The 140629-nt window shown below is 46.7% G+C and overlaps 1 protein-coding gene across 2 annotated transcripts; it reads right to left on the minus strand.

Moving 5' to 3' along the window:
• Positions 1 to 31585: 31585 nt before the first annotated feature.
• On the minus strand, positions 31586 to 121033 carry LOC147666129 (catechol O-methyltransferase-like). Of its 2 annotated transcripts, none has more exons than XM_086949285.1 (5): positions 120914 to 121033; positions 53198 to 53480; positions 47348 to 47541; positions 46102 to 46233; positions 31586 to 34749 (listed from the first exon to the last, which is right to left on the minus strand). In XM_086949285.1, the coding sequence occupies exons 2-5, from the start codon at positions 53478 to 53480 to the stop codon at positions 34570 to 34572; spliced, it is 789 nt and encodes a 262-aa protein (XP_086805411.1). In that variant the 5' UTR covers positions 120914 to 121033; the 3' UTR covers positions 31586 to 34569. The 2 variants fall into 2 exon arrangements, with proteins under 2 accessions (XP_086805411.1, XP_086805410.1); XM_086949284.1 differs by lacking the exon at positions 120914 to 121033 and adding an exon at positions 99613 to 99886.
• Between the last annotated feature and the right edge of the window lie 19596 nt (positions 121034 to 140629).

Below are 140629 nucleotides of genomic sequence, written 5' to 3' on the forward strand. Positions count from 1 at the left end.
CCCAAATTAGTCTAAAAGCCACTCTGTGAAAACACCAACATATTCTAAATGCCTCGCTGTCAATAATACTGACCTAATTCCATATATACACCGCAGAATATTCAGTATTCCATGTTCGTAAGTTCTCATTCCACCGGACGCTAGCCGCGTTAAATATCACCTTCGCTCTCATTGGTAAATATAACGATCACGTGATACAATGAATATAAACAACAGACTCTCCTCGTAAACGAAAAGGGACCATTACTAACTCAAACGGTGCTACAAAAATACAGTTTAAATGCCGGTAATCATGATAGTTCAGGGAAACATGAAAGGGCGAATGATCGAACAAAATTATCAAAAGGTGACCCGAAAAAAAGACGCTGTGTGTACATCGATGTGATGTGTGACTGTTTCAAATATAAATAAAGTTGAATTCTACAAAATACACGATATCATCATTTTTCAGTCTCATGTCACAAATTTAAAATCGCAGGCATATAACACAAAACATGTCAAGGTAGGCAAAAAAAAGTAAAAATTACACAGTTGTTCATAACATGCAAATTCAATTCTGTCATTTAGCCCATGGGGCTTGCTTTGACATAATTTTTAAATCCAATAATTTTCACGCTGCAACAAGTATTTATTGTTGTCTCTTCCTTCTCTCATTTCAACACACTAATATTAGGAATTTCAATTGAGAAATGCTGTGGTGTGCTTCCATGAAATGAGTAGCTACAGATGATTTGATATTCTTTGTCCTGATGTTTGATTTGTGTTCTGTCATTCTTGTTTTCATTTTTCATTGCGTCTTTCCAACATATGGTTTCCCACACGGACATTTAGGCAAGTAAATCACATTTGATGTGTCACAAGTTACAGTGACCTTGAGCTTAATTTCATTCCCCTTCATTGGATGATTAATGACAGTTTCCCTTGATAATGTTATTGCAGTTCCTGCAATTTAAAAAACAGGGTCTTGTCCCTTTGTATGTTTTAGTGTTATCTGTCTTCCGTTTCAAAATCTCTCCCAGTTTTTTCCCTCAAGTGTAAGCAAAAAGTGGTGGTTTTGAAAAGAGACCATTAAAATCTGGTTCCAAATTTAGGATGGACCAATGTCTGGTTATAATTTTTTTGAATTCATTGCTGGTTGTTGAATATTTGAACACAGCCACTAACCTGTTTTCATCAATTTTTATATTGGACTTTAGTAAATCCACTCTTTTGGTGTTCTGAACCTTTCTTTTTGCTTCCTCCACTATGTGTGTTGGATATCCTCGGTTTAAGAAACGTAAACCCATCTCAGTAATTCCTGATGTTGCCTTATCATTATCTGATGTTATTCGTTTAATTCGTCATTTGTGAAAAAGGAAGATGTAATTTTAATGAAAGCTAGAAAAATGTAAAGTATTGTTCTTATCTGTGGGTTTTCTGTAAATCTCTGTTTCCAATCCTTTTGTTGTGATGCTAACCTCAACATCCAAAAACGTGACCATTTTCTCTGAAATTTCCCAAGTCAGTTGAATTCGTTCGTCGATGTTATTTCTCTTTAAGTGCATTTTGTAACTTGTCTCTTGAATTCTTCCAAATTATGAATATGTCATATATATATCGAATGATGAGTTTACTATTTTCTCTCCACTCATCCTTTGATAAAATATTAGTTTCTTCATACTGTTGCATGAAAATATTGGCATACGCCGGTGCTGCCGAATTTCTCATCGCTGTTCCCACTAGTTGTTGATACCATTCACCAAATTTGAAATAGCTATGGTACAATGTGAACAACATTATTTCCATAAGAAAAGTTGTCATCGGAAGTTCCAGTTCCATGTTCAAAATGGCCTGTTCCACAGCTTCTATGCCTTTAGAATGAGGAATAGAAGTGTACAATGATCTAACATCTGCAGTACACAGAAGTAATGCTTCATCATCTTAGATTTCCACAGATTGTAATTTCAAAAAAAAAAATCTTTGGTGTCCTTGACGTATGTTGTCATTTTCTTTACAGTTGGCTGCAGATATGTATCTATCAGTTGCCCCAATGGTTCATGTAAAGTACCACATGTAGAGACAATTGGTCGTAGCGGTAGATCCATGAGATTTTTATGTACTTTTGGTGTCCTGTATAGCACTGGGCTTTTCGGATGTTCTTTAGTCAAAAATCTCCTAGTTTTCTCATTGATGGTACCCATTTCGTTAGCTTTGTCCCGAATTGTTTTGAGAATTTTCATTTTTTGCCCTGTAGAGTTTTCTTTGAATTTACTATAAGTATTTGAATCCGATATATGTTCCATGACCTTGTTTTCATACATCAGTCTATTCATAATTATTAGGGCTCCACCTTTATCTGCCTTTGTACATACAATTTTGTCGTAGTTAGCCAATTTCTTCAAGGTAGCCAAATCCTTTTGTGTAATGTTGTTCTTCGTGCGACGTTTAAGGTTTATTTTGGATAGATCCTGTTTTACTAAATTTACAAAAAGATCCAGGGTTTTATGGCTTATCGGAGCTTGAAAAGTGCTGTTAGGTCTCAATCCCCTAAGTTGATCTGGTTCTCCTAAGTCTATCCTGGGTGAAATGTTATCAAAGAAATGCCTCAGTTTCAATTTCCTCATTAATTTGAAAAAACTGACTTCCAATTCAAGTTGATCCGTTTTCGTCGTAGCCACAAAAAAAGTGCCTCTTTGTAATAAACTTCGCATGATCCAATAAATTGTAATCTGAAGTGTTTATAACCAGTTGATTTAAGTTTGAGTTTTTTCTTCTCCTTGTCCTTCTTTGGTGCCATCGTACTCCTTGTACTGGGGTGTTCCTTTTCTTTTTCCTTTCCCTTTGCCCCTCCTGGGTCTCCCATGGATGCCTGGCCTTGCTCTAAAAAAGCACTTGTAGTTGCGGTTTCACTGACTGATGTAGTTTCTTGAAGTCTCTGAGAAGACCGACTGTCCCTTCTGCTTTCAGGTTCTTCATTGCTCCGATCCACCCTTGGATCCATCCGGACATCTTCCTCCTGGTCGCTTGCAGCACTTTCTTGCAGCTCTCCATAGGATTGATCGACGAAACCAGACACGAAAGACCACCTATGCACCCAGCTTTCCTGGGTGAGGTAACTCGAGTACTCCAGTGCTCCCGTGGGTAACAACTATCCAAGTGTCCTAGTTTAACAGGGTTTTCCCATAGTCCACCCGGAAGTGTCCGAAATCAACTACTTTGTAACTTTTACATTCCCATTGATTCGCTATGGTAACTTGCGTGTGTGCTTAGACACTGCACACGCATCCTGTGGGTTTCCTACTTCCAATCCATTGGTTGATCAGCGTAGCCCCAGCAATTTCCTAGGCCCTAGGCCTACTCACCTTTCCTGAAGTGGTACTTGTACCACTTACTTAGTATATGGTTCGTGAGGCCCCTAGGGCAGAATTGTATTTGTGCAACCTATAGTATGCTTATTGAGTAACTTGTGCTGTATCTCGAACTTTGACCTCATATAGAGTGCAGAGGGGTTGTTTTAGTAATAAATACATATATATTTGATATATACCTTGTGTGGTGTCCTTTCATTTGATATTCAAGGGATTATAATTGGTAAAACAGCTGGCTTCACATGCTCTCTGAAGTTTAAGCCTAAGACTGCTTTGTCCATGCTACCAATAGGATAGCTGGTCTATAAGGTTGACTTTACAACCATCACCATAAGGGTTGTTTGGACTGGTGCAAGGTGCTCACTAGAATAGTGATCATATACCAGGCCAACTTCTCACACCAAGGAGTCACTAAAGTTGGTTCAGTAACTTCAAAGTATGACTAACGCCTTGTACCTGGTTCAAGTCTCTAAAATGCAGAATCTCTGTAAAGAATTTATAGTTTGACGAGTTTAACCAAGCATGTTTAGTTAAGCTTCATCAAGGCATAATAATTGCTGTTGATGACATAAACAAACACTTCTTTTAACTCAGTGCTTTAAGAATGATGAAAAAAGTGGGGGGAGGGTAGCTAAAAGGGGAGTGGCCTTACAATTAAGTGCATGGCTTGAACATGTAACATATCTGTGATTCCCATAGAGTGCCAGTCAAACGGCTATGTTGGTTCCTTTCTGAAATTTCAGTTATTACATCTAGGTATAATATATAATACAATACCTGAGCTACATCTAAAACAAGCTAGAGCTGTTGGTTTTGTCAATGGTTGTTAGCGGTTTAAGAGTATAATAAAAACAGTAACTACAATCATTTTATGATAAACAATTCCTATTGAAACATTTTACAATTCTGAAACTGTGAGACTAAAACAAACATTACTGAGTCCTGTGGAAAGGGCAGTGGTCTTCAGAGTGTTGTTAATTCTATGTTACGCACATGCAACCTTTTTCTCTCCATATCTCATCCATCCTTATACCCTACACCTTATCCTTTCCTCTTCATTATTCTCTCCTGAAAGCACTTCCTTGCACCTCCTTCACTTCACCACGCCCAGATACACAATGCACCCACTCACCTGTAAGCGCTGCATTTTATTTTACCTTGTCAATATTTTAACATATATGTACCTCCTTCACACACATCTGCAACGAACCACAGTTGCAACTGGAATAAGTGACCGGTGCTCTGTGCACTCTGTGGAGAGTCCAAGAATTGGGTGAGCATGTGTTCTGAACACTTTTCTGACCCACTGACAGGCACGGACAGGGACTTGTTTCAATGTTTGTTTTTATTTATTTCCAGGTCTAAAACCCAAAGGGACCCAGCCCACTTGAAGCCCTGCTTTAATCTATACGTCTGTGGACTTGTGAAGTAGACTTTTAAGAAGTTAGTACATTTTTGTTTGCTGCTTTGCCTTGTCTTTCCGAGGTGAAAACCCAAGTACAGAGGCCCCTCTCCAGACTTTTACAGTGAAATGAAATTTTGGGGAAAACTAGCAGAGACGCCTCTGTGCTTTAGCGTCAAAGGGCTGTGGCTGTCTCTGAAAGGAACCCAGCTGATCTGAAGCAGCTAACATCCACCCCCCCTCTTCAACTGCCCTGATTCTGTTTGTAGGGGTGAGAGCATGTCAATAGCAGGAAACCAGCAGCTTCACGTGGAGCAAACTATAAGAAATCAACACATTTTGATTGCAAACTGAGTAACTGGAAACACTCCCTTTTGGAGGCTGAGGGATTGTAAACACTAATGGTTTCAAAGAAACTTAAAATGAAAACTGTGGACATTAAAAAAACAGGGATTTTACTTGTTAATAAACTTGCTATCGTGCCTGCTATACCCAAGAGAGATGGGCCTCACAGCACTTTAAAGTAGATGTAAGTCATCGAATGCGGATGGAGACTTTACAATAATACTAGCATTGACAAATCATAAGCAACTATGGATTCACTATTCTTAGCTCCTGATCTACATACGTCAAAGATACTCGCATCTTCATTGCAAAGCTTGTTGTTGCGGATCAATATTAAGAAGTCGATACTGTGATGAACCAGTCAGACATTTCCAAAAGGAGAAAAGTGAACCGTGAAGTGTTACTGACGCGGTGGAGTTCATTAAATAGTATTGTTTTGAGATGACTGTTAAATACCTCTTGAGGAGCACCTTGTTCTTCACTACCCCCACTCCCCTTACAATCCCCCCAACTTTAGGAGCGGTCCTAAATACTGTGGAATTTGACTGGATAGCTTTTTCCCACAGCTCTAGATAAGGCAAGAGATGTCCTCTAAACTCTCCAAACCATGGTTTGCTGAGCGTCTTAGTTCTGAAAGAAGAAATGTAAGACTTGCAGAAAGGCTGTAGCGGTCCTATCCCTCCCTTGAGCATCTCTACCACTTGAGATCCCTGAGAAGCATATATAATCAACGCATCAGATGCTCGAAGACCACCTTTTTCAGAACTCAACTAGACCAAGCAAAAAAACGTCCATAAAAACTGTTCAAACTCATCAAGTCCCAAGCCAATAGTCATCCGAACTCCGCGTCTCTGGATCAAGGGACATTGCCTAATTTTGAAGAATTTGCAGATTTCATTTCAGAAAAGACTAGTAAGATTGAAATGGAATTACGCTCTACCTGTGACCACCTGTCGATCAGTCCACTGATCTCCCTCCGTCCACCAGGCTTGGATATCAATGACCCTGCGCAACCCTACCTCCCCAAAAACAATGCATCCTGGAGTCGGTTCCAAACTTTGGATGAATGCACTATTCGCAAAACGCTGTAGGCTCAAACCTCCCAATCACTTCAACGACCCTCTGCCATCAAACCTTTTCTCAGAAGTTAGATCCTCCTTACTAACATTGTGGACTATGATCGTCAATGCATACCATCGGCAAGGTGCCTAAAAACGGGTCAGGTGCCTAATAACGGGTCAAGTTACCCCGATTCTAAAGAAACCAACTGCTGATCCCACGGACCTTCATAACTTTCGCCCAATCTCAAACATTCCCACCTTGGCAAAGCTCCTGGAGAAATGTGTGCGCGCCCAACTCTGTAACCACATCGACCATTTGCAACTCCTGGACCAATGCCAATCTGGATTCCGTGCCGGCCATAGTACAGAGTCTGCCCTAACGCACATTGTCAATGATGCGCTACGAATGCTGGACCATAATGAGTTGTGCCGATTGATCCTTCTTGACTTCGTAAGCATTTGATACTGTCAAACACGATAACCTAATTGACCTCCTGGAACACAGGACGGGGTTGTCTGGGCATGTTCTTAACTGGTTCTCTTTGTTCCTCCTGAACAGATCACAAAGCTTCAAGGTGAACCAATCCCGATCCCATCCTGCATCAGTTACTCTGGGGGTTCCTCATGTGGAATCAGGGTAGGGCTGATGGCCTTTTTCAAAGTTGCCCGGCGCTAACCGCCTCTATACCATTTCAGTTTATCAAACAAAGAGGCAGGCGCTGGTGACTGGAAGGCAGGGAACAGAAGTTTTATTCCGACGGAGCAGAACACATCAGATCAGACAACAAGGTATCGTTTCGAGGTGCTCTAACAACCTCTCTGAGGCCTGGCCTTTTATACTCTGGTTTATGACATGTGAGCATTCTTTATTGCACAAAAGCTCTTTGAACTTATAAAAAGAAGACATCCCCGTAATCCTCGTGTCAGACCCACCCCACATGCATCCACAATAGAGGTCCTCACCCTGCTGATAATAGGAGGGGGTTATCACGCAGCTGAGTGTTCCGCCGATTCTTAGAATGTGTGCGCCTGATCGTATCCCAGGGGCGGGGAGGCCATGATCAATAGAGGGTCTTTTGAAGAGGAGTTACTCCATACAATAGGGGCAATAAACTGCATCTTCCGACTAAGTGATGGCCTGGGATCTCGTGCGGCCGATCGGATTCAGAGGAAAGGGTCATCAAAGGAGAAGTGTTCATGAGGGGAATGGTCTGAGTGGACAATCAAGCGCGGAGAGGGAGTTTATCAACAGAGGGGTATTCATGAAAGGAGAGGAGGTGTTGGTCAGGCGCCGGCTCGACTCCCAAGGACAGGGTCATGCGGACGTGTGCATGTGAGGGAGGGGGCAGCCAGGGTGCGCGGAGGGCGCTCGCAGGGTTAGGGAGCGCGCTGGTGATCGATCGTGAACAGGGAGACCATGGTACCCAAAATGGCTGCCGTGCAGGTTATACGTGAGTGACAAGCTGGCGCAGATGATGTTTAGTTCGTAAACCTAAAATTCCACAGTCCTCCCTTTTAACATGTCTCGCCAACTTGTCAGTTCGGATTTATCCCCATAAGGCCACGTATTTCTACTTCATAGAGGGGACTCATGCGCTCATTTCTGAAGTCCAAAGTCTTTGGGCGCATACAGTTAGAAACAAGTGCGCACAAGGATGGCAGGCATTGAATACCTAAACAACACCCACATAGTATCACAACGGGTATCAATACAAAGGAAAACAACCTCCAACCCCAGCCCTTCAAAGTGTCCCAAAACCAGCTCCCAAGCGACCATCCTTCTTGTTCTTGGTGAACTTCTGAGGAAAGTCTGTGGAGGTGCTCAATTGCTTTGTAGACTGAGGGCGAGTTATCTGGCACATAGGTACAACAACTAGATCCGATGATGCGGCATGCTCCTCCTCGATCGGCTAGAACCACATCTAGAACAAGGCGGTTTTGAAGGGCCACAAGGCGGACCGCCTGAAGCTCAGCCGTGTTGTTAGCGAGGATACCAGCCGTGATATTGATCGTTGTTTCTAATGCCTGGGTCAGGTGTCGGATAGCGCGGCTGTTTGCCATTGGGCCCCACAGAGGAACAAGTCCCTTTGCTGCATCCAGGAACTGTGCTCCAGTGGAGTCGGCTTGTCCAATGTCATTTGCGCGCCTCTGCCGGTGATGGTTAGCAGGGGCTACATACGTGGGAGGAAGAACGAAGGCGATGTAGCAAGTTCCCTTCCAACCTTTCGGGAGCCAGGTGTAAGCTTTGGTGCCACAAACAAAGTACATATTCGGAGAAGCAACAAAGGAAGGGGGATCAACTGAGTCCAATGTTCTGGTAATGCGGCAGGAACTGTGACCCACCAGCCGTGTTCCCTGGCCTTCGAGACACACAAGACCTGTGACATTGATAACAGACAGAGCCACAGTCAGGGTGGCGGTAGTTTGTTTTCGCAGGTGAGAGAAGGTGGGTCTAGCCGGATTGTGGAGCACCTGCACTTCAACACGTTCTTTGGCTGGGATGTTCTTAAGGAAGGTGGTACCCGAGGGCACAGGACACAGGGGAGCAGAGGTCCTTCCGGTTCTGTTCAGCCAAAATCCAGAGTAGAAGTGCGACACTGTCTGACTGGAAGTGGCGTTATCCTTGTGGCTCTCTTGCATGAGGATCAACCAGGCGAGGCAGGAGCCGTGGACTGAGAAAGGAGAAGGGATGAAAGGGATTGAGTGTCCAGTGGCATGCGGGAGCAACCCGCAGATCCAGCAGTTCGTGGCATTTGCAGCAAGGTTGTGTTGGTGCAACAGTTGCACGAAGGAATTGTTCCAGAACTCCCTACGCCTTTCTCGGAGCTGAGGTGACAAGGAGATCAAGTGATGCTCTCTTGCAGGGGTTGGCTGAGCAGTGGGCAGCAATACCTGACGGGCGGGTGTGCTTTCCTCCAGGATCCAGAAGGAGGTCATGAGGAGGAGGCAAAAGAGGAAGACAACGAAGAAGGCGATTGTCTTTGATTTGTGCAGATTGTCAGTCTTTGAGTTCCTGTAGCGGGTATTCCCGGTTGCTTCCATCATCTTCTTATTTGGCGCTTCCATCATCTTCTTATCTGGCGCTTCCATCATCTTCAAGGTGCTTGGTAGTGGGCAGAACCACAGATTTCGTTTAGCTTCTCTGCCGGTAACCCTTGGTTGTGTTTAGGTCACCGTTCTGAGATTTAACTTAGTCCGTGGCCTGCTTAGCCGAAGCTCCCTCCTTTCGACGCAGGAAATACCTTCTCTGGATGGCACAGTGGGATCAGAGAATTTTGCAAGTTCAAGTGCCTCAGTACCAGGATAACAGTCCAGTGCTGGCCGGTCTTTGTTCAGGAGCTCTTCTTGGGTGTTGACGTTATCTGTCGTGGCCAGGGTCGAGGAGACCTTCCTGCAGTGGTGTGCGTGCAGCCAGTGCCGCTTCCCCTCCACTCGAAGCGCCGTCCGGGTGGTGATCAGCACTTGCCAGGGGCCCGTCCACCGGGGTTCCAGACTCTTGGCCCGCTGAAAGTTTCGGACTAGTACATAGTCCCCCGGTTGGATGTCGTGGCCTGGGCCCCTGGAAGCATCGGGGATGGCCTGCTGCACCTGTTGATGAATTACAGACAACGTTTTAGTCAGCTTGCACAAATAATCAGACAGTAGGACGTCCGGAACGTCATGAATGGAGGTTGGTTTGGGGGCAGTCCAGAGGTTCATCGGTCGCCCGAATACAACCTCGTAGGGGGTCAAATGATGTTTGGTGGGAGTGGAGCGCATCGACAGCAAAGCCAGTGGGAGGGCATCTGGCCACTTAAGTCCGGTGGTGGCCACTATTTTTGACAATTTCAACTTCAATGTGGCATTATGTCGCTCCACCAGACCGGCGGATTGGGGGTGGAAGACCGCATGAAACCTTTGCTTCACCCCCAACCCTTTTAGGATTAGTTGGATAACCTCAGCTATGAAGTGGGGGCCATTGTCGCTCCATAAAATTCGACAAAGGCCATAGCGAGGGAAAAATTCTTTCAGTAGCACTTTGGCAGTAGTCATGGCGGTGTTGTCACGGGTTGGATAGGCCTCTACCCATTTGCTGAAGACACATACAATGACTAGTACGTACTTCAAGCCTTGACATCTCTCCAGCTGGATGTAATCCATCTGGAGGACCTCAAAGGGGTGATCGGGGATCCCAAACCCTCCCCGGGGTACCACAGTTCCTTTCCCGGGGTTGTGTTGCAGACAGATAAGGCACTGCTGGACTAGGCGTCTGGCTGAGTCGGGGATTTTGTCGTTGTGCCAGACTTTGGAAATGAGTTCGATCATGGGTGCAGATCCTATGTGTGCGGGGGAATGAGCCATAGTCAGTATGGGGATCAGGTATGAGTCAGGCAGCAACCATTTGTTTGCATCTTTTGTCCGCCAGCAGCCCTCATCGTCCTTCATACCCACCCTTGCCCATTCGGTCAGTTCGTGAGGGGTGCTGGCCGACTGGATGTCTCTAATCATTTCCCTTGCGTCAGTCCATTTCTCTGCTTGTGACCTGGTCACATACATGCGTGTCACCGTCCTATTCTCAGCTGTGGTTCGTGCAGTGATGTCGGCCAGTGCGATCCCTTGTCCGACTAAGTCTGTCACCTTCTTGTGTGCCTGGCATTTGATCACTGCTAGTCGTTTGGGGAGGAGAACTGCTTCAATCAGGGCAGAAACCAGATCTCCGTGAAGGATGGGGGTGCCGTGGGACGTCAGGAATCCCCTTTCCCTCCACAGGAGCCCAAAATGGTGAACCACCCCGAAGGCATACTGACTGTCCGTGTATACGTTCGCGGTGGTTCCTGCTGCTAGGATGCATGCTCGTGTTAGGGCAATCAGTTCCGCTGCCTGGGCAGATCGTTGTGTAATGCAGGCCGTTTCTACTACAGTTCGGGCCGTAGTGACTGCATAGGCAGCTGAAGTGGTGCCATCTGGGAGTTTGATGCATGAGCCGTCTACCCATAGCTCTCCATCAGGGTCTGTAAAAGCAGCGTCTCGGAGGTCAACTCTACTCCTAGTTTGTTCGTCCGTGAGGGTCACACAGTCGTGTATGGGAGGCACGTCGGGGTCATTTTCAGGCAGGGGCAACAGTGTGGCAGGATTCAAAGTCGTGCATCTCTTTAGTGTGATGTGGGGTGCAAGTAGCGTCAATTCGTACCCGGTCAGTCGTGCGCTAGTCAGGTGTTGAGTCTTGGTTTGGTTCAAAAGGGTGTCGACCGCATGGGGTACTAATACGGTGAGGGAGTTTGAAAGTACGATTCCCTCGCTCTGACGGATAGAGACAGCAGCGGCAGCTACTGCTCGAAGGCAAGCAGGCAAAGCTCTGGCTACAGGATCAAGAGTGGCAGAGAAGTAGGCACAAGGGCGCTGCTTAGGACCAATAGATTGAGTTAGGACAGACAATGCACACCCCTCCCTTTCGTGGGTGAAGAGGGAGAAGGGTTTGGAGTAATCCGGGGTTCCCAGAACGGGTGCCGAACAGAGGGCATCCCGTAACTCCTTAAAGGATGCTTGACACTCAGGGGTCCAAGGGAGCGGGAAGGGGGCATCTTTGGTCAACAAGGCAAGTAGGGGTTTTACAATGAGGCTGAAATTTGGTAACCATTGTCTGCAAAAAGAGGTAAGGCCAACCAAAGAGCGGACTTGTTTTTGTGTTTTTGGGATGGGGGTGTCTAGGATGGTTTGGATTTGATCGGGCGTAAGTTTCCTCCCTTCTTTGGACAGGAGATGGCCTAGGTATGTCACTTGTGGCTGGCAGAACTGTAATTTCTTTTTGGAGACTTTGTGGCCATTTTCTGCGAGAAAGTGTAGGAGTTGGACAGTGGCTGTGATTGCAAGTGGGGTGGTGTCGGCCGCCAAAAGGATATCATCGACATATTGGATCAACACCACTCCATCTGGTAGCTGGACGGCGTCCAACTGTCTTTTAAGGGCCTGGCTGTAAATACTGGGACTTTCAGTGTACCCCTGGGGAGCTCTACAAAATCTGTACGAGCGGGATTTTAGGGTGAAGCCGAAGAGATAACGGCTGTCTGGATGGATGGGGATAGAGAAAAACGCATTCTTGAGATCAATAACAGTGAAGGTGGTGGCAGTGGACGGGATGAGGGTCAGAATGGTGGTGATGTCTGAGACTACGGGGTATTGGGGTACAACCACTTTGTTAATCTCTCGCAGGTCGATGATGAAGCGGTACGCTTTCTCATCTCCCTCGCCTTGCTTCTTAACAATAGGTAGGATTGGGCTGTTGCAGACATTGCTAACCACTTCTTCAACCACTCCTGCGTCTACCAGGGACTGAATGATCGCTACCAGTGCCTTCTCGCCCTCGGGCGATATCCGATACTGTGGGAGTTTCGGGAGCACGGCGTCCTGTCTTACAGTTATGTGTACGGGGTCAATCATCATTCGTCCCACATCGGAGTCATTTTTGGCCCATAGGTACGGGGGCAGGGCGTCGAGCAAGGACAGATCGCAGTCAGTCAGGGAGTACATGTGTCGTGCTGGGCAGGATTTAGTCACACTCGGGTTGTCGTACAGGATGACCCGGACTCCATCTGGGGAACACCTGATAGTAGCTCGAAAATGCTTCAGTAAATCAATGCCCATAATGGCGTCAGGGGAGTTGGAGGAGAGCAAAAACGTGGTGTCAGTGGTGTTGCTTTCTAAGTCAAAGGAGATAGGCACGGACAGGGGGTTAGTGGAGGGCGTCCCATCGAAACCTATCGATGTAATGTGTGAGCCAGACAAGGGTGCCCTTGGAATCAGTCGTTTTGATAACACACTACGTGTCGCCCCAGTGTCTACCAAAAATGGAGACTCTGTACCCAGGACCTTAGCAGTGACGTAAGGACCTTGCTGGTCAACACAGAGCTCGACTGGATCCCTCCCTTGCCCCTGGCAGTCCTATGCAAAATCGGGGGCATTTTCACCGTCGGATAGTTGATACTGGTTCTGTCGGGGACGGTCAAATGTGTTCGATCTCCCGGGTCTGTCATTGTTGGTGTCGTTTGTGTACCCTCGTCCTTGTCCCCTATTTCTCGGCCCACCCGCTACGTCCTTGGGGTTCCTACTTCTGTTCATCTCTAACAGAACCGGGCACTGGGATTTCCAGTGGCCGAATCCTTTGCAGAAGGCACACTGGTCCTCGCTAATGTCTCTACGTCCAATGTGGGGTGTTGGGGTGTGGTCTTTGGGAGGTGGATCTCTAGGGGTGGTCGATTGGTAGTTCCCTCTGTGGGGGTCCCGTCCGACCGCTATACCTTGTATCTGGGCTATCATCACCCTTTCTTTCAAATCTTTCTTCTTTTTCTCGGATGCTCTATCACTCTCATTCTTCTGGTGCTCGTAATACTGAGCCATCTGAAGGATAGCTGCGGGTTTGGAGGCCCCCCAACTACTCTCACTCGTCTGCAGCTTTTGGGAGACCTCTTGCGATAGACCTTTTACATAATTTTGCACAAACAGGTGTTGTCCGGTTGCGGTGGTCATGTCTTGGCCACTGTAGTCGGAGAACACTGTCTCGAATCGGGAGAAGTATTCCGATACATCTTCCTGGGGTTTCTGACGACAGGCCGTGACTATCGACCAATCTACCTTTTTCTCTGAGATCAGTGTCTTTAACTTCTGAACTGATTTGTCGGGGAGTTCTAATATGTCCTTTACTGGTTTCCTTCCGGGCTCTCGCTGTCTATCTAGGTCACTGAGTTGCTTCCAGGTATGTCCGAACAGATCCGTGTGGTCAGCCTTCCGGATTTGCTTCCACACGTCAGCTGGCAGGCACAACCCGAAAAACAAGTCAATGTCCGCTAAAGTCATTATCGTCGAACCCAAGGCTGTGCCTAATTCGGTATAGAATGCTGTCGGGTTCTTTCTTAAATCGGGCAGAGTTTGTCTAAAAGTTAAGATATCTTGTCGGTCCCATGGTTGGTAGACCCAATTGTACACAACCCTTCCCTTTGCATCTTCGTGGTTAATATCATCGTTTGTTCCCTGACCACGTGGCGGAACCCAGTAAGGGGCCGCCTCTCTGATGGGCATCATAGTGTTGGCTACTTCTACTGTGGACTCGGTTGTTTCAGGGACTGTAACCTTGACTTCCGGTTTCTGTTCCGTGAGGTGGCGGAAGACTTCAAGCATTTGCATGAAGAGGTCCGTCGCATCACGTTCAGTCCCATCTCCAACATCAATCTTCCTATACAGCATTGTCAGTTTAGCGGGGCCCTTACTCTGATACCTATCCTCATATGCGTTCAGGGTGTGGTAGCTGAATCGCAAAATGAAATGCCGTCTGTGGCTGTCGGCATGTGAATTATACATGTTCATTGTGTATTCTTCGCTCTCCTTCCGTTCTACTAGTGTCTTTGCTATTTTGTCTATCCCATCCCGCTCATCTTTACTCAACCTATTTGGTCTGGCTGGTGGTTGCTTGCTAGCCTCGGGGTCATCTGGCAGTGTTGCTAATGTGGCTGGTGCGGAAGCCGCGAGGGCTGGTGCACTAGCGCTAAGGTCGCTCTCGTTCGCACTCAGGGCTTGCAGGTGTTGTTGGCAGGGGGCATATGGAGGGGGCATGTAGATGATTGGAGGACCTAGCAGTAACTCATCGTTCGCTCGTTGTTTGGAGGGCAATTCAGGGTAGAGTGCAGAGGGGGTCCTAACGGGACATTGACCTGTCGACCCAGATTCTTGGTTTTGTGTAGCTTCCTTTCTTTCTTTTATTTCTTCTTCTAGTTGCTTAGCGGCTAGGTGGGCTGCCTTTCGTAATTCTTTCCCTATTTTTGCTTCTTCTCTTTTCCTTCGTTGTTCCGTTTCTTTGCGCCACATGCCGATACTATCGAGCATAGTGGACGTAGTCTTATTTTCCTGGAGCGCTATTTCTAACGTTTTTATTTTATCATCATCAAAGGAACCTATCAGTGGCCACTGACTTTTGAGGTCCTTCTTTGTATATTTATGCCATAACTTAGTGTAGGCTATAGCGACTAGTCCATGCTTAGTGAACATGTCCTTATTAGGGGTGCCTTCCAGTGGAGCTGGATGGTTCATCTCTAATAAGCGGTCCGGGCTATACAGGCTACCAATCAGTGGGGAGAAGATAGGCATGACGGGTTACAACGGGGACAAAGGTCTGCACTACCTATCTTATCACGGCGGGCAAAGACTAGACAGAATATTTCTATTCTCCGTTGTTTGCAGGCGGTGAATACCTCAAAAGAACCAATATCGAACAATCAATGTTCGGTCAATCAAACAATCAGTGGGGAGAATAAGTAGGTACGACGTGTTAAAGGTTTGCGTTACCTACCTTTTCTCCACCTGCAAAGAGAGACCTTGTTCTTCCCTGTTTGCAGACAGAGAATCTCCAGACAACAATCCACGAACAACAGTTCGGGAAAACAGTGGGGGAGGAAGATAGGCACGACGGATTACAACGGGGACAAAAGTCTGCGTTACCTATCCTTCACTGCTTGCAAAGAGAGAGCCTGTTGTTTCTCCGTTTGCAGACGGTGAATCTCCAGAGGAATCAACAAAGCGTAATACTAGTATTATCCAAATCAAACAATCATTCCGTAATTTTGTCGCATTTACACGACCTTACCCGGACCGCATGGACAGTTTCCTGTCTTCCGAATCCAGCGCCCGATCGTCCTCTATTCTTCGTGATGTTCGCAGCACTCCTGATGGTTTCCAGTCAGGACCGTAGATCACTCGAGAGAGGTCTGTTCAGAACTAGTGAAGTTCGGATGATCGGCTGTCAGACGAGGGTCTATCGGACAGAAGCTCTCCCGATCGTTGCAGTCGTTCACTCTGTCGTTGGGACCTCTCCCACTGGATCCACGTGTCGCTGATGGGCCCCACGCTTTGGGACGCCAATTGTGGAATCAGGGTAGAGCTGATGGCCTTTTTCAAAGTTGCCCGGCACTAACCGCCTCTATACCATTTCAGTTTATCAAACAAAGAGGCAGGCGCTGGAGACTGGAAGGCAGGGAACAGAAGTTTTATTCCGACGGAGCAGAACACATCAGATCAGACAACAAGGTATCGTTTCGAGGTGCTCTAACAACCTCTCTGAGGCCTGGCCTTTTATACTCTGGTTTATGACATGTGAGCATTCTTTATTGCACAAAAGCTCTTTGAACTTATAAAAAGAAGACATCCCCGTAATCCTCGTGTCAGACCCACCCCACATGCATCCACAATAGAGGTCCTCACCCTGCTGATAATAGGAGGGGGTTATCACGCAGCTGAGTGTTCCGCCGATTCTTAGAATGTGTGCGCCTGATCGTATTCCAGGGGCGGGGAGGCCATGATCAATAGAGGGTCTTTTGAAGAGGAGTTACTCCATACAATAGGGGCAATAAACTGCATCTTCCGACTAAGTGATGGCCTGGGATCTCGTGCGGCCGATCGGATTCAGAGGAAAGGGTCATCAAAGGAGAAGTGTTCATGAGGGGAATGGTCTGAGTGGACAATCAAGCGCGGAGAGGGAGTTTATCAACAGAGGGGTATTCATGAAAGGAGAGGAGGTGTTGGTCAGGCGCCGGCTCGACTCCCAAGAACAGGGTCATGCGGACGTGTGCATGTGAGGGAGGGGGCAGCCAGGGTGCGCAGAGGGCGCTCGCAGGGTTAGGGAGCGCGCTGGTGATCGATCGTGAACAGGGAGACCATGGTACCCAAAATGGCTGCCGTGCAGGTTATACGTGAGTGACAAGCTGGCGCAGATGATGTTTAGTTCGTAAACCTAAAATTCCACACTCAAGGTTCAGCACTCTCTCCTACGCTCTTTAACTTGTTCATGGAGCCTCTAACAGAAATTCTGAAATCATCCAACATTCACTATCACACATATGCGGACGATACTCAACTATACCTGAAGATTGCCTCCCCTGAGGACATTGAGTCCCTCAACTCAGTCCTTTTGGAAACACAAAGCTGGCTGACACTTAACCACCTGAAACGAAATGCTCTAAAAACAGATTTCCTCCTAATCTCACCTCACAAGCAAAGTCCAGTCAATGAAAAATGGTTGAATCAGTTTACGGCTCTTAACTGCAGACCTCACCTCGTGGACTCTGCATCCTCGCTTGGTATCATACTAGACAAAAATCTGAACATACAAAAGCACATCAGTTCCCTCACCAAAGGAGCGAACTTCCAACTCCGCATACTAAGGAAGCTCAAACCCTTTCTCCCTGCTCATGACCTAAGGGTTGCAGTGCAAGCACTAGTGATCACAAAGCTGGATTGTGGTAGTGCAACGCTGTGCTGCTTGCCCAGAGTGAAGACGGCTCCTCTTAGGGTAGCCCTCAATTCTGCTGCTAGGGTCTTAACTGGCACTAAAAAAATACAACCACATCTCTCCGGAATTGCTGGTCCTGAATTGGTTTCCATATGAAGCTCGGATACAGTTAAAAATTGCATGCATTGCACACAAAGCCATCCACTTCAAGACCCATATGTACCTTGCTCAGAAACTGTAGCTCTCATGTGGTTCAAGAGCCTCCAGCACCCTTTTACTCAAACCACAAAAATTGAAGTTAAAAAATAAATAAATAAATAAATAAATAAATAAATAAAAAAAATGACCTATAATCGAGCATTCTCAGGTAAGGCGCCGAGGATCTAGAACTCCCTTCCCCTCAAAGTCAGGGTGAACCCTTCCACTGTCCTCTTCAAAATAGAAGTCAAAGGGATCTTGATGAAGAAATTTCTGCCTCACTCTGGCTTCCCCGCTTGAGTCTGGGGCTATAGACCCCGATTTGTGGCCCAGTTGCTTGGCTCGTGAGAATGTTGGACATTTTAAGACTGTACTCTTTGCTATGTTGAATCCGTTTGTTTGCCTGTACCCTTCTTGCTGCATAACCTGTAAAGCGCGCCAACACCCTCGGTGGTCATGTTCGAGCTATATAAAACTTTCTAAATAAATAGAGGCTATTAACGTTCTTCTTTGACAGAGAGGCAGAAATGCTGCCCCCTGTATACAGATTCTAGTCTCTCTTTGTTATCAATGGGATTATATATGTTGTGGAAAATAATGCATTTATATCCATAAAATAGTGTGGACTCGCTTAATGAAAACTCCTCAAACACTACATCTTTCACAACAGTGTCCTTTCCCATAGAAACAAGCTGATTTTGAGGTAATATCTTGCAATCTGGCGCCCTCTTTTGGCATTGCCGTTACGGAGTTGTCCAGTGTAATTTTCATGTAGTACCGACCCAGCTTGTGGGGGGTGCATTCTTTCGTAGTGTGAGTCCAGTGCTTTAAATGGAAAAAAATAAGTGCAGGTACTCTTTAAATTGAGCTAGGGGCGGGGTGAGACATGTTGATACAAAGACACTTCTGTTGAGTATTAATTTTACCCTTGATAGTTTTCTCAATCTTTTCATATGTGCAGAGAAGGACCTTTGCCCCATTTGCAGGACATACCAAACCATGAGAGAAGTGTATCAATATGAACAAAATGTGCTAACTCGTTACACAAAATGAATGTCAAATATCACCTGTTAATATTTACTTGCTTCATAATAGTTGCAGCTTCTTAATGTCATACTGTTCCTACGTACTTTCATTTGGCGCAATCCTTTTATATTTAAGAGTGCAAACACATACACACAATACGAGCATTTCACATATTTCTTTTCAAATGTCCCGATTCTCTCCGCTCCGATTTCATTTCTCTCGCTCACACAAGCAGGCAAACACTCTCTAATAGTCTTCACATCTCTAACCTATCGATTCCTTCCCCTCAATTCTTTCCCATTTGTATTCAACTCCGTCCCACTCTCTTTATCCCAATTGTATCCTACCATTCTCTACTAGCACTCTTTCTATACCTCTTTCTCTTTCCATAGCTGTCATGATCACTTACACCTTCTGTCTATCTTTTTCCCCTTTAAACTCTTCTCTGCTTCTTCCATCTCTTTCCCTTCACTCTTCACCTTCTCTCACCCCATTATGCGCCCTCTCGCCTCAGCAGAAGGCCCCAGGTCTGTAAGCTCTCAGTGGCAGACAGAGCACTACTGTGTCGTGGGCATCTGCAGTGCCCAGCATGGTAGAGGCGAGGGGCAGAACAATACTGGCCTCTGATGGGAAGGTCAGTAGACCGCCTCTCACCTCACCTGGGTACGAGGGAGTCCGCCTAGGTTCTCCCCACCACCTCATCCCCACCCATCATGCACTCAATGTCACAGCAGGGGAACGGGGTAGGGGTTGATTTGCATGGGCAAGTGAGTCAGGGGAAAGACAGCCAGACCCCAGTGAGAGGCCAAGGGGTGAAAATGGGCCTTGTTACCTGGGTTCCTAAGAGGCCACACCTGAGCAGCTCCCCTCCTCCCCCCGCCACACTCATTCAGTCTGCACACATAACTGTGTGCAGACTGAATGTCCCATACACCATCTAACAAGACGTTCCAGTATGGAGGCTGTTGAGGCCAATGAGAGCTTCCATCTGGGTGGGGAGGGGGCAGAGGCCCTCTTGCGGCAGCAGCAGGCCTCCAGCAGGTCGCTCAGGCCCCATTGTGCCTCACCACAGCTGAATGACCCAGACAAACGGCAAACATGCTGCAAAAAAACCAGAACCCAGCTGGCCCTCGGCCCCAGCCGGTGTACACCTTATCAATTCGCCCCAGAGTACCGGTACTCTCCTTGGCAGTGGAGAAGTGCCGGTACTCAGCTTGATAACATTAATTAGTGCCGGTACTCAGTACCGGTGAGTACCGGCCCATTTAAAGCAACGAGTGTGACTTTGTATGGGAGACAGACACAAACGCCGGAGATCCGTGTCAGGCTCCACCTGCTGACTTTACAAACCTGTTGGCCCGCCTCAGCATGGAACAAGTATGCTTGACACGAGTCACACACGGATGATAAAACACAGACTAAACTCAATGCAAAGAAAGAGTTCCTGCTGGAAGCAAAAATATAAGCGCGCACACCTTATACATGGTCGACTTTCGAACGTGTATGTATTTTACACGTCACCACCTGCATCAATGTAGGCGGGCTGGCCTACAGGGAAAAGGGACTGCCTGACTGGCTGATTGATGTCTTTGAAAGGCCGGCAGGGGTGGCTCTAGGCTCATGGCAGCCCTGGGCAGGGAGCAAAGGTAGGGGGCCCCAGAAGAGGGGGTTCGGGCGGGGCGGAGCGTGGAGGCCAGTGAAGAGGGGGGGGGTCAGGGTGTTTGGAAGTGGAATAGAGCCGGAGGCCGCCAAATCCCTGCCAGGGGGCGCCACGCAAATATGTATCCATCCTCAGAGGATTATTATATTAAGGATATATATTGGCGTGGTGGCCCCTGGGGTTTGGTGGCCCTGTGCAGGTGCACAGCTTGCACATGCCTAAGGCCGCCCCTGAGGCCGGTACAGCCTAAGAAGAGTCAGGCGGTGTCTGGTATGACTGACTCTACCCCAGACCTACCACACTTCCAGGTACAAATGCCCTGTGTTTAATCTGCCCGGTTCCCCCAAGGCCTTTCACCGACTGGCTACCGGCAATCACCGACTCTGCACCAGGCCCGCCAGTTTTTCAGGTGTATCTAGTTTCTGATTTTATCTGTAGTGAAGTAGTGTGGCTCACTGGTTAGAGGCGGCAGACCCGAGAGCAGAGGACGGCCCGGGACCAGGGTTCGATTCCCGGCGCGGCAGGTTCTTGGACCAGGGTCAGCGGACTCGATAATTCTCTCGCCTCGGTGCCCACTCTGATCAGCGATCACACTCGGCAACTCTGGGCATTAGCTTGCCTCATCTTCACTAACGGCCCCCCCAGACCGCCGGGGATGCCTGGTCTCACCCTGGAGATACCCATTAGGGACCATCTCTCAGGGAAGCCAGGAAGGGTTTCGCAGCGGTCGAAGCGCGGAGATACTCCTCCGGGAGTGATTCTAGCGCTATATAAACACGCAATTAATTAATTAATTAATCTGCATTTGGGGGAGGGAAGCTACCCCTTGACCCACGCAGGGTGCGGTGGTTATATATTTTGATATTAAAGGCTTCGATTAACACCCATCGCCCAAGTACACAGTGGAAAAGCGCCTTGAATATACCACAGGAGTGCAGCGCTTAGTGGCCCCAAAAAAAATCTATCATATGTATCTAGAACAGGCTCAGAGAGAGAGAGAGAGAGAGAAAACGAGATAAAGAGAGAGAGCGAAAGAACGAGCTAAAGAGAGAAAGAACGAGATAAAGAAAGAGAAAATGCAACAGAATAGAACGAGAGAGTGGGAGAAACGAGGACAAAGGCAGAGAGGAAAGGAGAGATGCAGAGGGAGAGAAAGGTGAAAAGAGAAACGAGCCCAGCTCAGACATCAGAGAATAATAAGAGACAGAGGGAGCAAAAAAGAAGAGAAAACAAAAAGGGCAGACAAGAAACCCAGACAGAGAAGAGAAAACAGGGAAGTCGTATGGCAAATACAGACAAGGACATGACGTCCTAACACTCATTTCCTTTATGGCCTTGAATAAAGTTCCCAGGATATGTTGTTTACAACACTGAGGAGAAGTGACATGAAATAATATCTGAACTTTTAACTCCGATTAAAGTATTCCTCGTTATGGGGCCTCCACTAAGAAAACTCCCTCACCTGCGACGTAAAATTGGAAATTAAGGTTCTACGGTGGTACTCACGGGATGGAGGCGCGCGCTGCCTGTGATGCCAGACTCAACTCTGAGCCGGTTTGGTGGTAGCCGTATTTATCTGGAGGCCGTCAGAGACGGCGTCATTGCGCCATCGCCACGACTTACGTCACCGGAGTACCGACGTACGCCATACGTGTTCGATAAGAAAGCCCCCTCCCCTCCCCACATCCCAACCCTGCCCAGGCTCCCCATGTCACACACACGCCTGGTGTTAGTCCGAGGGGTTCACTAATGCATCCTGGGAAGTGTAGTCTCGGCTCACTACACTTGCAACAACTGGATGAGCACACCTGGCAACTATGGCTGGGAGCAGGGCGCTGAAAACGCGGAGTCACGGTGACTAGCAGCCTCCTGATGCACCTACCCCGAGGCAATGCCCTTTAAAAAGTAAAGAAATAGGGCCTAGTGCTGTAGTTTAAAACACACGTCCGAAAAATGATTCAGGATCCAGAAAAGAGAGGTCTGAGGGGGACTCAGCGTTGAATAAACCCGTTTAATAAAGTCAATACACCTGTATGGATGAATTGTCCTCACCCCACGTCAATGCTTGTAAATAGGTCAATCTGAAAGGAGAAACCCTGGTTCTCAACCCTATATCACGCATTTGATCATCCTCAGAATGATGAAACACTGAGTGGATTGCACCAGCTCTGAATCTGTGACCTGAGGCCAAACACAGATGTCCACACTGCATACTTTAGCTCACTGAGTCACCAAGACAGTAAAAGTGTAAAAGAACGCCAATACATACATCAATGAATCTATATTCTTTGTAGGATAAGCAACATAATCTTAAAAACCTTAAAACATTAAATAGCCAGTAAGAACATAAAAAGCTATACAGACAAATAAAAATAGATGCTCGTCACTTTTTGCATAATAGCAGGAGTCCTCTGTTGTATGGCGCATTGGATATAAACTGCAGTTAAAAAGCAGACCTTCACAGGAGGGAGTGACTGCAAATGAATAAAAGCTGCAATATTGAATATACTCGTCTTTTTAAAAGAGGTAACAGATCGGGCCACATGTTGCGAATTGCAAAAATCGTCCGTTTACGACTGCAAAATAGCCTTTCAAATTGTATGAAATATATATTCATCCTGGCAATGTACGCTCTGAAAAAATTTCCTCAGTTGTCTTGATTGCAAAGATGAATACAATATACTATCCTTAAAATGTAAAGCATTATTTCTCCATTCTGGCCAGATAGATAGCTTCCAAATGACAATGCTTTGTAAGAGGAATAGATGGCCCTGAATAGGGTGCCCCTGGTGACTTGGCCTATCTGTAAACTTACTATACATTAAACCAGCCTAAGGGCATGAGGAAGAGGAGATTGTATATCTATCTGATAGGTTTGAGAACAGAGCCAAACTTTGCAATTATAAAAACTTTATTATGTGACACCCCACCAAGGTAGCTATGCCCGGTTTGACAAGCTCCAGACAGTCCTGGCCTTCGATCCAATAGCATGTTGCATTTTTGGAGATGTTATTAATTTCCCTCATGTATGAGGTTGGAAATCCCACCATTCAGTGTGCTTAGCTGAAGAGCTGGAAAGGGCTGAGGGTATCACGCTTGCTACATATCAATCTCGCATAGATGCACATATCCGCTCCCTGCCTCTCTCTAGAGTACGCACAAGCACAGCCTGGCTATTCGGAACATCAAGATCTGATTGTGCGGAGTCACGGGATGCCTACTGGGGCTTGAGACTGGGCTACGATGCTTCACAGGTAGGAAAAGACAAGGAGGAGACAGTGAGGCAAGGGAGAGGGCAAACACGTGCAGCAAATAAAGAGCACGAGGGAGAAGCTGAGTGAGACAGAGACAGGAGGACAAAGAAAGGAATAGACAGGCGAAGAGAAAACAAGCATTTACAATGAAATGGTCTCGGCATTATTAAAGGTAGAGCTATTGGCATTGCTCATGATTTTTTTTTTAAATCATAAATAAATGGCATTGTCATTTACATTGCCAATAGCGTAATCATTAAATAAATGGCAGTGTCATTTACAATGCCAATAGCTTAATCGCTCGCAAATGCATGACCTATTGCATTTACACTCACACAGAGCCACACACACAAAGCCACCCACACACACATAGAGCCACCCACACAGTCATTCACATAGAGCCACCTACACAGAGCCACCCTCACACAGACAGAGCCACCTTCACACAGAGGCACCCACACATAGAACTATCTACAAAAAAAGTTATCCACACATAGAGCCACCTACAAAAAAGCTATCCACACAGAGCAACACACACAGAACCACACAGAGCCACACACACAGAGCCACACAGAGCCACACACACAGAGCCACACAGAGCCACACACACACACACCCAGAGCCACATACACACACACAGGAGAGCAAGCACAGCAAGGGGGCAGGAGAGCAAGCACAGCCAGGGGGCAGGAGAACAAGCACAGCGAGGAGGCAGGAGAACCAGGGGGCAGGGGAGCAAGCACAGCCAGGGGGCAGGGGAGCAAGCACAGCCAGGGGGCAGGGGAGCAAGCACAGCCAGGGGGCAGGAGAACAAGCACAGCGAGGGGGCAGGAGAACAAGCACAGCGAGGGGGCAGGAGAACCAGGGGGCAGGGGAGCAAGCACAGCCAGGGGGCAGGGGAGCAAGCACAGGCAGGGGGCAGGGGAGCAAGCACAGACAGGGGGCAGGGGAGCAAGCACAGGCAGGGGGCAGGGGAGCAAGCACAGGCAGGGGGCAGGGGAGCAAGCACAGCCAGGGGGCAGGGGAGCAATACACACCCAGAGCCACATACACATACCGAGAGCCACACACACACACACACCGAGAGCCACACACACACACACACTGAGAGCCACACGAACACACACCGAGAGCCTCACACACACACCGAGAGCCACACAAACACACACACCGAGAGCCACACACATACACACCGAGAGCCACACACACACACACCGAGAGCCACACACACACACACCGAGAGCCACACACACCGAGAGCCACACACACACACTGAGAGCCACACACACACACTGAGAGCCACACGAACACACACCGAGAGCCACACACACACACTGAGAGCCACACACACACACCGAGAGCCACACACACATACACACCGACAGCCACACACACACACACCGAGAGCCACACACACACACCGAGAGTCACACACACCGAGAGCCACACACACCGAGAGCCACACACACATACCTATCCACGAAGTTGTCTCCAGTTTATCAAAATTGATTGGCTGATACACTTACCGGTTATCTCTTTCCTTGCCTGACTACCCAATCCTAGAATATACATTTCCCACTGCTTTTATTTACTTAAACACTCATCTTTACTTCGTTATAAGCTAGAACGTTTTTGGACTCTATAAATATTCTGCAACAGACTTTTGAGGTTCAATAACCTTAAGCTACGAGCCAATGAGCATTCAGACGTTAAATGCCACAGGCTAATGTGAGCTGATAAAGCAATCTGGAAAGCAGAAGTATGGTTTTAACTTTAAAGGAAAGCAACACACGAGTAATATGTGCACAACCTGCGTGGAAACGTTTGCACCTGTGACAGCATGATTTCTGACAGGTGTTTCAAAACAGAAAGGCTTGGCGAACTGTAAATAAGGAGTATTAGCTACCAAAATGGCTAGGCAAAGCATACGAGTTGAATGAATTACAACTATTTTACAAAACGTCTGTGGAACATGACCAGTGTATTTTTTTATGTGTTTACGGAAGGTTCAGAATCACTGCATACTTGGAGTATTGTGAACATCAGATCTTTGAATAAATACTTCCATCAAGGAAAGTCAAATCCCACGCCATGATCCTGCTAAGAAAACTTTAGTGTTTCCAGAATACGAATGGTGCATGAATTGTAATAACTTATTTCATTGCTTTTATGTTTCTTGCACATTGTTTGGGCATCCAATAAATGGAAATTTAAGTTCTAAACAGAGATGGCCAAAATGATGGCTTTAAAACATCCTCTGGGCATTATTAGGAGCGTGGACAATTTTTGCATCTGATGAGGGTTTAATTAAGCACACAATCCCCCCGAAAGAATAAAGATGATGGCCCACACTTACAAGCACTTTGCGTCAGGTTTGCATTACTTTTTTAATGTAACCCCAAAACAAAGTGTAGTGGTGGTATTTGCAATCCAACACAAATCATGATTTGCAGTGGATTGAAACCAAAAGCAACACAAAGCTGCACAATGTGCTGCCTTGTGCTACTTTGAAGCAAGGGGGCCTTCAATGGGCGGTGAATGGGCGTTCCCATGCAACGATCATGGTAGATATGGCGCTGTTCTGCTCTCTCCTGTTCCCATACCTTAGCAACTTTACTTGCTGTGTTGCATGACTTTTTTAATTAGATCTGGGCCCATCTATTCTCAGAATTATTTGAAAGCAACAGAACAGATAAAGCAGCAGAACTGTAAGGTCGTTTGTTAGATTAGTGGCACAACATTCTGCTGCATCAAAAGCTGTCAAATTATTGGGATGGGGCGCATCTGTGCAGCGAATACCGGAAGGCAGCATGTGTTTGTTGCACAGCTGGATTGCACTAAAGATTGCACAGCTGGATTGCACTAAAGAGTGAAGAGCACAATCCGGGAGATATGGTTAGCAAGGAGAGCTAATGCAATCTCAGTCACAATCAACCAGATCATGGTTACCACCTTAAATACAGCAGCAGTAACACATTGGTCAGAGTAAAACTAGTTTCTGCATTACTTAAAACAGACTGCATTTCATTACCGAGACTAATGTACAGCTACATTGCAATAAATGTTATGCAAGCAATGTAAACCCTCAACTTTCAGTGAAGAATTCTAATTACCTATTTAAAAAGTGAAGCGTGGGTTTTGATAAAAGTCTTGGCACACGTGCAACCACAGAAAACTGCTGCCACTGTATTTACAACAGGGAAGCCGCCCTTGCAAAAACGACTTGCAAGATCAATAGAATTCATCACAAGAGCCACTACTCTACGAGAGCGAAACCATAAAATCACTTTGAACAACTAAACCACTGCTTTGAATGACTTAGCCTGGGTGAGTCATGATTTGCTTTTAATGCCTAGGCCTCAAAGAGCTTTGGGATGTACTGGAGTCAGAAGGTTCTCGGGTTAACGCAAGGGGAGAAGCATAAGTGACCTTTCCAGTCGTCGACACCCCACCACCTAACATTATTACATTCTTACCCTCCATTTTTGTCGGTTCGACTTTAAGTTGACACCTTGCCCACCCGGAGCACACACTCGCCAGCAACATACAAATATTACCCTACTTGTTCAAGAAAATATAGCGGGAACTCGCTGACCACTGCATCCATCAAACAGCCAGTCATATGACTCAATCTCTTGCGGATTGGGGTTTACAAACACAGTGGAGTTGTTTAACATAATTTCAGAAGACTGTCAGACACGGCTTGTAAAGAGCCAAATTCAAAAGTATGCATAAGTCAAGGTGTGGTTCAGCTCAAATATTAATAGTTCTATTCACCCACGGCTATGCATTACGACATACATCATGGGAAATGTTTGATAAAATCACCATCCAAACCAATTACATACGACTTAAGCCATTAAGATGTCTTGGCAGCCAATTTAGCCTATTTAATTATGTAGAAACTGCATAAGAAAACCTGCATTGGCGATGTCTAATGGTCTGGCCTTGGCAAGCAAGCAACATTTTATTTTGTTTATGCATTTAACTGTATAGCAAACATTGGCACTTTATTTTGCATATTGCATGACATTAAAAAAAAGGAGTGACCTGAAGTACACTATTTTAAGGGAGCTCTGCCATGTGATCAAGCAAAATGCTGCCACTCGCAGTGCAAGAGAGCAAATGGGTGAAATGTACTGACCCACTGCAACATGGGTACGATGAGGCGGGCAAAGTGAAATATGAAAGACACATAAACATACCAATGATTGAGAGCGCTGAACCCCCTGTATTCACTCATGTTAGTAGGTAATGGCAAAAAAGTTCTCAGGTCAAAAGGTTGAACGCTGCATGCAAGGCAAATCTTGCACTATTCTAACAGGGAAGCCATACTGCACCTTTTAAATGCCTCTGATGCATTCCTCTCACATTCCCCAGGTTGCAGGAGACTTTGAACGGCTGGGTCTTTTAGCTTCTCCTCATAACCAGACATGATCCTGCTTTTGCTGATCTGAGCCACCAGTCCCCGAATGAAGCCTCCAAGGCACAGTGTATCAGAGTCTTGGGCCCTGCAGAAATGGAAGCCAGCTGGTGAGCTAGGCCACAACAACTCCGTGATGAGCGCCGTCTTACCACTCCCAGGTCCCCCAACCAAAAGCACCCCTCCAACCCGCCCCTTTCCCAGAAGGGGCGGGAGTAGCATTGTTCCCAGAAAGAGACCCAAGAGATGGATCCACACCGAGCTGCTACAGCAGATGTTTTTTTTCCTGTAGGCAGTGCTGAAGTTTGTGGAACATCCACTCTCTACAGTAAAAATGTTTTCCATGCAGAGCAATATTATGTGGGGTATTTATTAGGAACACTAATAATGAATACAAATAATGAAAGCAGCAATGTAAGGTACCAACGATATGTATTTCCATGTAGGCCGGAAGCGGAAGTGTTCAGTTCCTCGAAGCAGACCACGTTTGTGTCCCTGAGGTGCCGACCACGAAAGGACAGTAACTAATCACACCCGACAACGTGTGTTTGCCCTGGACCGCTTCCCTCATGTGCTGCCTCAGGACCCGCCATCTGCCTGGAGTTTCCATTCCCACTCCCCGGCTCAGCAGACACTTCCACAGCCCGAGAGGTATCATTCACCTTCCACGCAGCCCCCGAGTCGTTACTCACATTCGTTACTGGCCGTTCATGGTCAGCCCTTCCCAGCAGCCTCTGCGGCTCCCGCACTCACTTTGGCACCTGCACCACCGCCGCTACCTGCACAACCTGTGACAGCAGCGCGACCTTGGCACCTTTCGCCCACACCCCGGCCCTCACGGCCACGCCCACCGCAGCCAGCCCGGGCACCGCTCCTTCGACCCGCCATACCTCGCTGCCCACGTATAGAAAGGATTGGCTAGCTCAGCTCAGAGGACGGATCGTAAGAGGAGGGTCAAAGTTACGTCAACAAAAGTGTGTAGACTTTCGGTCACGTGACTGAGACTGCAGCCTGATTGCCACGTGGGTCTGTTGCGAAGCAACAGGATGACCCTGACTGTACAGGTGCGGCTACTATTAGGCTGCATGCGCAGCTGCATTCCATTCACTTTACTGTAAGATGTGCGCGGCAATGTACATGCATGACTTGAAAATCAAGACAGCAGTGGAGTCTCTAATAGACGTTTATAGGGCCAACGGTTACAAGTGCTGCTGCAACGTGCATACATACAGCAACTAAAACATTTTAGGCCGACTATTACACATCAATGTACCTGCCCACATTTCGTAACAGGAAAGATGGTGAAAGTGAAAAAACAATTGGTGGCATGTATTTTCCCCTTTGTCTAACATTGAAATAGGGGCAAATGTAAACCAAGAGACGGCTAAAATAAAGCAAGAAAAAAACGGCACAAAAAAGAATGACGGCCGCAAGCTTCTGAAATTTTCGGATTCGGGTGCGTGTTTTTGGTGTGATGACGTCACAGGTGGAAAGAACGCCAAAAACACGCCCCCGAATCCAAAAGAGACGGGGCTTGATTGGAGTGACGCCTCTCTCCTCCAATGGCTGCTCTCCGTTTAGGAAGCCAGCCAATGGAGGAGAGATGGAGGAGAGAGGCGGGTTCAAGCCCCATACTCATAAACATAAAATCTCCAACCAAAGACTGCGCAAGCGCAGCCTTTAGGTCCTCAACCTAAAAATAGACTTATAGAGGGATATTGAGGAGAACAGTGAAAGAGAAAGGAAGTGAGTCAGACGACTAAACAGAGAGCCAGAGAGAGTATGAGAGAGATAAAGAATATATATGGAAAGACAGAGAGGGCAAAGCAGGGCACAACAGTGATCCTGGGTTAAAGAACAAGAATGTGGAAAAGATAGAAAAAGAACAAAAGCATTGATAGAGGGGTACACGCATACAGTTTCTAAGCGCTGTTATTAAGGTTCCAACTCAATGCCAGTATTATTGATTTTCAGTTTTTTAAATTCTTGTTACAGCGCTGGCATTTCTAGGTAAAATAAGTGCATAACCTTTAGATGAGCAACAAGAACAAGCACCTACGTTTTTTGTACATGACTGCAATCCCTTCCTTGTTTTATGGTCATTGAGACCCTCAGCTGTCTCCGGCTGTGCACCTGATAACCCTTAAATTAAGCGCCCACGTGCTGCTTTCAAGCTGAACAAGTTCAATCAAAAGAACTGGACACTCTGACAAGTCTGAATCAGAGCTTTGTGTACCAAGACATTAGTAAAGGAAAAGCCAATAGAGCCCTTTGTATGTGGGAGCTTTCTGTTGCTGAAATCTGCCAAGTATCTGCAAAAGCGGTTAATAAAACCTTATTGATAATATTGTCCAAACTTGGACCCCGTAGACTCCTCAAGTCTGAACCCAACTCGAGCATCCATAAGGACACCAGCAGGTGGTTAGCCAAAGCGGAAGTGCGCAAGGATCTTAGGAGCATCTGGTGACAGTGAGCTCATCCAATCATGTTGAACGAGTCCCTCGGGCGCGCGCTGCGATAGACGTCACAGGTGCTTGACTCACGAGTGGTACGAGGTCTTGTTAGTGAAACTGCTCTTCAACACTAATTTACACGCTTTCATTGCTGACCACAGGGCAATGACTTCTAAAAGAGTTCCTGCTTTTATTATTTATTTTGTGAATCGTTTATAGGTGTGGGTTTTTAACATGGTGTGAAATCAGCTTATAGTTCTATTTACAATCATATATTGAAAACAGAACAAAAAAAAACGAACTGGTCGAACATCTAATTTGGCTGGTAGGAGCCAGAACCCTGCCTGCTCGATGACCAGTAGTTGTAAACATAATATCAGACTGGACAACCCAGTGCAGTAACCATGTAAATAGATTATTATCATATGAAATACCCCAAAAAGACCTGCACAGTTGCTCAAAGCTGCGCACATACCAAAAAACCAGGAAGTGCACGATTGTCTCAACTTAATATAATCTTTTTTTGATTTGTACTTTAGTGGTTGTCTATTTACACACTTTTATTCTATCGGGAAACTTCCTCTGTCCGTGAAGCTTACCTTTTAACCCGAAGTTTTGTCCTGAATTTTGACCTTCTGTCCCTAATTCTTGTCCTGAATTTTGACCCTTTGTCCTGAATTTTTACACTTAACGTCCTGAATTTGCACCCATGCCAGTTAGTCACCCTACTTCCTCCATCAACCAATGCAAAAACAAGTATGGCACAAAGCCAATAGTAAATGATATTTGCACATTTGGCATCTTCAATCAATTCCACAAAAATACCTTATTTCGGCAATAGCCACTTTTTCCCATGGCATGGCAATCTGCGCTTTTATCCCTACAACTAATGTGGTCGAGAAAAAGAGATTTACATAAAGCAATCAGCCTAAGCATTTATCGCACAGCAACTGTCAGTTACAAGACAAAGAATGTATTTATATCTTACCATTTGAAGCACAGAGAAATTTCCTGTAACTCTGTAATAAATTATCAAAAATGCCACCGCTTGCTAAATGGCCAAACTTCCGTTTTTTAAAAATAAAAATGATCAGGAGGAAAATTATCAGCACACTCTAAACAGAAAGAAAATCTAGCCAAAGAAAGTAACAATCAATAAACATAGTTGGGGGTTAATTTTTATTAACTCTGTTTTTACCACCACTTTCTTGGCATCACCTTCAATCCTAAATTATTTATTTGGTAGTCATTAGTAAGCTTGGAATGTTTCTCAGAAATTGTCAATATGGCTATATTGGTACGTTTTACATGATACCATTACAGGCAGATACACAAAATAAAGGGAGCATGAAATCCCCTACATACACATCTCGCGTAGTATAATAGTTTATATCAGTATTACCCTTTTACTCCTCTGTGTCGATCATCCTTCATTAGAAAAGTCAACACTTTCTGTATTTGGTTTATTTGTACCCTGTTTGTACCCAGATAAACTGCTACAAAAAAGCAATACAAAAAGAACACATTAGTTAAAAATGTTAGCGACTATGCACATTTTTAAAGACAACGTAAAAAATGCTAAAATTCACATACAAATACAAATGCAGTTACATTATTCTCTTGCATACGTACAGTTTGACCTCTTGTGAAAATGAACACACAGTTCATGCTTTGTTAACTTTGGACTACTTGAGATCACATTCCAGAAGTATATATCCTCCCAGTAAAGAACAAAAGTGCCACCTCTGGGGTGGTCATCAAAATGTTTCTAATTCTGTTTGCGGTAAGCCAGGAACACGTGTGTCCCTTCCATGTGGTCTAGATCTGCTACTAGAATAGGCCTCATGCACACATGTAATGTTTTCTATCACTTTTCTCCATGACCACTGTCCAAGAAGTTATTAAAGCATGAAGGAATCCAGAGATTGGGAGGTGCGTAAGCTCAGATAGGTTCTTAGCACAAAGAGTGCTGCTTGCCCAAACTCAATGCCAGCACTGAAGCTGGTCTCTTCATTGTGGAGTCTGCAGAATGCTTGTGGTGGAGCCGAAGAGGCCAAATCCCAAATGAAAGGCAATGGCGTGCGTCTGTAGGAAAGAGATCATCTGTATTTGGTTTTATGTTTGGGTGTTGATGCAAACTGGGAGGGTTGCTCTGCTGATAAAGCAAACGTTTGATAGAGGCATACACTTCAGGGATGTCATTAAAACCTTCATGCTATATATTTTTCCATAAAGTCTTCCCTACAATCACTGTAGAATCCCCACACTACTTATATTCCCAGCCACTTACTCCAAATCATTTTAATTTACATATCCAGGCCTCTGTTCTCAATCAATCGACTTTGCCGTGCGCGTCTGCATCACCTGTGAGGGTCTTGAGGCGCTGGGAGAACGAGCTGCCTGTTCTTCTTTTGCTTCAACATCCAAGTCTTAAGGTCCATCCTGAACTGCTGGAGTGATGGTGAGGCTCTGAGGTGCAGGGGGAGGTTGTTTCAGGTCATAGTCGCCAGGTGGGAGAAGGAGCGGCCTCCGCTATTCGTTCGGTGGTTTCAACTTGAGGCTGCTCGGAAGAGGGATTTGGAGCAGAGTTTGCAGGAAGTTCATTTGAGTGTTGAGGAACGCCGGTCTTACGTTGTGTAGTGCCTTGTAAGCATGGGTGAGCAGCTTGAACTTGCATCTCTTTGCGACTGGTAGTCAGCGGAGTTTCCTGAGGTGCGGGGTGATGTGAATCCGTCTGGGGAGGTCACAGATGAGTCTGGCTGCAGTGTTCTGGAAAGTCGGAAGCTTCGTCATTAGTTGGGCGGTTGTTCTAAGTTGGAGGAAGATTCTGTAGTCTAGTCTGCTGGTGACACGAGCTTGTGTGACTGTTTGCCTGGTGTTGGGTGGGAGCCATCTGAAGACCTTCTTGAGCATTCGGAGGGCGAGGAAGCAAGCGGAGGAGACGGCGCTGACCTGCTTCTTCATGGAAAGCTGGCTATCGAGGATGATGCCATTGTTGCGGGCATGGTTGGTGGGTTTGGACCGACCTCAGGTGGCCACCATTTATTGTTCCAAGGGGCGTCCTTGCCTTTACCGAAGAAGAGTACTTCTGTCTTGTCGGTGCTGAGTTTGAGACAGTTGTTGTTCATTCAGGTGACACATCTTTCATGTATCTTTGGAACTTGTCCTTGGTGGTTGTTGGGTCATTAGTCAGGGAGAGGATGAGTTAGGTGTCCTCCAAGTAGGAGATGATGTTGAGTCGGTGGCTCTTGACGATGTTTCCCAGGGGTTTCATGTATATGTTGAGGAGGGTTGGGCTGAAGGAGGAGCTTTGAGGTGTTGTTCTCACTCTTTGGTGTTCATAAATTGCCTTAAAGCAGGAATCGAACTCCTTGTAGGGTCGGGTGCGGCCCCCGCACTGAATCTGTAGGACAACAGTTCCAGTTGTAGACATTTGAAGCCGACAGCAGAACTTCAGAGATTGCATGTGCTGTGGTTACTAGGGAATTCTTTCTTGGTTTCTCTCAGTTTGTGTTTGGTTTCATGACACTGATCTTGATTCATTTACATGTGGATTGAATGTAAATATTTAGCTACAGCTGCTGCCGCTATCCTGGTTAAACCCAACCCATAGGTTTTTAATGTAGGGCATAGCACCTCGACTGAGAATTGAAACTAGTATGAGACAACAAAGCAACACCACAGTAAAAATACACCTTTTTGTAACACTGTATAAGTGGACTACTTTTGGGAGTGACTGAACATTGTGCAAGTGAAGAATTACATTGCTGAAAGACCGCTAACCCGATGGCTAAAGTGGGCTGACCCTGGCCCTATGTTCTATACTGTGATGAGTGGGACAAAAAAGAGAATGAGACATGGACAGTCAATTAGATGAAGAAAGCTGTGCTGAAAGCTCCTATAAGTAAGGACATAATATACAATTATGTTACAATGGCTAAGATCAGACCTAGAAGAACAACTTGAATCTAAGGGCGTTGAAAGAGAATCTATTTACAAATAAATACAGCTCCACAGGGGTGATGAGGTGGACACTTCTGAGGTCCTCTGCTGCCGTCATATCCTCCGACAAGATTTGAACCTGCACAAAAGGCACAAGGAACAACAAACACCACAACCACAACACAGGAGGTGGCAGGTAGTAGGCGCTCATCCCCTAAACACTGCTTTCTCCAGGGCGTCCTCGTTCTTCGAGTACTCCACATGAGAGGGGTAGTTGGTACAATCGTAGCGCCCACTTGTGCGAACATACTGGAGGAATTCCGGCGCACCGGGACAGATGACATTATCAGCCACTAGCACGGAGCCTTTCTTCAGCAAACCACAGGTCTGTAAAGAGGAACATGGAAAGGTACCAGTTAACAGTTTATAAAAAAATTCTAAAAAATAGTTTTATATCAAAGGCAGACACAGTTTGAATGCGTTGTAAGTTGAAGATTTTATTAATACAGACTCAAAGACACTCATTTAGGGTGAAGTAGGGATTAGGCAACTCTTTACATACAGAGAAAAAAACTTGTGGACAATGGACAACACATTTGACAAGTACACAGAGCCAATTGGGGACAATCCTTTGAGTATTTTGTGGAACAAATGGAATATTTAACAGTATGCTTAGCAGATCAATTGTATGCATACATTAGTTTGCAAACTTTATGAACCTCAAACAATTGTTATTTGGAGAAACATATGCAACCAAATTGGGTCACAATTGTGTTGACACTATTAAGCAATGTAAAGGAACTTCCAATCACCTCTCCAATCCTATTTTACAGAAAATAATTGCAGGGGGCTTGTTGGGGAAAAAGTCAACACCCCACACAAGGGAACTTCAAGGAAGATCAAGAGTGGACGAAAATGCCCTCCTTAAAAAATGTAAATTGCGACCCAGAGTTCACAGACCCTATTTCAAAACTCAGAAAGCAATAATCACATGGACAGTGATTACATACCTCTTCATGAATAGTTTACAAACCCAATTAGGTATTTACAAATTGTCGTCATCATCAAGTGGTTCTTGATTGACACCCAAGCAACATCTGCAGAGGTCTATGGCTTAGTGTACTGCACTGCGGCATGTTTAGCACTTCATACCTTTGAAAAAGCTGCATTTAGCTTCGGCTTCAATGGGTCCCTTTCAGATGTGTGGTTGGAGGGACATTGATCGTAGTGTGTCGTACATAGGCGAAATTAGGTGACCTGCATGATGCCCAAAGACCTCATCCAAACGTTGTGTGGTGATAATCGGTGGCATTAAGAATGTAGGGGAAGATTTACAAGCCCCTTGCGTCACTTTTACACCACCGGTATGTCACTTTTTGTGAGGCAGTGGCGGCAGAAACAATGCACCACATTGCGGCCTATTTACGACGTGACGCATCTGGGGAGATGCGTCACATTGTAAAGCCCTGCACCACATTATACCTGCGTCAAGTATAATGTATGCAGGGTGGGTGTTCCCATGCAAAAAAGCCTTGTAGAAGTGACGCAGTGAAATCTACAAGATTTCACTGCGCCACTTCTAGGATGCAACTGCGTCAAAACATTACACCTGCTTGGAGCAGGCGTAAGAAGTGACGCAGTGTGGTGGGAATAGGCCTCCCCATGCATTGCTGGAGATGCATCGTGTTTGCGACACGACTCCAGCAATGCGTGACTTTTGCAGCAAAAGATGCTTCAGAATTTCTGACGCCTCTATGGTTTGCCGTATTTTAAATACAGCGCATCCATGGTGGCGCAAGGGTTCTGCAGGGAGGCGCAGGGAAACTGACGCATCTGTACAGAGCGTCAGGTTCTTGTAAATCTGACGCATGGATGTGGGGTGTTTGAGGCAGATTGCTCCAGGCTCGTTGTGTTCTAGTTGTTGTGGTGTATTTAATTCATACCTCGTGCTAAACTGCCTGCCACCGACAAACACCCTGCCTAAACGTAACTTATGCCTAACGTACAAGAGTAGCAATGTATCTTGTGATTACAGTCCACAAAATCACATTTAAGCGTATGTTCCAGTGCTGTGGAAATCACTCGTTTGATTTGCAGCTTTTTGCAAAGTTCCCTGGTCTCTTCATCCATGGGGATGGTATGTGTCCACTTGCAACAAAAGGTATCCAGGAGTCCCAACCCTGTTGTCAAACTTTAGACTAACCACTATATGACTAACAAACTAAATTGTGAGTTATATACAATTAATATGTAAACACAGAACAGCCCAGAGGGACGCTGGGAGACACCGACGGAGAGAGCGGTGCTCCTTATTTACCTGAGCTGCAGCCAGGTGAGGTGAGGCGCCATCCCCACAGAAATTGGATTGTGGTGGAGAATCAACACCTGACAAACAGGTGATATTTTTTCCTTTTATTCTTTTCTCACTTAATAACATACAGCAGTAGCAATATCCTGGTCCTGATGAAAGCATAGGATTACTTCCACCTATATGCAGAAACATGTTGACCACTTGCTGAGTAGATATTATGTTAAATCTACTTGTTTTTTCACTGTTCACTTGTTTTTAAACTTAGGGGTCTGAGAGAAAACATTAAAATATCTATTCTACTCAGTTCCACCTAATTTTACTCACTTCACTCATTTTCACTTGCACTGCTTTTTTTCAGTTGTAAACACCAACACCATACTGACACCACCCAGTAACAACACTATTACCGACACCTCCTACTCATATAGCCCTCACCTTATAACTAGGGTGACGGACTTCATACTAACTCCTGGGTAAGGAGAACCCAAATGATGTAATAGTGGTGGCACAGAACGACAACTGATGGGAAAAATTTCCTACCTGGGTTGTATGTCATAGGTATGAGTGTCTAGATGGTGTTTACATATTAATTGTATATAACTCACAATTTAGTTTGTTAGTCATATAGTGGTTAGTCTAAAGTTTGACAACAGGGTTGGGACTCCTGGATACCTTTTGTTGCAAGTAGTTCTATTAGGGGCATGTGTCCAGTTTGGAGTCATTAAAGTAGCCCTTAGACCCTCTCTTAGATAGTATGTGTTTGTGATGGTATGTGTCCAACACAGGAAGTAGAGGGCCGGATTCATACAAGCATTTTAGGGTAACCACAATGTAAAGGATTTGCATTTACATTTATTGTAATTGCATATGGAACACCTGACAGAACCCAGAGCTTGTGGACATGTCGGACATGATATAGCGCCTTTGCTCTGACACTTTCTGAATCGTTGGAGTTTGAGGCGCTTTACATTGTATGCAGCTTCTGAGGACTCCAGGCCTCACTTGTCTTCGAGTCGTAAGGTGGCGATGAGAGGCTGAAAGATGCTTTCAGTGGTTTGCAAGTACCAGGGATAGTTGTTCAAGGGGCCATTGCGGTTTAAAAGTCAAAACAGCCTTTCCAGACATCTTTAGGAAAATGCATGTAGGGTTTCTTTTCCACTCCATCCCTCATCTGAGATTCAGACCAACCCCATTATTTTTATTTCAACTAGAAGTGCTGCACATATTTCATCCTGACAATGTCACAGTGTTGCACACATTTCATCCTCTCAATGTCCCAGTGCTGCACACATTTCATCTTGACAATGTCCCAGTGCTGCACACATTTCATCTTGACAATGTCCCAGTGCTGCACACATCTCATCCTGACAATGTCTCAGTGCTGCACACAGTTCATCCTGACAATGTCCCAGTGCTGCACACATTTCATCCTGACAATGTCACAGTGTTGCACTAACTACACTTCGCGGTCACTTTGAGGACAAGAGGCATCTTCTGAAGTGCGAAGACATAGTAGCAGAGCACTCAAAGTGAACATCTATCGGTGTCTGCAAGTATTAGCAAGCATTGGCAAAGCCAATGGGTCAGTCTTTACGGTGCCAACACATGGCATCACAGTCATGCACAAATGTGCAGTGTGCCTCCAGTAGCACGTTCAAGCCAGAACTATTGGCTTTGAAAATGTGTTTTCTTCTTTGCCTCCAGTCTTTTACAACTGATCACCACGGAATAGAACCCACAAGATCTGAACACGTACACCAGAGCTGGTGGCTGCATTACAGAGAATAGCTACAAATTATTACAAGCAAACACACTGCAATTGAAACCTTTATTTGCCTTGCTCAATGCAGAGGCTCAAATAACAATAAATAATATATCCAATTGGAAAACGGATATTTTGAAAACGGATGGGTGTGAAATTTTCATCAACGTTCACCTTTTAACAATGCACACTATTACTAGATACAGATTCACTCAGGGTGCGTCTGGAAAGTGACAGAAAAAAACTAAAGAACCATGAATACTGACAGGAATCATTTATTGCATATCCTGAGATTTGCAAAAAAAAACTGTAAATTAATGAATTAATGAATTTGGTCAGCACTCTAGCACCATGAGGCTTCTTGGCTCTAAGAGAAGAGGTTTCAAAAACAGCTAAAGAAATAGAAAAAATAAAACAAGGGGGCAGATCTACGAGGAAGTGCCGCAGCGTAGCACCACAAGCCCTTTGGGTGTGCCACGCTGTGGCACCTCCGAAGCACAGGGATGCAAATATTGACAAGAATATGTTGCATCGCTGTGCTTCTCCCTGCGCTGGCGCACAAACTGCAGCCATGCGCTGGCGCAGACACCCTTGCACCATGGTGCAAGGATGCCTGCGTCGTGGGGAGATTGTTTTTGTGCAGGAAGGGGCACCTTCCTGCACAAAAACAGACATTTTCCTTCTTCAATGCGTGCTGTAGAATGCAGCACGCATTGAAAGAGTTAAAAACAAGGAGAAAGGAAAACATTTCTCCTCGTTGCGCCTCGCTACGCCACCTCTAGGGTGGCGTAGCATTCACACGCATTTCCAGATTTACGATTTCTCGTAAATCTGGACATGTGTCTTGTCCCATGGGTGTTGCGTGGGAACACCCACAGCAACACCCATGGAACGCCCCTTCCTCACAAAGTGCTGCGTTTAAAGGAGCCGTATTTACAAGGAGAGGAAAAGCCACGCCTTGTAAATATGTAGTAGCCCCCTGCGCCACCAGTACGTCATGAAAAGTGATGTCCTGGTGGCGCAGGGGGCTTGTAAATCTGCCCCTAAGTATGCATGAACTAGGGTGAGCAAAACCAAAAACAGGAAAGAGCTGAATCCCCAGCATCACCAACAACAGACACACAAGTTTTTAGGCTTTTTATTTTTTGGAAAAATTGAGGATTTTTCCAGTGAGCGTAATGAGTTCCAGATTCCTGGAAGAAGGTATCTAAAAGATGCCCACAGAAGCCCGACCTCTTGATTTTAAGCATTGTTACCAAGTGCTGATGGAAGAGCAAAGGTTGTGAGGAGGAATACGGGCATGTAGAATCCCAGAAATATCAGATTTCTTTTGTCCATCGAAGGCTCCTTGGCGATTCCTTGAAGTGAATCCTCCGTTTACCCAGAAGGCAACGAAGGGATTTGCATACTTCTAAAACATGATCAAATATTTTGAGTCTGGACTGTGGAACCCGTGGTAGCTTGGCCAACAGACAGGCAGCCGGGCTACGTACAGCCTCTTACAACCTTAGAGAGAACGCATGCCACGACCACCAGTTTACGGAACTCCTTAGGGAGAAACTGCAGCGTCGTCCTCAAACCTCGAAGGCTGTTATAGTCAGAGGACCCAACGGAGATGGTCTTCAATTTCAGGAAGGACTCCTTGTCAAGGAGTATGTCAAGAGATTTTACAGAGTGGGAGAAGAGCCCAGGCATTTTGTCCAAAGGTTGTGTTGCCAGCGACTACGATAATTCCCAATGATGAGGAGTTTTTTTGCAATCCCTCTCAGGTGGTGAAGGCTCCTCGATTGGTTGATTGTTGTGAGAAGGGGCAAACATGAGCAGATGAAGAAGGGGCTTGATTGTCCAGTCTGATAATTATCGATGCCTTCTGCGTAGGATAGGACCAGACAGCCAACAGATCGAAACAAAGCTAGAAAATGCTGGACATAGATGTTGACTAAGTTTAGGGTGTAAGGGGAGCCTTGAAGGACTCTGAATTCTACTTCCATGCTACCTTATCTGAGTCTTAAAGACTCACAGGCACATGCATCAACCATTTTTGCGTGCGCAAACTGTGCGGTTCGAAAAAAATCAGCCGTTTGCAACCGCAAAAAGGGCATTTGCAATGCATCAAGGTTCAAGGCACTCGCAATTTGAGAATTTGCAATTAATAGTGATTTCTCAAATTGTGATTGCATTTAAGAAATCGCAATTTGCGATTCCTTAAATGCAATGCAAGAACCATTTGAGAATAGCGATTTCACTACTAGGGGGGAGCAAATTACCATCAAGTTGAACTTGATGGTAATTTGCAATTTGAAAATTGCTATGATTCAAATCTCTATCCTTTTCCCCAAACAACACTAGTTTCACTGATTAGAAATTTTAAAACATTCACCTATCACTTTCCTCTCACAATCCCATACCATAAAACTTCCAAAGGATGCGACCTATACCTTGTTCATTCCCTAGAAGCACGCAACAGTTAGAATGATATTAATTCTATAACTGGTACATGCTAAATTACGCTTTGATGATTACCCCAGATTGTAGCTTTACCAGAATGCACATGAAATAATGATTTGCTTTCATGCCGTGCATGTATGATGTTGTGCAAGCTTTTAATCCTTCATTAATTATAGGACAGACAAGCACTGTTGATGAATTTTGCAATAACGCAATCACCCTATCATGGTCATTGGACCGATATGGAATGAGTCATCTTTGACAGTAACACAGTACAAGGCAAAACGCATAATATTGTCTTCAAGTTACTATTATCTTGAGGTAATGTTTTTGTGGCTTTAATTAATTAATACATTTTTTAGAAGCAAATTGTAATAATAATGTAATTTACTACATTCATTGAAGTAATTCCTTAAATGTTGTTCTATAATGAATAGTGTAAAAATGCGCAAAGTATTTTTTCTATATCTAGCAACATTGTAGTCTATTTCTATAGGAATTAGAGGTTCAGGAAGCAACTTGACAAAGACTAATGCCGAAACGCATCGTACTTGGATTTTTAGTGCACAATAAATCGATGTGCTGTTTCCTGGTGTGCCGCCTCTTTATTCATAGCCAAACGAGTTGTGGATCAAGGAATTTGCAAATATATATATATATATATATCCCAAGACTTGGCCACACAACATCCACTTCACGGATAAGAGCGAAAACGGACCCAATTTTGCAGTGCGTAAATCTTTATTTCTTGCCACGCACCTCTGCCATGATGCGTTTCGACCATCAAAAGGTCTTGTTCACATAACGCGCATGCAAAGTGTCCCAAAATTGAAAGTGCTAGTGCATTATCTCGTGACCAATCACATGACCAAATTTCATAAAAATAGAAGAATTGGTATGCAGGCATATTTAAAACCAGTCAAACAGTCATTTATAATTCGGACACATAAACGTATTGCTTCAAGATGTAACTTGTCGCCATACAACCTTTTAAAACCATGATGGTAATGGAGCGTTAAGCCAATGTATTGCTTTACGTATCAGTTAGTTCATATGGATATATAAAAAACAAATTTATAGACATACAAAATTATTACGTACATGCCACTGATCGCAATTACAAATGATTTCATAATATCAACAAAAACATTTTAACTGCAAAAACTACTGCAAAGGCTCAATGCATACCGGTTAAATACTACATTGAAAATTCAAAGCTGCAACATTGTGTGTCCTGCACTGGTTACATCCCCGTTTGTTTAAAAATGCCCAAAGTAGGCCTTGAATCAACTCATCACCATGATTATAAACTAAAGTGCTAGTGCAAAAAGTACTATAGCATTTGACCTGTTTATTTCCTACTGTGGTTCTCCGAATATCTTCAATAAAAAGATTTTGAAACAAAAAAGAGAAAGAAAGAAAGGCCCAATACAAAGACATGCATGAGCACAGTGTGGGGTGACCACCCACAGCGGGCTGGGCCCAGTGAAAACTCATGCATGGAGCAGTGCTTAGTTTGTAAAAAATATACGTGCAACGGCTCTCGTCAGGAGGCCCCTGCAGCTTCTACCAAACACTGCCCCAGCCATGCTGCCAATGTAGCAACATTGTAAGAACACAACTACGAACCCTCACACTCCTACAAGCGTGACAATTCAGACTATTTCAGGTCTCCAAACTATAAGAATGACTTGGGAGGCAGGTCATTTTTTATGTATTTTTAATTAATGATTGCCTCTTGTTGTGGTTACCTCTAAATTAGCCAGGCAGTGCCATCATGTGGCAGACTGTCCAAGCGCCAGTGTTGGCAATTAAGTGCCGGTGCCAAGCACCGGAAACCGCCGGCTCAAATTAAGCACTGGCGTGAAGGTATTGGCTGATCGCAGAGTGGAGCAGGGTTTGGCCTCAAGCTTGGAAACACGCCGAGATCAAGGCCCTTCTCAAGAAACCTAAGGTGGACCCAAAGGACCTCAAGAACAATTGACCCATCTCACTGCTCCCGTTCCCGGCGAAAGTCATTGAGAAGACAGTCAACACACAACTAACCCACTTCCTGGAGGGGAACAACATCCTGGACTCCTCCCAGTCCGGCTTCCCCAGCAATCACAGCACCGAAACCGCCCTCAGCGCCGCCACCGACGACATCAGGACCCTTCTGGACAATGGCGAAACCGCGCACCTGGACCTCTCGGCTGCCTTTGAAACCGTCTGCCACCACACCCTACGCACACGCCTCCACGACACAGGGATCCATTACAGAACCCTGAAGTGGATCACCTCTTTCCTTACCGGCAGAACCCAGAGAGTCCCCCTCCCCCTTTCAGATCCGAAGCCACCACGATCACCTGCGGCGTACCCCAAGGATCATCCCTCAGCCCCACCCTCTTCAACATCTACATGGCACCTCTCACCAACATCGTCCGAGCAAACCACCTCAACATCATCTAGTACGCCGACGACACCCTGCTGATCCTCTCCCTCACCAAGGACCCGGCCACCGCCAAATCCAACCTCCACGAGGGAATGAAGCCCGTCGCAGAGTGGATAAAGACCAGCCGTCTGAAACTGAACTATGACAAGACGGAGGTCCTCATCCTTCGGCTCCACCCCCTCCGCGTGGGATGATTCCTGGTGGCCGGCCACGGTGGGAGCTGCTCCGACACCAACCAACCACGCACGCAACCTGGGGTTCATCCTGGACTAAATGCTCTCCATGACCCAGCAAGTCAATGCTGTCTCCTCCTCCTGCTTCAACACCCTCCGCATGCTCCGTAAGATCTACCGATGGATCCCACACAAAACCAGAAGGACGGTCACCCAAGCCCTCTTCAGCAGCAGGCTGGACTACGGCAACACCCTCTACGCGGGAACCAGGGCCAAACTCTAGAGAAGTCTCCAAAGCATACAAAACACCTCTGCACGCCTCATCCTCGGAATCCCTCGCCACAGTCACATTACCGCCCACCTGAGAGACCTGCACTGGCTCCCGGTCAACAAGAGGATCACCTTCAAGCTCCTAACCAAAGCCCACAAAGCACTACACAACGCCGGACCAGCCTACCTCAACAAACGACTCACCTTCTACACCCTGAACCGCCAGCTTCGGTCCGCTGACCTTGTCCTCGCCACCACCATCCCACGCATCCGCCGAATGACCATCGGCGTCAGATCATTCTCCCACCTCGCCGCCAAGACATGGAACACCCTCCCCATCCACCTGCGACAGACCCAGGACCCGCTGATCTTCAAGAGACTTCTTAAGACCTGGCTGTTGGATCAGTAGCGGCTCCCCCTCCCCCCCCCACCCAAGCGCCCTGAGACCCTCACGGGTGAGTAGCGTGCTCTATAAATGTCCTGATTGATTGATTGATTGATTGATTTATGTTTGCCTAATCCCACTGCTTCAGGGGTTGGCCAACTGTAGAGGGTTGGTTGAAAGGCCTGGATACAGGAAAATGCCAGGCACCCAACCGCCACCGTGTACGGCTGAAGGCACTGAGCTGCAGGGACTGGCCACCTGCAACAGATTGACTCTGGCCCGAGGTCAGACTGTGGTCAAACTTCTGCTGTGGACAGACAAATGCGGTGTGCTTCAGGGTTTGACTGATATCAGGGGCTTGGTGCAGCGTCTGTCCAGAGACAAGGCCCTGCACCCAACTCCTGCTGCGCATGGGCAAAAGATGTGCACTGCAGTGGATGGAAATTAAGGACATCAAGACAAAACAATGAAATTCACTGAAACAAACACAGTTAAAACTAAGCTATAATTCTGGCTGAAACATGACAAACCACTGAAATTCAACAGTAATGGCTTCCAGCGCACAGAACCAACGCCATGACATGCTGGCCGCCATGCTGTTCTCGTGATCATGTTTTTTTTGTTTGTTTCTAGTGCCATTGGCAAACTGACATTTTGAGCCTGGCCATAGCATGTTAGGTGTTCTGGTAACCATAAATGACAAATGTCAGTTGTTTGTCGTGTATAAGCCAAAAACATAACTGAGTTTTTAACTGTATTTTTTCCAGTGAATACATTTATTGAAAGCAAATGTTATTATAAATGGTTTATGTAATGAACTATTCTATAAAGTGCACTGCTACCCCTGGGGCTAGGTTCCCACTTTATAAATAAATATTATGTATAGCTCCTTGGATGTGGTTGATGGATTGAAGGCGCTACATACAAAAAGGTCTATAGGAGAAATGTATGTTTGCCGCGCTTATTTCATATCTTTCCATATATCCTAATCACTTGACTCTCTTGCCATGAACCTCAATCCTCACACACCTGTGTGCCCAAATGTCCTCACACTGAGCCAGATGAAGAGGTGCATGGTGTAGGGGTGCCAGCATTATCAGGGCCAGAATCACTGAGTTCGGCTGATAATTGAAACCCTGCATTTATGGGTTTTACAGCCACATGCATCAATATTTTTTGCGAGCGCAAACGTTGCGATTCGCAAAGCTTCTGTGATGCATCAAACTTTAAGGCTCTCGCATTTTAAGAAGCGCAATTTATTGCGATTTCTTAAATTGCGATTTATTGCGATTGGATTTAAGGAATCGCAAATTGCGATTCCTTAAATGCAATGCATGATGAAATCACAAATAGCGATTTCGCCTATAGGGGTCTCAAATTACCATCAATTTGAACTTGATGGTAATTTGCAAAAACTTTGAAAAATGCACTAAAGTCCATTTTTCAAAGTTTTAGGTTACAAACACATGCCCTGGGGCATGTGTGTGCGCAACATGTGTACACAGATCAATTTCAGGGGTGCAACAGGGTGTCCTTTTGACACCCTTGCACCCTTGAAATTGCATGCACAATTTGTGTTCCCCTTCGGGTACTCGCAAAGTGCGCATGCCATTCCCCATTCATTCCTATGGGCCTGGAGGCCCATAGGAATGAATAGGAAGGCATTCCTTAATTGCGACTTACAATTTGCGAGTCGCAATTAAGGAATGTTTTGGAATCGCTAATTTTATAGTGATTCCTACATAATCAAGGAGGGGAACTTGGACCAACTGGAATCGGCCGGCATCCCACTCCAGTTGAGTCTCAATCCGCCCCACTGTCTTCCTGACTCCAAAGCCTTGACTTTCTTGGTTCCTTAAAATCCTTCCTAATCAGGACAGACAAAACGTCAAGAACATGTTCAATTTCTTTATCACACGTAGGACAACATTTCTTAGTGACATACAAAACATCTCTTACTTCCAACAGTTTTGTGTCTGATGTATAGGCATCCTTAAAGTGGTCGATAAACACAAAATCGAAAGTGTCCACTTCGTATTTCTTCTTGAGCTGAGGGATCACCTCATTGGATGGACCTTCAACAAACTGGACCTGGAACAAGGAAGATCTTGGGTTAAAATGCTGGCTTTTCACCTCACAAGCACCAGCCTGATCCATGTGTACTCCAGAGCTCGAGTGAAAGATACCCTTAGGGGTATAGACCGAAGGGCTTGATTGGTGAATGGTGCAAGTGGACATAATGTAACTAACCTCAAAGTGTTCATGGTGGAGGAAGGACCCATGTGATTTGGTCTCTCTCCTCCAGGGCAGTTTCCTTCAGTTAACTGATGAGGCAGCAGGGTGGCGTCTTCGAAAGGAGACCCGCTGTGGTGCCACAACCATCCATGAGAAGGAAGAAAACTTTCCGAGGGGTCGCAATAACTTGTCAAGCATTGTACGGAGAGCTTTTTCAGCTGGCATCACGTACGTTCCCTATCTAAACAGTCTGTGGTGAGGAGAAGAAGCTACATCAATGGTTTTTTTCATTGCTGTCCTCAGACTAGGCTTGTAGGCTAAATACAGAGGTCCTGGTGGTACAAAGCTGGGACAGGGATCATTACAATAAATCGTCATAGGCTCAGTTTATCAGATTCACTGTTGCCTTCAGGCGAGGACTGTGGACTAACTCCAGCAGGCCCCTTGGTGTCCCCAGGAGTCATGCCACAAGAACCTTTGTAGCTTCCAGATTGGCACTTTGTGTGTATCCACCGGGCCCACTGTAACCCCCAGACATGGACAGTGGGATGTGGCCTTCCTCCATCATGTGCCCTTTCGCCCGAGTCAACCCAGTGTTGACACATTCCACCAGGCCCCCACCTGTCCTCAGCTTAGGACAGAGGAACATAACTCATTCCACCAGGTCCTCTATTCTCCTAAGGTAGGCAGTGTGCACACATTCCCTCGGGTTAACTGTAGCCCAACCCCCCTCCCCAGAGTGATGTAGTGCATGGTGAGCACACCCAACCAAGTGCCTCTTTGCCCAAAGTATGGGTCTGTGCACAGTGGGTTCATCTTATAAGTCCCACCTTTGCCTTCAACAGGGAGCTCTGGGCAGTGAGTCCATTCTGGCAGGTTGTTTCTTGACCCCCAGCTGAGCCTGTGCATGATGAGGTCACTCCATCATATCCCCTTTTGCCCACCAACAAAATTAGGTGAATCCCAGTACCTTATCCTGCAGCCCAGCGTGTTCCACCGTCTGCTTAGCTACTACCAGATTCGCAGCATTTATGTCAACGCTGATAAGTTGCGACCCAGGTTTTAGCAGTCGGGCAATCCTCACCGCCGAATAACCGCAGTAGGCGCCCAGCTCAAGGCACATTGAGGGGTTTGTCTCCTCCACGATCTTATCCAGAATTGACCCTGGAAAGCAAAAGAAAACAACAGTAATTTTGTTATATTTCTGAGCATTCAGGAGGTGCAAAAGGGATCTTATTATAACGAAATGCTTTTTACAATGGACCTCTGCTCACCAAGACCACAGAGGGGACCATTTCGTGCCCCGCTTCATGCTACTGCCTTGGGCTAAATGTTAAGGACAAAAAACACAGAGGGACAGATTTATCAAAACACCGCACCACTGTAAAGCGACACAAAGTCTTGCAAGGATATTTACTTTCCACTTTACTTTGATTCTCTCGAAGGAGCAGACAGTCTAGGTTTCTGCTTCAGGACCAGCCGCTCCCAATATTTTGCCGGCTGCCTACTCTACCGCCCATCGGTCGGGACCCACCTTCCTGGCCACCCTAAGAGAGACCTTACATCCTCTTAAACTACAATACGTGAACCTCACCACTCTGGTTGATTTCAATTATCACTTTGAGATCTTCAAAAATTCTGAAGTTTCTAATGTCATATATACCTTAAACATAATCGGTCTCACCCAGCTAGTGACCGCACCCACCCACATACTTGGACACACCCTGGACGGGTTCTGTACCAACCACCCTCAACCAGTACTTGAAGATCCTATTGTCCAATTATGGTCTGATCATAGCTTATGCTCTTTCAGACTTCCGATGAACACCCATAATCCCTCCACTCCCAGTACTGATGTGGGCACGCCCACCCTGCGCAAATAGGGCAAGTTGATGACAAACCCTAATGTCACCACCCGTCGGTCCACTACCTCCCCGGATCTTACTGGAAGACTATCTACTGATCTTAACACATTTAACAATTGGATTATGAACACTGTCAACGAACAAGCGCCCCCAGTTCGATCCTGTAAACGCACCTCTGCACCCTGGTTCCACCCCACTGTAGCAGAACAGAAACTGCACTGCAGACAGCTTGAATGTAAATGGTGTCAGGCCTACAAACCCAAGGACCTGTCTGGATACAAGTCTGCCCAGAAATCCTCCCATAATCTGATCAAAGTAACCAAGAAAGCCTATTTCACCACCCAAATTGAGGACGCCCACCACCACCCAAAAATACTACGCAAAATCTTTCCAAATACCCAAAGCCCTCTGCAGGGAAAACATCTCCTCTCTCAAGCCCTCTGTGACCAGATCTCACAGCATCCTTTGAGCAGAATATTCAAACCATACAACAGGGCTTTTCAACCTTCATCTCCATAACTGACCTTCTCTCCGAGAGCCCCTCCAACGCCATAACTGTAAAGCCAGACTCCTTTCAGAATATTTCACACTTACAACCTCGCCAAGCCATTCTTTCCTGTAAGTCTGGCTCTCCCAATGACCCATGTTCACCAACTATCCTCCCCATGGCAGTCAATACAGTCAACCCCTTATTCAAGAAGATTCTCAACACATCTTTATTCACGGCTGAAGTCCCTACAGCTTGGAAACTGGCAGTTGTTAAACTCTATAAAAATAAAATCCTTTGCAGACCCCACCATCCGGTCATCTCTCTGCTCCCGGCATTGACCATTTTGCTAGAAAGTATTGCAAAGGGTCAACACATTTTTTTTTTTTTTTAAGAGAACTCCAATTCCTTACACCTTGACAATCCGGTTTTTGACTCAAGAATCACCCCTACTAAAAGTTTCTGAAGCAATCAGAATCATCCTAGACACTAGTAACAATGCGGTCTTGATACTGCTGGACCTCTCTGCAGCATTCAACACCTTCTCCCACTCCATACTCCTTCAACTGATTCAAGAATGCGGCATCTCCCATGAGGCTCTGTCCTGGATCAAATTGTTCCTGACTGACAGGAGACAAAACTGTAGCCCTTTGGCAATTTGCATCAGCAGAAAGATCAGTGACCTCAGGAGTCCCACATGGCTCACCCTCAGCCCACACGATTTAATATCTATATGGCTCCCCTTATCACCCTGATAGCTTCTTTTGAAATTGCTACCACATCCTATAATGATGATACACCGCTGATTCTATCCCTAGACAAAGGCTCTTTCAGTTTCAAACAAAATTTCAAAATTGTTTCACCAATACCATCCTGTGGATGCATGACAAACACCTTAACTGTAATACAGATAAAACCGAAATCCTGCTATTCCGCACGTCTAACCTGTTCCCTCCAATCCAATGGTGGCCTAACTACGCGCCGCTACCCCCTGCCATAGTAGAAGTCGCAAGAAATCAAGGGGTCAAATTCTACACCGCCATCTCCTTCCACCCTCAATCTCTGGCAGTAGCTGGAATGTGCTTCAAGCTTATCAAATCCCTCAAAAAATTATTCGATATTTTTCCCATTAGCCGCCGGAAAAATGGTTGCCTTCGCTCTAATAGTCTCCAAGCAGCTACTCCATAAGCTCCAGATGGTACAACATACCTCCGCTTGACTAGTAATGAAACTTCCCAAATGATGCTCAGCCTCCGCAGGCCTCACAAGAAGATCCTATTCAAGATAGTCCTATTGGTTTTCAGAGATTTTAAGTCCACCGAACCCAAATACCTCACTGCCCGGTTCAGTCACTACAAGACTTAAAGGGTTGGTAGATATTCAATGCTAACCTCTTGAAGCCCCCATCCTGGGACAGAGGGGTCTGGGCTAGCTTGGGGCAGACTGTTTTCTTGCCTTTAGGAAACTGCTCTCCTAGATGCTTGGGGGCAGAGTAGCTGAGATGGATCTGATCCAGGGGAAAGCGGTGGCCAATTGGAATTCTCAATTTACTAGTGTGCTCCTGGGGAGACCTGCAGTAGTCACAGGGACAACCCCACAAATCCTTTTGCGACTCGCTATTAGGAAGGGGAGTTTCCTTCCTAATAGCGAGCGCAACCCTGTGTAAGAATGTTTTGCCTCCGCAAATGCGGGCGCAAAACGCTCGCAAATTACCACACCCTTCAAGAGGGTGGTAATGCACTCGCAAAAGGGACCTTCCCCTTTGCAAATGCAGGGGGAAATATTTTTTAAGGGCAGGGACCACTGCCTGCATTAACACAAAAACTGCTTTATTTAAAAGGAGTCCCAGACATGGTGGTCTGCTGAGTCCAGCAGGCCACCATACCTGGGAGGGACTGCCATGCCCAATGGGGTCGCAAATTACAAGAGACTCATTAATATTCATGAGCCTCTCAATTTGCGACCCCATTGCGAATCGCTAGCAGTGTGAAATACACTGTTGTACATTGGAAATAGCGCCTCGCAAATTGAGAGTCACAAAAAACTCGCAATTTGTGAGGTGCTATTTCCACGGTCGTGCATCTGGCCCCAAGACCCTTGGCGTCTCCCTCGACCAGTACCTCCCTTACAAGGATTACGTCAAGAAAAGATTCCAGGACCTATCACATCTGATCGGCCTGCTGTAAGATCAAAAAATTCCTCTCAAACCACACATCCACTCAACTGTTCTGGTTCTTGTCCTCTCACACATTTTCGGTGCAACATTACACTTGCTGCTTTCCAGATGCAACACTCACCTTACACAAGCTGGCATTCATAGCATTGATCACTAGTGAACGCAACTACAACCACACCACCCCCACACACTTCACTGGCTCGCTCTCACAGCCGGCAGCAAATTCAATGATCCGAGTAGCTTCTAAAAAACTGTGCAGACCCTAAAAAGAACTACTTTGCTACAAACTGTGCCCTCCCTGCTGGGCCACCATCACAGGCAGCACAAAACATCACCCCCAGAAGATTCCTACGACCATAAAGTAGAAAACAAAGACAGATCTCCTTGTTCTCCCCATATTTGGCTCAATCTCCACCCTCGTCTAATGCTACTTCCCTCACCTTCTGGAAGAAACTTCCTGTAGATTCCCACCCACACCCCCTCTGAACTTTACTTTGACTTGGATCCAGTGAAGAGATCTTTCAATGTGTTCCACACCAACATGGCACTTCACCTCTCTGTAATCCGCTGCTGGTTCATACAATCTTGTGCTTATGAACGCATTCTTGTTGCTCGCCTGCAACCTAAGCGTTGCGACACACAACGTTCGGTCCAATGTGAAGTGCTTTGCACGCGTCCAAGGAAAGGTTGGGGCCATATAAAAATTGAACATGATTAAAATAGAAGAAACAATCACTCAATCAATCAATCAATCAGGGGTTTATATAGCTCGCTACTCACCCGCCAGGGTCTCAAGGCGCTGGGGTGGGGTGGGGGGGGGGGTCTGCTCCGGGTCAGTCAAAGAGCCAGGTCTTGAGGTCCTTCCTGAACGTGTGCAGGGTGGGGGTGTGCGTCTGATGTTCATAGGGAGCTGGTTCCAGGTTTTTGCTGCGATGTAGGAGAAGGCTCTCCTACCGGTCCTCTTTCTGCGGATGCGGGGAACCTCTGCCAGGGCGAGGTCGGCGGAGCGGAGGTTCCTCTTGGGTACGTGGAAGGATAGTCTTTCGTTGAGGTAATTGGGTCCGATGTTGTTGAGGGATTTGTAGGCGTGGGTGAGGAGTTTGGAGACCCTCTCTTCAACGGCGAGCCAGTGGAGGCCACGTAGGTGTTGGGTCATGTGCTTGTGGCGCGTTGTCCCGAGGACGGGTCTGGCTGCAGAGTTCTGGATGGTTTGGAGTTTGTGTAGGAGAGTTTTGTTGATTCCGGCATAGAGGGCGTTGCAGTAGTCCAATCTGCTCGTTATGAGTGTGTGGGTGACGGTCCTTCTGCAGTTGGGGGGGATCCATTTGATGGTCTAACGGAGGATGCGAAGGCAGTTGATGCTGGTGGAGGGGACGGCGGTGATCTGGAGGTTCATGGAGAGGGAGGAGTCAAAGAGGATGCCGAGGTTCTGAGCGTGGTCTGTAGGGGTGGGTGGGCTCCCGAGGGTGGAGGGCCACCAGGTGTTGTCCCAGGCTGTGGTAGAGGGTCCAAGGATGAGGACCAGGGTTTTCTCTGAGTTTAGCTTCAGGCAGCTGTCTTTCATCCAGGCTGCCACGTTCTTCATTCCTTCCTGGAAGCAGAGTCTGGTGTCTTTGGTATTCTTCGTGAGTGAGAGGATGAGTTGGGTGGCGTAGGATACGAAGTGGAGCCCATGCTGTCTGATGATGGCGGCGAGGGGGGCCATGTAGATGTTGAAGAGCGTGGGGCAACAATAAAGTTAGGAGACTACATTGACCCGTGGGAAATAATTGAAGAATATTAATTTGATACCCGCTTCTTTCAACAAGAAAAGTGTGGAAATTTCGAGGAGTCCCAGTGAGTTTGAGCAGTCGGTGCAGGGTTTAGACAAGTTCCAGCAGTCTGGAAAGGGGGGCGGTCAGGGTAGGAATTTCAGGCAGCTCTATGAATCAGGGGGTTTTCACGTTGAAGGAATAGGGGCTTCACACAGGATCTGTGAGTCAGAGGGTTTCAGACATGATCTATGTGTAGGGGGCCATGTTATGGATTTGGGGTGTCCTGAAAGGCTCTAGAAGGAGGAGTGAAGGATTTCAAAGGGGGAAGGGGTTCAGAGTGGATCCAGGAGTCAACGGTCTTAAGTCCAGATTTAGATCTTGGCGGACTGGTTACTCCATCACAATGGTGACTAATATTCCGTCCACCGAAACATAAATCCCATTATAACCTAAGGGATTTATATTCCGACGGATGGGATATCCGTCACCGGAGAGGTGAACCTGTGTTCTGACAAATGCATCTTAATTGTGTGCTTACCTTTCTCATCTCCTACATTCATGGCCCACTCCTTCTCATAGCAATACTTGTCGATGGTGTCTAGGACGCTTTGTGGGTCGCCCTTGACCGCATTCTGCAGAACATAGTCCAGAATACGCTGCTCCTTTGTGAGACCCATGAAGAAATCGGCAATTCTTTCAAGCACCAGCTCGTTCCAAAGGATCGCTGCCAAGCCGTTGTTTCGGATTAGGACAAAGAGAAGTAGACCAGCCGTAAGAAGAACCCCAGAAACAGAGTAGACAACTATAGAGGCATCCACCATCTGAATGGGGTAAACAAAAAAGCTTGTCATGTGATAAACTATAGATAAATCATATATAAGACATGTTAAATGCATGATTGATTTGTATCAGATCACTGGAAAAAGGTGTTGGAATGACAAAGTTGACAAAATCAGACAATTTACAGGATTCAAATTAGCTCCACAACAGTTTTTTTAACGTTAATCTAGATTTCAAAGGATTAATAACATTGCAAAAAAACTGTTCAACAATTCATTAACAAATGCTAATAAAGAGGAACGCGGTGTACTCAAACATCAGCAAATTATTTGGCCTAGAAAGAGATCCAGCTGCCAACTGCATAACGGAGTAAGAAAATGATCAACAGAATAAAAATTGAAAAAGAGTATGCAAGAGCATGAACGTTTTACAAATGGATTAACACTTTAAGGGCCATATGTATGAAAGTTTGGTTTTGCGATTCTCAAACAGCGATTTTTGGGGAATCGCTATTTGAGGATCGCAAAATGCTATGTATGTAGGATTTGCAAATAATTTTGCGAATCCTACATATTCCTTAATAGCGAATACCTCCCCATTCATTCCTATGGGCCTATAGACAGTCTCAATTTGCGATTCTCAATTAGAGAATCGTAAATTGAGAATGCAATTTCAAGGGTGCCAGGGTATCAAAAGGACACCCTGTTGCATCCCTGAAATGTGCATGTGTGCACATGTGGCACAAATACATTCCCTGAGGGCATGTATGTGTGTCACATGGCACTTTGAAAAATGCAAAAAAGTTCATTTTTCAGAGAAATCGCAAATTACCACCAACTTGAAGTTGCTGGTAGTTTGCGATTTCTTAAGCCCAAATTGCATTTTTTCTGTGCCTCTTACATTGCATTTAAGGAATTTGCGATTCCTTAAATCCAATCGCAAAATAAGGAATCACAAATTTTGCGATTCCTTATTTTGCGAGTCAATTTTACCTTAATAGATCCCACTTAGCTAAATTGCGATCGCAAACGCTGAAATTCTACAATTTCGGAGTTTGCGATCGCAATTTTGAATGATACATATGGCCCTAGGCCCCTTAACTGAGACTTATGGGAAAGTAAACAAGCACGCAAGACTGGTTTTAGTGAACTGATTTAACGTAGTATTGAAAATGTGACTTCATAGACTGTAATTATTTTAAGAGTAAGCTGCCTTCCTAGCGGATAGCTCAGCAATGTCCACGTCTTAATATTCCACCATCCTTCTAAGATCTACCACAATCTTTCAAACAATCTTACATCAGCTAGGATCTTGAAGGACCGAAGCTGCTGAACACAAAAAGAATCAGGGAAGCCTAAACCACATAGAAACATTGTATGGTTTTCCAGAAATAACAAATAATTAACTCCTCTTAAAAATGTATCCTTAGGTCATGATGACCAACAACCAAGGACTCATTTCCATCTTGGTCTAACTGGCAAAATTACTGAACTGAGCATATCTTTTTCAGCACAAACCTTTTATTAAATGTAAAACTCATCTCAGAGCACAAGACAGTCCATTATTTTCTCAGTACTTTAAGACCTAAGCAGGAAAGCTACCCATAGCTCTGCTGGTGTAGCTATGCCCCCTGTCCGCTCTGTGGGCTTCGTTAGTGATCATTACATCTTCATGCTGCACTTGGCAGAGCGCAGCATTAAGAGGTTGGCTACTTCGCGGTACGAGTCCTTCTTACGCAAGAAGTATCTTCCATTTTATTTCCTCCATTGTTTCAAAATCAATTTTCCCCATTTTACCCTGGAGCAGAAATCCTTCTTTAATATTGACTAGAGATGGGCAGAATTGGCAGAATTTGGGGACTCCACGTTACTCTTGTATTGTGGCGTTCCAGCCAAAATCCGCCATTCACAGTGTGGCTGCATTTTTCCCTGCGAGACTCCAGAAATGCAAGCAAGATTTGGGGTCCCCTAGTGCTATTTTCTGAATGCGGGTGGTCACAAGCTGGCACGGTGAGAGATCAGCAAAATTGACTCAAAAGGCCACGCTCTTGTGCACTGCATAGTGCCGTTCTCACTGGTTTTTCAACACGGTTTGTGTTACTGGCGCTAAATTACAGCGCCACATGCATATTTCCACCCGTTGGTGGAACTCTGTGGAATCTCAGAGTTTTTATAATGCGTGACAGGCATATTTCAGCCCGCTGGTGGAAACTTTGGAATCTCAGAGTTTATGAAACCTGCAAGTTCTCCCCACCCCTAATATTAACCACAACAAATTTTGTTGACCCTATTTATTCTTACAGTGACAGCCAAACAGAGCAACTGTGACTGGCTCTCTTTTTCCTCACTTCTGTGACTTTGCTTCTGGTTAGACAGTAAGACGGGGCTCTACAAGGTAAGGGCCCCGGATTTATTAGCAGCCTGCTTGTTAGGTATACCCCCTCACGTGCTCTTCGCTCGGGTCACAAGAGCTTGTTAGTTGTGCCTCGCATTAGGAAACAACGTCAGGGAGGCAGCACTTTTCACTTTCTAGCTGCCTCCCTGTGGAACTCTCTGCCACTGACACTGAGACTCCATGAAGACATTCTGGCTTTTAGACAAGCCTTTAAAACTTGGCTTTTTATGCAAGCTTATCCATAGTTAATTCTGTCTTTTCTTTTGTTGTGTTATGTCTCTGCAAATCTTCCAATAGCGCCATGAAGTCTACGGGCGTACGTGCGCTCAATACATTTTATTTAACATAAGAACAACAAAAAAAGACCCATTGTGATTTTATAAACTATAGGGCTCTTTAAGTGGATTCTCCAATCTTTGAGTGAAAGGTATAGCCCTATCAATTTTGCAAAACTGGAGGCTACATCCCCTGCAGGGGACTGGGCATAAGGCATCAGATCCAACAACATAAACTACCCTGGGCTGGTAGTTAGCAGACATTCTGCTCTACTGTGCCATAGCTGTCATTATTTCTATGATCCGGGAGCTCAAGTTTAGAAGGTCGCTCCTTAGGCGAGATTCTGCAAAACCTGCTCCCGTGATAACAGGGATAGAGTTCAGATGGGGCTACCAGTTCATGAGAACTGAGGTCATGGATGGACTTTCCAGAAAGCCACAGGAAACCTTAAATGAAACTTTGCCAAGCCATTCTTTTAGCTCTGGCACTGTGTGATTCTGGGCAAACGTGTCCAAAAATGGAAATCTGTGAAGTCCAATCGTAATATGTGAAACGTAGTCGTGCCAGTCGTAAATCTCCAGTTAGGTTTGCGATAAATAAAAAAATAGTGATATCCATAGCGGTAGCATTCTCATGCTCCTTTACAAACTTCAAGGCACATCAATGCATCAATAAATACAAATGTCCTAAATCGATATAGGATATCATGATATCCAAGTGCATGGACCAAATGCCAAAGACCTATAGATCACGCTAGAAAGAAAGCTCACTTTTGGGAAGGAGCACTTTTACGCTTCATTGTAATTATTTTGCTCATTCATATTCCCCACATGAAACAGAAGAATGAATAAATGAATGCAACTATTCTTGCATTGCCTGGCTTTTTTCTCATCAATGTTTTTGTGGTTTATTGATTACACTATCTCTAATGCTTTATGTTTCTTGTACGTATAAACTTTGAGAGAACACTGATGTCGTTTATAGCTCACATTGATAGCCCCGAACCTTGTGATCAGAAGTGTAATGGGCTACGTATGTGGGGCTACTTAATTATGTCGTAACCCACAATCTGCAATGCACCACCAACAACAATATATTAATACTTTATTCACAGGCCATTCAATGGCAATGTCTCTCGATCTCTTGGCCATGTGTTTTTTAAATACCACCCAACTTGAGCAGAGTGATTCACTAATATGATCAGTCCCAAACTTTAAAACTATTGAATTCAGAGGCAGATGACCCCAGGCTTGGGGTTTCTCCTTGGGCATGCAAGACCTGCACATAATGGAAATGCAACAGACCACTTCAGTTTCCACCATGTACTTTGAAAAGTGTCCTTGAAAGATGGTCCATAACATGGTGCAGAGGCGCAGCCAATGCAGATGCCACGTCACACTAGATATCATGTTAAACACCAACATAACATGATATTCCCAAAACGAGTGTCCAAATTTACCCCCACAGGAACCCCGCACTGATGCATATATTACTGTGTTTTGGGTGGGAGTGGTATCCAGTTTAAGTTATGGTACAGTCTGTACCTGAAGAAGTAGAGATTTAACATTTGATGTTCATTGAATACCTCAAGTTATTTTCACGATATGGAAGAAACATGGTTCTAGGTAAACATGAGGTCTACCTTCTTGGTACATGCCTCATTTCCATAACATATGCATTTGTACATTCACCACAAGGGGCTATAGGTTATATACCAGATGTTTAGCCAGACCCAACTAAACTGTACTCATTATATTGCCCATAGGAGAATGAAAGGCTGACTGGATTCATTGTGATCTGTGACCAAGGGGTCAAAAACAGATCCTTACAATGGACACATTAATTCAGTGAGGTATGAGGCCCGACCATCAGAGCATAAGACACGGTGAGGAGCAGAAACAGTTTGGGTCTTATGGGGTAACCAAGGAAGATGTGCTGAGAGTCTGGGTCAGAATCCAGGCCTTATCTGCATTTTTCCGAAGGTTATGGGGATGTCCACAATAGATTTTGTATCTTCGAGAGCACAGGGGACAAGACAGGGAGCAGCAGTGATGCAAGGCAAAATGATGGGGTCCCCCTGCAGGATGTCATGAGAGGTCCCTTGGACTCCCATACCTCAAAGATATTTATATTGCCTGAATGGAGGCCTTCTGCAGAGTGAGGGACCACCCAGAGCCACAGGGCTATCTACTACAAAAGTTTCAGGTGGTCCAAAACTCGGCGGCACGGGCGATTTTTGGCCTGCCTCGTCGTGCGAAAGCCTTGGACCTGCTACTTTCCCTACATTGGCTCCCTGTTAGGAAGCGGATTGTTTTTAAAGCACTCACGCTGGCACACAAGGCACTCCACGCGGTCGGAGCTGAATACATCCAGAAACGCCTTGCTTTCTACAAACCCACAAGATCCCTTAGATCGGAATCTCTTGGTTTGGCTATTGTCCCTGCTGTTAGGAAAGCAAGGGTAGGGGGACGCTCTTTCAAACATCTGGCTCCTCAGCTATGGAACACCCTCCCCCTGTCGCTCCGCTGTACTTCAAACCTGTTGGCCTTTAGGTAAGGTCTGAAAACGTGGCTCTATGGACAATGATCGATTTTTTTTCCCTTTGCCCTCTCTCCTGCTTCTTTTTGTAGTTTTGCTGTGGGTTAGAAAGCGCCGGGACACTCCTTGGAGTAGCCGAGCGCTATATAAGACACCCATAACATTAACATTAACATTAACAGGGACTTGTTACACTCCTGGCAGCCAGGTCATGGTTTATCTGCAAAGAGCTTATGCAATTTTGGACTACTTTGGAAGGGGGCTGAATGGCCACTTTTGTGCAGAACAGCTTCTCTTTGGAAAGTGCCCATGGTGAAAAGCCAAATGTTACCCCAGAATATATACCATAATGAAATGCATTGACCATTAAAGAAAGAGCATCTTAAGGCTGTACAAGTTGGTGGCAGCAAAATTCTAAGACTAAAACCATCACTACGAGTGGCCCAGTTATTAGTGGGAAATTTACCAAATCCAATGAAATCAGACTCTGCTGAGACCGAATATTTTGTTTACAATGGACCTTTCAATTACAACTTATAGTACAATACTGAGCACTTTTTTCTACCATAAATATCGGCAGGTAAAACCTTTATCACAAACCTCATAGTTGCGATATGTGTAGTAACGAGAGTTACTGCAGACATCAGGATTGACTGGGCCGCTCGTAATGAGAGCCTACGAAGGCAATCTAGGTGCAGCGTTAAAAATCATGGAGCAGGGGCTAGAAGACCTATCCAGCAAGGGTAAACTCCCCACCAGGGTCAGGCAATCTGATGCCAAATGCAATGCTTCTAGCGTGCCAACCCATGGAACGCAGTCCTTGGAAACCTCTGAATGCACAAATATATTGCATGAAGTGGGTCTCCGGATAGAAGGTCACACATTTGACTGGCCCTTCTGGAGAGCGAAGGGGTCTCGCTTATAGGTACACAAAAGACGGAGATATCAAATCGTTCAAATCTGTTCAGCAAGAATTTGAAGTGCAGGATGATGAATAATGGAAGTGCCTGCAGCTGTTGCCATGTCTGAAAAGAGGATTGCTCCCAGAAGATCTTGCGTTGGACACTGTGTCTATTCTCTTCTACGGGGAGTATATGGCGGATGAGTATCAGGCTTGCAGGATACCATAATCGGAGCTTGCCACCCCAAACCACCAGAATGGGTAGCCACTTGCTGTGTGTGAGAAGCCACAAGAAGACTTCATTCTCTGACAAGCACTGGTTGGAAACACTCACTATATAACAGGGGCCGGAGAGAGCCTTGTCCGAAACTCGATCTCTTCGAGGTATTCCAGGGTTGGCACTGGGTGACTCACTGTCTTCCCAAGACACATCTGAGCCCAAAGCCTTTATGATGGAGATGCCAATTCCCAGACCATGCCAAAGGATCATGGGATCCAGAACAGGATCTGAGATTTATTCAAGAACTTAAGTGAATCGAACATTGTACCTAGTACCCTCTCGGCCCTGCACACGACATGTCAGAGATTGTGTAGTGTAGTTCCTATTTTCCCAATAGGCTCTACGCATTTAGTGGCATAACGAAACTTGAGGGGGCCCCCCTGAAAAATACATGGAGGGGGACCCCCCACGTGGCCCGGCCCACCACCTACCTCTTTGCCCCACTTTGGATGGATTGACAGATGGGTGGGTGGACGGTGGTACGGATGAATGGATGGATATGGGTGGATGGATGGATGGTTGTGTGGCTGGGGATAGATGGATGGACTGATGAATGGATGAGCAGACGAAGGTACAGACTGATGAATGGATGGATGTAGATGGATGGATGGATGGATGGATGTGTGGCTGGGGATAGATGGATGGACTGATGAATGGATGAGCAGACGGAGGTACGGATTGATGGATGGATGTAGATGGATATGTGGAGGAATGGATGGATAGGTGGAGGGATGGGTGGATAGGTGGAGGGATGGGTGGATAGGTGGATGACAGACGGGTGAGTGGTGGCTGGGCGGACGGATTGATGGATTAATGAACCAATGCGTGTGTGGCTAGGGATAGACGGATGGATATGTGGCTGGGGATGGCTGGACAGGTGGACTGAAGTACGGATGGATGGATGGATGAAAGGATGGGTGTGTGGCTGGGGATGGATGGATGGAAAAATGTATGGATGAAAGGATAGGTGTGTGACTGGGGATGGTTGCATGGGCGGATGGGTTGGTGGATGGATGGATGGATGGATGGAAGGATGGGTGTGTGGCTGGGGGGGATGGGTGGACAGACAAATTGATAGATGGATGGATGAACGGATGTGTGTGTGGCTAGGGATGGACGGATTGATTTGTGGCTAGGGATGGAGGGATGGACGGATGGATGGACAGAGGTATGGCTGGCTGGATGAAAGGATGGGTGTATGGCTGGGAATGGATGGCTGAATGGATGGACGGGCGGACGGATGGATGGATGCAGGAGCGGGTGATGCAGTTAAGCTCGGCGGGCGGGTGATGTTGACTAATGTTGGAATGGGATTTATTTAATTTACTCTATTCTATCGTCTAGATTTCCCCCCTTCGGCGCTTAACTGCACCGGTCGCTGCTGGATGGATGGATGAATGGATAGTTGAATGGATGGATGGATGGACGGGTGGATGGAATGATGGGTGTGTGGCTGAGGATGGTGGATGATTGGTTGGTTGGATGGTTGGTTGGATGGATGGATGTTTGGGTGAGTTGAATGGGTGGACTGGATTTGAAGGTTAGAATGCACATGACATAGTAGGCAATGGGAGGTGACAGGACACTAGGGCCAACTGGGGGTCTGATTTCAGAAGTAGGCATGTGGCACTGGTGGCTGGGAGGCAAAGAGGTGCCAGTCACAGACCCTCCTCTCCCCAGGCCTGTAAGGGGTGCCACAGTAAGCAGACCCTCCCTTAAGCTTCTCTCTAGAGTCTCAACACCCTAAAGGGACCACAGGGCCTTTGCCAGACTGTCCCCGACTCATCAGTGAGTGGGGGCCCCATGCCACCCAGTTTGGCCTGTGATTCTCTGCCCCTAAAGGCCTCTCCACAGCCTCTCTCCAGCGCTCCTGTGAGCCGCCATTGTCCAGGTGAACAGCCCCCAGTGCCCGCAGCCAATGCCCCAATGTTTACAATCAGCCTCGCCCAGTCCCCGGGCACCTCGTCCTACCTCATAAACACACTTGCTTGCCATGCCAGCACTCTAGTGCTCCTTGTTAGCCCTCCCAGAGAGCGCTTTAGGAACCCTCAAACTGCCTGTTATTCTTCAAGCATGCCCCTGACCTCGAATGTACCCAGGCCCGGTTCTAGCGGGATGGCCAGGTGGGCCAGGCCCACCCAAGGTTACCCCATGGCCCTCCCAAAGCCGATTTGCAAGCAGAAAAACATTGTTTGTTCTTTTTCGTTTTGATTTATTTGGGCCAGCGGCCTTGCTTTCTCATCCTAATTGTTTAATAAACGTGATATGCACCAATGCCATGGGCTGCTTCAAGTGCCTGGAGACACTCAGGCGTGAAGTCAGTGAGGATGGCTGTTATCAATGAGCACATGTGAAAAGGAGGAAAGCCTGTGACACTCCTACCAGATCAAAAGAGACACAAAAGCTCTCATCACACAGTATTTAAGAGGTACTACAGGGCCACAATAATCTGATAGTATTTTGCCATCCCATGGTAAGTAATTGAAAATGTGGAATTAGTATTTATATCTTAGTGGGCTTTTGTGCTATTCTTAAAGTGCAGCACTATATACTGCAAATACCACACACATCCCTTGACTTTTCTGAAGTGAAGACTTTTGACAATTTTCACTAATACAACACAGATACAGCATTGACTGGGCAGTGCAAGTTCTTATTAAACGAAAAAAACACTGGCGGCTGTCCTGTGGCAGCACTGCCTACTTTTAATTTCCAGTGGTACTCGCTGATGGCTAAGTCTAATATAATTACACCTCAATTATAGCACAAACACCACACATTGCGGCGAGCTACAGTGACTGAGTATTCGTTTTATTCTCTTTTTTTTGTCATATGAATAGATACAAATGGAACATAGCACTGCTCTAGCCCCTCAGATCTTAAAGAGATAAGATACTCCTGTGGGCTAATGCACTTGCTTCAAAGATGTTCCTATAATCTGTGACTTAGTAAATTAAAATCTTGTCAGCCTTTCATTACTTACACAAGAGTGGGACCACTTGTATGTCCTTACATCAGTATAAATATTCTGAGCTTCTCAGTGTTTCTGATCTGGGTAAACACAGATATTTGAGCTTCAAATAAATCTGGTCTTTTGGGGCATATCAAAAGCTAGAACACATAACGCACTAATGTTGTCGATTAACTAGCAGCTGGGATGGTGTCTTTTCAACAGAAGTCCTGAAAAACCCAGGTCAACAGTTTTCATACCTGTGGCTCTCTGGGGCAGGGAAGATTATCAACAATTATAGAATTTTGATGAGGAAATGGGGATGAGGTGCAGGGATGAGAAATGGAGGAGGGTGATTAGAGGAGAATGTGAGGATAAAAAAGATGAAGGTAAGAAAAAAGGATAAAACAAAAGAATGGTAAAGAAAGAGGTAGGTGAAATAAGAGTAACCGAGTGAGTAGAAGGCAAGAGAACACATTTAACAGATGTTGATTAGAGAAGAGTATCAGGGTGATGAGTGTTAAACTAGAGAAGGTGATGAAGATGGTGTTTGAGTTGGATGAAGGAAGATGAAAGATGACTCTGGGAAAGCAGGATATAGGAGCAGGAGAATGATGAGCAAATTGAGTGATGCAAGTAGACTGATGATTGGTAGGAATGTACTGGGAGAGGGCGATAAGATGGGAGTAGTAGGAGAGGAGTATGAAATGTTGAAGGAGGAAGATGAGTTTGGTGAAAGATAAAAATGATGAGAAAGGATGGTGATCAGAGAGAAGGTTGGTGAGCAAATGATAATTTGGGGGAAATGGAGTGTTAAGAGGAGAGTGGTAGAACACAAGGAAGAGGACGGTGATGGGAATAGGATATACTAGTAGGAGAAAGTAGGAAATCAGGAAAGAGGAGGGGACACACTTATCATAAGTTAGAAGAGACAGTTCAGTTTTGAAGCATTCACATGAGGTGTATGTTTTCTTGGGTTTCACCTTGAATGCCTTCTGCTCAAAGAGCTGACAGTCAAATATTGTTTGAGAAACCAGCCACCAAATTGAAGGACCACTTGTCATTCTCAGAAGGTGTAATCTTTGCACAGTGGGAAGCTAGGGGTTGAAACAGACCTCTCTCTGTTTGAAGTTTGGTTGGTCAGCTTAGGTTGGCAACTTTGATTGATCATCCAGTTGTTACTTCTCTTATTTGGAGTACATGTACCGCAGTAGGCACTATCCAAAACTTTAAAAAAAGTTGCATAGGCTATTACTTCTTCTTTAAAACATGTATGGCTTTCAAGTGTGTGTAGATGTTCTCCGTGCTCATGAGCACACTATGGAAATAATTCAGGCCTTGTTGCTGCTGTCATTCCAAATGGTAAAGGCCACCAGGGAAGAACAGGAACAGGTGCAGGGCAGCAGGATTGCACACATCCATGCACCCACATAAGTACAGCCACTATCCCTCATGCAGCAGCAGGAAAGGCAAGACTGAGAAAAGAGGGTTAGGTGGAGAGAGTCAAGGTTGAGATAGATAGAAAGAAGAATAGGTGAAGCAGAGAGCAGGGAGGGTTATAGGTAGAAGAGTGATGATGAGAGGGAGGAGGGTGAGGCAGAGGGAGGATAGTGAGAAAGAGAGAGGGGGGTGACTGGTGAGGCAGAGACAGAGAGGAGGGTGAAGAAGAGAGAGTTGGGTGAGCTAGAGAGAAGAATTGAGTGGAGGTGGAGGCGCAGTCAGACCACGGAGAGGTGGAGAGAGAGGGGAGAGTGAAGCAGAAAGAGCGGCGAGAAAGATGGGGGTGAGTCAAACAGAGAGAAAGCCGAGGCAGGGAGAGAGAAGGGAGAGGTGGAGAAATAGGAGGGGGAGGCAGAGGAAGTGGAAGGAGAGATGAAAAGAAAAGGGGAAAATAGAAAAGAAAAGAGGGGGAGGTGGATAGGTGAGCAGGGTGAAGTGGAAAGGAAGGAGGTTGAGGTGGAAAGAGAGATGGGTGAGGAGGGGAGAAAGGTTCATGTGGTAGAGAGAAAAAAGCCTGATGCAGAGAGAACAGAAGAGATTAAGCACGTAGGTGAAACCTCAAGAAAGGCAGAACGAAAACTAGTGTACATGCTCTCAGCAGTAGGTACAGTATGCAGCTCAGCCCCCCTTCAAAGCCCCTCCAGCATGCCTGATCCCAACTCACTGATACCTAGGAAATGCTATGCAACTCCATTCATCTTCACGGCCCACCCATGCTTTCTCTTGGCCTTCCAGATCCTGAATCCTGGAGCCGGGCCTGAATGTACCCCTCGGGCAACTCAGTGCCTGGAGTCACCAGCCCCCTCACCCGTGCCCACTACAGGCCACGTCGCTTGCCTGTAACCACCCGCTCTTGTATGCCCCCACCCCCAGCCCCAAGGTCTGTGAACACCCCACAGGGCCCTCGGCAGAACCATCACCCCAAAACCGTGAGCTGGTTTTGCCTATCTCCCTCAAGTGAATTGCCATCGCAGGGGCGGCCTTAGGCATGTGCAAGCTGTGCACCTGGACAGGGCCACCAAACCCCACGGGCCACCACGCCAATATATAACCTTAATATAATAATCTTCTGAGGATGGATACATATTTGCGTGACGGCCCCTGGCAAGGATTTGGCGACCTCCGGCTCTGTTCCACTTCCAAACACCCTGACCCGCCCTCTTCACTGGCCTCCGCGCTCCGCCCCGCCCGGACCCCCTCTTCCGGGGCCCCCTACCTACGCTCCCTGCCCAGGGCCACCATAAGCCTAGAGCCGCCCCTGGCCATCAGTAGCCACCCTTCACCCACGCAGGCAACACTCTGCCATGAAGAGCACATGGCGAGAACTTGCAGGGCAGCTCTGCTCAACAGTGCTTGCTCTTGCTGGGTGAGGGGGCCCCTGGAGCACGCCCTCCCCCCGCAATGCAGGGACTGCGGGGGCCTGTGTTACACCCCTGGTCCACAGTCAAACACTGAATCTTACTGTAGTCATCCTTCCAGCCCTTCTGCAAGTCCATCACCCACTCCTGCAATTAAAAACCCTGGCCTGGCTTCCTGTAGAATCAGTGGCTTCCTAAAATTCAACAATAAAGGGTTACTTACATTTCTTCAGAGCAGTGTCACTTTATCGCACTGTCTCTGCACAAAGAACAGAGCATGCTGGTGTCTGCTGAATATCAGGACAAGCAAGGCACATGGCTGAGTGGTCCCGGGCCTCCTGCACCTGGGGCGGGGGGGGGGTAAGCCCCTTTGCGTGCGCACACAGAGTTCTATCACCTGTCTCTCCCTCTCAGCGTTGCTTCTTCCTTTGAACTTCCTTTTGACCTTCTCCTGATCACTGCTCTGTCCTGTTTCTTTCTGCACTCCAGCACTCTGGTTTCCAGATAAATCCTGGGGTGCCTTACCTTCCAGGCCTCTGTACACAAGCAAGAAACAAAAGCTATAAATTGTAACTGGTTTTTTTTTGTGCGCAAGACCTTCAATAAACTGCTTCCTGCCCAAAGAAAGGCTGACGCTGGTTAGAACTGGTGTGCAGTGCTCAGGCCTGTGCTTCAGCACTCTCTTCACTGTGGGGGGAGGGGGCCCCTTCAAGTGTAGGGAAGCCTGGAGCTGCAAACTTTCTCCAGGTCAAGTCAGCTCTGTGCTGCCTCAGAGGAGCAGTGCCCTCTCTGGGGCCCCCACCCCCATCCTTGTCTGGGCCTACTCATGGCTCTGACTGAAGAGAAACAATGTTGATACTTTGTTTCTCTTCAGTCCACAGCAGTGCAGGGCAGGCTGCTTTACAGGCTGCTTTAGGGAGACAGAGGGGCCCCTTCACTTACTGAAGACTGCCCCCCCCCACTGTGTCCTACCCCTGCTTCGTGTGCCTGGTACACTTTCAGAGACCCGGGTGTGGCGAGGCCCAGGCTTGGACTGGAGACCAATTATAAAGAGGGGGGGAGGGCCGGCTCCGCACCTTAAGTAATAAAGATGCCATGGCGTGCCATGCTGGCTCTGCTCAGAGTGAGGGGCCCCTGAGGGGCCCCCCAGAGCGCAGGCCCCCCCCGCACTGCGGGGGCTGCGGGGGCCTGTGTTACGCCCCTGTGCGCAATGGAATAACATAAACGATAGTGTAGACGTAGGACTGAGGTCGACTAGGTCTCTATTGAATATGTTAGACTTAATTTAGGTTTGCCAGCTAGCTCAGAGGTCACTAGAAACTTTCTCGAATGAACAGGGAGGAGTGAACTTTCCTGATTAGACAAGAAGGGATTCAGATTCTGACAACCGCATAAACATGACAACTTTGCTCCCCCAGAATAAGGAGTATATCTCCAGAGTCGTGTGAAAACAATAGATAGCTATTTCACTCAGTCAATTGTGCATACTTAGTTTCACCAGAGTGCAGAGAAATAGAGAGACGGGCGTTTTCAATAAAAGGTGTTATTTTATTGAGCAGACTTCTTTCTCATGCAAGAGAAATTAATTGCCACAATTGCAATACTTGTTATAAAGTAAAGTGCGTACAGTAAAAGGAGTATTATGAAATAATACTGTAAAAGCATTGATATGGTTTCTGAGCCATATGATACTTAAAAGGTATAAAATATATACAGTTACATACAATGATAATAGTTTGACTAAACGTACTCAACTGGTGCTTCTAAATACGCCTACCCCGATGTACCTAACCTAAGCCTAGTACGTGGGAAGGAGTAAATGAGTTGCAGTTTAAGTTAAGTTAGTTTTTGCCAAGATTCTGATTCAAGAATTCTCTAGGGAACTAATCAGCTCCGTACCTTGGTTTTAGAATGAAGGAGGTCTTGTATCTCGCTCTCAGGACTCGATCTCCCGGCAACCCGCAGGGGTGACTGGGAACACCAGAGCTGGATTTTCTCGGCAGGAGTAAAAGACAGCGTCTTTCTCAGTGCGTCAAAATGGGAGGGACGGCTTCCTTCGGCACTCGCATCAGCTGGGCTTCAGATAAGTAGATAGCCGCTCTGCTCCACACCACCGTGTGTTGCTTAAGGCAAATGTTGGTATATTTATACCTGGAAGGTGCCGTGTTTGACGTAAGGTTGGACATAAGACGTCAATAAAAAGATGTCACTAGGGACGGGCCGTTCTTTTAGTGCTCCCAGGAGTTCTAGGACAAATCAAAACAAAAGCACAGGGAATTCCCAGGTTGCTGGAGGTTTGGTATGTTGTAAGAACTCGTTGTGCTTTCTAGGAGTCTAAGGAAGTAGCCTTGCCGCATTTGGTTTGCATTGGCCTTTACTTTAAATATGAAATATTTAATTAGGGTCCTAGATAAAACACAACAATTAAAGGCCTTATTAATCATAAAAGAAGGTGACTCTGCTTATCACCGACTGCTGCAAAACTGTGCTCGCTTTGTTGATGGAAATCTACGTACACCTCGACATTTGAAGAAGTGCTGTCAGAAATAAGGAAAATGGCCTCACCAAAAAGACTAAAATATCAGCAGAATGACCAGATGCAATAAATGTAAAATATCAAGGATCCTTCAAAACATCAACATTTTCCCAGTGGCTTGTGAGCAGAATTTCTCTGACATCTACATTAGCATCCAGTAATATCCGCCCGTATAACCAAATCATACACGATATGGACTTGCTTGATGGTGATAAACAAATACTTTAGATATCCTGGTCCCCCATTACGAGTCTTCAATACGTTTTCTAAGGGGTCTGCAGCAAGGTTTGGCTAATTCAAATGAGTGACCATTCATATGGAACTTTGTTGCTAATTTGTTACGATGTTTTTGATGTTGTGCGTCGCATAGGGCTTCTGGATATAGCACTTGTAAGAGGGCGAACAGGATATTACTCACATTTGTGACTAGTATCCCGTCTGCCCAACTCTAAGGCCCTTGGGGGCATATGTATCAAGCCCTTTTCCCGTTCGCAAACGGGCCGATTCCCAGAATCGGCCCGTTTGCGAACGGGAAAAGGCATTTTGAGATGTATCATCCCAAAAGGGCATTGCAAATTAGAGAATCGCAAAATTTGGGATTCTCTATTTTGTGATTGCATTTAAGGAATCGCAAATTGCGATTCCTTAAATGCAATGTATGAAGCACAGAAAAAGTGCAATTTGGCCTTAAGAAATCGCAAATTACCACCAACTTCAAATTGGTGGTAATTTGCAATTTCTTTGAAAAATGCACTTTTTTTGCATTTTTCAAAGTGCCATGTGCACACATACATATTTCAGGGGTGCAACAGGGTGTCCTTTTGACACCTGGCACCCTTGAAATTGCATTCTCAATTTGCGATTCCCTAATTGAGAATCGAAAATTGGGAATGTCTTCTCATTCATTCCTACGGACCTCCTAGCCCATAGGAATGAATGGGAAGGTATTCCTTAATTGCGAGTCGCAATTTGCTAATCGAAATTAAGGAATGCCAAGGAATCACAAAATATTTGTGAATTTTTTATTACATCCCGTTTTGCGATTCTCAAATAGTGATTCTCTTGAAATCGCTATTTGAGAATCGCAATGACGGTATTTGATACATATACCCCATGGTTCCTTAGGTTTACCATATACATGCTTTATATTCTAAATCAATTTTCTAATGACTGCTCTCACTTTAACCCACTCATTCTTTTTCCTGTCCTTTTGGGACACTATTTAGCCATTAATCTGCCTAGGAGAATAGTTTGCTCCTATGATCCGCACAGCAAGAGGGACATCCAGAGGTGTCACGGTACTGGGTGCTAACCTGCAACTGGCCCATCCTTAAACACCTAATGTTATTGAACATTGTTCCAGTGTGTATCCTCGCTGGTCCACCGAACAAACTTACCCTGCCCCACCGTCTTCTTACAAGCTGCAAGCACATCCCGCCTTCCTGAATAAATCCTGCATCAAGCTTCTATAACAAGCATATTCTTATGGCGCCTTTTTCTTACTCTATTCCTCCCTTTCGTTTTATATTATTATTCTTTAACGTGTGACTCTTGGAATGCTTTGCTGAATCTGGCAGGAAGATTGTGGTTGTAATCACTATGTATGACTATGTAACATTTGTCATTGTTGTTTCGCCTAAACTCTCAATGCAGCTTTCAGTGCTTTGGAAACTAAACAAGATGTGTTGCAAATAAATGAAAAGAACAGGAAAGAAATGCAGGAGTGTGTATATAAAGACCAAAGTATATCAGTGGAGGAACTAATCCTCTTTGACTGACTGCTACATTTCTGTTTAAGGATTAGTGGCCTGAAGAAGGTTAACTACAATAATTAACAACCGAAACATTGTACGCTTTCTCATGCTATACTTGGTATGTTCAAAAATGTATATTAGGTAAGGCAACATAGCACAACAATGAGATCTAGAAAGCCAACTATGTGTGTGCCCCAAGGTGTTTTGTGAAATATGTGGGTGCAAACAACGCTGTTATCTCAGTTTGTACTGCTGTGTTTTGTCCTATGTAACAATCATTTTTTTGATGTAGTTTATCTTTACTTTTCCATTCATTAACGTTCTGGTTTTAAATATCTTACAGTTAAGACAAAACAAACTTGCGTTGTGTTTTTGATAACTCTAGATACCTGCGCTGTTTGTACAGTCACTACGGCTCACTGTTATTTAGAATCAATACTGAAAGGGTTACATTTAAAAAAAATTCTATTTCTCTAGTATTCGTACCTTAAAAATACTACTAACAACATTCTGTCGCAACTAATAATATATGAGTTTCTTTTTACAACTCTCCTTCTTGTAATGGCATCAGAAGAGGGGTCTCGCAGAGCAGGGGAGCGGGTGCATTACTCAGGGATTACTTTGAGTCCTTGCCAGTGCTTGTTTGCACACTTAGACACTCCCTTAGCTCACTGAGTTACACACAGGCTTTCATGTTCAAGGTTCTTCCATTGTACACTTTACCAGTACTTTGTGAAGTCCTTTGTTTATTTCCATCAATGTCTGTGCACAGGGCATAGAAGGCTCCAGTCCGGCCTCAAGGTCGTTGACCAATCCTGTTTAAGGTGGGCTCGCAGTGGCAGTGCTTGCATCTTTTTTGCATTTCTGGGCATTTAAGTGTACTCAGTACAATGGTTCCCTTATGAGCAGGGCTCGAGTCGGGGTACCACGCGGGTGGACTGCATCCCCCCACTTATTTTACCGGTTGGACGCCGTCCCCCCTGCCCAACAGCGGGACTTCACTCTTTGGCGTCTCTGGGACGAGATCGGAGCTCACCTTTCGTGACGTCACTTCCTGTTGTGATGTCACTCCCGGTGACAGCGTCCCCCCACTTCTTTTTTTGGGACTCGTGCCCTGCTTATGAGCATCTGCCCCACCTCCCAGAACAGCCCCCGCATATCTGCCCCGCTGTGTCTGCCCATGAGCAGCGCACAGAGAGCAAGCTCAAAGGACCCACAAGGAGAGGCAATAGTGAGGCGAGAAGATTCCAGAAGTTTATGCCCCACTTTCATGAATCGGGAAAGTCATTCTTATGAGCAGGTAAGGTGTAGAAGTCTTGCTGAACTTTGTGTAGGCAGACAGACCTCAAAGATCCTTCCTTCTTCCGCCCCCATCACTCGGACGGATGTGAAGGTGGGTCAAGGAAGACACGACCCCACGTGCTGTCTCTGGTATTAACCAATAGTAATGCGGCTAGCATTGACTGTTCCTGTCCTCGTGGTCTTTAAGACACCTGCCTCTGTAGCACAGCTCTGCGGCCCTCCTGCTTCGAGGCGCTGCACTGCCTCACCAGGAGGGACTGTGAGATAAACAAACCAAGAGGCATGAATGAATGATTCAACGCACGTGACGCACACTGGCGAGGTTGTGTTCAGGGTCCCCCTCTCTGCCTCGGGGAGCTGGTGGGTATGGGACCATCGCCACACCTCACCCACGGCCCTACATTGTGCAGCGCGCAGGGGTCGGGCCCACCTTTAGGTTGCTGCTGGCAGGAGCTGCTAAGCTGTGCACGCAAATGTTGTTTGTGTTTGTTTAATGTTCTTCATTCGCTGGACCTGTTCCCTAAGGCTCCCTTGACAGTTTGAGTTGCTGCTGCCAGGGCCTGCGCGCTGCTCCTGTGCAGCGCGCTGCAGACCTCCCCCTGCTCTGCTCTGTCCTTGCCGCTCTGCTCGGCCTTCATCCTGTTTTCGGCTGCAGCGGCCTGAGCTGCTCCCTCCATAGTATGCGCACAATGTGACATTCACCCTTCTTCATTTTTGACATTTTCTACCCCACTAAGCCCAAGAACTCGCAGAGTCAAAGCGTGTTGTCTAGGGCGTAGCCTTTTATTCACATCAAACCAGGTAATTCTTCACAGACCAATAGGAGAAGACCATCCTGTTTGGATATATACAATTATTCACAGCATCACGCTTTAGCCGCATCAACCTGTCAAAGGCATTAGGTAAATCAGGCACGACATTTCTTGAACTTCATTTTTGGCCGTACACTTTAGCTGCAACAACATGTCAGAGTCAGTAAGAAAATGAGGCACAACATTACACCTGCACTTGAGCTTGGCCTTACAATGGAACTTGACCGGCTCATCCATCCCGCCAAGCTCTCCACTCAGCTGCGCACATTGTGCCGGCAGGCCCCAACGCGCACAGCAAACAGTTGCATTACTTGCAATCCAGGGCACCACATAACGCACCAGCCCACCAGGGTGCCTGAACACAGGCAGCCTCCCCAAAGTACTACTCAGTCCATACGTTGCGGGTTAGGGCAGTAGAGTCCAGGACTACCGGCAGGTCAGACTTCCTTTTTCGGCCTACCCTCAGCACACGTGGATCCTACCCCCTCCTGGGGTCCATCCAGTCTCTGCACTTCTCTTGTTCTGCATCCCCCTTTGTTGTTAACTGTCAGTGCTCCGCCACAGGGTGAGAAGCTACCCGGCGCACTCGCCATCCTTCTGCGGCCTGGTTACCAAGGCAAGCAACAGGAGGTACCGGCCCCATTGGAACTACAAGGAGTAATTTATACAGATGGTTCAGCTGCAACCGAAGTCTCTAGTGAAATGCAGGGCATGAAATGAGGAATAACCAGTAGCAAAGGGAACAAAATTACATATTTGCACTGTAAATCCTACGTATACCCCGGTACCTCTGTATCCATAACTCGGGGGGGGGGGGGGGTGGGGGGGGGGGGGAGGGCGGAGTTAACACTTAACAAAACCTGGTACTTGTAATAAGGCCTCGCCTTTCCTTTCTTCCCTCGCGCTCATTTCTGTTTGCTTCCCATCTTTTTGCCCCATGTTTCTGGTCCATTTATCTTTTTTCCTACTGCTTCTGTCCTGTCCTGCCTGCCAGCGCTGTTCTTCCACGCTTGTGTCATCCTTCCTGGATACATTGTTTTTCTTCTCTATGAAACCTCTTCTTTTACCTTTCAATCCACGTCTCTCTTGTGTGGTACCGTTATTACGTGGCTTCTGTGCCATTCTCTCTGTGGTGTCTAACTTCACCCTGTGCCTTACTCTCTCTTCCTTGTATGATCTTTTAGCTCATGTTTGTTAGTCTTCTTAGTTGGGCCCTTGTCACAATTCAGTCTCCTCGGCTTTCCTCCTCTGTTCTGACTTTTGCTTAATAGAACACTATCCCCTGCCCCGCTCGCCTTGCAACAGTCCTAAGCCCTTACTGCCCAGTTCAAAAAGTTTTTAATTCCATGAGAGGGGTGACTAGGCCTTGAAAACGAAGGAGCAAGAAGTTTTTCCAAACTATTGTCCATTGGCCCCAGTTACTTTGGTGAGTGCACTATTTTGTCCTCACTATTTCTTTTGAGCAGAGAGTGGATCCTAAATTCCAAAGAGACACACACTGCATTTTCCTTTGTCTTGTTAGATCTACATACAAACATGTTTAGATGTCTCAAATCACAATCAGGAAGAGCACCCCATTTTACGTGTTCATTTCCCAAAGAAGTGTGAAAATTCAATCTCAGTTATCTGTTTTTTTAAATTTTTATTCAACACTACAGCAAACAGCGAACGCGTTTCATTCCATTTTTTTTGTACGGAACTTCTTCAGGGCAAGAAGAAGAGTTGGTTTATCGCATGCTCTAGCACAGCTGGCGCATACAGCTTCCCGCCCTCTTCCATTTTATATGGAGTCACATGTTAATGTAGCTGATTTCTGAGAGACAGAGGTGTGACACATAGAGAACTAACTACAAGGACTAATCTTAAAGAGTGCTGGCTTCTTTGCTCTTAGTTTTAGATGTCTCGCCTCAAGTTTTTCAAGTGAAAACATCATAACAAACATACATAATATACACACATAATGTGCCCTTCAGTCACTCCTTGACCTCTTCAAGTGCCCTACACATGTTGCTTCGACCACCAAAGAGACAGCATTAAGAAATGGATGAGCCCACTTCATCCAATGGCTGTCTTGCACTCTGAGTGACAGCATTTTTCCTGATCACATATGCACAGCCCCCTGAAAAGGAGGAAAGAATTGCACTTCAGCGGCAGGGCCAGCGTTCCTAGCCTGCTAGACCCCTCATTTATTTTGATATTTTTCATGTTGACCAATTGTGTGTTTCCATGTTTGGAAAAAACAGTAAATTATTGCATGCTTGCCAAGGCCAGCCTTTTTGTTGTTGCCAAGCCTGTGCTCAGTCTGTTGAGTGCATTATTTTTTTTCTCTTTTCGTTTAACCCCTTGGCCGCAGCGGTAATTCTGCCCGGGCGCTAGGTGTGAGGGGGGGCCGTGCGGCGCGCCATGCTCGTGACGGAACCACTCCGTCACGAGCTGCGGTGGCGCTGTGCTTGTGACGGAATGGTTCCGTCACGGCCCCGCCCGCCTAATAGAACGCTCAGCGCAGGCGCGAAATCAGCGCCGCGCCTGCGCGGCCGCCGGGCCGTGACGGAACCTTTCCGTTACCAGCACAGCACCACCGTGGCTTGTGACGGAATGGTTCCGTCACGAGCATGCAAGGGGTCAAATTGTCTGGTGTGTGCAATTATCTGTATTTGTGCTCCAGGGTTCGGATACAGAATCACTTGTCTGGCACCTTCTTGTGAGACTCGCAGGCAGCTACGTGAGAATAATGTGTAGTGGGGCACTGTGTTTCTGTTTCCTTGTCTCCCTGGGTGGTTCTGGCTCCTACCCTTGTCCATTCTTGTTGATGACTCAGTGTGCTTCCCAGTTCTTGGCTCCTTTCCCTGCTTCAACACATGACGTCTATTCTGCCTATCCCTAGCATCTGGATGTGCCGGCTGCATGCCACTGCCTGCTCCTCCACATCTGTACACCAGACACCTCCCAGATACATTCTAACTAACTCGAGTGGACCACAGTGACCCCTGTGTCAGACTGAGTAAAAAGACTGATCAAACACTGCGTATTCAGGGATTTAACCTCATTACAATAGGATCAGTCAGTGGTGTTAAATGGCCTGGCATCAGCTCTTTAGAAAGCAGGAACTCACCCCTCACTGCTGCTTCTGTTTGTAGACTAAAGGTGAGCATGACACAAAACCATATAATTGTGTAAAAGGTGCAGAATGGCAAACAGTTCGCTTATTAATGACTCCGAGTAAAAGTGATGCTGAATTAACCATAATTTGACCCACCAACCAAGCAAGTGCACCCGGTGCCAATGGACTGCGATTCCAAACAATCCAGGTTAGATTAGAAATGACGAGCTAGGCATGAAAAGTTCTTCACCTCCGAGCTGAACCACTGACTCTCTTTGATGTACCTGGTGACCACAATGAATCATTATTACTAGTTCTGGTCAGAAACAGTCGGATTCTCCAAGTAAGTGATCCTGGGCTGCCCGAGTCTTGGACTATCCTAAGACCCATTGCAGCCGGCACCAAGACGCGTCCCTCATCAGCGACAAGAAGCCTGGCTCTCCAACGAGAAGCATGGCTCTCCTCCGACGAAAAGCCTGGCTCTCCAACGAGAAGCCTGGCTCTCCTCCGAGAAGCCTGGCTCTCCTCTGAGAAGCCTGGCTCTCCTCCGACGAGAAGCCTGGCTCTCCTCCGACGAGAAGCCTGGCTCTCCTCCGACGAGAAGCCCGGCTCTCCAACGAGAAGCCTGGCTCTCCTCCGACGAGAAGCCTGGCTCTCCTCCGACAAGAGGCCTGGCTCTCCTCCGACGAGAAGCCTGGCTCTCCTCCGACGAGAAGCCCGGCTCTCCAACGAGAAGCCTGGCTCTCCTCCGACGAGAAGCCTGGCTCTCCGGCGAGAAGCCTGGCTCTCCTCCGACAAGAGGCCTGGCTCTCCTCCGACGAGAAGCCTGGCTCTCCTCCAACGAGAAGCCTGGCTCTCCTCCAACGAGAAGCCTGGCTCTCCTCCGACGAGAAGCCTGGCTCTCCTCCGACGAGAAGCCTGGCTCTCCTCCGAAAAGAAGCCTGGCTCTCCTCCGAAAAGAAGCCTGGCTCTCTGTCCGCTGCTGTGGAGCTCCAGCCACAGAACCCAATGTTCTCTGTTAATCCTGGTGCACGCCTTGCCGTGGTCTTCTTCTTCGCAGTTCATGAGACAATTTTCTCTGCTTCTTCACACTGTCAGCTCTCCTGAGTGCGCTTGTCAGATGAGAACCACCAAAATGCCCAGGGCATCTGCCCTGGGTAACAAGGGATGCTTTCTGTGAGGTGTTCTGCACAGAACAGCTGGGCAATGCCAATCCAGATGCAATGAATGGCAGTGCCTAGGAAAGGCAAATCTTCACTCTGAACAGAAGAAGTCACAGATTTAAGTAAATTCACTATACTGTATTGAAATACCTCTTTTCTGTACATCAGAAATTAGCCCCAAATCTGCCTGTAATGACTTGCATTGGTAACGAGCTATAGGTGAGTTTGATATCAGATAAAGATTACAAGGTAACTCGAATCTTGCCACTTACGTGACTGCCGGAACATTATAAATATACCGATTTCCCAGCTCCATCATTATGTTTACACTGCAGTTTTACCGGTAACAATCTTAGATTTCCTGTGCACTAAAGGCATGAACAAACAAAAAATCTCATCTTCCTGGGTTTGTTACGGTGTTTTTTTTGTTGTTGCAAATATGTGACTTCCTTGTGACCCTCTCAAGCAACCATACCACCCATCCTTCTTTCTGGACTTGTCTCATCCCTTGGCCACATAGACTAGAGCTTCAGATGGAATAGGCTTGCGCCTCGCCCAGCTTGCCTTTAATACCTTTGAGGAGTGTAAAGGTCTCTCCAATGTCCCCTCTTGCGTCTCTACTGTATTTACAATTGAGAGGTACTTGAATGTCTACAGAATTGCTCTGTAACAATCTGGGCCACGTTTATGGTTTACAATGACAATTGTCCTGCCTTTTAATTCACTAATGGTTCAGGTTTACAAAATGTCACTAGTAACTTAGGTGCTACAATATAACCTATTAACGTCACAGCTTCCAAGTGTTGACGAAATACACTTTTTTGCGTTTCGACAAGACTTTATACTCTCTTACATGAGGTTTGTTGTATAATTTACTTACAGGGCTTTAAATGGGCCGGTACTCACCGGTACTGAGTACCGGCACTTTTTAGGTCTCGCCTGTCAATGCGCTTGCGCATTGAGCTTGCGAGAATATAGGGGCTTAACCAGAGCTTAACCAAACGGGCGATTTTATGCTGTGCCCGTGAAAAGCAAGCTCAATGCGCAAGCGCATTGACCTTAAAAGCGCATGCACATCAAAGCCAGCCATCTGTTCCCCAGCGTGGTGCCTCCAGCAGCTCTTCAAAGGTATCCGCTCCACCCCCTGCTGCATCAAGGGCTTTCATTTCGCGGGCGCGTTTTTTACTTTCATTTTGCGGCCGCGTTCTTTTTTTTTTTCACTGTTGTGCCGCCCGACTTGTTTTATCGTGTTCCTTCTTCCATTTCTCCCTTCCTTATTTTCCGCTCGCCCCTTCACATTTCCCTTTCTTTTGTTTCCATTCTCCTTTAGCTCTCATTTCTTATTTTTCTCCATTCCTTCCTTTCATCTTTGCCGATCTTGCTTTTATCTTCGCTGCCAACATTTTTTTTACAAACTCGTTTTTTCACGAGAGTTTATGCAGTGTTTTGTAGCTATGGAAACAACTGCAGATGTCTGCTTCTACAGTCCTCGCCGTGAACACTGCTTCTTCCTGCCAAGATAGGACAGTAAATGTTTCCTTTTGAAGATGGGAGCACCTACGGGTGCCCCTTTTCATTCACGATTAAAAATGTATAATTATAATGATACAATTCACAACCATAGGGGAGTTCCAATAGCCCAACCAGACTGCTTGTATAAAAACTGAATTTACAAAGAAACTAGGCTGCTATTAAGAGATTTGTTTTATGCTCATGGACAAGCCACCTTTTTAGATGTCCACTACGGATGGCCATGGTTCATCCGTATTTACCCTCGTAACTTTCAATGCACACCCCACCCCTTTCAATCGGCCGCCGCGGGCGGCAAGCATAACAGAGATCTCGCCAGCACCTCCATAGCACTGCCTTTATTCATGGTGTAAACACAGCTGCCACCATTTCAGATCAATCAAACTCAGTCGTCTGGGATGCCTCTGAATCTCACTGAGTGAACCACCGTCCACGTTGTTTGCCTCTGTGCCTTCACTGTTTTATATCAAAAAAGCACATAGCCTGGCGTGTCTCTGCAGTATGTGGATCTGGGCTGCGCCTTGCGTGTTGTCTTCAGGCACCAGTACCACTACCACCCCAGGTAACAGATTGACCCAGGCAGACGCTGGTAGAGCGGACAGCGCCTTTGTTTTAACATTGCCTGCCCTCGCCAACAGCAGACAAGTATAGTGCCTCCGTCCACGACCCCTCGCAGTGCTCTCTGTACTGTGGGAGGGTCATCAAGCAGCACATTGTGTTCCGGTAGCACCCTGCTGCTTCTGGAGTCCTGTGGACGGGCAACCCATCACCCTCTCAACAGGCTACAATCAAAAGTACCCGGCTCCATTGAGCTCCGGTAAAGAGGTGAGCTGTGCTCTTGCAGGGGCTTGAGAAATCGTTCTTCAGAATAAGACAGTTCATTTTGTTTACAAATGTAAATGGCTGTCACTAGTTTCCTGTAGAAAACACAAATATGCACACCATCTTAATGTGCTAGTGTAGTAACGAGCAATTGAAGATGTATTGCATAGAATATTAAACTGATTTAAGTCTAGTTCAGTAAAACCTCAGCCCGCAAGTTTTTCCATTAAAATAGCTTCTGCCTGACTATGTTCACTCAATTAAAAACATTATTACAGGGCAGCAATGAAAACCACTCCGAGATCAGCGACCTTCAGTTTGCACTTCCTGAGCTCCATCTATTGTTAGAGCTACTACTGCAGAATCCTGCACTGCAGAAATCTCTGTGGGCTAGTTTCATTTGTGCAGCTACAATTATTAATTAGCAAGTGTTTGTTTGGAACCGACAACTGGCACCACTGGGGACAAGGCAGACAGAGCCATTCATATGGAGGTACCCCCATCTCTTCTCCCTTAGCAGCGTGTGCACCCGCCTAATCCAACTCTTTCCTCTCTGCTTGAAACAGACAGCAGGCGCCAGCGGGCAACAACATAGACTGAGACATCCTGCTTGACGATGGGTTTGTCAATTATGTGTTAACACTAAACCGACCCGAGGCGCCAGGAGAGCACAAGCTAGACAGACATCCGCCTTTATTGATGTCCTTAATTCACGCTTAACTCGGGACATTTTGAACCAGCAAAAACATGTACTTTTTAAAGGATACTGTCTTAAACAGTATTGTTAGTGTGGTCACATTTTATTATAAACATGGTGGAATAATTTCAGCTTTTCACTATATTGAAATTAAAGTCGGCATGAAAAAACATTTAACAGTATTTCGTTTTTAAATATGGCATTTCAATTTAGCAACTTTAAACCGCTCATGATTTAAAACATCACACACTGCAATAGCTTATAATCTCTCTGCTTCTCTATCTCTTCCTTCTCTAATTCTCGTTATACTGAAATAACTACTATTTTGGTGGCTCTCTCTCACCCCTTTATCTGCGTTGCTTTCAAAAACATACTTCTTTTCCACGTCTTGCTGTCTCTGTATCACGCGCCACATTTTGAGATATGGTGACGTTTTAATTCTAATTTTCCACTATCCTCTTTCAGTACATTATTTTTCACTCTACATTCTTACTCACACACCACCACATTATCACTCAGCACCACCACATTATCACTCAGCACCACCACAGCACCACCACAGCACCACTCAGCACCACCACAGCACCACTCAGCACCACCACATTATCACTCAGCACCACCACATTATCACTCAGCACCACCACAGCACCACTCAGCACCACATCATCACTCAGCTCTACCCCAGCATCACTCAGCACCACCACATTATCACTCAGCACCACCACATTATCACTCAGCACCACCACAGCAACACTCAGCACCACCACAGCAACACTCAGCACCGCCACATTCACTCAGCACCGCCACATTATCACTCAGCACCGCCACATTATCACTCAGCACCACCACAGCAACACTCAGCACCACCACAGCAACACTCAGCACCACCACATTATCACTCAGCACTACCACAGCATCACTCAGCACCACCACAGCATCCCTCAGCACCACCACAGCATCCCTCAGCACCACCACAGCATCACTCAGCACCACCACAGCATCACTCAGCACCACCACAGCATCACTCATTACAACCACAGCATCACTCAGCACAACCACAGCATCACTCAGTACAACCACAGCATCACTCAGCACCACCACAGCATCACTCAGCACCACCACAGCATCACTCAGCACCACCACAGCATCACTCAGTACAACCACAGCATCACTCAGCAACACCACAGCATCACTCTGCACCACCACAGCATCACTCTGCACCACAACAGCACCACTCAGCACCACTCAGCACCACCACAGCACCACTCAGCACCACCACAGCACCACTCAGCACCACCCCAGCATCACTCAGCACCACCACAGCACCACTCAGCACCACCACAGCATCACTCCGCATCACCACAGCATCACTCAGCACCACCACAGCATCACTCAGCACCACCACAGCATCACTCAGCACCACCACAGCATCACTCAGTACCACCCCAGCATCACTCAGCACCACCACAGCATCACTCTGCACCACCACAGCATCACTCTGCACCACCACAGCATCACTCTGCACCACCACAGCACCACTCAGCACCACCACAGCACCACTCAGCACCACCACAGCACCACTCAGCACCACCCCAGCATAACTCAGCACCACCACAGCACCACTCAGCATCACCACAGCATCACTCAGCGCCACCCCAGCAACAATCTGTGCTACTATTCAACAACAACTGGTTCAAATATGTTCTCTCAATGTTTCAAGCTTTATTACAAATGTCACAAAAAGATGTTAATATTTCACTTCTGTTCTTGGATTTTCGTCACAATAAAATACACTGAACATAATCTTCACAAAAATGATTTACAAAAGTTTAAGCTATTGCCATTATAAATTAAAATCACTTTTATTTAAGTATTATTTATAAAAATTAAAAGCCATTGTTATTTGTAATATCAATACATCTAAGTCATGTAAATACAAAACATGTTGCATTACAAATGCTATAGGTGTCTCATTTGCGAAAGTTATAACTATTGGCATTGTAAATGACAAAGCTATTAATTTAGCTATTTTCAAAACCAACACATAAATAAAAAAATTGTCATTTACAAGACCAATAGCTCAAACTTTCCTAATGCGAGACCTATTGCATTGCAAATGCTGGTTCATGTTCTCCCCTTGAGCACCGGCACTTTTTCTAGAATTAAGAGAGTCCCGGTACTCATGGACCGGACTTCAACCCAGGCAGCGCCTCCTTCATCCTTAACAAGCACTGCACGGAATTATTCACAGGAGCTCTTGTCACCAGGACCCAGCGTGAGCTGCATTGGAAGTTTGGAAGTCATCAGAGCGAGGGAGGGGGTCTGCAGAGTGGTTATCGAATCCATTGTTCTTTCACAGTGGGGCTGAGAGGGGGCTGTACAATCAAATGGGTGGCGGTGGGACGCACTGTTCAGGATTGAATATTCCGTGGACAGAACAAAAGAGCGTTTGCTAATGCTTTCACCATCGGCACCCATCTGAATTGCCTGCCACACATGTGAATTGCCTACTTGCCGGCTGCTGCTTTCTGTGTTTTTCTGTTGTTGAAAATGTTAGTTACACTGACCAGCAGCGTTTCATTTAAAAGTGGGTTTATGGCTGTGGGAGTGATGTCCACTGAGTATTATCTAACAGTGGCACATTAAGCGCACCTGAGGACGGGCGCCAGCTGGCCTGCCCGTCTCGGACCCCTCCCGGGTAAAGGGCTCGCTGGCCTGCCCTGGGTGTATGATCCACGGTGGGGCTTGGGGGTGCCCTTCTTCAACTCTTATTAAGCAAGTGCTTCACTGGCTACCATTACATTACAACTTGATCTAGATTTCCAAAGTCCCGCTTCATTCTAAAGCTCTATCGTGTTGTGAAATGTGTTCTTTCTGTAAAGTATAATACGAATAACAGTAACTCCTTCCGGATTGAGTGCACTCACGTAGAGGGACGACGAGGCACAGCTTTCGAAATTACGAAACGTGTTTCTTTATATCGGATGAGTGCCAAGCGTTTGTGTACCTGGTTGAGAAAACAGGTAAGTGCTAGAGGAAGGCACTGAACTCTGGCTGCTGTTTCAGAATGAGTCACAGGAATGAACACAGCGCACTCGGAAGAACACTCTTCGGATACCCTTCAATTTTATAAAAAAAATTGAAAACAAATGTTCATGAAATTATCGATTTCACTGTTGCACAAATAAAACACACACTCCACAAATAGACATAAATCCTGAATAAAAGAAGATATTTGAAGAAAAATGTCATGGACACGGACCTGATAATTTGTTATGTGTCTGTTTTGTTTTCCTGTTAAGTGGTGCGCCTTTGCTATTTTTTGAAATTGCCTAGAGGACTTAGAATAAGGAACTACCACTGATACCAGAGAAGCAGCTGCAGCACTGTCTAGAGGACTTAGAATGAGGAATTACCAATGGGACCAGAGTACCAGCTATTAGCACTGCCTAGAGGACTTTGAATGAGGAATTGCCAACAGGACCAAAGAAGAAGCTAGCAGCACTGTTTAGAGAACTTAGAATAAAGAATTACAGACGGACCAGAGAAGCAGCTAGCAGCACTACCTAGGGGACTAAGAATGAGGAATTACCACTGAGGACCAGAGAAGCAGCTGCAGACGTCTACCGACAACACTGAGTAGTAGGCACAGAGAAGGTGCACAACGTTCTACTGAGTACACACATCGATGATTAAACTGGGTGTAGATGGTGAGTCCATGTTATGACACCACATTGTGCAGATTAGATGTCAAGTTCTTCTTTTGTGTATTCAGTTTTTCATTCCACACACATAGAATGGAGGAAAGACATGTACATCTTTTAATTATAGGCAGTGCACATGAGAACTTGTGTCACTGCAAGGTGCACTGGTTTTTCCCCAATAAAACACAAGCCTGTAATAAGATTGGCTCTCTGCGAAGATTCTCATAGATAATGGGAAAGTGTTAGAAAGAAAGTCTGCAGGCAGAAGAAGTACAGACTCCAGATGGGTTCAGATAAGCTTTATTCACCGTCTCCACTGCTCCACTCCTGTCACAGCCTAGAGGTGCCTCCCAAGCCTGAACATCCGAAGGAAGCCTTCAGAACCCCACAGTGGGAACATTCTATTTGACAATGGAGAGGAGGGGGGAGAGGAAGGTACCAAGTGGGAAGAATGAAATTACAACAGAGAGTCACCTGCAGGCCTCGATTTCTTACACATTCACTCCTATTGGTCAATTTCAGACGTGCCTGTTTAAGCTGAAAGGCCGGCTAACTAATCCTGTGTGGTTTTGTTGAAAAAAAAGTGTGCTTGTGTTATGTGCTTTCATAACTCAGGCAGTTATTAACTTCATTGGTGGCGAGTGAGAAAAGGGTACAGGAAAGGTAAAGACAGAGCTCTGTTGTTCATGCATCAATTCAGCGCCAGGAATGAGTTTCTGGCACTAGAAGAACAACAACATACAAGTCTTTCTTCTTTCTGACATCATGCCCACATTCACCTCCGATCCTTGCCTGGCGCACATGCTGGCATCTATCGTGGATATTAATAATCCAGCATTTAATCAGATCTTAAATCTCTCCCTGAAGACGGGCCAGGTCCCCGACAGATGGAAGAGAGCCAAAATCTTGCCCCTCCTAATAAAAACTACCCTGGACCCTGAACTAGCTTCCAACTACAGGCCTATAACGCTGCTTCCTTTCATGTCCAAAGCCCTGGAAAAAGTGGTGAACAAGGTCACCATGGATTTTATCTAAACGAATTCCCTACTCCACCAGAGTCAGTCCGGGTTCAGGGCCAACTTCAGCACAGAGACGGCACTCCTGGAAGTATCTGAAGCTGTAAGGGAGGAAGTGGATAGAGGCGGCAAAGCCATACTGATACTGCTGGACTTATCGGCGGCGTTTGATACCGTCCCCCACGATCCCCTCCTGCAGAGACTCCGGGAGTGTGGGTTTGGGGGTACGGTACTCAATTGGTTCACCTCCTTTTTAAAGGACCGCCAGCAAACAGAGAGGGTTCCACCTTTTGCTGCCACAATCCCCCCTCTGGAGGTGGGTTTGCCCCAGGGCTCTACGATGAGGCCCATCTTTTTTAATCTGTATATGACACCCCTAGCAACTCTGGCTGAGAACCACGGCGCAAAAATTGTATCGTACGCAGACGATACGCAGCTTTTCTTTACCAGCGGCAAAGACATTGACTTCAAGGGTGTCATGATTAACAGCTGTCTAACAGAAGTATTCTCCTGGCTCCAGCACAACCAGCTTAAATGCAATCCTGGTAAATCAGAGATTATTTTCTTTGGACACTGCCCCAGTAACCTCCGGTGCAGTTGGTGGCCCGCTGACATGTCCCCCCCCCCCCGCGTCTCCCGTAAAGACAGTGAAAAATCTAGGGGTGAAGCTGGATGAAAATCTCTCCATGCGGGCACAGATCCGATCTGTGGCTGGTTCGTGCTGTGGCCTGCTTAAAATGCTGAAACAGTTCCTGCCCCTCCTATCCATCACCCACAGAAAAACGGTGGTCCAGGCATTAATAATCTCCAGGTTGGACTACGTGAATGTACTCTATCTGGGGCTGCCTGAGTATCTACTGACTAGACTGGAGGTGACCCAGAACGCCGCAGCAAGAGCCACACTAATGCTGGGCCCCAGAGCCCACTTGTCTTAACAGCTGCAATCCCTACACTGGCTCCCTGTCCGTAAAAGGATTCATTTCAAAGCCATGGTCCTGGCTTTTAAGGCTCTCCACGGTTTAGGAGCTGGGTACATCACAAAGAAAGTCCAATTTTATCATCCACACCGTGCACTCAGGTCTGCATAACTGCAACTGGCTCGGTCCCCCAGATACCTTCGGGCACATATCGGGGGTCGTTCCTTCCAGGTGCAAGCAGCAAAATTGCAGAACAATCTACCAGTGGATCTAAGGTTAACTCAGGATCTCCTGGCGTTCAGGAAATCTCTAAAAACGTGGTTGTTTCAGCTGTAAACCCCAGAACTTGGCTTCCCACCTGGCTTAGCCTTCATCCTGCTTCAGCCCCGGGACACTCAATTGAGTAGCCGTGCGCTCTACAAATAACCTTTCAACATAACATAACATAATACCTGCCCCACCCTGTAAACACCTAGATTCTGAGCAAGGCTTCAATGGTATGAATGAACCTGCCTGTAAGGACTCTGACATGATCATGGGACAACAAGGAAGGTGATGTGCCCACGATCACACCGTTTGCGGTAACACATGAAGCCCAAATAAGAACTCCAGACTTTATAGCCTTCAGTTTATCAAATAGAGCCCACCCCCTCCCAGTCGACTGTATACTATCTCTTGCCTCATTGTCCTTGAACCACTCTGAGCAGGGGCTACCCTAAAATATTTTTGCTGTGCTGTGGAAGCCTCAGCTTTATTAGAGTTATGTATTTGAGTATGCAAACAAAAACTGTTACCTCCTGAAATGAAGAAGTGTCTTTATCGCAAGTTTACCTTACTAAAGTCCTACCTGGGCGTGACTGAAGTTGGTTCAGTAACTTCAAAGTATGACTAATGCCTTGTACTTGATTCAAGTCTCTAAAGTGCAGAATCTCTACAAAAATGTATGGTTTGATGAGTTTAACCAAGAATGTTTAGTTATGCTTCCTCGAGGCACAACAATCCCTGTCAATGACACAAGCAAGTACTTCCTTCAAACCAGGACTTTAAGTGGGGTGAAAAAAGTGCAGGGCGGGTCTCTAAAAGCGGAGTGGCCGATGCAATTAAGTGCATGGCTTAAACATGTAAACAAAATGTCTGTGATCCCATAATGTGCCACCTGAACGTCTATGTTGACTCCTTTCTGAACTTTCACTTATTACATCTAGGTATAGAACACAATAACTGAGCTACATCTAAAACCAGCCAGAGCTATTGGCTTTGACAATGGTTGTTAGCTGTTTAAGAAAAATGGTAACTACAATTCTTTTATGATAAACAATTCATATCGAAAAATGTTTCAATTCTGAAACTGTAAGACTGTGAATTAAAAGATTACCGAGGCCTGTGGAAGGGGCAGTGGTCTTCAGAGTGTTATTCACTCTATGTTAGATATGCATGTCCTTTTTCTCTCCACATCTTGTCCATCTGTATATCCTACACCTTATCCTTGCCTCTTCTTTATTCTATTTTCACTCTCACCTGAACGCACTTCCTCGCATCTCCTTCGCTTCACTACCCTAAACACACTACACACACACACTCACCCATAAGCACTGCATTTTATTTTACCTTGTTAATATTCTGACATGTTTACCTCCTTCACACACATTTACACAGAACCACAATTGCAACTGGAATATGTGACCATTGCTCTGTGCACTCTGTGGAGAGGCCAAGGATTGGATGAGCATGTGTTTTGCACCCACTGACAGACACCGTGAGACCCTTGCACTACCCTCAGCCTCAGCGCAAGAGTTCTCAGTTGTGGCCGGTTCTGAACACCCAGAGGTAACACAATTGAAAGCATGCACTATACAAGAGTAATATTCTACACAAAAAAAAAATACAGAAACAACATCCTGAAAACAGTATCACTCTTTGGGAATGTAAGATTGTGTAACGCATGTGAACTATAAACAGGAGCTAAATCGCTGACGTGGAATGCCTTAATGTTTTTACATCCACTGTTCAGAATTCCATCAGTATTCCCATTAGAGTTATGAGCATGAATATAGGGTATGATAGGACCAGTTTCAATGTTTGTTTTTATTTACTACCAGGTCTGAGACCCAAAAGGACCCGGCCCACTTGAAGCCCTGCTTTAATCTATAGGTCTGTGGACTTGTGAAGTAGAATTTTAAGCAATTAGTACATTTTTGTTTGCTGCTTTGCCTTGTCTCTCCGAGGTGAAAACCCCTGTACAGAGGTCAATCTCCAGACTTTCACAGTGAAATGAAATTTGGGAAAAAACTAGCAGAGACCCCTCTGTGCTTTAGCATCAAAGGGCTATGGCTGTCTCTAAAAGGAACCCAGCTGATCTGAAGCATCTAAACCCCCCCCCCCCTCTCTTCAACTGCCCTGATTCTGTTTGCAGGGGTGAGTGCATGTTAACAGCAGGATATCAGCAGTCTCATATGGAGGAAACTATAAGAAATCAACATATGTTGATTGCAAAGCCAGTAACTGGGAACACTCCCTTTTGGAGGCTGCGGGCTTGTAAACAGTGATGGATTCCAAAGAAACTTAAATGAAAAACATGGACATTAATAAACATTAAAAAAGGGATTTTACTTGTTAATAAACTTCTTGCTATTGTGCAAACTGTACCCAGGCCAAGGAGATGAGCCTCACAGCCCTGTAAGCAGATGTGAGTCATCGAATGCAGATTGTGGCATTGCAAAAATACCAGCATCGACATATAATAAGAAACTATGGATTTACTATTCTTAGCTCCACAAATGCATACGTCGAAGATACTCGCATCTTTATTGAAAAGTGTGTTGTTGCGTTTCATAATAAAAAGCTGATACTGTGATGAACCAGTCCGACATTTTCAAGAGGAGAACAAGGATTGGCATAGCCAACAGGTCTCACCTTTGGAAACTTATAAGTATTTAGTTATGCAGCACAATATCCTTACTGCAACAACATTAACTGTTGCATGGCTAAACACTTATAAGGTCCCAAAAGCGAGACCTATTGGCTAGGCCAATGCTTGCTTGGTAATAGTGGGGTTAGGTGGGCAAGGGGGATATGTTAAAGGTAATTTACAGACTTTATTTTTTTTTTTGCTATAGAAAAGGCTTTCTTGTTATGTGGTTAAAAACCCTTACAATATAAAAACAGTTGCAGCATATTGTAGACCTTCTTGGCGGTTAATGTTCCAACCGAGGGCCAGCTTAGGGTCGGCAGGTTTTTGCTAGTCAAAGAACAGATGCTGAACCCAGAGATGGAGTGCCACGCTGCCGTAATGGGGAGTGGTTGGGAACATTAATGGCTTCCAACTGTTTTAGCGCCTTTGTTACAAGTTTTGTTAATCCGATGTTCAGCTTCGTATTGCTCGGGTTTAAAGCTGCTATTATGGCTTGGCGGCATGACCGAATTCCGAGCCTGTTCCATTCTTCACGCAGTAAAAAACGTCTCACGTCGAGCAATGCGGGACATAAACAAACTATGTGTTCCAGTTCTTCGCTGTGGTAGCCACACAGCCTACAATGAGTGTAGTTATCTAGTTGGCGCCTTTCTGGCAGTTTCGTTAAAAAAGGCAATTCACCCATCCTTAGGGCCAAAAACGTTCTTTTAAAAAAAAAGTGCAAATGTGCTTGATAAATGGGGGGGTACAACCCCGGGTTTAAAATTTGTGATCACTGCCCAGGCGTGTATCCTTTTTGACAGTATGCCCTGTCTGAATGGAAGGACCACAGCCTGACGCTCTTCTTAATGACTACTTTTAATGCAGACTGGGAGGGATTTGTTCCCCAGAATTCCTCAACACCGAGTTGTTGTAAACTATGGTCCAAGTGGAGCCGATATTTATTACTGGCTTGACTTTTCTGGATTTCTAGCCAGAGTCTGGCCTCCAAAGAGCCCTCCCGGGCATGACGCAGTCGATTAGAAAACTTTATGAATGCACCAGCCTCTGTGCTGTGGAGGTCGAGTAGACCTAATTCAAGGCGAACTTGTACAGGCGATGCTGACTTTGGCAGATGAAATGCACGTTTAAACATTTTTGTTTGTCATTTATTTAGGAGGGTATTTGTGGTGCCCATCATGATCTCTTGACCATATGTTAATGAATTGGTTATCTTGGCGTTCATCACCTTCAACAGTGGGATTAAGCTGGGGCCAAGTAGTTTTTTGGAAAGTTTCGTGGCGACAACTCTAAAGCCAGAGCTTTGGTCCTCAGTGCTTCTTTCTGTTTGACAAAAGAACTTCTGGAGTCAAGAAATATTTCCAGATATTTATAGTGAGTTGTTAAGTCTATTTTTACCTTGTTGAAATACCACTCACCACACCTTTTCTTTTGCTTCCCAAAGGAGATTGTTTTTGTTTTTGACAGATTGAACTCTAGGAAGTTGCTTTTAGTGTAGGGGAGCAGTTCATCAAGTAGCCTCTGTAGGCCCACTTTCGTATGACTAAGCAACACCAGATCGTCGGCGTATAAAAGGTTAGAAATACGTACCCCATCTAGTTGGGGCGGGTGGCTGTTCAGGCTGTCCAGAATTTGTGAGAGATCCAATATGAATAAGTTAAAAAGGAGAGGTGCCAGCACGGAGCCTTGTTTTACCCCGCTTCTCGTCTCAATCTTCCTAGAGACATGAGAGCCTTCGCCCAGCTTGATTGTAATCTGTGTTTCGCAATGGTGATGAGCTATCGCAAGTAGCAGAGACCGGGGTGCGCCCCAAGACTTTAATTTTTGCCACAGTAGGTCCCGGGGCACTCGATCGAAAGCCGCTTTAAAATCTACAAAGCAGCAGTGCAGTTGGATTTGTTGGACTGACGCTTTCTCTATCAAAACGGTTGGGGTTAGTAGGTTAGTTGTTGTACCAGAGTTGGCCACAAACCCAGTCTGATTGAAGGGGAGGCGCCTAGTTTCCTTGGTCCAGACCAGTAGCTCGTCCAACGGAATGTTGGCATAGTATTTACTACAGACTTTATTGGAAGCTCTTTGAAATGTGCATGCACCTTGTTGCTAAAAGACAGAAGGGTGCTTAAGCGCCAAGAAGTCTGAGGTAGTGTGAGCAGATGCTATTGTTTGTTGGAATGTTTGTAAAGGTGTTAATGCATATGTATTTTATTGTTAAAAGAGATAAGAGTGGGTGACACAAGAAGCCTGTGGTGGTGTGAACGGGTTACATTAAGTCTCCATTTGTTGAGAAAAAAAAGTTTTGCCTGTAAAAAAAGAAAAAAACAATATGCACAAGTAGCACTGTAGTTGCGCTCACTATTATTGTTTGTTGCATGTCGACCAAAAATATAATTGCAATGGGAATTATTGTCACAAGTTGCACGTGGCAAAACCAACTGTATTAAAAAATATTAAATAGAAAGAAATGCTCAAAAATTCTTACAAATGTAAAATAAACAATAAGTTGTCAGCTGCAAGCATACACTATGTTTAAAACAGACACTTACAGGAAAGCAAAAAGCAAAACTTGCACTGTATTTGCCAGCTGCACGCATACACTGTGTTTAAAACAGACAGTTATGGCTGTGTTGAAAACAGAACGTTTCGAAAACTAAAATGCAATTGCGATAAGCCTTATTGTTACCAGCTGAATGTGGGGAAGAACAGTTACTGACCATGTGGCAAAATATTAACTATAAAGAAATTGGTAATAGTGGGGTTAAGTAGGCAAGGGCGCCATCGTGAAGCTAATTTATAGACTTTTTTGGAAGCTCTTTGAAATGCACACGCACCTTGTTGGTAAAAGAAAGAAAAGTGCATGCGAGCCAGGAAGTCTGTGGTAGTGTGAATAGTTGCTATTGTTTGTTGCACTGTTTGTGAAGGTATTAATGCGCACATATTTTTTTGTAAAAAAAAAAAAAAAGAGTGGCTGAGATAGAAAGTGTGCGGTGGTGTGAACGGGTTGCATTAAGTCTCTGTTTGTTGTGAATAAAGTTTAGGCTTGGGAAAAAAAAGTGACAATATGCACAAATTGCACTATGGTTGCGATCGATATTATTGTCCACTGTATGTTGCCCAAAACACACAATTGCAATGGGTTTTAATGGTAGCAGGTGCACATAGCAAAAGAAACTACAAAGTCGCAGAAATGCTCAATAGTTTGTACAAATTTAAAAACAACAATACGTTACCAGCCAAGACCGTAAACTCTTTAATGCAGTCTAATGGATTCTACCGTTGGCTAGGTGAGAGAAGGGGAGAGAGAGAGCTAGAGAGAGAGAGAGAGAAAGTGAGAAGAAAGAGAGCGAGCGAGATAGAGCCCGGGAGCTTTGTGCACACGCAGTCTGCTCTTTTTCGAAACACATACTCTGGCTTGTGGCGCGCCCCTGCGCGCTCCCGCAAGGCGTATTTTGCCACAAGCACGAGTATGTGCTACAAAAAGAGCTGAACGACGGCTAAAGGTCCTCCTATTCAGCATATCCGTGCTGCGTAGGCGAGACCTAAAAATGAACAGTGAAGTGTTACTGAGGCGGTTGAGTTCATTAAATAGGATTGTTTTGAGATGACTGTTAAATACCTTTAGAGGACCGTCTTGTTCATCGCTGCTCCCCCCCCCCATCCCCCCCCCCCCCCCCCAACGTTATGGGCTGTCCAAACTACTGTGGCACTTGACTGGATATCTTTTTCTCACAGCTCTACAGAGGGCTAGAGATGCCATTAACGCTCTTCTTTGACAGTGTTCCAGAAATGCTGCCCCCTATATGCAGATTCGAGTCTTTCTTCGTTATCAATGCGACTATATGTTGTGGAAAATAATGCATTTATATCCATAAAATAGTGTGGACTCACTTAATGAAAACTCCGCAAACACTACAACTTCCACAACAGCGACCTTCCCCATAGAAACAAGCTGATTGTGATGTAATGTCTTGCAAACTGGCGCCCTCTTGTGGCCACTTGTGGCGTTGCCATTATGCAGCTGTCCACAGTCATATAGTACCGACCCAGCTTGTGGGGTGTGCATTCTTTCGGAGTGTGACTTTGTATAGGAAACGGACACAGACACCGGAGATCCGCGTCAGGCGCTACCTGCTGACTTTACAAAACCTGCTGGCCCGCCTCTGCACGGAACAAGCATTCTTGGCACAGAGCCACACACGGAAGAGACAACACACAGAATAAACTCAACGCAAATAGACTTAATTTTGGAAATAGAAATATTTGCGCGAACACATTCTAAAGGGTCGGATTTCGAACCTACAGGGAACAAGCATTTGCAATGCAATGGTCTCGGCATCATTAAAGGTAGAGCAATTGGCATTGCTCATGACATTTCTTTTTTTTTCTTTAAATCATAAATAAATGGCATTGTCATTTACATTGCCAATACACACCACTCTGCACCTGCACTCACTGCTCTGCACACTCACTACTCTGCACTCACTACTCTGCACTCACTACTCTGCACACTCACTACTCTGCACACTCACTACTCTGCACACTCACTACTCTGCACACACTACTCTGCACACTCACTACTCTGCACACTCACTACTCTGCACACTCACTACTCTGCACTCACTACTCTGCACTCTGCACTCACTACTCTGCACTCTGCACTCACTACTCTGCACTCTGCACTCACTACTCTGCACTCACTACTCTGCACTCTGCACTCACTACTCTGCACTCACTACTCTGCACTCACTACTCTGCACTCACTACTCTGCACTCACTACTCTGCACTCACTACTCTGCACTCACTACTCTGCACTCACTACTCTGCACTCTGCACTCACTACTCTGCACTCTGCACTCACTACTCTGCACTCTGCACTCACTACTCTGCACTCACTACTCTGCACTCACTACTCTGCACGCACTACTCTGCACGCACTACTCTGCACGCACTACTCTGCACGCACTACTCTGCACGCACTACTCTGCACGCACTACTCTGCACGCACTACTCTGCACTCTGCACGCACTACTCTGCACTCTGCACGCACTACTCTGCACTCACTACTCTGCACTCACTACTCTGCACTCACTACTCTGCACTCACTACTCTGCACTCACTACTCTGCACTCACTACTCTGCACTCACTACTCTGCACTCACTACTCTGCACTCACTACTCTGCACTCACTACTCTGCACTCACTACTCTGCACTCACTACTCTGCACTCACTACTCTGCACTCACTACTCTGCACGCACTACTCTGCACTCACTACTCTGCACGCACTACTCTGCACTCACTACTCTGCACTCACTACTCTGCACTCACTACTCTGCACTCACTACTCTGCACTCACTACTCTGCACTCACTACTCTGCACTCACTACTCTGCACTCACTACTCTGCACTCACTACTCTGCACTCACTACTCTGCACTCACTACTCTGCACTCACTACTCTGCACTCTGCACTCACTACTCTGCACTCTGCACTCACTACTCTGCACTCTGCACTCACTACTCTGCACTCTGCACTCCCTACTCTGCACTCTGCACTCACTACTCTGCACTCTGCACTCACTACTCTGCACTCACTACTCTGCACTCTGCACTCACTACTCTGCACTCACTACTCTGCACTCACTACTCTGCACTCACTACTCTGCACTCACTACTCTGCACTCACTACTCTGCACTCACTATTCTGCACTCACTACTCTGCACTCACTACTCTGCACTCACTACTCTGCACTCTGCACTCACTACTCTGCACTCTGCACTCACTACTCTGCACTCTGCACTCACTACTCTGCACTCACTACTCTGCACTCACTACTCTGCACTCACTACTCTGCACGCACTACTCTGCACGCACTACTCTGCACGCACTACTCTGCACTCACTACTCTGCACGCACTACTCTGCACGCACTACTCTGCACGCACTACTCTGCACTCTGCACGCACTACTCTGCACTCACTACTCTGCACTCACTACTCTGCACTCACTACTCTGCACTCACTACTCTGCACTCACTACTCTGCACTCACTACTCTGCACTCACTACTCTGCACTCACTACTCTGCACTCACTACTCTGCACTCACTACTCTGCACTCACTACTCTGCACTCACTACTCTGCACTCACTACTCTGCACTCACTACTCTGCACTCACTACTCTGCACTCACTACTCTGCACTCACTACTCTGCACTCACTACTCTGCACTCACTACTCTGCACTCACTACTCTGCACTCACTACTCTGCACTCACTACTCTGCACTCACTACTCTGCACTCACTACTCTGCACTCACTACTCTGCACTCACTACTCTGCACTCACTACTCTGCACTCACTACTCTGCACTCACTACTCTGCACTCACTACTCTGCACTCACTACTCTGCACTCACTACTCTGCACTCACTACTCTGCACTCACTACTCTGCACTCACTACTCTGCACTCACTACTCTGCACTCACTACTCTGCACTCACTACTCTGCACTCACTACTCTGCACTCACTACTCTGCACTCACTACTCTGCACTCTGCACTCACTACTCTGCACTCTGCACTCACTACTCTGCACTCTGCACTCACTACTCTGCACTCTGCACTCACTACTCTGCACTCTGCACTCACTACTCTGCACTCTGCACTCACTACTCTGCACTCACTACTCTGCACTCTGCACTCACTACTCTGCACTCACTACTCTGCACTCACTACTCTGCACTCACTACTCTGCACTCACTACTCTGCACTCACTACTCTGCACTCACTAATCTGCACTCACTACTCTGCACTCACTATTCTGCACTCACTACTCTGCACTCTGCACTCACTACTCTGCACTCTGCACTCACTACTCTGCACTCTGCACTCACTACTCTGCACTCTGCACTCACTACTCTGCACTCACTACTCTGCACTCACTACTCTGCACTCACTACTCTGCACTCACTACTCTGCACGCACTACTCTGCACTCACTACTCTGCACGCACTACTCTGCACGCACTACTCTCTTGCACGCACTACTCTGCACGCACTACTCAGCAGCACTACTCTGCACTCTGCACGCACTACTCTGCACTCACTACTCTGCACTCACTACTCTGCACTCACTACTCTGCACTCACTACTCTGCACTCACTACTCTGCACTCACTACTCTGCACTCACTACTCTGCACTCACTACTCTGCACTCACTACTCTGCACTCACTACTCTGCACTCACTACTCTGCACTCACTACTCTGCACTCACTACTCTGCACTCACTACTCTGCACTCACTACTCTGCACGCACTACTCTGCACTCACTACTCTGCACTCACTACTCTGCACTCACTACTCTGCACTCACTACTCTGCACTCACTACTCTGCACTCACTACTCTGCACTCACTACTCTGCACGCACTACTCTGCACGCACTACTCTGCACTCACTACTCTGCACTCACTACTCTGCACTCACTACTCTGCACTCACTACTCTGCACTCACTACTCTGCACTCACTACTCTGCACTCACTACTCTGCACTCACTACTCTGCACTCACTACTCTGCACTCACTACTCTGCACTCACTACTCTGCACTCTGCACTCACTACTCTGCACTCTGCACTCACTACTCTGCACTCTGCACTCACTACTCTGCACTCACTACTCTGCACGCACTACTCTGCACTCTGCACGCACTACTCTGCACTCTGCACGCACTACTCTGCACTCACTACTCTGCACTCACTACTCTGCACTCACTACTCTGCACTCTGCACGCACTACTCTGCACTCTGCACGCACTACTCTGCACTCACTACTCTGCACTCACTACTCTGCACTCACTACTCTGCACTCTGCACTCACTACTCTGCACTCACTACTCTGCACTCACTACTCTGCACTCACTACTCTGCACTCACTACTCTGCACTCACTACTCTGCACTCACTACTCTGCACTCACTACTCTGCACTCTGCACTCACTACTCTGCACTCTGCACTCACTACTCTGCACTCTGCACTCACTACTCTGCACTCACTACTCTGCACGCACTACTCTGCACTCTGCACGCACTACTCTGCACTCTGCACGCACTACTCTGCACTCACTACTCTGCACTCACTACTCTGCACTCACTACTCTGCACTCTGCACGCACTACTCTGCACTCTGCACGCACTACTCTGCACTCACTACTCTGCACTCACTACTCTGCACTCACTACTCTGCACTCTGCACTCACTACTCTGCACTCACTACTCTGCACTCACTACTCTGCACTCACTACTCTGCACTCACTACTCTGCACTCACTACTCTGCACTCACTACTCTGCACTCACTACTCTGCACTCTGCACTCACTACTCTGCACTCACTACTCTGCACTCACTACTCTGCACTCACTACTCTGCACTCACTACTCTGCACTCACTACTCTGCACTCACTACTCTGCACTCACTACTCTGCATTCACTACTCTGCACTCTGCACTCACTACTCTGCACTCTGCACTCACTACTCTGCACTCTGCACTCACTACTCTGCACTCTGCACTCACTACTCTGCACTCTGCACTCACTACTCACTACTCTGCACTCACTACTCTGCACTCACTACTCTGCACTCACTACTCACTACTCTGCACTCACTACTCTGCACTCACTACTCACTACTCTGCACTCACTACTCTGCACTCACTACTCTGCACTCACTACTCTGCACTCACTACTCTGCACTCACTACTCTGCACTCACTACTCTGCACTCACTACTCTGCACTCACTACTCTGCACTCACTACTCTGCACTCTGCACTCACTACTCTGCACTCACTACTCTGCACTCACTACTCTGCACTCACTACTCTGCACTCACTACTCTGCACTCACTACTCTGCACTCACTACTCTGCACTCACTACTCTGCACTCTGCACTCACTACTCTGCACTCACTACTCTGCACTCACTACTCTGCACTCACTACTCTGCACTCACTACTCTGCACTCACTACTCTGCACTCACTACTCTGCACTCACTACTCTGCACTCTGCACTCACTACTCTGCACTCACTACTCTGCACTCACTACTCTGCACTCACTACTCTGCACTCACTACTCTGCACTCTGCACTCACTACTCTGCACTCTGCACTCACTACTCTGCACTCTGCACTCACTACTCACTACTCTGCACTCACTACTCTGCACTCACTACTCTGCACTCACTACTCTGCACTCACTACTCTGCACTCACTACTCTGCACTCACTACTCTGCACTCACTACTCTGCACTCTGCACTCTGCACTCACTACTCTGCACTCACTACTCTGCACTCACTACTCTGCACTCACTACTCTGCACTCACTACTCTGCACTCTGCACTCACTACTCTGCACTCACTACTCTGCACTCACTACTCTGCACTCACTACTCTGCACTCACTACTCTGCACTCACTACTCTGCACTCTGCACTCACTACTCTGCACTCACTACTCTGCACTCACTACTCACTACTCTGCACTCACTACTCACTACTCTGCACTCACTACTCACTACTCTGCACTCACTACTCACTACTCTGCACTCACTACTCTGCACTCACTACTCTGCACTCACTACTCTGCACTCACTACTCTGCACTCACTACTCTGCACTCTGCACTCACTACTCTGCACTCACTACTCTGCACTCACTACTCACACTCACTACTCACACTCACTACTCACACTCACTACTCTGCACTCACTACAGCTTCCTTCCACAGCTAGAACTAGTGCATAATGTCAAAACAGAGAAAACAAGGAAACACACTGAAGCTGTCTGTACCACGCCAAGTTCACATTTCGAGCAGCATGTGTTAAATCACGCTTTAGACTACTTCTCTACTCAAAAGTAGTACATTTCCTTCAAAAAGATAAAAATATGACATGCAAACAGTAATGCCGGAACAAACTGTTCAGCATGGGTTTTGATTTACATGAAAACATTAATTTCACTTAAAATAATAATAGTTTTTAGCTAAATTAAATTTACATTTGGATTTAGGGCATATTCACATATTTTTAGTAAATTTAAATGTCAGTGGCAGATGGACACGCTTTCATTTAGCAGCCAAATATACAATAACTTACTGCCCCCGGAATTCCGCCGCGTCCGGACCGGAAGTCAGGCAAGGTCGCCTGTGACGGGGGCGGAGCCGCGTCCGGACCGGAAGAGGAGGCAGGCGGAGGAAATGCGTGGAGCGGCCCGGGGCTCCTGCGAGCGTGGAGAGCCCCCGGGGCCGACAACAGGACGTTGCACGCGTGTTGCGGGGCTCCCTTGACCAAGAGGGAGTCCCGGGATAGGAGCCGCAGCGTCAACTCTCCCTGCCGGTGCGGAGCAGTAAGTTAAAGGGGAGAGGGGGGTCCGGTGCGCGCGCGCGCGCGTGTGTGTGTGCGTGTGCGTGTGCGTGTGTGTGTGTGTGTGTGTGTTCTGTATGTATGTGCGTGCGTGAGCGCTTCTGTTTCTATGTATGCGTGTGTTGTGTGGGAGCCTCGCGCAGCGCTCGTGCTAATGCGCGTGCCAGTTTAGAATCGCCTGCGCGCGGCCAGGAGTGTCTCCTGGGACTGCTACTCGCTGACATAAGATCTCGGCGGAGACGCGCTTACGCGCGTCTTTTAGCCGAGACCTAAAAAGGACACAGCCTCACAGGTGGATGTCTTTGAAAGAAAGGCGGATAGAGCCGGGGTACAGCTTAAGGCAGGTCAGGCGGTGTCTGACTGACTCTGCCCCAGACCTACCACCCCTCCAGGTGCAAAGGCCCTGTGGTTGATCCGCCAGGTTCCCCAAGGCCTTTCACTGACTGTGCCTCAGTCCTTGCACACTCCCTGGAATGCTCGTTAATTTCCCCCGGTCCCTACCAGCAATCACCGACTCTGCACCAGCCCACCAACCTCTCTGGCGGTGGCCCCCCTCCCTCTATGATAAGACCGGCGGCAAACTAATCACCAAAGATGCAGAAAAGATGCGCTTCACCCAAGTACACCGTGGAAAAGCGCCTTGAATATACCACGAGAGTGCAGCGCTTACTGCCAAATACAATCAAACATATATATCTAGAACAGGCAGAGAGGGAGAACGAGAAAAGGAGAGAGAGGGAGAGAAGTAACGCGACAGAAGAAAACGAGAGAGCAAAGTTAGATTCAGATGTAGAGGGGGTGAAACGAGGACAAAGGCAGAGCGGAAAGGAGAAATACAGAGGGAGAGAAGAGTGAAAAGGGAAACGAGCCCGGCGCAGACATCAGAGAATAATAAAAGAGACAGAGGGAGCGAAAGAAAGAGCAAAAGAGAAGAGAAAACAAAAAGAAGCAGAAACAAAACCCAGACAGAGAAGATAAAACAAGGAAGCCGGAGGGCAAATACAGACAAGAACACGAAGTCCTAACGCTCATTTCCCTAACGGCCTTGAATAAACTGTCCAAGGTGTCAGATTTACAAGCCCCATGCGCCACTTTTGCGTCTCTATTAACAAGGGATAAGTGACGCAAAAGTGGCGCAAGGGGCTTGTATGCCCCAGGATTTTTATCTGCAACACTGAGGGGAAGTGACATGAAAGAATATCTGAACTCCTAACTCTGAATAATGCATTCCTCGCTCTGCAGCCTCCGCTAAAAATAAACTCCCTCATCTGCGACGTAAAATTACAAATTAAGGTTCAAAGGTGGTACTCACGGAACGGAGGCATGCGATGCCAGTCTCGGCTCTGAGCTGGTTTGGTGGCACAGTCCCGGTGCCAGCAGTATTTATCCGGTGACGGACAGAGAGTGCGTCATTGCGTCATCGCCACGACGTACGCCACCGGAGCCGGGGTGTCTCAGGGCGTGATCGGTAAGAAAGCCCCCTCCCTCCCCACATCCCAACCCTCCCCAGGCTCCCCAGAGAGCCCCATGTCACACACCCGCCTAGTGTCAGTCCGAGGGTTTCACCACTGCATCCTGGGAAGTGTAGTCTCGGTTCAATTCACTTGAAACAACTGGATGAACACACCTGCAGCAGCCATGCCTGGGAGCAGGGCGCAGAAAACGCGGAGTCACGGTGCCTAGCAGCCTCCTGATGCCCCTACCCCGAGGCAATGGCCTTTAAAAGGCAAAGAAATAGGGTCTAGTGCTGTAGTTTAAAACACATTTCCAAAAAATGATTCAGGAGCCAGAAAAGAGAGGTCTGAAGGAGACTCAACGTTGAATAAACCCGTTTAATAATGCCAATACACCAGTGTGGACGAATTGTCATCACCCCACGTCAATGCTTGTAAATAGGCCATTCTGAAGGGAAAGCTCTGTTGCTAAACCCTATAGCACGCATTTTATCAACCTCAGAATGATGAAACACTGAGTGGATTACACCAGTTCTGAATCTGTGAACTGAGGCCAAACACAGATCTCCAAACTACATACTTTAGCTCACTGAGCCACCAAGCCCAGGGCGAGCAAGAATCTCTCACAGATCAATCACGGTCGTGCTTTTAATCTGAGTGTGTCCTGGGATATCAGCGCACCCCAAAAGTCAGTCAGAATAACTTTATTCGATCTAGCTAGACCATAAAAGTATAAACGTACACTTCTACATACATCATTTAATATATATTCCTCAAAGGATAGGCAACACCATCTTAAAAAAACGTTAAACAAACATTAAATAGTCAGAAAGAACATAAAAAGACATAAAGACAAATAAAAATAGACACCCATCACTTTTTACATAATAGCAGAAGCCCTCTGCTTTATGGCGCGTTGGATATAAACTTCAGTTAAAAGCAGATCTTCACAGTAGGGAATTATTGCAAATGAATAAAAGCTGCAATATTGAATAGTCGCCTCTTTTAAAACAGGTAACAGATAGGGCCACATGCATGAAAAAAAATTGCATTCTGGAAAAGTGCAAATTGAAAAATCGTTAGTTTGCGACGGCAAAATAGCATTTCAAAATGTATGAAAGGTTTTGCAATCACAGTTTTAGGTAATCACAAAAATTGCAATTACAAGTTTCAAGTTTAAATACTTTATTCGACAACATTGTCATAAAAGCTTTCTTCCCTAACCTAAACAGAATAAATACTAATCTAATAATAAAAACGTATTAAATACCATACATTTATACATAGTTGACGAATAACGATCTTTAAAATTACACATTCTTTTTTAAAAAGAGAATCATCACAGACCAAGGGAAGCTCATGTAGTTCATGGGGGTTTTAAAGTGCGCGTGCGGATTAACCAGGCCCAGCCTAGGAATTTAGCCACAGCAATTGCAAGTTGAGGGGCACAATTTGATTTTAGGACCCTAAAAGCCTCAATACATCTCCTTGTGCCCAAGTTTCTGCATGCCGGTTTCAGCCATCTATTCCTTGGGGCAACGTATAGTGGACATACAAATAAAAAGTGCAAAATATCTTCTACATGGGATTTACAATGGGAGCATGTGTTTACGTTATCTGGGGACCACTTAACAGTAAAAGCATTTAGGGGCAGGGTGCCGACTCTGAACTGGAAAAACAATTTCCTATCTAGAGGCTTAGAGATCAAGTCCCAGTACTGTTCAAACATTGGGGAGGTTTTTATCTCTAGGAACTGGGATGTCAAAACAGGAGATTGGCTAGAGGTCAGTGCAGCATTATTTATCATATCCCAGTATAACTTTTTTAATGTAGTCTTGGAAGGAAAGACATCTGGGTCTGTTTCGGACCACAAGTGTTCAAGGTGCAGTATTTGGAGTAATTTTCTCACTTCTTTTAGCCAAACAACTTTATGGAAGATATCAGAGTTATCGACGTCCAATAAGGCAGCAGCATAGTGTCCCAACTCCGGGGTGGATTTTATACGCCTCCAATATAGAAGGGGGCGAAGTCTGATCATGTCCTCAATCCTTTTCCTCCCCAGGTCGTAAAGGAGAGGAGTGGAGGGGGTGCTCTGTGGAACCCCAATTAAGCCCCGCAGGAATTTGTTTTCTGCCACTGTTAAAGCATTCAAATTGGTGAAACCCCAAAGTTCTGAGCCATAAAGGCATGCACCCAGCACTTTCATGCCATAGATCTCCAATGTTGGCTGTATTGGTTTTGTAAATGATGTTTTATGCTTTTTGGCTATTGCCCCTGCCAACTGGTTAAATTTTAACAATACAAAGTCCATGTGGGATCTCCAATTCATATTAGCGTTCAGGGAGATGCCTAGATAGATGAAGGCATCCACTTCTTCCAAGAAAGCCCCGTTGTAAACCATTTTCCCCTTGAATTTCTTGGAGGGATTCAGATTCATGAATTTTGTCTTTGTTGTATTTATTTCTAAGCCCCGGATCCGGCAGAATTCGCCAAAAGCGTTTGTCTTTTGTAGACCACTAGGGGTACGCGAGACCAGCAAGGTATCGTCTGCAAACATTAGTACTGGCACTCGCTTTCCGTCTAGTAAAGGAGCATCCGTCGGTACTTGCTTCAAAAAATCCACAATGCCATTGATGTAGAGGGAAAATAACGTGGGGGCCAAGGCACAGCCCTGTCTTACACCTCTCTCAACAGGGAAGGTTTCCGTGACCTCACCCTGATCACCCCACCTAATCCGGGCATAATTGTTCTCGTGGAGTCTTATAAGCAAAGTTAGTAATTCCGGGCTTATTCCTAAATCCCTTAGAACATTCCAAAGTTTTTCTCGGGGAACTAAATCAAACGCGGACTTTAGGTCAACGAAGACAGCGAACAAAGGTCCATTTAGCAGGGTGACATTTTTCCAATATAAAGTTAAAAAGTGGAACACCTGGTCAACAGAGCTGGTTAGAGGGCGAAATCCCGCTTGATAAGGCGAAAGAATATCCTTGTCCACTATCCAGGCTTGTAACTTGTTTTGAACCAGCCTGCCCATCAGTTTTTGGGCACAGTCGATAAGGCTGATTGGCCTGTAGTTGCATGCTAGAGCCTTATCTCCTTTTTTGTAAACTGGGATTATTTCAGCTCCTTTCCATGTTGTAGGAATCTTTGCCCCCTGAGCGATAGCATTTCCAAGCCATACAAAATATTTACACCAGCTATCTCTGTCTAATAAAAAAACATCAGCCGGTATGCCATCAATGCCTGGTGCCCTGCCTCTGGTCACTCCATCCATTGCCTCATGTACATCTTTTAATGTGAATAATTCATTGACAAAAAATACCCTTTCTAGAGGGGAAGCTGTCTGGAGACCTGTGTTGTCAGCATATTGGGGTTTGAAGAAGTCAATCCAGGACTCCTTAGGTACATGATTTTTTGGGCATTCCGCTGCACCCCCTGAGCCCCACTTTAATATGGCCCAGAACTCTTTCTGGTGTTTATCAACACATGCCTTCTTCAGATCTAGCCAAAGGTTCTCGTCCCATTGCTTTTTTGCCTTTATCTGGGTTTTTCTGTATTCGTCCCTAGCTTTTAAAACTCCCGTTTTGGATCTTAGAGCATTACTAAGGTTATGTCTTGCTATTCTACATGATTGATCGTACCAACCCTTCTTTATGGGTTGTCCATTACCCTTCTTCTTCTTGCTTGTCTTCAAGAATAACTTCTGAATACTAGCAAAAAACTTTGGCTGTGACTCTTCAATCATCTCTTTAAAATTTTCATCATTTGTTAAAACCTGTAGTCTGGCAACTTCATCAATAACTAGCCCCTCAAGGACCTGCCTATCCTCTGCATTGGCTACTAGAGTTGCCCATCTAACATGACGAAGATTATTTGATGAAACAACATCTGAAGTCATAAAATTCCTAGCTGCATTTTCTGTCCTTATGTTATGTTCTAGGTTGAATAGTAAAGACAAAGGATTGTGATCGCTCTCCAACCTAGATATGACCTGCATGTCGATTACTTTACTCCAGGCTCTGACATCTATCAGAATATAATCAATCCTACTACTTGATCTTAGGTTATCAAAGGTATGCCTACCCTGGATATCAGAAGGAGTGCGGCCATTGGCTGCCCTCAATCCTCTGGACAGGCATAAGCTTTTAACCTGAATAGCTACTTCTGTCCATTTTTTAACCACTGGAATGTCTAACTGAGGAATTCCCCATTTGGTGTCTTCTTCATATGACAGCTCATTATCCTCACAACCTAAAGGTTCAAATGTTGTGTTTAGGTCTCCTCCCACCAAGATATTGTACTGGGTAGATATCATCTCTAAATCAACATCTAAATCTCCTACTATATCTGAGGATATGCCCCCTTGGGTACCCCTAGCATAGATGTTGTATATTGCCAACTTGCAACCCCCGTTGCAAGTGAGCAGTATAGAAAGTAGGTCGCTATTAGAGATATGGTTCTGCTTGATGGTGCATTGCAGAGCTTGCCGTATCCAAAAAATTAGACCCCCTGAAGGGCGTCCCTTTGTATTCTTCTTCGCGGGAACATAAAAGTTTAAAAATCCCAGGCGAAAGACTGGTGACACTGACCATGTGTCTTGAAGCAGCACAATGTCATAAGAATCTATAAAGTCACACCATTCCGGGGTCTCTATTTTATGTTGGATACCTGCGATATTCCAAGAGATGATCTTGATGGGACTTTCCCTTTCCATATTCCTCTTATTTAAGGGAATAGTCAGGTTAGGGGAAGGCACACCAGGTGGAGACCTTACTTCAACTAATTTAATACCGGATTGAGCAGCAAATGAGCTGTACTCTACTGATTTAGAGGTATGGCCTCTAATTTCAAGTATCCTAGTCTCTCCACGATCTATTTCTTTTGTCATGGGAGTACTAGGATTCCCGTGCTTGACCTCTATAATCTTTAGTTGCCCTACACTCATCGGGTTTTCCAGTCAGTCACATTGGCTTAATCCTGATATGGCAGAAAACCTATTTTCAATCGCAATTCCCCAGTTATTTTTGTTTGCCGGGTATTTGGCTTTTCTTATTACAGGGTTCCATTTAGTTTTTAACAATGTTGGATTTATGGTATTTCCCTTTTTTGTATAAAAGAAATCCAGCGTTAATGGCACTATTTCTGTAGATCTACGCTGGGGGGGGGGGGGTATATATTAGCTAGTATATTTGGTAGGACTTCAGGATCTGAGAGGTGCAACACCACGCAATCCCCCCTAAACTTTTTAATGCCACCCCCCAATCCATTCAACCCTTCTAGCTTTTACTACTTCCTGTGCCAGCTGGTCCCTGCCTCCTGGTTTAAAAGCCATATTCTTTGATAACCAATGAAGTGATTTATTTATCAAAGAAGGGATGTTCTCCTCTTGTCCTGGTTCTAATTGAGGAACATTTGCTAGAACCAGTATTAATGGGGAAGCTTCCACTATTAGTTCTACAGGACCTTTATCTGTATTCTCTAATTCATTGGTATTTCTAGTAACAGGCCCTGCAGAATCCTCGACCATGGAAGCTGAGTTTAGAATTCCCATCCCCTCTCCCCCTTGTCCAGGCCGGGACGTGGTATTTTGGGAGGTGTTTGCGGCAATATCTGGGCAAACTACGGCTTTAGTATTTTTCGGATCTGCCATAGCCAAGTTTATTGGGATAGACTTGGGTGTTTCTATTATGGTTTTTTGCAAAAGCGATCCCAATCTAGTGACCTCTGCTGTGAGCAGGTCAATTTTACTTAGGAGTGGTTTAGTAATCGTTTTGATTTTATTATCTATGGCGTTCAGTAGCTTTTTGAATTGATCTTCATCTAGATGAATTCCACCTCCCCCATTATTCCCGATGTCATCACCGTTTTTCTCCTCAGAGGAGGCCTCAAGGCATTTTTTACCTGATCTAAGTCCGCCCCTTTTTGGTATGTTTTTACCCTTACCCTTTATTACTCTAGGGGCTGGCACCGGTGTAGGGGTTTCCTCCTCTAAGGTATTACTTTCAACATCAGTTGTACATTCTGGAGCTGGTTCATTAATTTTGACTAATAATTGGGTCAGTGGGTTATTATCAGGGGTTTGGAAGACCTCATTACTAATGTCAAGTACTGAAATTGGTAGAGGTGTATTATCAATGAGTAAGTCTGGCGAATAGCTAAGACCCAATGATGACCTCCTGTCCTGGTTGATTTTGGCAACTTTCTGTACCATATAATTATCTATTGTGTTCAGTGGAGCAGAAGATGCTTTGGATTTCGACATGTTATTATCGGCAATGGCAGTCCTTTGGGATGAAAGTCAGTATGAAGATCCAGACAATTACAGGAATGGAAGGGTGACGGCACTTACTTGAATAAAAATGGACAGCGTTCTTGGCCCTGCTCCTGCCTTTTCGTGCCGATGAGGGCCGTAGAGGGCCCGCCCTTTGCCCGGGCTTCGCCCCGGGCGTCCCGCGGAGCGGGTAACTGGGGCGCTTTTGTGCTCCTCCTGGCGCCCTCGCGTCGTTGCTGAGCGCGCCGCCGCGTAGGCTGCCGGGAATTGAAGTCCCGGAGCGGCGGCGCATGTGGTCCTGCTGGTGATTGACTCTCGGCGGTGGCGGCTTGTGTACTGGCGCCTGTTTACCCCCAAATGACTCCTGGCGGTGGCGGCGTGGCAGCGTTAAGCAGGTAGGTGGTTTGGCTGTCTCCCCCGCTTCGCCGGTAACTGGGGCGTTTTTGTGCGCCTCCTGGCGCCCTCGCGTCGTTGCTGAGCGCGCCGCCGCGTAGGCTGCCGGGAATTGAAGTCCCGGAGCGGCGGCGCGTGTGGTCCTGCTGGTGATTGACTCTCGTGGTGGCGGCTTGTGTACTGGCGCCTGTTTACCCCCAAATGACTCCTGGCGGTGGCGGCGTGGCAGCGTTAAGCAGGTAGGTGGTTTGGCTGTCTCCCCCAATTACATAAAATTGGGACTACAAATAGGGAATCGCAATATTAGCGATTCCTTTAGCACATATACCAAGCGTTTTCTAAATGCAAACTGTGCATTTCGGATAATGCTATTACTATTGATTCCAAGTCAATGGTAACCATGGGCAAATTTTGAAAAAATGCACAAAAATGCATTTTTCTGTCATGTAGCGCCCACATGCCCCTAGTGCATTTGTGCACTATACATGTGCACAATTCTTTTCTTTGGGTTGCTTCAGGCCTTAGGCCCTGGGCACCCTTGACTTTGATTTACCTAATTTGAAATTACCAATTAAGTAATCACAAATTAGCTAATGCAAAACCATTTGCACCTATGGGCCTTTAAGCCCGATAGGAATGAATGGAGTAGTAATACCTTAATAGCGATTACATATTTACCGAATAGCTATTAGGTAATATGAAGGACTCGCTAAATCTTAGGCAATTCCTTACATACATAGCATTCTGCGATTACCAAATAGCGATTCTGTAAAAATCGCTATTTGGTTATCGCAAAATGCTTTTTTGATACATGTGGCCCCTAGTGTTTTCTCAGCAATAAATTGAATTTGCTGAAGGACATTAAGTTTTATGTGATTTTTGCTGAGTGATCATAGCAGGGACAAACAGATAAGATGCAGAAATATGAACCCTGTTGAGGGAAGGCAGCCAAGAAGTGCACAGTGCATGGTCTGACTCTAACTAGCAGAAATCTGTGATGCTGGTCACACACCCAAGTTAAATAAGGTTCAATACTGGCATTCGTACAGATTCCCATACACGCCTGGACAGTTGGCTTGTTTACCACCCTCCGTATACTCTCTTCCAGGCAGCCAGCTACAAACGTAACCAAGTTAAAAAGTGAAAAACAGTTATATTAACAAACATTAAATATAAATGGTTGGCAACGATACAACCAAATCACCTCCCTGACGGCTCAGCTGACCGGCCTGAGGTACCGACGGAGAGAGCGTGCCTCCTTTCCTCCTGAGCAGTTGCCAGGTGAGGTGAGGCGGCTTCCTTGCAATGTCTAGACACCCTGAAATATTCGGTGATTGCGAAGGAAGGATTGTACATACCTTCAAAGAGGTCATTTGGTTGTATCGTTGCCTACCATTTATATTGTATTATTGGTTAATCTAACAGTTTTTCACTTTTTAACTTGGTTTCACTTTTTTTGCAGTAGTAATCATTAGGTGGGTCCTGACGAAGGCACTTGACAGAACGTTGTCTGACTGTGCTGAAACATGTTGACCACTTTGTATATCTTTTTGCAAGACAGCTATTAGGTAAAACTGTCTTTTTTGCACTGTTTTTAATTGTAATTTTGAGAGACAATAGTAAATTTAGGGTTTCTCATAATTCACTGTTAATTCTTCACTTTTCACCTATGCACTGCACTCAGTTCCTACACACTCCATGACTTTCATCTGATAGGAGTCATATTAAAATATCCTCGACTCCCATTCACTATGATGGGGTTGTAGCCCTGAGTGTCACTCGTGTGACTGAAAAGAGGAGACCCAGATGATGAAGCACGTCACCATCTTGGTGAGTGGTGGGAATCCGGTAAATTAGTTAATATTTTTCCAGAAACTTGTTCCTTTTGCAGCAAGCGTCCCAATGGTGTGTTTTCTCTGCAGATCTTGCAATCTTTGGAAGCGTTGTGTAGACCCTTGGATACTATAGGTATATGAGCATTGTTCATTGGGGCAAGGTATCCAGGCTGGTCTCAAAATATTGCCTCTGACCCTCCCAAAAATATTGTTGTTCTTGTTTATTCAGCACCACAACAAACAGCCAACGCCTTTCATTCCTTTTTTTTGGGCGAAACTCCTTCAGGGCAAGAAGATGTGTTAGTTTATCACATGCTTTAGTGATGCTGGTGCATAAAGATTCCCGCCCTCTTCCATTTTATCAGTAGTCAAATCAAGTGTCCTACACATGTTGCTTTGCCCACCACAGAGCACAGCATGAGGAAATGGATCAGCCCACTTCATCCATTGGCTGTCTTGCACTCTGAGTGACAGCATTTTCCTGATCACATGTGCACAGCCACCCGAAAAGGAGAAAAGAATTGCATTTCAGTGGCAGGGCCAGTGAGCCTAGCCTGCTGGGCCACTCATTTATTTTCATATTTTCATATTTCCAATTGTTTGTTTCTGTGTTTGGAAAAAACATTCAAATATAGCACGCTTGCCAAGGCCAGCCCTACTGGCGTTGGCGCGCCTGTGCTACTTGTTGCTCAGTCTTTTGAGTGCATTATTTTTTCTCCTTTTGTTGAATTGTCGGGCGTGGGTGCAGTTATTCATATTTATGCTCTAGGGTTCGGATACAGAATCACTTCTATTGACCCCTTCTAGTGAGAACTACAGACAGTTTACATGTGAGAATAATGTGCAGAGGGGCACTGTGTTTCTGTTTCCTTGTCTCCCTAAGTGGTTCTAGCTCCTAACCCTGTCCACTCTTGGTGAGGACTCAGCGTGCTACCCAGTTATTGGCTCCTTTCCCTGCTTCAACACATGAAGTCTATTCTGCCTATCCCTGGCATCTAGACGTGCCTGCTGCGTGCCACTGCCTGCAGATCTGTACACCAGACTCCTCCCTGAGCCTGGCTCTCTGACAAGAAGCTCGGCTCTCCGACGAGAAGCCTGGCTCTCCCCCGACGAGAAGCCTGGCTCTCCCCCGACGACAAGCCTGGCTCTCCCCCGACGACAAGCCTGGCTCTCCCCCGACGACAAGCCTGGCTTTCCCCCGACGACAAGCCTGGCTCTCCCCCGACGACAAGCCTGGCTCTCCCCCGACGACAAGCCTGGCTCTCCCCCGACGACAAGCCTGGCTCTCCCCCGACGACAAGCCTGGCTCTCCCCCGACGACAAGCCTGGCTCTCCCCCGACGACAAGCCTGGCTCTCCCCGGACGACAAGCCTGGCTCTCCCCCGACGACAAGCCTGGCTCTCCCCCGACGACAAGCCTGGCTCTCCCCCGACGACAAGCCTGGCTCTCCCCCGATGACAAGCCTGGCTCTCCCCCGACGACAAGCCTGGCTTTCCCCCGACGACAAGCCTGGCTTTCCCCCGACGACAAGCCTGGCTCTCCTCCGACGACAAGCCTGGCTTTCCCCCGACGACAAGCCTGGCTCTCCTCTGACGAGAAGCCTGGCTCTCTGAGGAGAAGCCCGGCTCTACGACGAGAAGCCTGGTTCTCAGATGAGAACCTGGCTCTCCGGCGAGAAGCCTGGCTCTACCCCCCCCCCCCAACGACAAGCCTGGCTCTCCCCCGACGACAAGCCTGGCTCTCCTCCGACGACAAGCCTGGCTCTCCCCCGACGACAAGCCTGGCTCTCCCCCGACGACAAGCCTGGCTCTCCCCCGACGACAAGCCTGGCTCTCCCCCGACGACAAGCCTGGCTCTCCCCCGACGACAAGCCTGGCTTTCCCCCGACGACAAGCCTGGCTCACCTCCGACGACAAGCCTGGCTCACCTCCGACGACAAGCCTGGCTCTCCAACAAGAAGCCAGGCTCTCCCCCGACGACAAGCCTGGCTCTCCCCAGACGACAAGCCTGGCTCTCCTCTGACGACAAGCCTGGCTCTCCTCTGACGACAAGCCTGGCTCTCCTCTGACGACAAGCCTGGCTCTCCTCTGACGACAAGCCTGGCTCTCCTCCGACGACAAGCCTGGCTCTCCTCCGACGAGAAGCCTGGCTTTCCTCCGACGAGAAGCCTGGCTCTCCTCCGACGAGAAGCCTGGCTCTCCTCCGACGAGAAGCCTGGCTCTCCTCCGACGACAAGCCTGGCTCTCCTCCGACGACAAGCCTGGCTCTCCTCCGACGACAAGCCTGGCTCTCCTCCGACGACAAGCCTGGCTCTCCTCCGACGACAAGCCTGGCTCTCCTCCGACGACAAGCCTGGCTCTCCTCCGACGAGAAGCGTGGCTCCCCTCCGACGAGAAGCCTGGCTCTCCTCCGACGACAAGCCTGGCTCTCCTCTGACGAGAAGCCATGCTTTCCGCCGGCAAGAAGCCTGGCTATCCTCCGACGAGAAGCCTGGCTCTCCTCCGACGAGAAGCCTGGCTCTCCTCCGACGAGAAGCCTGGCTCTCCTCCAGCGAGAAGCTGGCTCTCTGATGATAAGCCTGGCTCTCCTCCAACGAGAAGCCTGGCTCTCCTCCAGCGAGAAGCTGGCTCTCTGATGATAAGCCTGGCTCTCCTCCGACGAGAAGCCTGGCTCTCCTCCGACGAGAAGCCTGGCTCTCCTCCGACGAGAAGCCTGGCTCTCCGACGAGAAGCCAGGCTTTCCTCCGGCGAGAAGCTGCGAGAAGCTGGCTCTCTGACGAGAAGCCTGGCTCTCCTCCTCCGACAAGCCAGGCTCTCTGACGAGAAGCCTGGCTCTCCTCCAACGAGAAGCTTGGCTCTCTGACGAGAAGCCTGGCTCTCCTCCTCCGACAAGCCAGGCTCTCTGACGAGAAGCCTGGCTCTCCTCCAACGAGAAGCTTGGCTCTCCAACGAGAAGCTTGGCTCTCCAACGAGAAGCCTGGCTTTCCTCCGACGAGGAGCCTGGCTCTCCAACGAGAAGCCTGGCTCTCCTCTGACGACAAGCCTGGCTCTCCAACGAGAAGCCTGGCTCTCCTCCGAAGAGAAGTCTGGCTCTCCCCCGACGAGAAGCCTGGCTCTCCCCCAACGAGAAGCCTGGCTCTCCTCTGACGACAAGCCTGGCTCTCCAACGAGAAGCCTGGCTCTCCTCCGAAGAGAAGTCTGGCTCTCCCCCGACGAGAAGCCTGGCTCTCCCCCAACGAGAAGCCTGGCTCTCCGACGAGGAGCCTGGCTCTCCTCCGACGAGAAGCCTGGCTCTCCGACGAGAAGCCTGGCTCTCCTCCAACGAGGAGCCTGGCTCTCCTCCGACGAGGAGCCTGGCTCTCCTCCGACGAGGAGCCTGGCTCTCCTCCGACGAGGAGCCTGGCTCTGCTCCGACGAGGAGCCTGGCTCTCCTCCAACGAGAAGCCTGGCTCTCCGACGAGAAGCCTGGCTCTCCATCCACTGCTGTACAGCTCCGGCCACTGAACCCAATGTCCTCCCTTAACCCTGGTGCACGCCTTGCCGTGGTCTTCTCCTTCGCAGTTCATGAGACAATTTTTTCTGCTTCTTCACACTGTCAGCTCTCCTCAGTGCACTTGTCAGATGAGAACCACCAAAATGCCCCGGGCATCTGCCCTGGGTAACAAGGGATGCTTTCTGTGAGGAGTCCTGCACCGAACAGCCCGGCAATGCCAATCCAGATGCAATGAATGGCAGTGCCTAGGAAAGGCAAATCTTCACTCTGAACAGAAGTCACAGATTTAAGTAAATTCACTACACTAGAAATGTATGAAAATCTGGTGTATTGAAATACCTCTTTTCCCTATATCAGAAATTAGCCCCAAATCTGCCTGAAATGACTAATATGGTGAGTTTGACATCAGATAAGGATTGCCAGGTAACTCGAATCTTGCCACTTGCGTGGCTGCTGGAACATTATAAATAAACCGATTTCCCGGCTCCATCATTATGTTTACACTGCAGTTTTACCGGTAACAATCTTAGATTTCCTGTGCACTGAAGGCATGAAAACAAAGTCTCATCCTCCTGGGTTTGTTGGTTTTTTTGTTTTTGCAAATATGTGACTTCCTTGTGACCCTCTCAAGCACCCATAGCACCCACCCTTCTTTCTGGACTTATCTCAACCCCTGACCACATAGTCTAGAGCTTCAGATGGAGAGGCTCGCGCCTCGCCCAGCTTGCCTTCACTACCTGTGAGGAGTGTAAAGGTCTCTCCAATGTCCCCTCTTGCTTCTCTACTGTGTTTACAATTGAGAGGTACTTGAATGGCTACAGAGTTGCTCTGTAACAATCTGGGCCACGTTTAGGGTTTACAATAACAATTGTCCTGCCTTTTAAATCACTAATGGTTCAGGTTTACAAAATGTCACAGGAAACTTCAGTGATAATGTAACCTATTGACGTCACAGCTTCCAAGTGTTGAAGGAATAGACTTTTTTTTGCGTTTCGACGAGACTTTATAATCTCTTACATGAGGTTTGTTGTATGAGTTACATAGAAAACATTTCCATGTCTCGAAAGGATGTAACCTGGTTATTCAAATGGAGTGCAGGGGTACTGGGTACACCTGCCGGAAAAAACACACCCCTCTCTCTGGGCACTGCCAAGTAACCAATCACTGCCTCGTCACCAACAAAAAGACGGCACCCGGGTTTCCTGTTGATTAGCAAAGTAGTCATGTGAGTGTTTTGTAGAAGAATCAAGAACCTTCCAGAATACAGCATCCTCGCAGAAAACGGAGTGTTTGCTCTTCAGAGGTGGGCACCACCCCACCCAGTGTCCCTTACTGCCCCCGCTCATCTTATCAGACGCCCTACCTGGGTGCATGCCAGGGCAGCCCGGCCCACCATTGGCCCACGGTGGTGCCGCCTCCACAGAGTCTGTCGCCCACTGGGGTAACTTTGCTCGCACTGCTGACTGTGGTGGCCTGCACTTAGGCCACAACCGCCGTGTTTGCTGCATCGAGGGCGTGGCTTGCTGCTAGCCACGCCTCCTTGCTGGCAGGGGTTGTCCTCGGATGGGTGACCCAGGGAGATGTGTACTCGCGAGCTGAGGCCTCCTCGGTGCAACTTTCCAAGTTTTCAAAACTTTATTCATTAACCTAACTATTCATGAAACATGCATTGTAGTAAAGCACGTAAACTGGCGTCTCTCTGTGGCCAGCAAGGCTCAAACAAAAACCAATTCACGGCCAATCAAGTGACGCTGAGATCTAAAAAACAAAAAAAGTCGTTTCGCAACTACTTACTAAGGAGTTTGTGTAATCAGCAGAACTGAAGCAAAACTCTGTATAGCTCAGAAAAGCTGCGCTGCCCTGCCCTGGGCGCTGTTGTAAAGAACTCCTGAGCTTTTAATCCGGTGGACTCGACAGAGCAGGGTCACCAAGGTGCGCCAGGGTCTAACTGTGCTGGGCTCCGATGCTTAGAAGGCGCCCCAGTGTAACCCTTTTCTTTCTGGGAACATACAACCGGGAGAGGATGTGGCCTTGCGGCCAGAGCTGCCTGTGGAACTGGGGACCAGGTTCAAGTCTCGACGTCAGCTCAACATCGTGTGATTCTGGGCAAATCACTTCATCTCCCCGTGCCTTCAAAAAACGAATGGGTCCTTGTGTAATGTAACTTGTGCTCTCCCTTCCACACCCATTTCCGGTTGTTTCCAAGCTCCTATAATTGTGCACCAGGGAGGGGGGATCTCACTGGGTCCAGGAGGGCTATCCTAAGGGTAATGAGAAGGGAAAGCATTGTAACGGACCCAGGTGGCCGCTCTACATATTTCTTGGGGCTACACCCCTCCTGCCTCAGCCCAAGAAGCCACTACATCTCTGGCAAATCTTGCAACAACATCACCTGGCAATTCCATCGCCATATTGGAAGAGGCCTGTGAATTTGCCTGCCTGGCCATCTACCGATAGTTGCTTTGGACGCCTTCCTCCCTTTACCTGCTGCCCCATGAGGAATAAGCTTCTTGAACTGGAGGCTCTCACTGGTGCTTTCCACTTCAGGGGCCTGCTTCAATGACAGCGCCAGCCTCTTCATTTATGGCAAGTATCCATTGGGTAAATATTATATTGTAAACATGTTTTCAGCTGCTTTCCTATGGGCCGCCTGATTTACAATATTTTTCAGGCACTGGCTTTTTTACCTCAACTATTTGCTCTGGTAAAGACTATGTCTGACTTAAGTAGTTGGTTATTTTGTCACTTGTTGCATAAACTTTGATACAGCGGTATTTCATACATGGTGTACTGCAATTTTCCATAAAACATGATATAAATAAATGTTAATGCTGTTCTACAGTAGACTCTGTTGGCACAGGTCTTATTTTTTCCACTTGTTTTGTCCTTCTGGTACCTTTAGGTGACCGTAAGAATTTACAACCTTGTATTGGAGGTTATACGCTGCCTGCTTTTTGGTCTCACCTGAGAAAGTGCATGTGCTGTCGCTTGCGATCTTAGAGCCAGTCCTTTGCCATTGGCTGGCTTCATCGTCACTCATATTTGCTGGCTCCTGATTGGTCAGCGTGTGCCAGTTTCACTTTCTCCTCATTTGGTTCTCTGTGGATTGTGCACCAAATACACATTGCTTGTCTTTGATTAGTGTCCTCCTGCTACTGCTGGGATTTAAGCACTTTTGTCTTCATTCCTCGCCCCCTCACCAGCTTTGTTGCTTGTCCGTCATTGAGGCTTCCTTCTAACCTCACTCGTCGTTGGTTGCCAGTTTTTGCAGGTCGTCATGACAACTTCTATTTGAGTTCCACTCTTATCTGCCTTATTGGTCCCCATAAAAGGACACTGCTTGACAGCATTCTGGTTTTATTTTTAATCTGTTGGCGTACACATCTATTTTTAATGTGTGCATTTTATGCAAGTTCTTGGCTGGATGTGAGGACGGGGTAGGTGTTGACAAGTTATTGTCCCGGTAAGGTGCAGACACCTGTAAATGTAAATGTCCAGTATTTGTAAAGCGCGAACAATTACCCGAAGGTGTCAAGGCGCTGGGGGTCATCGGGAAGATTAAGCGAGCTATTGCCCAGAGTCACATGGTGCTGGGCAGACCCCTGCCGCCAGAGCCAGGGATCAAACCGTGATCCCCATGTCCAGCGTCAATCACCCTGGCCGCTGCGCCACACCTCTTCCACACATACATAGCCGTTGGAGTTTTCCTCTGGCATTTTCTAGGCAACTATCAGGAAGCAATCTCAAACATTTAGTTGTAGCCCACCCGTAGTAAGCACAGGTTTAACCCTGCATTGATCTCACAAAGGGTGACTGACCCTCTGTATTTATTGGTCTTTCTATACATTACTCCTTAACACATGCACTAGACCCCACACAACGTTTACTAGGTCCTGAAGAAGCGCCACGGATCCTATGGAACCTTAGAGGCGCGAAACATGTCGACCATTTGAGTTACCCAGGCCCATTACGCCTTGTGGGGTAACACTTAACCTACAGGTCTTTTACTTTGGCAAGGGTACCACCTTATTAAAATGTATTTTCTTGGTAACCCTTAGTCAATTTTAAATCACTGCACGCACTTTTTCACTTCTCACTTAGGACTCCCCCTGCACACCCGCATGCAGTTCATAGAAGATCTCCGACAAAGTGACCTTCGGGGGACCCGTTGGGCATTGCAACGTCAGCCCAATGAGGAGCAACTGCCCGATGATGAAGCATGACATCCTTCGGGTGTGTGAGGACAACAAGGAACAAGACTTGTTATTCCCTGTCACCAGTGAGTCCCAGGCCTAGGGCACTCACTTCTCTTTCTTCACCTTCTCTCAAGGGAGCGAGTGACACTCCGCACACCTCCCTAGGAACAGTGCCCCCTTGTTCTTCAACCTGAATTTTATGCAAGTCATTGAAAAATAAATTTTTCTCATGTGCAAGTCCATGTCAGGCAAGCAAAGCCCATAGGGCTCAAAGGGCTTCAGCCTCCCCCATCGTGTGTGTCAGCTTGGGCTGAGACAGCTTCATAGGCACACAGAGACAGTGTTTGAGCTGCTGTTGGCTGGCTGGTCCGGCGTCTGCCTTATCGCAGCTGCACCTGACTACTTCACAGGTCTTTAAAAGACCATTTACTTGTTAACCAGGCTCTGTTGGTTTTCTCACCCCTTCTTAGAGCCCCTGCATCACTACTCTACCTATTGCTGGAAGAATTAGCACCCCCTCCAAAATCTTTAGTAGCCCCCCCCCATCCCCCCTGAAATGTGGATCTAGCTGCCCCTCTGGTCCATGTACACCTTATAATTACTAGACGTTCTGCTCCAAAGCTCGGTGGGTGTATTTTGCACTTTTATGGAGAAGTTCGAGCTGCAGGCCGCTTGCACGCAAAAAGTGTTTAGATATAGTTTTCCCGTAGATGTAGGTTGATAATGAAACAATATGATGTGTGTTTGGAAAGCGGCTTCTCTGGCATAAAACTGCCTTGTCGCACGTGTCCGCTTTCGTATGCAGCAGGCTTGCTTTTGATTAAAAGGAACCATACTTCTGCCGATAACGCTGAGTAGTAGGCACAGAGAAGGTGCACAACGTTCTACTGAGTACACACATCGATGATTAAACTGGGTGTAGATGGCCTGTCCATGTTATGACGCCACATTGTTGCAGGTTAGATGTCAAGTTCTTCTTTTGTGTATTCAGTGTTTCATTCCACACACATAGAATGGATGAAAGACATGTACATCTTTTAATTATAGGCAGTGCACATGAGAACTTGTGTCGCTGCATGGCGCACTGGGTTTACACAATAAAACACAAGCCTGTAATAAGATTGGCTCTCTGCGAAGATTCACATAGCCAATGGGAAAGTGTTACAAAGAAAGTCTGCAGGCAGAAGAATTACAGACTCCAGATGGGTTCAGATGAGCTTTATTCACCGTCTCCATTGCTCCACTCCTGTCACAGCCTAGAGGTGCCTCCCAAGCCTGAACATCCTAAGGAAGCCTTCAGAACCCCACAGTGGGAACATTCTTTTTGACATGGAGAGGAGGGGGGAGAGGAAGGTACCACATGCGAAGAATGAAATTACAACAGGAAGTCAGTCACCTGCAGGCCTCGATTTCTTACACATATTCGCTCCTATTGGTCAATTTCAGGCGTACTTGTTTAACCTGAAAGGCCAGCTGTGCGGTTTTGTTGAAAGAAAAGTGTGCTTGTGTTATGTGCTTTCATAACTCAGGCAGTTATTAACTTCATTGGTGGCGAGTTGGAAAAGGGTACAGGAAAGGTAAAGACAGAGCTCTGTTGTTCATGCATCAACTTAGCGCCAGGAATGAGTTTCTGGCACTAGGAGAAGAACAACATACAAGTCTTTCTTCTTTCTGACATCCTGCCCACGTTCACCTGCCCCGCCCTGTAAACACCTGGATTCTGAGCGAGGCTTAATTAGTATGAATGAACCTGCCTGTAAGGACTCTGGCATGGTCATGGGAGGACAAGGAAGGTGATGTGCCCACGATCACACTGTTTGCAGTGACACATGAAGCCCAAACAAGGACTCCAGACTTTACAGCCTTCAGTTTATCAAACAGAGCCCACCCCCTACCAGTCCCACTCGGCTGTGCACTATCTCTTGCCTCATTGTCCTTGTACCACTCTGAGCAGGGGCTGCCCTACAACATTTTTGCTGTGTTGTGGATGCCTCAGCTTCATTAGAGTTATGTATTTGAGTATGCAAACAAAAACTATTACCTACTGAAATGGAGGTGTCTCTTTCGCAAGTTTACCTCTCTAAAGTCCTACCTGGGCGTGACTGAAGTTGGTTAAGTAAATTGAAAGCATGACTAACGCCTTGTGCTTGATTCCTTGAGGCACAATAATCGCTGTCGATGACACAGACAAGCACTTCCTTCAGACCAGGACTTTAAGTGGGATGAAAAAAGTGCAGGGAGATTCTCTAAAGGCGGAGTGGCCGATGCAATTAAGTGCATGGCTTAAACATGTAAACAACATTTCTGTGATTCCATAATGTGCCACCTGAACGGCTATGTTGGCTCCTTTCTGAACTTTCACTAATTACATCTAGGTCTAGAACACAATAACTGAGATACATCTAAAACCAGCCAGAGCTATTGGCTTTGACAATGGTTGTTAGCTGTATAAGAGAAATGGCAACTACAATCATTTTATGATAAACAATTCATATTGAAAAATGTTTAAATTCTGAAACTGTAAGACTGAATTAAACATTACTGAGGCCTGTGGAAGGGGCAGTGGTCTTCCGAGAGTTGTTCATTCTATGTATTACACACATACGTCCTTTTTCTCTCCGTATCTCGTCCATCTGCATATCCTACACCTTATCCTTGCCTCTTCGTTATTCTCTTTTCACTCTCTCCTGAATGTCCATCCTCACACCTCCTTCACTTCACCACGCCCAGATACACAATGCACCCACTCACCTGTAAGCGCTGCATTTTATTTCACCTTGTCAATATTTCGACATATGTGTACCTCCTCCACACACACACACCGGCAGCGAACCCCAGGTGCAACTGGAATACATGACCAGTGCTCTGTACACTCCGTGGAGAGGCCAAGTATTGGATGAGCATGTGTTCTGAACACTTTTCTGACCCACTGACAGGCACTGACAGGGACTTGTTTCAATGTTTGTTTTTATTTTCTTCCACGTCTAAAACTCAAAAGGACCCGGCCCACTTGAACTCTTGCTTTATTCTATACGTCTGTGGACTTGTGAAGCAGAACTTTAAGCAGTTAGTACATTTTTGTTTGCTGCTTTGCCTTGTCTTTCCGAGGTGAGAATCCAAGTACAGAGGCCAGTCTCCAGACTTTTACAGTGAAATGAAATTTGGGGGGAAACTAGCAGAGACGCCTCTGTGCTTTAGCATCAATGGGTTGCGCTACCTGCTGACTTAACAAAACCTGTTGGCCCGCCTCTGCACGGAACAAGCATTCTTGACACAGAGCCACACACGGAAGAGACAACACACTGCAAATAAAGACTTTATGTTGGAAACAAAAATATTTGAGCGAACACCTTCTAAAGGGTCGGATTTCGAACGTGCATGTATTTACACGTCACATCCTGTATTAACGTAGGCAGGCTGGCCTACAGGGGAAAAGGACACAGCCTCACAGGTGGATGTCTTTGAAAGAAAGGCGGATATAGCCGGGGAACAGCCTAAAGCAGGTCATGCGGTGTCTGACTGACTCTGCCCCAGACCTACCACCCCTCCAGGGGAAAAGGCCCTGTGGTGATCCGCCCGGTTCCCCAGCGCCTTTCACTGACTGTGCTGCAGTCCTTGCACACTCCCTGGAATGCTGGTTCATTTCCCCCGGCCCCTACCAGCAATCACCGACTCTGCACCAGCCCACCAGCCTCTCAGGGGAAAAGGCCTGTGGGTTAGTAACCATTACCCCCTCGTGGATCCGAACGCCCCAAGGGCATCCGCTGTGGGAACAGCGAGGGCGCCCTGGTGCCGTCCGCGGTGTGTTTAGGTGCTGACTTTATTATCTGCATATTATTATGCACGTGGGGGAAGGGAGCGACCCCTTGACCCACGCGGTGTGCGGGGGCAATAAAGTGTTTTGATTTTAAATGCTTCGAATAACACTCACTTTACCTGACAACTTAATGGAGGAGGCGGTGGCCCCCCTCCCTCTCTGATAAGACCGGCGGCAAACTAATCACCAAAGATGCAGAAAAGATGCGCTTCACTCAAGTACACTGTGGAAAAGCGTCTTGAATATACCACGGGAGTGCAGCGCTTAATGGCCAAATACAATAAAACATACGTATCTAGAACAGGCAGAGAGGGAGAAGGAGAAAAGGAGAGAAGGAGAACGAGAAACGGAGAAAAAAAAGAGAGAGAGAGAGAGGGGAAGAGAGAGAGAGAGAAAGAGAAAAAGAGAGAGAAAAAGAAAAGAAAGAGAGAAAGAGAGAGAGAGAAAGAAAAGAGAGAGAGCGAATGTAGATTTAGAGGGGGTGAAACTAGGACAAAGGCAGAGAGGAAAGGAGAAATACAGGGGGAGAGAAAAAGAAAGAGAAAGAAAGAAAGAGAAAAAAGAAAGAGAAAGAAAGAGAGAGAGAAAGAGAAAGAGAGGGAGAGAGCGAGCGAGCGAGAAAGAAAGAGAGAGAGAAAAAGAGAGGGAGAGAGAGAGCGAGAGAGGGAGCGAGAGAGGGAGAGCGAGAGAAAGAAAAAAAGAAAGAGAGCGAGAGAGAGAGAAGTTAGATTTAGATTGAGAGGGGATGAAACGAGGACAAAGGCAGAAAGGAAAGGAGAAATACAGAGGGAGAGAAAGAGTGTAAAAGGAAACGACACCGGCGCAGACATCAGAGAATAATAAAAGACACAGAGGGAGAGCAAGAAAGAAGAGAAAATAAAAGCGGCAGAAACGAAACCGAGACAAAGAAGTGAAACCAGGGAAGTCGGAGGGAAAATACAGACAAGAACATGATGTTCTAACACTCATTTCCCTGATGGCCTTGAATAAAGTGACCAGGATATTGTATTTACAACACTGGATTTGGAAGTGACATGAAAAAATATCTAACTCCAAACTGATTACATTATTCCTCACTCTGCAGCCACAGCTAAGAAAACTCCCTCGTCATCTGCGACGTAAAATTACAAATTAAGGTTCAAAGGTGGTACTCACAGAACGGAGTCGCGCGATGCCAGTATCGGCTCTGCGCTGGTTTGGTTGCACAGTCCCGGTGCCAGCAGTATTTATCCGGAGGCGCCAGAGAGTGCGTCATTGCGTCATCGCCACGACGTACGCCACCGGAGCCGGGGTTGTCTCAGGACGTGATCGGTAAGAAAGCCTCCCTCCCTCACCACAAACCAACCCAGCCCAGGCTCCCCATGTCACACACCCGCCTGCTGTTACTTTGAGGGGTTCACCACTGCATCCTGGGAAGTGTAGTCTCGGTTCAGTCCACTTGAAACCACTGTATTAACACACCTGGCAACCACCATGGCTGGTAGCAGGGCGCTGAAAACGCGGAGTCACGGTGACTAGCAGCCTTCTGATGCACCTACCCCGAGGCAATGACCTTTAAAAAGTAAAGAAATAGGGGCCAGTGCTGTAGTTTAAAACACATTTCCAAAAAATTATTCAGGATCCAGAAAAGAGGTCTAAAGGCGACTCGGCGTTGAATAAACCCGTTTATTAAAGCCAATACACCAGTATGGACGAATTGTCATCACCCCACGCCAATGCTTGTAAATAGGTCATTCTGAAGGGAAAACTCTGTTACTCAACCCTATAGCACGCATTTGATCATTCTCAGAATGATGAAACACTGAGTGGACCACACCAGTTCTGAATCTGTGACCTGAGGCCAAACACAGACCTCTCCACTGCTTACTTTAGCTCACTGAGCCACCAAAACCAGGGTGTGAAAGAATCACTACAGATTAGTCGCGGTCGTGCTGTGGGGCTTTTAAAACCGAGTTTGTTCTGGGGACATTAGGGCACCCCAAAATGTAGTTAGTCAAAATAACTTTATTCGATCTAGCTAGACCATAAAAGTATAAACGTACACTTATACATACATCATTTAATATATATTCCTCATAGGATAGGCAACATCATCTTAAAAAACGTTAAACAAACATTAAATAGTCTGAAAGAAAATAAAAAGCCATAAAGACAAATAAAAATAGACACGCATCACTTTTTACATAATAGCAGAAGCCCTCTGCTTTATGGCGCGTTGGATATAAACTTCAGTTAAAAGCAGATCTTCACAGTAGGGAATTATTGCAAATGAATAAAAGCTGCAATATTGAATAGGCGCTTCTTTTAAAAGAGGTAACAGATAGGGCCACATGTATTTGCATTCGCAAATGGTGTGGACTGCAAAAATAGTCTGTTTGCGACTGAAAAATAGGCTTTCAAAATGTATGAAAGGTTTTAGAATCATAATTTTAAGTAATCACAAAAATTGCGATTACCTAAAATTGCGACTACAAATAGGGAATCGCAATATTAGCGATTCCTTTAGCACATGTACCAAGCGTTTTCTAAATGCAAACTGTGCATTTAGGATAATGCTATTACTATCGATTCCAAGTCAATGGTAACCATGTACACATTTTGAAAAAATGCACAAAAATGCATTTTTCGAAGTGTCATGTAGCGCCCACATGCCCCTAGTGCATGTGTGCTCTATACATATGCACAATTATTTTATTTGGGGTGCTTCAGGCCTTAGGCCCCGGGCACCCTTGACTTTGATTTACCTAATTTGAGATTACTAAATAGGTAATGGCAAATTAGCTAATGCAAAACCATTTGGACCTATGGGCCTTTAAGCCCCATAGGAATGAATGGAGTAGTATTACCTTAATAGCGATTACCTATTTACCGAATAGATATTAGATAATATGAAGGACTCGCTAAATCTTAGATGATCCCTTTCATACATTGCATTTTGCGATTACCAAATAGCGATTCTGTAAAAATCGCTATTTGGTAATCGCCAAATGCTTTTTTGATACTTTTGGCCCATAGTGCTGCTTTCTCAGCAATAAATTGAATTTGCAGAAGAACATCAAGGGCCTGATTACGATTGGATTTGGCTTTTCCAAATCCGATTTGTAGCCCTTTTTTCCGACCGAATTGACACAGGTCCGAACGACCAAGTACAATACGAAGATCGCGTACATGGCGACCGAATCGTTTCCCAACCCGATCCTGTCAGCACGACTCATTCGTAGCCGAGTCGTGCCGCGCAATGGAGCTGGAGTCTGAGCGAGCAAGTACGAGGCACGATTTGGACAGCCGCATCGACTCGGTCTCAGCGAGACGAAACATCTTTTGGAATCAAACTTTGGGGGGCTGTAGCAGGCTCCCCCTACACCGGACCCTCCGAATCTGTCACGGGGGTGCCCATGGGTCCCCCTGATCCAAGCATGCACAGTGTGGCTGGCACCATGGTGTGCCGGCCACAGGGTGTACGCTTTTCCCTACCCACCCCTTTTTGCTGTGGGAGCCTGTGTATGTGTCCAGTCAGGGCCGGCTCTAGGCTCATGGTGGCCCTGTGCAGGGAGCGTAGGTGTGGGCCCCGAAAGAGGGGGTCCGGACCCTCATGGACATCGATTCGCCAAAATGTTATGGGTGACAAAAGCGACATGTCACTCCCTTTCACACCCAGTGACATCACAGGCGTGTCTAACCTTGGACTTTCGACGGCCTCTTATTTACTGCTTGAGGTGTTATGGAAAGAGCAAGAAATGGAGACAACAGAAAAGTAAACAAAGCTCCATGGGCCCTCTTTAGTTTCTGTTCTCTCTGTCAGTCAGTCTCTCTCTCAGTCAGTCTCTCTCTCTGTCAGTCTCTCTCTCTGTCAGTCTATCTCTCTCTGACAGTCTCTCTCTCAGCCAGTAAGTCTCCCAGTCTCTCTCTCTCTCTCTCTTAGTCTCTCTCTCTGTCAGCCAGTCTCGCTCTCTCCCAGTCAGTCTCTATTTCTCCCAGTCAGTCAGTCTCTCTCAGTCAGTCATTCTCTCTCTACCTCAGTCAGTCTCTCTCTCTCTCTTCCTGTCAGTCCCCCTCTCAGTCAGTCTCTCTCTCTCTGTCAGTCTCTCTCAGTCAGTCAGTCTCTCTCAGTCAGTCAGTCTCTCTCGCAGTCAATCAGTCTATCTCTCTCAGTCAGTCAGTCTCTGCCTCTCTCTCTGTCTCTCTCTCTGTCAGTCAGTATCTCTCTACCTCAGTCAGTCAGTATCTCTCTACCTCAGTCAGTCTCTCTCTCTGCCAGTCAGTCTCACTCTCAATCAGTCTCTCTCTCTCTGTTAGTCAGTCAGTCACTCTCTTAGTCAGCCAATCTTGCTCTCTCTCTCTGTCAGTTTCCTAGCCAGTCAGTCTCTCAGACAGTCAGTATTCAGTCTCTGAGTCAGTCAGTCAGTCAGTCTCTCTCTCTCTCAACTCTCTCTCTCCATTCTCTCTCTCAAATCTGTCCACTCCATCTCCACTGTCTCTCCACTGTCTCTCTCTCCACTTTCTCTCTCTCTACTCTCTCTCCACTCTCTCTCCACTATCTCCCTCCACTGTCTCCCTCCACTCTCTCTACTCTCTCCCCACTCTCTCTCCCCACTCTCTCTCTCCACTCTCTCCACCCTCTCTCCCTTCACACTCTCTCTCTACTTTCTCTCCGCTCTCTCTTTCTCTCCGCTCTCTCTCTCCCTCTCTCTCTCCACTCTCACTCCACTCTCTCTCTCACTCTCTCTCTCTCACTCTCTCTCTCACTCTCTTTCCACCCTCTATCTACTCTCTCCACCCTCTTTCTACTCTCTCTCCACTCCCTCTCCACACTCTCTCCACTCTCTCTTTGCACTGTCTCCTCCACTGTCTCCCTCCACTCTCTCCCTCCACTCTCCCTCCACTCTCTCTCCACTCTCTATGCACTCTCTCTCCTCTCTCTCTTCTCTCTCTCTCCACTCTCCACTCTCTCTCTCCACTCTCTCTCTCTTCTATCTCTCTCTCCACTGTCTCCTCCACTGTCTCCATCCACTCTCTCTCCACTCTCTCTTCACTCTCTCTCCACTCTCTCTCCACTCTCTCTCCACTCTCTATCTCCTCTCTCTCTCTCCTCTCTCTCTCTCTCTCTCTCTCTCTCTCTCCACTCTCTCTCTCTCCTCTCTCTCTCTCTCTCTCTCCACTCTCTCTCTCTCCACTCTCTCTCTCCACTCTCTCTCTCCACTCCCTCTCTCCACTCTCCACTCTCTCTCTCCACTGTCTCTCTCTCCACTTTCTCTCTCTCTCTCCACTGTCTAGCTCCACTCCCTCCACTCTCTCTCTCTCTCTCTCTCTCTCTCTCTCTCTCTCTCTCTCTCTCTCTCTCTCTCTCCACTCTCTCTCTCTTCACTGTCTCTCTCACCACTTTCTCTGTCTCTCTCCACTCTCTATCCACTGTCTAGCTCCACTTTCTCTCCACACTCTCTCTCTACTCTTTCTCCACTCTCTCTCTCTACTCTCTCTCTCCACTCTCTCTCTCCACTCTCTCTCCCTCCACTCTCTCTCCCTCCACTCTCTCTCCCTCCACTCTCTCTCCCTCCACTCTCTCTCCACTCTCTCTCTACTCTCTCTCCACTGTCTTTCTCTCCACTCTCTCTCCACTCTCTCTCCACTGTCTCCCTCCACTCTCTCTCTCTCCACTCTCTTGCTCACTCTCTCCACTGTCTCCATGCTCTCTCCACTCTCTCTCTCTCCACTGTCTAGCTCCACTCTCTCTCCACTCTCTCTCTCTCTCTCTCTCTACTCTCTCTCCACTCTCTCTCTCTCTACTCTCGCTCTCTACTCTCGCTCTCCACACTCTCTCTCCACACTCTCTCTCCACTCTCTCTCTCTCCACTCTCTCTCTCTCCACTCTCTCTCTCTCCACTCTCTCCCACTCTCTCTCACAAAGTAGTGTGCGTTCCATGGGCATCCGCAGAAATGTTTCCGGGGGGGGGGGGGGGGGACCATTTTTAACTTCATCTCCATCCCCCTTGCACCTTTATCCCCTCTGCCTTGCAGCACCCTTCTCGCCCTCCCCCTTGCACCCTTCTCCCCCTCCCCTTGCACCCTTCTCCACCTCCGCCTTGCACCCTTTTCTACCTTGCACCATTCTCCCCTCTGCCTTGCACCCTTCTCCCCTCTGCCTTGCACCCTTCTCCTCTCTGCCTTGCACCCTTCTCCCCTCTGCCTTGCACCCTTCTCCCCTCTGCCTTGCAGCACACTTCTCGCCCTCCCCCTTGCACCCTTCTCCCCCTTGCACCCTTCTCCACCTCCGCCTTGCACCCTTTTCTACCTTGCACCATTCTCCCCTCTGCCTTGCACCCTTCTCCCCTCTGCCTTGCACCCTCCTCCTCTCCGCCTTGCACCCTTCTCCCCTCTGCCTTGCACCCTTCTCCCCTCTGCCTTGCACCCTTCTCCCCTCTGCCTTGCACCCTTCTCCCCTCTGCCTTGCACCCTTCTCCTCTCTGCCTTGCACCCTTCTCCCCTCTGCCTTGCACCCTTCTCCCCTCTGCCTTGCACCCTTCTCCTCTCTGCCTTGCAGCCTTCTCTGCCTTGCACCCTTCTCCTCTCTGCCTTGCACCCTTCTCCCCTCTGCCTTGCACCCTTCTCCCCTCTGCCTTGCAGCACACTTCTCGCCCTCCCCCTTGCACCCTTCTCCCCCTTGCACCCTTCTCCACCTCCGCCTTGCACCCTTTTCTACCTTGCACCATTCTCCCCTCTGCCTTGCACCCTTCTCCCCTCTGCCTTGCACCCTCCTCCTCTCCGCCTTGCACCCTTCTCCCCTCTGCCTTGCACCCTTCTCCCCTCTGCCTTGCACCCTTCTCCCCTCTGCCTTGCACCCTTCTCCCCTCTGCCTTGCACCCTTCTCCTCTCTGCCTTGCACCCTTCTCCCCTCTGCCTTGCACCCTTCTCCCCTCTGCCTTGCACCCTTCTCCTCTCTGCCTTGCAGCCTTCTCTACCGTGCACCCTTCTCCTCTCTGCCTTGCACCCTTCTCCTCTCTGCCTTGCACCCTTCTCCCCTCCCCGTGGCACCCTTCTCCTCTCCACCTTGCACCCTTCTCCCCTCCGCCTTGCACCCTTCTCCCGCTCCCCGTTGCACCATACTCCCCTCTTCCTTGCACCCTTCTCCTCTCCACCTTGCACCCTTCTCCTCTCTGCCTTGCACCCTTCTCCCCTCTGCCTTGCACCCTTCTCCCCTCTGCCTTGCACCCTTCTCCCCTCCGCCTTGCACCCTTCTCCTCTCTGCCTTGCACCCTTCTCCCCTCTGCCTTGCACCCTTCTCCTCTCTGCCTTGCACCCTTCTCCCCTCTGCCTTGCACCCTTCTCCTCTCTGCCTTGCACCCTTCTCCCCTCTGCCTTGCACCCTTCTCCCCTCCACCTTGCACCCTTCTCCCCTCCGCCTTGTACCCTTCTCTCCCTCCCTGTTGCACCATTCTCCCCTCTTCCTTGCACCCTTCTCCCCTCTGCCTTGCACCATTCTCCTCTCTGCCTTGCACCCTTCTCCCCTCTGCCTTGCACCTTCTCCCCTCTGCCTTGCACCCTTCTCCTCTCTGCCTTGCACCCTTCTCCCCTCTGCCTTGCACCCTTCTCCCCTCCGCCTTGCACCCTTCTCCTCTCTGCCTTGCATCCTACTCCCCTCTGCCTTGCACCCTTCTCCTCTCTGCCTTGCACCCTTCTCCTCTCTGCCTTGCAACCTTCTACCCTCTGCCTTGCAACCTTTTCCCCTCTGCCTTGCACCCTTCTCTACCGTGCACCCTTTCTACTCTCTGCCTTGCACCCTTCTCCCCTCTGCCTTGCACCCTTCTCCCCTCCGCCTTGCTCCCGTCTCTACTTTGCACCCTTCTCTACCTAGCACCCTTCTCCTCTCTGCCTTCCACCTTTCTCCCCTCTGCCTTGCACCCTTCTCCTCTCTGCCGTGCACCCTTCTCCTCTCTGCCTTGCGCCCTTCTCCTCTCTGCCTTGCGCCCTTCTCCTCTCTGCCTTGCGCCCTTCTCCTCTCTGCCTTGCGCCCTTCTCCTATCTGCCTTCCGCCCTTCTCCCCTCTGCCTTGCACCCTTCTCCCCTCTTCCTTGCACCCTTCTCCTCTCCACCTTGCACCCTTCTCCTCTCTGCCTTGCACCCTTCTCCCCTCCACCTTGCACCCTTCTCCCCTCTGCCTTGCACCCTTCTCCCCCTCCCTGTTGCACCATTCTCCCCTCTTCCTTGCACCCTTCTCCCCTCTGCCTTGCACCCTTCTCCTCTCTGCCTTGCACCCTTCTCCCCTCTGCCTTGCACCTTCTCCCCTCTGCCTTGCACCCTTCTCCTCTCTGCCTTGCACCCTTCTCCCCTCTGCCTTGCACCCTTCTCCCCTCCGCCTTGCACCCTTCTCCTCTCTGCCTTGCATCCTACTCCCCTCTGCCTTGCACCCTTCTCCTCTCTGCCTTGCACCCTTCTCCTCTCTGCCTTGCAACCTTCTACCCTCTGCCTTGCAACCTTTTCCCCTCTGCCTTGCACCCTTCTCTACCGTGCACCCTTTCTACTCTCTGCCTTGCACCCTTCTCCCCTCTGCCTTGCACCCTTCTCCCCTCTGCCTTGCACCCTTCTCCCCTCTGCCTTGCACCCTTCTCCTCTCTGCCTTGCACCCTTCTCCCCTCTGCCTTGCACCCTTCTCCCCTCTGCCTTGCACCCGTCTCCTCTCTGCCTTGCAGCCTTCTCTACCGTGCACCCTTCTCCTCTCTGCCTTGCACCCTTCTCCTCTCTGCCTTGCACCCTTCTCCCCTCCCCGTGGCACCCTTCTCCTCTCCACCTTGCACCCTTCTCCCCTCCGCCTTGCACCCTTCTCCCCCTCCCCGTTGCACCATTCTCCCCTCTTCCTTGCACCCTTCTCCTCTCCACCTTGCACCCTTCTCCTCTCTGCCTTGCACCCTTCTCCCCTCTGCCTTGCACCCTTCTCCCCTCTGCCTTGCACCCTTCTCCCCTCCGCCTTGCACCCTTCTCCTCTCTGCCTTGCACCCTTCTCCCCTCTGCCTTGCACCCTTCTCCTCTCTGCCTTGCACCCTTCTCCCCTCTGCCTTGCACCCTTCTCCTCTCTGCCTTGCACCCTTCTCCTCTCTGCCTTGCACCCTTCTCCCCTCTGCCTTGCACCCTTCTCCCCTCCACCTTGCACCCTTCTCCCCTCCGCCTTGCACCCTTCTCCCCCTCCCTGTTGCACCATTCCCCCCTCTTCCTTGCACCCTTCTCCCCTCTGCCTTGCACCCTTCTCCTCTCTGCCTTGCACCCTTCTCCCCTCTGCCTTGCACCTTCTCCCCTCTGCCTTGCACCCTTCTCCTCTCTGCCTTGCACCCTTCTCCCCTCTGCCTTGCACCCTTCTCCCCTCCGCCTTGCACCCTTCTCCTCTCTGCCTTGCATCCTACTCCCCTCTGCCTTGCACCCTTCTCCTCTCTGCCTTGCACCCTTCTCCTCTTTGCCTTGCAACCTTCTACCCTCTGCCTTGCAACCTTTTCCCCTCTGCCTTGCACCCTTCTCTACCGTGCACCCTTTCTACTCTCTGCCTTGCACCCTTCTCCCCTCTGCCTTGCACCCTTCTCCCCTCCGCCTTGCTCCCTTCTCTACTTTGCACCCTTCTCTACCTAGCACCCTTCTCCTCTCTGCCTACCACCTTTCTCCCCTCTGCCTTGCACCCTTCTCCTCTCTGCCGTGCACCCTTCTCCTCTCTGCCTTGCGCCCTTCTCCTCTCTGCCTTGCGCCCTTCTCCTCTCTGCCTTGCGCCCTTCTCCTCTCTGCCTTGCGCCCTTCTCCTCTCTGCCTTCCGCCCTTCTCCCCTCTTCCTTGCACCCTTCTCCTCTCCACCTTGCACCCTTCTCCTCTCTGCCGTGCACCCTTCTCCTCTCTGCCTTGCGCCCTTCTCCTCTCTGCCTTGCGCCCTTCTCCTCTCTGCCTTGCGCCCTTCTCCTCTCTGCCTTCCGCCCTTCTCCCCTCTTCCTTGCACCCTTCTCCTCTCCACCTTACACCCTTCTCCTCTCTGCCTTGCACCCTTCTCCCCCTCCCCCTGGACTCCAAAACGTAAGCTGATCACTTTCTTCAAACAAAATAATTTTGACTTAATAGACAAGCTTTTTATTTTTAGTAAATGCATGGCAGGTGCTCTACTATCAGTTTGCAGTTTTCATCCAGTATCCATATGTACTCTGGCTATACAAGGAAAGTGCCACCATCCCAAGCCAAGGATACACACTAAATACTAAGAACTACCAACAATATATCGGCCAAACAAGGGTGGGCAGAGAGCACATCACCCTCACATGCATTCATGTTTTAATGAGGATGCTTTTCTCTCACAATAAAATTAATGTTTGTACAAATGCCATTTTGACACCTCTATGCGCTGTACATAACGATTGTCACTGTAACTCAGCTTACCGAACTCAGAGGGAAGGTTGACTTGGTACACCGAGAGAATAACAAATGACTCGGAGGACTTAAACAGATGTCAGGGTGAGCGTGAAACGGACTACGATAAAGCAAGCAATTAAAATTGTATTTTGTTTAAAAGAACCATGACTTGTCGGAAAACACAATTTCTATTATGTATAAAAGTTCTTAAAAATGTCACAGTGATTACAAACTATATTACACAGGCACGTATGTTGGAGAAAGGACCTACAGGCTGTCTGAACAGAGATAATCTTCCCTTACTTGCAGGCCCGTTATCCCATTCCACCGAGACCTCTGTTTCACCTTTCAACAATAAAAATACACTTACTCACTGTCTCGTTCCTTGTCTCAAACTTGGTGGCTGAGGAAGCGCTTCTGCATCTGGAGCGTTCTTTCTAATAATTATAATTCACCATGGGCCAACCTGTGCACAATCACATAGCAGAACACTGCGTTCGCCACATGCCAGCATGCCAGCTCTCCACATTTACCAAGGCCCACTCAAGAGGGGTGTGCAAATCGCTTTCACTTTCGCATGTTAGACATGCGTACTCGAGCCGGCTAAAATCATCCAGAAAATGTAAGCATGCTTTTAAAATGCTGATGTGGAAACAGAGCCAGCTTCAACATTGTAATTGTGTCTTTAGATAACATGTAGTGGGGAGTCAGGGAAGCAGTTTATTAAGGGTGCCACAATCCCATTAAGAGGTCCCCAGCCCATGTAGGCCCCCAAACCCTGACAACCCCCCTCCCCCACCCCTCACCCCTCACAGCCCTGGCCTCCTCTCTTTTCAAAGGAATAGTGCCCTGAGGAGAATGCACCATCCTAGGGCCCCCACCCCCTCCTCTTTCCGGGCCTGGCTCGTGGCTTTGACTGAAGAGAAACAATGGAAGTTGATACTTTGTTTCTCTTCAGTCAAAGGTCAGCAGCGCAAGGAGCTGCTTTAGAGAGAGAGAGACACAGCTCTCTACCGGAGGGCTCAGCTGAGGGGCCCCCTTCAACTACTGGAGACTGACCGCCCCCCTCCCCCCCCCCCAAAACAACAACACGTGCTGAGAGATGGAGAGAGAGACAGGGGAAGTGCGAGATATCCTAAAAAATAATAGAAGCCGGGAGGCTGCCAAATCCTGCCAGGGGGCCGCTAGTGATCCTTCTGATCTGATCCTCGTCGTGGCGGCCCCTGGGGTTTGGCGGCCCTGTGCAGGTGCACAGTTTGCACATGCCTAGGGCCGGCCCTGGTCCAGTATACAGGCTCCATAGAGTTGAATGGGAGTCTGAGCGAACCGAGTCCGTAAGCATATGGATGCATCGTACTCGCTTGTTCGGACTCCAGGTGCATGATTTGCTCGTAAAGCCCTCCAGATCTGAGTCGTACGGAGGGCTTTACTACGGAGATCGTAATTGGGCACTAAGTGTTATGCACTTTTTGCTGAGTGATCATTGCAGGGACAAACAGATCAGATGCGGATATATGAACCCTGTTGAGGGAAGGCAACCAAAAAGTGCCCAGTGCATAGTCTAACTCTAACTAGCAGAAATCTGTGATGCTGGTCACACACCCAAGTTAAATAAGGTTCAATACTGGCATTCGTACAGATTCCCATATACGCCTGAACAGTTGGCTTGTCTACCACCCTCCGTATTCTCTCTTCCAGGCTGCCAGTTACAAACGTATTCTTCAAGGAAATGAAGGAGCTAGCCGTCACGCTGCCGGGAGAAGTAAAAATGTCTTCCTGTAATAATCTGAGGCAGGTGTAGTGAATATATCTTACCCAGGAGAAATGTAGGCACTGGTCAAGATTCAGGCAGTCAGCAAGCAGGGTCCTATTGAAAGAGGTCTAACTCTTTGACCAAATTCTAAGGCACATGAGGAGTGGTTGCATAAACCCAATCAGCACCACTGAATGGCATATGAAGGAGCTAGTGATGGAGCGAGGTGGCAAACACAAAATTTTGTGTACCCCTCCCGAAATTAATGTCCAATAACGTTAATATTTACTGATTGCATGTTTTGTGAAATTAACCAACCATAGAGTAAAATGCACACATTATTTTTTATTATTATACACGGGAATACTAATTTTGCTTGCAGGTTGCAATAAAACTAGCTAATATGTATTGTCATTGTGTTGTGAATTAATGTGCAGCTTAGTTGTAAACGAACGCAATTTAAACGTGCTTATTGTACACGTTTGGTGCTAAGAAGTGGTCGATTATGTAAGTATAAAACGCATTTTTGTGGCTTACTTGGTAGGTAACAACTAATTGGAAACATTAGTATGGTGGGAGGTAAACAGAATGGTTTTTAATTCAATAAATTAACATGAATGTGTGTTTGTTTCTGTGATAGTTCCAAAGGTGGCTTCTGAGGCCTAAAATAAAATGGACGTCTGGGTAAACTGTGAGCAAGAGCTGGACAGCGCAGGCACGCCAAAAGCCTGCAAGTCAGAGTGAACTGCTTTTGCTCAAGGAGGTTCAAGGCTGCCGTGGCCCGGAACCTAGGATGGGTGCCAAACCTGGACGCTTGAACGTTGTGATCATGTGAAATTTGGTTGATGTATGTACTCGAGGAAACAGCTAGGCCAAAGACTGTCCTAAAACAAAGACCCTTTATTTTCTGCTGAACCATCGAGAAAATGATGTTGTAATGGTGAGATGATGCTCACCCACCCTGAAATTGTCCAATGAAATTTTGAATAAGAGACGGTAGTTACAATTTAGATAGATTAAGTTAGAGAAATAGGGTATAAAAACCCCTGGTTTTAGCTAGAAGGGGTTTCCGATTTCTACTGGAGATGCTGCCCGATTGCTGACCGATTCTTGGATGTAAGACTCTAATGAATTGTACTTGTTTGCTTTGCAGGATTGAAGGATAAGATGAGGGTGTTAGTTAGGGATGTGAGGGGAGAATGAATTTTGGAACTATCTGCTCTTTACTAAACTTTAACTGAATTCTAAAAATGCGACTTTCCTAAGCTCTAAATAAAATGATCATTTTTGAAATAAAGTTTTAAGATTTACTGAATAAAGATTTGACTAATGCATAAATGTCAGACATAATAAAGTTTTGCTTTTAATAAAATTGGGAAAATTGAATTTTAAAAGCTGGTCTTGTGATTTTCCTACGCCTGATTTTCTTTCTAGCAGATCCATTGCCACTATGGTGGTGTGTCTGAATAATTCAATGTTTAAATAGAACCATGGTAAAATGTTTTAAAATTGCAGGTGTAAATAATAAATGGTTAAATAGGTTTAGACGCTCCACCATATGTTACAGCATTTCTCCATTGCGATTCACCAAAAGCCTTGAAGCCAAGTGTAAGTGAACAGAGTAAATGCGCAGTGTTATGGGCCCCACTGATGCATGATTTGTGTGTTTTAAGGTTTCAGGGAAATGGTGAGTAACATTTAGAAATGATTTTTTTGGAGCTGCGCTGTAGCACTAGTACTTTTAGGGACAGGTAACAGCCTTTTACTCAAACCATTCTAGATTGTTTCCAAGCCCCCTGATCACTATTGCCCCACACCACAGCCCCATAGGAGGTAACTGTACAGCATTTACCTTTATAAATGACCGTAAGTTCCCTAATGGACTTCTGACCTTGTCTAGGGGCAAAGTTGAGGACAGCCTCAACAGCTTTGGAAAAGGTAACAGCTCTACTGGACTTCATTGGAGCGCACGTTAAGTGCATGTCAAAAGGAATACCAAAATAAGAAAATATGGGGACAGTACTGACTTTATTGTTGTTTACTACAAAGGCAGGACTATCCTTTTTCCTTGCGCCAAAGACCATAACCTGTGTTTTGACCAGCTTGACCCTTAGGTTTAGGCTGGTCATGAACTGGCAGAAACGGTCCCATGCGCATTGTTGACCGATCGCAGTCTTGGCTATTAGGACAGTATCGTCAGCATAAATGAGCGTGGGAACGCTGGGATCGTCTATGCGGGGACAATCCGTACTAAACTGTAGCAGCTGTTCCTCCAGGCCATTTACACACAATGAGAAGAGGAACGGGGCCAGGACACAGCCCTGGCGTACACCCCCTCACCAGACTAATGGCTGTTGTTACCTCCCCCTCCCCCACCCGGGCCATACCTCATACTGGCAGTGATGTCGTTGTGAAGCTCCCTAAGGAAATAAACAATGTTCTCTTCGACCCCACGAATGTCACAACGCTCCAAAGTTTGGACCTGTCCGTGAATGCCAAGTACATCTTGCCCCTCTTGGCCATGGTCTATTTACTTATTAACAGGTACAGGTTAAGAGACTTCTGAACTGTTCCTAAGGCGGGACAGAAGCCAAATTGAAGCTCTGAAAGTACACTATGTTCATTGCACCATGTCTGTAGGTGGTCCAGCAAAATCTGTCCCATGATCTTCACAGTCGAATTGATCAATGAGATGGGACGGCAGCAGTGCAGATCACCTTTTGAGCCCTTTTTGATGATGGGAATGATGGTGGCATGGAACCAACTCTTGGGCGAGCCAATAGCGAAGGCAACATTGAGGGCATTGGCGAGGAGTGGGCTCCACAATGAAGTATTGGCCTTGAACATATCCGAAGGGAATGTCTGACATAATATCGACAGACAGAATATCTACATACAAAAATATCGACACAAAAATATCGAAATCAAAAATATCGGAGTCATATCTTCATAAAGGTAAGTACAAAAATATCGAAAAATTAACATCGTAGTACAAAAATATTGAAAATAAAAATATCGTTTTTTAAAATGTATTAATAATAATGTAAAAATAATTTTAAAATACATATAATTTTACAAATATTAAATAAAAATATTAAAACATAATTAAAAAATTTAAACTAATACATATACATTTAAAATACATTAAAAACTTAATATTTTAATGTAATTTTATTGTTTTTAATTTAATTGATTTAATTTAAATTTATTTTATTTTTACCCTGTACGACTGTACCCCAAAAACCCAAAACTGACCCTGAACCCTAAAAATACCCCTTTACCCAAAAACCCAAATCTGACCCTGAACCCTAAAATACCCCTTTACCCAAAAACTGAAAACTGACCCTGAACCCTAAAAATACCCCTTTGCCCAAAAACCCAAAACTGACCCTGAACCCTAATAATACCCCTTTACCCAAAAACTGAAAACTGACCCTGAACCCTAAAAAGACCCCTTTACCCAAAAACTGAAAACTGACCCTGAACACAAAAAATACCCCTTTACCCAAAAACTGAAAACTGACCCTGAACCCTAAAAATACCCCTTTACCCAAAAACTGAAAACTGACCCTGAACCCTAAAAATACTCCTTTACCCAAAATTAATTAATATTATTTAATTACCAATTAATTATTAATTAACAATAACAATAAAGAAAATATATTAGCACATTAGCTGTAATTAATTAAATTTAATAATTAATATTATTTTTTCCCAATTAATTAATTAACAATAACAAAAAATTATATATATAAAAAAATTACTCTAATTAATGTAATTAACTAATTAATATTAATTAATTATTAATTATTAATTAAAATATGTAAAAAATTATATTAATTAAATAACTAATTAATATTAATTAATTACCAATTAATTATTAATTAAAAATTATTTACAAACATATATTAATTAATGAATTATTATTAAATTACTTCCCACCCTATTCCCCTATAAACCCACAACCCGCTCTGATACTAAAACGCAAAATGTAAACAAATTTACAAACTTTCAAACATACATTACAAAACATGTTTAACAAACATATAAACAACATAATAAAATACATAACACTAATTTTTTTTTCGATATTAGTAAAATTCGATATTAGTAACATACATACCTTAAAAAAACGATATTCTGTCTGTCGATATTTTGGACATCGATATTCTATACTGTCGAAATTAAAACATCGATATTATTGTATATCGATATTTTAATTTCGATATTTTGTCTACCTACCATCCGAAGGGATCCCATCTGGGCAAGGGGCTCACCGAACTGGGCAGCTGGTTACTACCAGCAGAACCTCGCTCAATTAGATCTCTGGCCCGGCAGGAAATGTTATCAGGGGCCGAAAGGTTATAGGAGAACATGGGAGCTACTCATGTGAGCTAATAGGGGTTTAATCTGGGGGGGAAATATTCCCCACGTCAGGGTCAGCATAGAGCTTCGTATAATGGGTGACCCAAATATCAGGTGGAATCACAGTTTCAGTGCTAGGTTGTTTAACGTGCTCAAAATAACTGCAATTTACTGTTGCCCAGAATACTTTACTGCCTCTTAGCTCCATTGCCTGCAGTACAGAGAAATAGGCTTCTACTCTGATGGCGTTGTTCCTCACTCTAAGGGTATTTTGATTCAGGGTCCGACAGGTTCGCACCACATCCTGATCTCTGGGTATCTTCTTCAGGGCAGCTAACAACTGGTTATGAGCCTTGTACAATTTGAATCAAACCACTTGGCTGGCGGCCTGCTACCTGATTTAATTGGGACCAACAACCACCAACAGCCACCAACAACAACCACCAACAACTATCAACAACAACAACCACCAACAACCGTAAGCCGCACCAGAGATCCTGTCGAAACTATTGAGAAGCTCAATGCCACACCCCTGATTATAATCATCAACTAGTCAGTCCAAGAGATCGGGGAGTGAGGAGGCCATCAAATGTATTAAAAAGGAAGTTTCATCTCCCTTTGACCAGCTCTTGATCACCCCACGATTCCTTGGTCTCAACGGGCATTTTAGCGAGGAGCGAAGCAAGCAGTGAAAGAGCCAAACCTCTATGGTCACTAAGGGGCGAGCCAGCGAGACTGAATTCCAGCACTCAGTCCAACAGTGTCCGTGAAAAAAGAATAAAATCAATGTGACTCGGAGTACCTCTCCCGACATAGGTGAGCATAGTGACCGGTACTGAACTTAAGGAGTTGTAGGAGAAAATTAGATTACATTTTGCCAGTAGTAAGTCGAATTCATCCCCTAGAGGGCAGTGAGCAAAGTGGGGAAAAGGGTCCCTAATATCCACCAGCCTGAAAACATTAGCTGAGGAAAACTGGCAAGGTCTCAGATTGCAATCCCCCAGCAGCACCACCACAAAGCCCCATTGTATACTCCTAGTACAATTTACAATGTCCTTAATCAGTGAGGCTGCTAACTCAATTTTGGTGGTATCGAAAACATTATTTTATAAATGTATTAGTAACATTCGGGTTGTTTGACACTGAAGCAAGATCAGCTGGTAGTACACAGAGCCGCAATACGACCATGTCACCTGGGCGGCGAATGTAAGCGAGATAAAGACCCCCATGGCCCTGCCCATCGTTCCTGCAATGGCTGATCTAAAGTGGGTGACATACCCATCCATAAACACAGAGTTCAAGAGCTAAGTCTCTTGTAAGCAAATGACCCCATAGCGTTCAATGAACTTGAGCCAGTCCTCCCCCACCCTCCCCCACTTGCTTGCTAAACCAGTGACATTCTATGAAGCTATCAATATTGGCTGGGTTTTGACACTTCCAGTGCCCCGGTTGGAAGTAGACCTGTCACTGGTGGCCGAGAAAGGCGTGGAACCTATGACAGTCTTTGGCAGCCCAAACTCCACCGGTGAGTAGCATGTGTCGGGAATGCTGTCATTACATCGCACTACTATTACAACACGGTTGTTGCAACAACCACGTTGTTAGTACGCAATGCATTTACATCGCAAGTGAGAACATCGACTTGCAGTAGGGGGCGCTGAGGTATTGGAAAATAATTCAAACACCTTCCCTACTGAGGCGCAAACTGGAGTAGGAATAGTAATTAATACTATTCCTAAGTCCAGCGCGCCCCCTAGTGCAAGTCGTTGTAATCCCTTGCGATGTAATGGCATCGTGTACTAAGAATGCGGTTGTTGTAACGGCCGCATTGTAAAAGCACGCAATGTAATGCATCGCGATGTATGAGCCATATTCGCATGTGTCAGAGGGGATCGCTACACCAGACAGTCCGTCCTTTTAATACAGCTGTGAGAAGGGGCAAAGTTGAAGGTAGGGACAGCGTTACCAGGCACCAATGAAGTAAACAAACATGCCTTAGTTTTATACAAATATCTAAGTGGGAATGCCTCAATAGGTGTTGTGGGTGGCCCAGCAAAACTTAGCTTAGTTAAAGTGTCCTTTGCCACCCTTCTTTCTCCGAAGGTAATTACAACGTAATCAGATCCGTCCAGTTTTGGAGTGTTGTACTCCCATGGGACTCTACAAGCACAGTGGATCTGCCTTTGCGATAACCCAGGGCTTCCCAGTCTGCTATTAATCCAGTGAATCACCTTGTTAATTAGTTGGTCATGGTCTTCACGTGTGCCACGGCTTAGTGACAAAACGTTTTTCAATATAATCACAAAGGGGGTTGCCTGGGGTGGGAGATACAGCGTGTTAGCTGTAATGCGCAGAAGGGGCAGAGTTAGGCCAAAACTAGTTCTACCAATGGCACAGGCCCTGTGCTGAGCCCACGCCTTACTTCTAGCTCCAGAAGCGTTCCGCAGACCCAACCTGGACATGGTGGTAGGCCTGTCTTGGCTAAGGCCTTTTTCTCAGCTGGACCGTCTGCAGCCTTGGACTGTAAGGATGGGGCCGCATTAGTGGTACTGTCCTTTGGGCCAGGTGGCAGCGATCTTGCGGGACGATGCACCAGCAAGGTGTCCCTCAGGTTAACCAGTGCTTCCTCCACCTTTCCAGCAAATCAGATTTGGGCCCAACGCACTTGTGAAAGAGGACAAGACACTCCTGCACACTTCCCCAGCTAAGCTGAACAGAGACTCCTGCATATGGTTTGTAGATAGAGAGCATGGTTCCGAGTTTAAAACAGGAGCTGGGGTGAATGTCGCAGATGGGGGCCCAGGGCATTGTCTCTTAGATTTGGCCCCCCTTTCCACCCTCTTCTTCTTTCTCTTGCCCCCTGGCTTTTTGTCTCCCCTGTAGTGGTCGGGCAAGACCACTGAATGGTTCCTCCTGGAATAGATACCAAGCCCCTAGGCCACGGTGACATCACGAGTATTTGCACCAGTAGGGGTAATAAGGGCATCATAGCTTGTAGTTAGCACAGGTGAGTCAATGTTGGGGTCAGACGTGTTGGCCGACGTATAGAGCACATGGGGGGACAGATAAGGTACCATCTCAAGCAAGGATGACACAGACAGGCGTCTTTCCGCAAGATCGAGTTCCTGGATCTGTATGGAAATGTATGCTCAGCTGCAATCTTTCTCTTTATAATTGCATTAAGGCTGCAGTACCTTATGTGGCTAATAGAGGTCCATTTACAACTCCATGGGGACACCTAGTAAAAGCTTGTGGTATTGCACCCTTTCCTTGCTTTGTGGATGGGGGAGATGCACCGCCGAAGCAGCAAGTAAAAGGTAAAGCGCAATGCTTGTGAAACGGGCGCCACATTGAGGGTGAAAGTGTGATTTGTTATTTAAGAAATGGAGGTGGGTGAGCCACGCCATGCAGAAGAAAAGAAAGACGCGTCTGTCATATTTTAAGATAAAGCGCAACATGCCGCGCTGCAACAAAAGTAATTTAATGAATTTAAAATACTATTATGGTGTGGGAAGTGCAGTCAGAAAAACAAGTGATGCCCGGTTGGAGGAGAAGAGGTGGCATTTTCCTAAATGGAGACCACAGTGCATCTATTCCAGTTAGAGACCCCGGCTGAAGATAAAGGCACAATCTCCCTAAGTAGGCAGTGGTGAAGAACCGGGTTTTCAAATACCCAGCGGTGCCAGGGACACGCCCAAAGTCCTCTGGGTTCCCTTGCCTTGGTATACAGAGACACGGAATACTTCTAGGTGGCGTCAGAGATCAAATTTATTAGCTGCAGCTAGTAGCAGGAATCCCAGCAATACAACACGGTGTACAACTCAATAAACTGCTCAATTTTACTAAGGCGAGACATCCCTATTTATACACAAAAAGGTACATTTAAAATGCACGCCCCTGCACCAAAATTCAACCAATAGAAAATACATGACATCACACAGCATCATACAGTAAAGCTCATTTTATAGTTTCCCAACCCACAAGTTAATATTAAGGCATATCTAAATAATAACCCATGAAATGAAGGAACAGTAAAGAAAAGTAGTTTCAGATAATGTGCAAGATAACAGAAACGTAAAGAAACTTAAAAGTTAACAAATGTCTTGAATGGTGATTGGGAAAGTAAATAACGATCTTGCAGGGAAATTGGCTTGGCAGGGTCAATTCCAGGTGAAAGGCCAGCTTCTAAAATTAACTCCAGCGCACAAAGAAATCCTTAGTTAATGTGTATATGATCCACAATAGGTCAGACTGCTTTGCTCACAGACTAACTTCTGAGGCCTACGTAAAAGGCAACACCAGATGGCAGTCACGACGCATGGCAAAAACCCATGTTTAGAAAAGAAAGTCTTAAGGAAAGAAACAATTTAGATATTGTTTAGGAT

Source organism: Lissotriton vulgaris, unplaced genomic scaffold, assembly GCF_964263255.1.
Source record: "Lissotriton vulgaris unplaced genomic scaffold, aLisVul1.2 SCAFFOLD_1952, whole genome shotgun sequence".
Taxonomy (NCBI): Eukaryota; Metazoa; Chordata; class Amphibia; order Caudata; family Salamandridae; genus Lissotriton; species Lissotriton vulgaris.

Bases quoted from the DNA above. Each gene is read 5' to 3' on its own strand.
- LOC147666129 (XM_086949285.1), bottom strand. From the start codon at position 53,480: ATGGTGGATGCCTCTATAGTTGTCTACTCTGTTTCTGGGGTTCTTCTT. The intron at 47,542-53,197 runs GTAAGCACACAA...TTTGCTTTCCAG, and splicing joins GAATGTAGGAGATGAGAAAG to GGTCAATTCTGGATAAGATC. The intron at 46,234-47,347 runs GTACTGGGATTC...TCCTTGTTCCAG, and splicing joins ACGCTGGGCTGCAGGATAAG to GTCCAGTTTGTTGAAGGTCC.